The sequence below is a fragment of the Protopterus annectens genome, chromosome 2.part2, assembly GCF_019279795.1.
Source record: "Protopterus annectens isolate FY-2018-M chromosome 2.part2, PAN1.0, whole genome shotgun sequence".
Lineage (NCBI taxonomy): Eukaryota > Metazoa > Chordata > Ceratodontiformes > Protopteridae > Protopterus > Protopterus annectens.
Genome location: NC_056730.1, coordinates 382,037,950 through 382,182,128, shown reverse-complemented (window position 1 = coordinate 382,182,128; position 144,179 = coordinate 382,037,950).

The following is a 144,179-nucleotide window of genomic DNA, read 5'->3' as shown; positions in this document are numbered from 1 at the left end:
CTCCCCAGCTTCTTGAAGGCATATGCTAATTAGCCATGTCCTCTCCCTGGAAGTACCTACTGTTGGGAGTTTATGCAGCCGAATGATATCACTCAGCAGTGTAAATTAACACAGTCGCTGGTGGCCACTCATGTTAATGAACATGGCCAAAAACTTGTGTGTTTACCTACTGCAATAGAGGTTAGTGATGGGGAGTTTAGTGGACAGGTAGTGTTGGTGGTGAGTGTGTGTGTGTGTGTGTGTGTGTGTGTGTGTGTGTGTGTGGTGCTGCACGTATGAGTGTGTGTAAGCTGGGGGGAGGTTTGGTGATGAGCAAGTCCTGCACCATTGGTGTCTAGTGTCCCTCCCTCCCTCCCCTCTAAGATAATGTTTTAATATTATGCCTTATGACACATAAGGTTGAGGAGAACACTAGCCACCAAGGCCATCTTCTTAATATCTTGCCTTAATTGCACATAGGGTGGGAGGAAAACTAGACACAGGGCTAACACTTTAAATATAATGCCCTAATAGCACTTAAATATAACATGGGTTGGGGAGAACACTACATACCAGGGATAACTCTAGCATATTATGCCTTAATGGCACTTAAGTATAGCAAGAATTGGGGGGAGCACTAGACACCAGGGATAACTCTTGCATATTGTGCTTGTAAGGCACTTAAAAAAATAAAAATGACATTGATCAAGTGCTGGTAACACTAAGCAGGAAGAATATTATAAATAAAGTGACCTAAAAGCATTAAAATAGATTCAAACCCTGTACCTTCCCACCTCCTACATTAGTCCTCTGTACCACTACTAAGGAGAAGGAACATTGTGAAACAAACTACAGCTGAAAAAGAAACTTAAATTAGAAAAGGAGGGCCTTCATATCTCACATCCTTGGCACAGAAAACTGCAGGATTAATCTGCTATACTAACAGATACTGTAATATGGCAATTATTTTCTTGCATATAATGAGGATGCCAGGCATTATTAAGGACTGCAAAAGTTTGTGAGTTATTGGGGAGAGGGACAAGGCATCTAAGCATACAGCTCAATCAAGTAATGCATGAAATCTAGACAAAGTCAAAAATAATTGGGGGAGAAAGACAATCAGGGATGAATTTTAGTTTGTTCCTCTTATAAACTGAAGAAGTTGGGAGAATAATACCTTTTGCATTAGCATGCATTTACTGAAGGATATGAAGTCAGCTTAATTCTGTCATTACTGCAGTCCTTGGTGTTTTGCCAGAAAAACACAAGTTGTAGGAGGGATAGGACTACATTTTGAGGCTAAAATTTGGACATTCTATGAAAATCTGGACAGCTGGAAGGTTTGTCAATAGGTGGAAGCAGCAGGAGAGTCCTGTAAGATCAGGTACAATCTAGAGTGATGTGGGTGTGTCTATGTGTGTGTGGGGGATGCTTCAGTACAAAACCAAGGGGAATATTGGATGACGCCAGGAAGAATTTTTGAAATGTGACTTAGAGTCACTTAAAAAGTCAACAGAATAGCAGGTCTAGTATTGTGATGCAGTTTCTGCATAGCAGGAAGCAAAAGTGTAGCTGTTTCAACCAGCACCCTAGGCTGGTACTGTGAACCAGCGCCCCACCCCCTTAGCCCTTCAAGTGAAGAGGAAAAGAAAAAAAAAGCACTTCACTGTAATGAGCGAATTGCTATATTGTAAGCGATTGGTGTAGTACAGTTAGATCCACACCCCCCAGCTCTTCCACTGAAGAGAAAAAAAAAAAACAGATATTCCTTCTATGGGTACACCAACCTGGTGGCTGCCAGATGCATGACACCCACCCCCAGCCATTCAGCTCCCATTTTTGTGCCCTGCCCCCAACCCATCTTCAAGATATTAAATTGTAGCAAACTATTTGCTGCAAATGTACCAAACTGTTGCTACAGTTTATACCCTGCCTGCATGGGGCACTATAGCTCATGTTTTAGTTTATGTTTAATCAGTAGCAAACTACAATGTAGCAAGTAGTTTAGACCAAACACAGATCACTACAGCACTGAGGCTTGACTGCAAATGCAATACCAACTTTTAAAAGATGATATTGCATTAACGAGAGATCATGATCAGCTGATTACAGTCCCCCAACTATTTGCGCCTGGGGCAGTCCCCCCTCTCATCCCATCCTAGCTATACTACTGGTAAGAAATATGAAGCTCTAGTGTTCTTCATTATTAACTGAATTTGATCATTTGTGATTTCCAAGGGCAGGTCAAACACAAAAGGAGACACTGGGGGTATTCTGACTTGTCAGGGACGGGCTTGGGGTATATGGTGGTTGTGTGCATGATGTTCCTGAGCCAACACAATGCATAAGCTGTCAGCATTAACCAGCACAGGAAAGTGCTCAACCGCACTCACAGTAGTTAATGGCAATTCATCATCATCACCATCATCATCCCCCTTTTTTCTCCATTTTTTGTATGGGGTTGGGGTATTGCGTCAACTGTCACCTTCTCCAGAGCTTTCATGCAGTTTGATACCGCTGAACTGACCACAGTTGTGGATGCCCCTGTTGTCCTTGTACACTGGCACTAGTCTGCTTATTCTCCAGTCATCTAGGATATGCCTTTCTCTCCATACTACTAAGGGTATCCTCATAAGCCATTTCTCCCCTAACTTACCCAACATCTTTATCATATCTGCCATGACCTCATCTGTGCCTGCTGCTTTCCTTGACTTCATTTACTATAGTTCTGTTCATATTTCTTCTAGGGTGGGCTCTTCTTCTTTCATTATAGGCTGTGTCTGGGAAAGTGCATCTTCTTTTTTTCATTTGAAAGTTGCTGGAAGTACTCCTTCCATCTGGCTTTGCTGTCCTGTGGACTGTTGAGCAGGTAGTTGCTAGCATCACTTAAGAAGGGTGTCTGACTGTTTTCTTTATCTTTCTGTTTTTGCTTTAAAAGCTGATGTCATGTCCTTGTACAATCTACTGCGATACTTTCCAGAAGCTGGTAGAGATCCTTGGATGCCTAGCTCTTTACCATTGCAATTGCTCTCCTAGCCTTTCTGTGCCAACCAGTATTCCTTCTTACCCTGGTTTGTCTTTTCTACTTCCCAGTTTTTCCTGTATTCCTCTTTCTTTTGATGATCTCCTGGACTTCTGCATTTCACCACCAGTTTTCTTTATGTCCTTTATTTCCATATCTGGCTTGGTCACATAGCTGACTGCTTCATTGAGAATGATTAGCAATTGCTGATTTTACCTTAAAGTTGTTTCCTTACAAGGAGGAAGCTTACCTGAGTCACATGTTGGCCACTTTTGTATGTGATCTGGCGATTTTCTCTCTCACCTGCTAAACCATGTGATGGCCACCAACATGGCCTTTCCTTCTTTATTCCTTTTGTCTCACCCACAAATGCCCCCAGCATACCTCTCAACCTCTTAGTGCAAGAAATCTGGACAAAGCCCAACAAAATGGGGGGGACAAAGGCCCAAATATAGGGACATATTTTTAATGTAGCTCTTATAAACTTAGAAAGTTGCTAGAATAACAGGGTTTGTTTTAACATACATTTTTCTGAAGGATATGAACTCTGAAACTCAAATGCATGTCTTTGTGTAATGACTTCAGTCCTCAGATCATCCCAGTGATTTGCCAGAAAACCACTAATTTTATGAGGAACAGACCATAAATATGAGCCAAAAATCTGGACATTCTGCAACAATCTGGACAGTTGAGAGGTATGGCACCCAGGAAATCCTCATATCCTGCTTTGTCTGTCCCAATATACCAGCAATTCATTGGATTGCAAGTTAGCCTATTACGAGGTTTTTCCTCACTGTGGCTAATGTGTTGCTGAATTGCAAAATGCTGCATTGCAGAAACAGCTTCTTTTTACTGCAGCCTTCACCATAAAATCCTTGGCAGAGATTAATATAATTTTAAAATGCAAGTTTATGTAATATTAGATAACCCATCGGATGTTAAAGCTTTCTGTTTTTACACTGTATATTTACTCTTTATGACAGACTGTGATGGTTTCAAAATTTAAGTTTATGTAATATTAGATAACCCATCTGATGTATTTAACACAAGATCTCATGGGTATGTACTAAACTGGTTGCTAGCTTGTACACCTGTTTGTGGCCGAGGAATATTCCCATAAGGAATCATTGAAGGTATGACTGGAGTTCATTAATCTGATTTTTCTTAGCATGAAATGTCACCAGGTGAGTATGGCACATGAGAGAGAGGAAGTGTGTGAGGAGGTTAGGTAAACAGGATGGGTATTTTGCTGTAGATGAACATGAGCATGAGAGAGCTGAGTTTAGCTCAAACTGACACAGTCTGCCAGTCAAGCTCTAATACAGTGGAATAGTGGCTGGCATCAGGGCCTGCTCATGGAACAGATTTGAAATCCTGATTCATACAAAGCTGAGACTGTCAGTGTCAATCTGATTGAGATTAAACAATGTGCTACTGCTTTACAGCAGGAAGAGAACAGCACTGGTAATTACAGTTTTAGAACTGAGGATGAGGGAATCCTTGAGTTGATACAATAGTCCCAATTGTATTTAAGTCCTCCTCATAGCAGAGCAAATCAGCTCAGAGAATGACATTGCCTCATTAAGTAGGAGGCCCGTGTTTCTGAAAAACTTCCTGTAGTCTGTAGGAGTACTGCACATAGACTTCATAGCTTGTAATGGCACATCCAGCCTGTCTGTCTGTCTGTCAACATCAAATAGAAACAAGGATGCTGTAGTAATGCCTTTTAAATGATATATTTCACATATTGCTGGGGGAAAAACACAAATCAAAATGTAAGCAACAAAGAAAAGATCCTATTCTATGAATAAACATCATAAAATAAATAAAGCATTTAAAACAATAAAGCAAATAAAACATCAACTTTATGTCAGCCTATTGACATTGTTCACATTTCAAAATGAAGGCATAGATTGTTACTGGCATAAAATTCTTTCATCTGCATGTTTAGCATCTTGGTAATGAAATCAGAGTTTCTGCTAAGAAGGTTCCCAGAGGCAACAATTTTTCCCAAGAATCAGAAAAGAAGGTCATCATTGTATTACTCCAACAGTAATACAGACTGTAAATATCAGATTTATGCAGATAAGTATGTTACCACACAAAAGATCAGTGGTGTTAATACATATTATTTTTCTTTGCGAGGACAATGCCTTTTAACAAGAGCAGAAATACGTCTAATGTAGCTTTGTTTGCTACTGTGAAAACTTCCACTCTTCTTTATGGATATATACTGAAACAACTTCATGGAACAGAATGGCATAAATTGAAAGCATTGTGATGAATGCTTGAAGGCTGAACTAGTATCAGTCACTGTGAACTCCCTCACTGCTGTGTTTGTGAAGGGTAATACGTACAGCATCACAGAAATGGAGTGTGGGCTTCAAGAACTGTAGCACAAGTCCACTAGTGTAGCTGTCTAGGGGTATGCATTCCAGCTTCAAGGCTGTGATGTCTACCTTTTAACTTAGACTTCTGCATGTTCTGATGAGTTAATATCAAATAAATTTCTAGCGAAAGTTGATGAGGAATATGTTAATACGCTTGTACTGTAAGAATGGACACTGATGCTTACATTATTGAAACCAGTAACACTGTTAGGATTTCACAGGAAACACCTGCTGTCTGCAGTACTTCCATATTTACTGCAAAGCTGTGATGATATTTCCACAAGTGATTTGTAAAGGCAATTCAAAGAGGTGTCATCCTATTTATACAGCCCTGAATTAACATCATATAGCATAACGTAAGTTCTAGTAATAGTTTACATAATTAACAACAACAAAAGATTTGATGAGTTCAATCTAGAATTGCAGAGGCTTACCTTAGCTACCTAGGTACTTAAACCCAAGACTACTTTCCAGGGGAAGCAGCACATCTAATAAGCATAAAACATGTATGCTGTTATTCTAATTGATCAGTGAAAACACATACATGTGCATACATGTATATGCATGTGTTGTTTTTTATACATGCATATGTGTGTGTACAAGCATGCACTTCCTTATTGTAGTGAGTAGCTGGCAGAATTATTAAAGTGGCTTTTAAGGTACAATTTTGAGGTTTGCATGGTCTACATAAGTTAGTCTGTCAAAAATATTGGGGAGCAGAAGGTGCTATGAAAAAAACACTGAAATACATCGATTTAGTGTTTACTTTTAAAAGAGTGTATCCTGAATATAAATGTTGCAGTAAAAACACCACAGAGGGGCATTAATCCATCAGTGGTAAACTGATTTTTTTTTCAGTGAAGAAACAACTGCTAAGAAATTACATGGCACATTACATTTCAGGTCAAACCTGTGTTTGTAAATATAGCAACGGTAAGTGGGCCTTATAAACTACTGCCTACACACTGTGCTCAGCAAGTGCTAAAAGACATTAGTAAAAACTGATACCGACATTGTAGCAGGTGGTTTTATGTAATTAATTGTACTGCCTGATGGATCAATAGCTGTACATTAGCATCTCCTTAAAGTGCTCTTATGTTGTGATGGACTTCAATTACAGAATGAAAACATTCCTCTGACTGCACTTCTTGTATCAAAGATTTAGAGAATTTCAGTCAGCTCTACTTTATATGATGCAAATAATATAACTTCATTCATTCAGTCTTCCTGTATTTTAACTCATTTGGATAGAATTATGAGTGACTGTGGATTACTGATATTCTGTAGGTTACTGACAGATTCAGAATCAATTTAAAAGCTAGAATAAATGGCCTTTATTTGCACAGTGACTTGTGTTCTGGAGTACATTCCCTGATGAGCTAAGGTAAGCCATTGACATTACAACCCTCAGTCACAAAACTGACAGCCACTTTAGGCTAATGCTAGAAATATATATTTTTTATGCTTTCTACAGGGCAATTCTGTGTTCGTGCTCTGCCTGCACTAGTCTAAGTGTATTGATTACTTCATATGCCCTTTACGCATTATTAACATTTTTAACTTCTTAGGTCATTGTTACAAACTGAATCTTTTGTATTGCAAGTAGTGTATCCCATGCTGTCTGTGTTATACTCTCAGTAAGAAATGCATAGAGTGAGTTATCATCAGAGCAGACTATGGCTAAAAAATCTCTGTTGCCAAGTGTGCTCAACCCAGGTCATGGCTAAAACCCACTCATTTAATCAGCGGATATATGGGATGCAGGGAGGGAAGGAAGGAAGGAATGAATGAATGAATGAGAGAAGGCTGTCTATTATCACATTCTATTCTATTTTAATCCATAACATGATTCATTTAGGAAGAATTAGAGAGTTGTTATTTTGGCCAGGCAGTTTTATTATATTATTGTATTTATAATCCTGTCTATGATGTGAAGGTGTATATAGGGATAAGGATATTGCAAGGAATGCAGTGTTAAGTTTGTAAACTCTATTTTTTACATTCTTATTTTTGATGAAAAGATATGCAGTATAATGGACACAGAAACACACTGAGAACATTTTTAACCACTCCAGTTAAAATGGCTGATACGATGTACATGAACTTTATCCATGTGCATCATTCCCTTTCCTAGAATGTTTGGATAATGTGGCTGCAAAGTTGCTTGACACCCTACTTTATATGACCTAGTTTTAGCAGTTATAGTTGCTTGCTTTATGAAGTGTGCGGTATGGTATGAGAAACTAGAACTTCAGCCTTGTGTCTTGCTGTATCCATGTTACATATTTAAGGATGGCATAAGCCTCACATCTCTATTTTTTAATCAAATCCTTTCTTTCAGGTCATGTTGTACATTTCTAAACCTTTATAAATACTAAACTAAACTTAACAGCCACCTACCTGTTACAGTCCTTGCATATCTTTTCTTATTTAAACCCTCTTAAATCTAGTAACTACATTTTCACCTTATCTAAAATGTTACCTCAGTGGACCTGCCTCCACTATTCCCTCCCACTGCAGTCTCAAAAGTCCCTAAACTACTTCTATCCCAGGTATGGTAACAAAATCATTATCCAGTGTGAGTGACATTTTTGATTCTGGTAACTTTTATTTTCGGATATCTCTGCTCACCAAGCTATCATCTCTCATCTTGTTTTACTAATCATCACTTTCTGTTACTCTATAAGCTCTAGTCTCATATTCCCTATAATTTTTTTTCTCCTAGTCCTGGATGGATTATCATCCTACCCCACACTACTACCAGTACCATCAGCCTTTACTGCAGTAAAATTTCATGTTCACTATAGTTTGTGTTCATTGTTTTATTTTTTCTCTTCATACTGCTGACTTCCACCTGCCACTAGCTCCTCTTCTCATTCACCAGGTCTGCCAGATCTGCCTTAGCCCCCCCCCCCCAACCTAACTGCTATCTGGGGCCAGTAAGGGGATCAAGAACTCTGGTACAGCATCATACAGCTTGTTGAGGAGCATACTTTAACATCTGCCTCTTGTGACAGCCTTGCCAGCTCCACAACCGTTGCCCACAGGAGGGACATGCTGACTTCCATGCAAGTGCAACCACCCAAGTAAGTGGCTTGCCATTCACGCAACATGGATCTTTCCAGGTTCATATTCTGCATACTGCAGCATGCCTAGTTTACCTCTCTCCCCCCTAGGATGGGTAACCTGACAACAATATACTGGCACCCTCCCTCTGCGGCCTCTAATTTGTGCTCATCATGTTGACTAAAAAAAGATTTGATCATCATAAAGAAACATTTTGTGTGCAGTGCATGATTCTGCAACACACTGACCCAATTTTGACATAACATTACTTCAGCCGTCTTCTTATTGCAAGTTATTTTTGCCAGACAGGATGTTCTGCTTGATGTCTGTGACATATGGTATGGATTAAGTCCTACTTATGAGACAAGGCAAAGTTAGTGGTTGTATCTCTTCCTATAAAACTATTTGGTTGCAGAATGTTTGTATTTTAGTCATGTCTAAACATGTAAACCTCATTACTTCACTGATCCTCTTGTGGCCTGGTATTAGAGTTCTCTTTTTCACACTTCTGAATTAATTTATCTAGCATTTAAAGTTATTCTTTCATGCAAATCTTATCATATATACATATAAATATTCAAAAGGTCCACCAGAAGACCATTTGTCTGTCACCTCTGTTTAATATATTTCCCAGCACCATGCTTACCAGCCTGGATGATCACCACGACTTGTTAAGGGAAGAGTAGGGATTTTAACACTGCGTGCTGCAGTAATTTACAGCAAGGAATCACATAGGGCGTCCTGTATCACATCTTGTGCTTAAGGGCGTTTCATTACTAGGGCACCAAGTCCTGCTAACTTATGCACTAAGCCTTTATATTATGCACAGCTTCTACCAGCTTAGTTGTTAAGCCTGTTTAAGCTAATTGGAACTAGGAACTAGTTATTTATACTAGTGACTCCTTCCCTGGGAACTAGCATGTAGAATACTGATAGTTCAACATCTAGATTCCTGTTTGACTGCAAATACTCTTGAAAGATTATGTATAGTCTACATGTTGCTAACAGGGGGTTGACATAATGGTTAAAGTGTTTACCTCATAGACACAGGATAGAAAGTTTGATTTTCACGGCTGAAGGAAATTGGCTGGGTTTAAAATGGCCCACAATGGCAGCTACCCTAGTACTTATAGATTTAGTAGGATTCTGTCTATCATGTAAGCCACAGCATTATAAATGAAGTGCATGTCAGGCTGGGATAGAATGGAAAATAATGGAATAGGTTAATAACTCTGGGTATCTGGTAGGGGTAGTTGATGAAAAGGGAAGCCTGAATGAAGGGATTAAAGCTGGGATTAGAGATTCTGCAGCTAACTGTCATAAAGTGCCAGGGGTAGAGTATAACAAAAATATGCCAAAGAAGCTATAAAGTAAGATGCACAACACAGTGAGGTGATCAGTTCTTCTGTATGACACAGAAAACTGGACAGTGAAGGCAGTGAAAGTGACATTTAGATGAATGTTTGAGATGGATACTATGATGTACCATGTGACAGATGAAGAATTAAGGATATCAGAGCAGATGCCAAAGGAACACCAGCTGCAGTCTGCCAAGCAGAAAAGGTTATATTGGTTTGGATACATGTGCAGGGAAGCAGCAGATGATTTGGTAAAGAAGACGTGGGACAGCCAAAAGAAGGCAATAAGGAATGAGAATGGTTAGCCAAGAGATGGATAAATTGCATGAGGGAAAGTCTGCAACAGTCAGACATGATTATCGAAGATGGTAAGAGTGGCTATAAATCAAGAGATGTGGGGACAAATGATGTGACATCCCAATGCATGTAGAAACGGGGAAAAATGGGGATGATGATGCTGTGTGTGCCAGGACTGTTATGATGTTTTTTTAATCTGGAAAATAAATAACTGACATATAATCACTCCACCTGTCCCTCTTTGCATATGTTTATGACCTGTTTCTCAAATATAACTATAGGTTTTTAGGGTGAATACACAGAAATGTACATCACTACACTATACCAGTATGTAACCAGTTGCATAGATGCAGCTGTGCCCAATAGGAACAAATGCAGGGCAAACCCCAGAAACAAACCCACATGGTGGAACTATAATATCAACACACTTTTAAATAAAAGGAAAATAATTTTGAACAAAAGTAAGAAGAGTAATTCCCAGAATGCTGCAGCATTGTCACTGAAATAAACAAACAACTCAGGAGCTTAATAAAATCAACCAAAGTCAAGATTTATGTTAAAATAGCTATCCAAGCCAAAGGCTAATGGCCAATAAATTTAGTTCTAACTTTACTCCCTCTCTCCCTTCTGTCTGCCCCACAAGATATACCTGAAACTGACTCACCTCCAGCTATCACATAAGACCAAGCCCTAAAAGTGCTATCAAAAGCTAAAGGTACTGCATCAATGGGTCCTGCCAATATCACTGGATGCATCTCAAATAGCATGAAGCACCTTTTGGCCACACGCCTAATAACATTATTCAGTCACAGCCTTCATACAAGTTTTGTACCAGTGAATGGAGAACAGCTACAGTCATTCCTCGGCATAAGGGAGGACCTTTCACAGGCCTAGGCACTTACAAACCCATAAGTCTGACCAACCTCATATGCAAAGCCATGGAAAAACATATCATAGAATTAATCAATCAAGACATAGGGAACCTCCAAAAACTGGACCTGTCTCAGTTTGGATTCATCAAGGGCAGGTCATGCTTACTCAACCTGGTGGATTTTTTTGAAAAGGTCACCAAAGCAATGGATGATGGTAAAAGGGTATACACCACATATGTTGACCTGGCCAAAGGTTTTGACACAATTCCCCACTGAGACATTGTAGAAAAGCTAAATAAACTAACAGCAAACCCCTATATCAGGCAATGGATTACCAACTGGCTCATAGATAGGATGCAGACAGTGGAGTCCCCCAGGGTTCTGTGCCTGGACCTCTCCTGTTTAGCATATACTTTTCTGAAATAAAAGCCAATGCCAGAGTGCTTTGGTTGACTAAGTTTGCTGATGACTGCAAACTAGGAGCAGTCATTGAATTCCCAAATGACTTAGCCATTCTGTAGGAAGGTTTGTCTCAAATAAATAACTGGTACCAAAATCATGGCCTGAAACTTAACTGTCAAAAAATACATCATTGTATCCTTTGGAAAGTCATCTACCCCAGGGAACTAGCACACTGACAGTACGCACTTAAGAGTTGACCTATTTGTTCAGGATTTAGGAACTTATGTGGACAGAGACCTAACTTTCCACATGGTGGAACTATAATATCAACACACTTTTAAATAAAAGGAAAATAATTTTGAACAAAAGTAAGAAGAGTAATTCCCAGAATGCTGCAGCCTTGTCACTGAAATAAACAAACAACTCAGGAGCTGTAATAAGAAAGACCTTCTATATTGCACAGCTTATAAACAAATATATTGTATCTGGATCTAAGGATGTCATTGTTCCCCTTTACTCAGCCATCATTAGGCCAGTCATTGAGTATAATGCCCCCTTTGGCATATATCTGTCCAGACACATGCAACTGGAATGCCCACAGAGATAGCTTACTAAAAGGATACAAGGCCTAAACAATATGTCCTACATGGACCAACTCAAAGCCCTGTCACTATGCTCTGTATCTTACAGACTGCTAAGAGGTGACCAGTGTCTGGCATACAAGGCATCCTCCGACACATTATTGATGGATTCACTGTACATCCGCAAATCAAATGGCATCAGAAATAACTAGACCTAGGGATCCAAACCTCTTTTGCAACTTAAACTGTATGGTTTGGTTGGACAGGTATATTTCACAGAGGATACTGCTGATGTGGAACAGATTCCCCATCCACATTTAAAAAAAAAAAAAAGAAAGTTCATCCCTGTCTATTTTCAAGCACAACTTAGATCTATGGATGGGAAACAGAAAATTTACCCCAAGACTTCCCCCGTACTACAAATGGACAGATGCAGCTCCTAAATGCTTTATTTCATGCATGGGTTCCCTCAAGTTATAAATGGTATGATACCAGTTATTCTCATTAGGGGTAATATATAAATATTGACCATGGAATGGGTAAGGCCAGTGTATAACCACATGGAATAGGTTATTTCAAGTACAAAAAAAGAAGACCATTGAGAAATATCACCCAAAACTGGTGGGATATTAACAGTATCCCTCATTAAGCAGACATTTTCCACATATCCCTGGTGACAATTTATAATCACTCATCCAATCATCTAAATTGTTTTTAATGGTTGAAAGGGGAGTACTTCATTTGAAAGGCAAGTACAGCCTATTCCAGAAACAGGAGATATGTTGGGTTATTTATCTGTATACCATCTGTTGCTGTTGATATGGTAGTGTAAATTTAGTTATCTAGAGCAGGCGTTTGCTTAATTATTGGTTCTGTTTGTGAAGGAGTTCAAACAGTGCTGGGTCATTCATAGCATGAAAAGATTATCAGAGACCCCCCTGGAGTCTCTAAGATTCTTAGTAGTGGGACAGGGCTTCAAGTCAAAAAATGGATAAGGGCACTGAGACCTCAACATTTTTGGTGAGGAAATGTTAAGGTCTTTCAAGATGGTTTTGGTTTTTAGCAAGGAACATGCAAAGCGATCATTATATTCAATGAAGGGCTCAATAAGGGAAGAATAAAGTGGGACTATAACGTCTTTGGACCTTGAGGAGATATGACTAATAAGTTGCACAATGTGTGGGAGAATTTTCTAGTCACCACCTGCTGGTCAGAGGAGAGTCTGCTATCAGCAAGCATACGCAGGTCCCTGACTGCTTGAAATGTAAGTGGAATGTTATCTGCATGGTACGCAGTGCTGATTATTTTTTATTTATATTTGTTCACCTGGGGAGTGCATTGGACAATATACTGACCAATTTCAGGCTCAGCCCAGGTGAAATACCAAACATTTCACAAATACAAAATAACAGTCTATATACATTCTAGTGAAAAGGTACAGAGCAATGTACAATCAAGCAGAGTGTAATGCACGATATATACATTAGTTTGTAAAATGGGTCAATCTTAAGTGAATTTTGAGAAAGGAGAAGAGACTCATAAAGGAGTTGGGTTGGGTGATATACCCTGAGTTGAGGCAGGAGCATTTGGCATGAATGTCGATGTGCTTTTTTGAGTTGCATTCTAAATTTGGAATGAGTGTTGATTTCCTTAATGTTGGTGGGAGAGCTTGCCAAAGAGTAGTACCTGAGTGGAGAAAGCATGTGCAGTGCTGTGGGGTTTGGTTCTGCAGTAATGAGAGTTGGTGTGACTTGTGAGTAGTGTCTCAGGTTGTATGAGGAGGTTTTTTATGAAGTCTAGCTTCAAGGGGTGTAAATGTGTGGAGCTGGAATAGTTTGGAGAGTTGGTATCCTAAAAGTAGGTTAGATCTTTGTTTTATGAGTAACAATTTGGCTTTTTCTGTGGTAATACAGTGATGTTTATAGAGAGGCAAGTTTGTAATGAATTGACTGATGCTGTTAGAGATGGTCTGCAGAGTGGCAATGTTTTTCTTGGAAGTAAAAGCAACAATTGGGAGACCATGTTCAAGCTGAGAAAGGAGAACTCATTTGCCAATGTCTACTGTGACTGGTTGGGATTGAAAATGGGGAAATCTTTTTGGCTTAGAAGAGGAGGGAGTTTAATTTGGCTGTCACCTTGTCTACATGGAAATGGAAGCTTAGTGACTGATCAAGCCATAGTCCTAGGTATTTGAAGTCGGAGGTTCTCTTTATGGAAAGGTTGTATAGGTCAAAATAGTTAAAGAGTCAGGTACTTGTTGAATTTTCTGTGAAGTTCCAAGAAGCATAGTTCTGGATTTGGTAGGGTTGAGAAGTAGTTTATGAGCTGATGGTGGAGTTCATGTAAGTCTGGCTGGAGACGGCAGTGAATGCAGAGTTGGCTCGTGGTCAAATGAGGCCCTAGGCAGGGTAATGGATCAGGGTCCCCCCTGGCAACACCCTACAGCCATTTCAGTGTCCCACTAATATGATATTTCTCCCTAGATACCGTAAACACTTTAGAAATCTGTCAGTGTGCATACTATTGTCTTCTTTACTTCTACAATGATTAGAGATAATTAAAACTTTCAATTCAATGCACAAACACTGATAGCCATTTGCTAAATAAAACAATACAGTCTCACACTGAAAACAGACTTAGCCTGAACAGTAAGCTTCTCTGTCCTTGAACTCACATTCATTGAAATGGCGTTTAAAACCACATTCAAAGAAAATGCATCTGGCCAGTGGTGGATTAAGTTTACCTTTGTGCTGTTTTCAATCCATAGGCCACTTGAACACATTTTAAGGACCATGCATACATGCATGTGTTCTTTGATGCACCATCCTGATTGTATTAAATTATATTCTTTGTATAATACAGCACCACTTGATAGAGCATGTTTTAAATTTGTGGTTTTGAACATTTTTGCAGTAAGTGAAACAGAACATCTAAACCAATAATGGCAAAACTACCCATTTCAGAACATTTCAACCACAAAAGGTCACTCACACTTCTGTCATTACAATCCACAAATATCCATCAATATACACAATGTATGCAGAAGTAAAAGTCATCTGAATAATTCCACATTACAGAGATCTACAACTAATGAAGAAGTTGCTGCTAGCAAACAACTTTGCATTTCAGTAGTTCATGTGCATATTCAGTACCTTCTGCCTCTGAAGAATAAATTGCCCATGTTACATTTAAAAATACAATGGTAAGTTGGTAATATTGCAATATGAATGGCTATCAAACTGACAACAGGTTCATAGTTATTAGGTATCTCATCCAAAAGAGGACACAGTCAGGAGTGCAACACCCTATCCTCCCCTTAAAGTATACCACAGTATCAGCAATCTATCTACATGGTATTGGAGTAGAACACACAGCCTTTGGCACCAAAGACAAGCATGCTATCTTTTGTGCTGCTAACACTGCTTTCAAATGTTATACCGATGATGGACATTTGCTAAACAAAACAGTTACACATTGAAAACAGACATCATGGACATCTGTAAACTTCTCTTCCCTTGAAAATCAACATTCCTTATTCCAAAATTAATATTTATGTAGTTTAGTAATTTATCTATAGATTTCTGATGCTTTAAACTTGAAAATAATAAAATAAATGATAAAATGTTCCTATATTATTATACTAGTTTATGGAGTGCCTTTGTTGAAGGTTGGGGATTGGGCTGGCACCTCGGCACCGTAAAAATCTACTACCAGTCATTAGCGGACCAGAGTTCCACTGTGGTGACCCCTAACTGGGAAAAGCCGAAAGAAGAAGAACAACATTATACTAGTTTATGGAGATCTCAAAATTCACTGCTCTCAGTTGGCCATCTAGGCTCCGCTCCAATGACATTTTTCTGACTAGAGCAAATATCATCAACTTTAATGGCATGAGTAATGTCAGACAGTCAGTTCCATATTCAATGAACTATGTATGGGTTAATGTTGATTTGGTAGAGTTTGTCAATAATCCCAGCATGGAAGGATATTTCCAAAGCCTTTGGCAAGGTCCAAATAACAGTGCGGATGGTTTTAGTAACCATTTCAAAGGACTCAGCCAGGCTGAGCAAGAATGATCTGCCTTTAATAAAGCCATAATTGTGTGTATCCAAGGACATATAGTCATCTGTACTATTACTTAGTTAATTAGTTCAGTTACAATATGTTCCATAGCCTTGCAAGTACTACTAGTGAGACTTATAGGCTGTAATTCCCAGGGTCATTAGAGAGACCACCTTATGCAGCCATTCTTCACATTTCAGGGATATATCCATTGTAGAAACTCAGCATGAAGAGTTGATGGAGGGCTTTCCCACGTGGGACTTTATGTTTCTCAGCAGACACAATGGGATATTGTCAGGACTCTTGAAAGTAGTATTTTTCATTTTGCTTAGTGTCAAAATGACTTGGATGAAATTGCTCTCAGGAGTGTGTGTGAGGGGGAATTGAGGGGGCAAAGGCTAAGGTAGGTCTAGAGAAGATGGAATAAAATTTGCATGCATGAATATAAGCAATGCATTTGGAGTTACCCACCTCTTATTTGATATTCACTCCTGTCTGTGGCTCATAGTGAATCCCCTGTGTTTATACTGATCTGAATTTCCATGCTGATGCAATCACAATCAGTCATTTATTATGCATGACAGTATTTATATATTTGGAAATCATCTGTTGATTACCTATATTTGTATACTTGCAGAGTTTGATATTTTAAGACCAACTTATCAGACTGTGAAGTCTCCATTCCCAGGAACAAAGTGCAAAGAAATGATTAACTGGGCAGATAGAGCAATGTGTATCTCGGTACATTTCACCTGTGACTCAACCTCCACATCACCTATTACAGGCTGCTGATGTACACTGTAAACAAGTTGTTCCACTCTCACTTAGTCTTATAAGAAAAAAAAAATATCCTTGTACAGTAGACCTTTGGAAGACTAAGGGCTGGATTCATGAAGGCTTGCACTGAGTCTAAGAGTAGAGTAAGACTCCATGCAGCCAACATGTCCGCCGAGCGATCCAGGAACAGCCGGTAGGGGCATGCAACAGAGCTCACAAAACTAGTCCTACATGGACAGGGCTTGGATATGCAAATTACCTCAATTGCAGGTGAAAGCTATGCAAATGAGGTAAATTTGCGATCCAGGAAACCCGAACCTGTCCGAGTAGGAGTAGTGTTATTTGCAGAAATGTACTCAGTTGACAACTGAGTACAGTTCTGCAGATAGCAAAACGGAGCTGTCACAGCTCCAAAAAAGGATGCATTTACAGGAGGAAGCATGCCAATGGCCAAAAATATGGCCATTGGCAATGTGAAGTGATGCAAAATAAAAATAAAATAACTTTTTTTTCCATCCCAATCTCCGGGGTTTAAGCGTCGCGCAGCGCCCTAAAAACCAGAAAATCAATAATTAAGATCCACAAATGTGCATTTTATTGCTGATATGAATTTACAATGCAAGTGAATGGCAGGCTGAAGACAACATGGTCACCGAGTAGAGGTTGCTAAGGGGGGAAGCTCAGTCTAAGAGATGTAACCAAGCATTAGTAGGCAATCCTATGCAAATGAGGGTTAGGATAGTGAATTGCAAGTTTACATAGGAAATGAGCACAGTCAGTGGAGTGTAGGAGTAGGATAAGGGGAGTAACAGAGTAGAAGATAGGTGACATCACGAGGGGGGTATGTATGAAAGAAGTGAAGCTCACTGGAGCAGAGTGGCATGTGTCAGCTGACATTTACATATCATTAAAAGAGGTATGTCAACAGGAAGGCTAGGTAAAGTAAAGAAATTGAAGGTGTATGCTGTGGATAACACCAAAGTTTCTTGCTGAGCCTGCATGTGCGCGTGTGCATGCCAGTAAACCCGAGTAAGACAGTGTGCATGCATGTTAGCGTGTGTGCACGCGTGTAAGCTGGAGTAAGCATATGTAAAGCTTTGTAAACAGTTGTAAGCGCGTTTGTGCTGGTGTGCACGCATTTTAACAAGAATAAGCAAGTTTTAGTCCATGTAAGCATGTGTGCGCATGTGTTAGCTGCTGTGAGCGTGTTTGCGCTTGTGTGCGGGGCGCTCCCCCCTGAGGAAACAGAAAGGAAAAAGGAAGCACACCAAATAGTAGGAAGTTACCAGGGAGTACTAGCAGAGCTAGCAGGTGAAAACAGTCAGAATCAGGCAATTACACAGGCAGTACACTAGCCCAGCCCAGCCCAGCACTTAAAACTCTGCAAACAACAGTCCATTATGTTTCTCTCAAGAGACACTGCAATACTGCAATAAGCTAATAGAAGTGAAAACTGAAAAAGCTTTACTGAGACACAAAATGTTAGGGGCTGCCATTGCTGTTATAAGGCAACATATGCAACATGCTGAGGGTGGTGATAATGCAAATGCTGCTGGACTACCCACAGTGAGGAGACGGAGAAGAGTGTACAGGCCCAGGGTAACCTACCAGTGGCTACATGAGCTGGAAATAGTGGTATGCTATAGAGTGGACAGAGACCGCTTGCAGCAAATTGTTGAGCTGTGCAGGCCACGCCTCACACACAGAACCAACAGAGGGGAACCCATCCCAGTGGAAACCAAGGTATGTGCTGGCCTAAGAATATTAGCAACAGGTACCTTCCAGAGACTAACTGGTGATATGATCGGGATATCACAGGCATCAGCATCCAGGGTACTGCACCAGATCCTGGATGCCATGTCAGCACATATCGGTGATCATGTATATTTCCCCAATTCCTGTGAGGTATTGGCCAGCAATATGCATCTCTTCCAGCAAATAGCGGAATACCCTGAGGTAGTGGGTGCAATAGACTGCACGCACATATGCATCAAAGCACCAGCCGGTGAGCGGGGTAGGGTCTACTTCAACCGCAAGGGCTTCCCCTCCATCAACTGCCAGGTCATGTGTGATGCCCAGGGCATAATACTGAATGTGTGTGCTGGCTGCCCTGGAAGCTACCATGATTCCCATATCTGGCATCTGATGCAGCTGTACCAGACATTTGCCAACGGGGACATCCCACATGGTCACCTAGTCGGGGATGCTGGCTATGCACTGGAGCCATGGCTGATGACACCCATCAGAAATGCACACATACCTGAACAGGAACACCATAATGAGGCACACGCACAAACACGAAATGTAATCGCGCATGTGTTTGGGCTGCTCAGGTCACAGTTCCGGTGCCTGAACACATCTGGTGGAGCCTTGCAGTACTCACCAACTACACGTACCCAAATTGTCATGGTATGTGCTATGCTACATAATATGATCCTGCAAAAACAGCTGCAGCAGGACCAGCATAGGCATGGGCCAAACAGCCCCCCACCATTGCCAAGGCCATCACATGCAGAGCATGACTCGGAGGAGGAACAACCTGAGCCTGCCCCAGTAGGCAGAAGGAGGCATGCCCAGTATGCTTTGGCCTTGGCAAAGAGGCAACACATAGCACATACACTGGCTCAGTAGGAACACTGGAAATGATACCTCTCTCTGACTCACACATATAGTAAAAGGGATGCCTAAGTTGATACTACCTGCTTTCAAACATGTATAGGGAGTGTAGTATATGCATCCAACATAGCCAGCCCTGCAGCACCACCTGAGGCATGATTGCCATGTGTTAAGCAATTTAAAGCAGTGCTAAACAGCATTTACCACCATGTAGTATATGTAAAGAAAATCGCACACACCAACTAGCACAACTGTGGTCAATGTTGAGTAATATTGGCCAATGTCCAGCAATGTTGGTTAATATTAAGCAATGTTGGACAAGCTGGGTCTAAGTATATGAAGGTCTCTCCAAACACCATTATACTGGGTGACTTCAACTACCCAAACATTGACTGGGAGCATTACTCAAGCCCCAACACCCTAGCCCAAAGGTTCCTAGAATTTATAAACTCAAATGCTATGGAACAACTAGTAACCACCCCCACAAGAGGGGATAACATACTGGACCTGGTCATCACCAATATGGGGACTCTATGCTCCATACCAGAGGTATTCCACTCATTGGTAAGATCGTACCATAAATTAATCTCACTGGATATCCACATCCCAATCCCACCCACAGCCCAGAAAACCACAGTGCAAAACTTCTTAAAAGTTAACTTCACACTTCTCAAAATCGAGGTGGAATCCTTCAAGGCCCCCAGGCCAGTGGAAACTACGGCTCAAACTGCAGAATAATTTATAAACGCATTCTATGGACACCTTCAGGAATGCATGGATCATGCTATCCCAAACAAAGCCAAGACCCAATCTTCCAAAGGCAGGTGTCCTGCCTGGTGGACCCCAGCTATAAATAAGCTGTACAACAGAAGGAGGAAGCTACTACATGATAGAGCAAAATCCCTAAAAGGGAAGGCATCTCTGATCAGTACTAGCAAAAAACTACGATTCCTCATAAAATCATCCAAGGCCAGCTTCGAGAGAAAAATTGCACAGGACACTAAAGATAATCACAAGACCTTCTTTAGTTATGTTAGGAACCTGGGTGGCAACTCCCAGATATGCTCAGAGTTGGTCCAAAATGACAAAAAATACACTGAACCCACAGATATTGCCAACATCCTGGCAGACAGGTTCAGTGCAAACTTCTCCCCCCCTTCCCCCCCTAAAGAGCAAATATCTATCCCAGCAGAGTGCTGCCTCCCTGACATCTCAGATGCTCAGGTGAGAGCCGCCCCCTCCAAAGCAAAAAACACAGCATCAATGGGACCAGACGGTGTCCTGGGCTGTGTCCTACATGAACTCTAAGAAGAGCTAAACCCCCACATAAAGCTGCTGTTCAATCTTAGCCTTACTACAGGATATGTACCCAAAGAATGGCATACAGCAACAGTGGTCCCACTCCACAAAGGTGGTGCCTCTACGGACCCTAGAAACTATTGCCCCATAAGCCTGACTAGCCTGGTCTGCAAAGCTATGGAGAGGATCATCATGGAACTCATAAACAAAGACATTGGGGACCTACAGACACTGGATCCTACTCAATTTGGCTTTGTTAAGGGCAGATCCTGCCTCTTAAACCTGGTTGATTTCTTTGAAATAGTCACCAAGGCCATTGATAAGGGGAAGGTAGTCCACACAGCCTACCTGGACCTCGCAAAAGCCTTTGACACAATACCCCACTCGGGCATCATAGATAAGCTCTCCAGCTTAAATATAAACCCCTATGTCATAAGATGGGTTGCAAACTGGCTCAAGGACAGAACCCACATAGTCAGAATTGCTGGAGCCATGTCAGACTCTAAACCAGTTACAAGTGGCATCCCACAAGGCTCAGTCCTGGGACCTCTCTTGTTCGGTATATATTTTTCAGAGGTTCAGGCTAACCCAGGAGGACTGTGGCTGACCAAGTTCGCAGATGACTGCAAACTGGGTGCCATAATTTACTCTCCAGCTGACACAAGCATCCTCCAAAAGGGTCTCATAGAGACGGATAACTGGTGCCAGAGCCATGGCCTAAAGCTAAACACTAAAAAGTGTATAGTCATACCCTTTGGCAAAAACAAAGTGCCCACAAATTACCACATAGGCGGGAATCCAGAAGTAATTAGGGACCTGGGGACCCAAGTAGACAGTAATCTCTCCTTTGTCAATCACATTGCCAAAGTGGTTAGAAAGACCTTCTATATAGCCCACCTTTTCATGAAAGGATTCACATCTAGCTCGAGGGAGGTCATTGTGCCCCTTTATTCATCCCTCATCAGGCCCATAATTGAATACAATGCCCCATTTGGGATGTACCTTACCCGACACCTGCAGCAACTAGAAAGACCCCAAAAGTACCTCACAAAGAGGATCATGGGACTCAAACAGATGCCATATGCTGCTCGGTTAAAGAAACTCCAGCTCTACTCAGTTGCATACCGCCTACTTAGAGGCGATCTATGCCTGACGTATAAAGCCATGTCCAACCCGGAATTAATGAGCATGCTCCACCTCAGAAAATCCAAATCCCTTAGAGCTACGCGCTCGAGGGACTTGAATCTCAGCACAGAAATAAATAGGACATGCTGGAGGGACAGATTCATAATCCAGAGGCTCCCTTCACTCTGGAATAGAATCCTAGACCATGTTAGGCAGAGCCCCTCACTGACTCTCTTCAAGAGGAATCTTGATGAGTGGATGGGAGATCGTAGATTTACCCTGGGGATTACTTCGGTGTCACTACTAGACAGAGGCACAGTAACCTAACCTTAAAAAAGGCACAGTAAAATCAGTTCAGAGGGTGGCGAAAGCCAAACACACTCTTGCTAGGCTTGTAAATGCCTTAGGGCAGATAGCCTAGTATGAACTGATGAACCTATGAACCTAAGAAGGGCATAGCTGAACAAAAGCCAACATGCTCATATTTGCTCTACTGGCCCTTAAGCAGTCTGGTCTGCTCAGTATGAAAATATAAAGCAGTGATGGGCCTCGAACCCAGGATACTGTGCACTATAGTCATAGTACTGAACCATGACAGTATTGCAGTGGTTAGCCTGTATGAAGAAATGTTGATAAGTCTATGCAAAGTATTCCATGGAAACTCTGCAGGCACAGCATAATCCCTGTCAAGTTATGACACAAAGGCGAGTCCCGCAGTAAGAATAGAACCTGACTAGGGCAGTGGATGTGTAACATATGCCAGCACAGCTAGCTGGAATTTTGTAAAGAATTATATGTCATTTGTATATCAAACTGATTTGTACAGATGTTTGTGTTTAAAATGTATTTGCAAAGTTTCTTATGTTTCAACACACACAGTAGAAATGTTAATATTGGACATGTACACATACATCAACAAATGTAGTGACCTCAGACAGCAACATACTGAAAGATCACACTGGGCATGCTCACACACTTGAATAAATGATACAAATGTCAGGCAACAGAACACTGACAGTCTGAACTGGGCATGCTCACACGCTTAGGCCATGTCGGAGTACAGCAGTGGGCCACACATATCAGGCAGTTGCATGTGTTAACCCAGGAACCTCTCACTACCCAGCAATCTGCCCTGTGCACACAGTTATATGACAACAGACACATATATAATATAGTGGAACCCTGTCATAATCAAATACGTTCTGCAGATACCTAAGTTGTTCATAGAAAGTGGAAAGCAAAGACAATAAAACTGCAAACAGTATCAGCAATAAACATTGTGCATCCTGAACATTATCATAGGTTCAGAGATTGATACTAGGCTATCTGCCCTAGGGCATGTACAAGCCTAGCCAGAGTGTGTTTGGCTTTCACAACCCTGTCAAAGTAGAACACTGTGCCTGTGAATAGTAGGTCACACAAGATAGCCCATTTACGTTTAGTGTATTGTGCGTCGGTCTAGCAGGGACCCAGAAGATATCCCATGGGTAAACATACGATCACCCATCCACTTGTCAAGATGTCTCCTGTAGGTGGTCAGTGGGTGGCTCTGCCCATGCGAAACCGGGATTACAATCCGGAGTGAGTGGAGCCTCTGGGATGAGAATCTGTCCCTCCAGCATGTCCTATTAACATCTGTCCTGAGGTATATGTCCCTGGAGTGTGTAGCTCCAAGGGAGTCGGATATCCTGAGGTGGAGCATGTCCATTAAATCTGGGTCGGATATTTCCTTAAACTACAGGCACACAACACATCCGAATAGGTGGTAAGCAACTTAGTAGAGCTGGAGTTACTGTATCTGAACTGTGCAGGGCATCCGTGTGAGTCCCTACATCTGCTTGTTGAGGAACATTTGTGGCCATTACAGTTGCTGCAGGTGTCGGGTAAGGTACATCCCAAATGTGGCATTGCAACCAAGCATGATCGTGATGAGTATAGGGGCACAATGACCTCACTTGATCAACATGTGAAACCATATGGGATAAGGTGGGCTGTATAGAAGTTCTGTCTAACCACTTTGGCAACGTGATTGTCAAAGGTGAGAGTACAAACAAGTCGTGCCCCCAAACCCCTAACAACTACTACCATATATAATGGATTACTCCCTATGTGGTAATGTGTGGGCATGTTGTTATTCCCAAAGGGGATGACTATGCAACTAATGGCATTTAGCTGTAGGCCATGGCTCAGGCACCAGTCATCCTATCTCTGTGAGACCCTGTTTGAGTATGCATGTGCCAGCTGGAGAGTTGATTATGGCACCCAGTTTGCAGTCATCCACGAACATGATCAGCCATATTCCTCCTGTGTTAGCCTGTACGTCACACAAATATATACTGAACAAGAGAGGTCCCAGGACTGAGCCTTGTGTGATGTCATGTGTAACTGGTGTACAGTCAGACATGGCACCTGCAATACCGAGGATGTGGGTGCTATCCCTGATCCAGGTAGCAATCCATAGTGTGAGATATGTGTCGATATCAATGCCGGTGAGCCTATGCATAATGGTCAAGTGGGGTATTGTGTTGAAGGGTTGTGCAAGGTCCAGGCAGGCTGTGTGGACAACCATCCCTACACCGATGGACCTGGTAACTGTTTAAAGAATACGAACAAGTCCAAGAGGCAAGATCTGCCCACAACAACGGTGAAATGTGTAGGACCCAGTGTCTGTAGGTTCCCGATGTCTATGTGCATGAGTCCCATTACAATACGCTCCATAGCTTTGCAGAACAGGCTAGTTAGCCTTATAGGCCGATATTGTCTGTGGTCCATTGTGGCAGCAACTCTCTGGAGCGGGACCACTATCACTGTATGGCATTCTGTGGGTACATATCCTGCAGTAACTCTGATATTGAACAGTGACGTGATGTGAGGGTTACGTCTGTCATGAAGCCCGTGTAAGATGCAGGCCGGGACACCGTCTGGTCCCATTGATGCGGTGTTGTCCACTGTGAGGAGGGCAGCACTCACCTGTTTATTTGTGATGTCAGGGAGGTTACACTCTGTTGGGGTGGACAGTAGCTCCTTAGGGGGGATGGGGGGAGACATCTGCACTGAACCTGTTTGCCAAGATGTTGGCAATGTTTGTGAGTTCAGGGTATGTTCAGTCAGTATGCAGTAACTCACAGCATATCAGTGAGAGACCACCCAGGTACCTGAATTAACTGAAGAAGGCCTTGTGAGTGTCCTACGTGTCTGGTGCAATTGTCCGTTAGAAGCGGGCCTGACATAAATACATGAGTGATTGTAGCTGTCTGCTAGTACAGATCACAGATGCCTTCCCTGTCTGGGATTGTGCTCTATCATGTAGTAGCATCCTTCTTTCGTTGTATAGCTTATTAATGGCCGGGGTCTACCAGACAGGTCCCCTGCCATTGGAGGAGTGAGTCCAGTTGTTATTTGGGATAGCATGATCCATGCAGTCCACTAGGTGTCCATAGAATGTGTATGTAAAGGATTCAGCAGTCTGAGTCATACTTACCACTGCCCCAGGGTCTCTGAAGGATACCTCCTTGGTTTGGAGATGTGTGACATTTGCTTTTGAGAAGTTCACCAAGATTACCCAGGATGGGTGTGGGGACGGGATATGGATGTCCAGTGAGATAAATGTATGTTCTGACCTTACCAATGAGGGGTATATCTCAGGTGTGGAACATAAAGTCCCCATGTTGGTGATGATCATGTCCAATATGTTGTCCCCTCTTGTGGGTGTGGTGACCGGTTGTGCCATAGCATATGAGTTTACAACTGTTGGGTGAGGGTGTTGGGGCCTGAGTACTATCCCCAGTCAATGTGTGGGTATTTGAAGTCACCCAATATAATGGTGTTTGGGGAGACCTTCATATTGTCCAGTGTTCCCAGGAAAGCTGAGTGTGGTTCCTGAGTTTGGGAGGGTGGTCTGTAACAGGCAACAAACCAAAAGGCAGATTTGCACAATGTTAGGTGCATATGTATAGTCTGTGATGCTTTGTGCAGTGGTACCAACCCGGAGGTATGTGTATATGTGATGTATATGGATACTCCCCCTATTTGTTTTGGCCATTCCGAGTTTTGTGGTCAGAAAGCATGGTATGAAATATAACCTGGTAGTGCTGGTGTGCATTTGGGAGCCTGAACCAGGTGTCTGTTATTGCACAGATATCGCTGTTGTCCATACTGAGGAGATTCCTGAGTGGGCGCAATTTGAGGATAACACATCTGGTATTGAGCAGCATTACCCTCAGTGTCATGTACTCTGTAATGTCTATGGAGGTGGGTTTGTCTTTTGAGCCCAGCTTAAAAAAGGCAGTATGGTGGTAGCAAGTGCCTTAGCCAGTATTCGAAAGTCCAAGGGTGACAGGTGCAAGCTGTCCATAGGGAAGCTATGTGGCATGTCGAGCATGTCATCCCAGGCTGACAGACAATGTATCCCCTGTGAATGACACCAATATGTTAGCCAACTGTTAAACGTGATCAGTTTGTTGGTATACTGTGACATCATACTTGGTGAGTGTAAGATGCTAGACAAGGTCAGGGTCATACTGGCCTGGGCTACATGATCAGAGCGTTCCTCTATGTATCATGTCATGTGGTCCAGGGAGGAACGTCTGAGGGTGTAAGCACCACCATGGACAATGATGGAGCCAGTCCTGTACTTGCTTGGGAGTGACCTGAGTGCATGTGTTATGTTGCGGATCCTGGCACCCGAGAGACAGCTCAAAGTGACTATTCCCTTGTTTGGCCTGGTGAGTGGGACGTCAGTGTGTCTGACAATAAGTGTCACCTATTACAAGTGTATTAGGTGTGTTGTTTAGCCCGAAGGGCAGTGACTGTGCGGCACACTGACACTGTGAACCATGTGATATGTGGGTATTGTAGTGGGGTGGCAGTTGTTTGTGTGTCTGCTTTGGAGGTCTCTGCTGCTTAGGCAGAGTTTATGTAGAGCCTCCGAGTATGTTTATGTGTGATAATGTGGTTTGATTGCTGTGGCTATAGGCTTATGTGAGACTGATATGTGGTGTGTGTGGTTACCTTCACCACCTGATAGACTATGCCAGTCATGGGTCGAGAGAGCTCAGCCTCCTGTATGTCAATATTGTTGCATCTCTCACATATATCTGAGTTTGTTGGGAGGAGGAGAGGGTTGTCTGTGTACATGAGGCAGATGTGACATTGTGTCAAAACCACAATATTCACTAGCTGGACTGGAGAGTACACACGAAACTGACCCCTGGACATGTCAGGATATTATGCAGGTACTCCATGACTATCGAAGCCAACCATCAACCAAAAAAGCAAAAATCAATAAAAAATTTTTATACTTGAACAGCAAAAGAACTTTATTCCATGGGTTGTTAGCGCTTTCACGTCTACTCTGGACGCTTCTTCAGACTTTAATAAAACACTTCATCACTTCTGTATTTAAACACTTATCAATTAAACAGTTAACCAATGAAAGCTTTTGTACGAATACATAACTATAAAAAGTCAGAAACTTCTAAATAGATAAAAGTCAGAAACTTATATTGTGAAAATTAAAACTTCAAAATTTAACATTGACATTAAAATGGATGTAGTAATAGATTATAACTGTTAATAACATTTCAGATGGCAAATAGCATATAAATATTTAAAAATACAAGAGCATATAAAAACAGCATGTAATAAAAACATTTCAAGTGTATGAAACTACTGAAAAACTTCTAAAAATATATATTCCTACTAACACCAAGAAACATGAAAAAGTCAAAGGTATAGCAATAAATAACTGCTAATGCTTAAGATGATGACTGACTAGAAAGGGTTTCAAAGTAACCCTCTCATTGAGGCCATGTCCTTCATCTGCTTTCATTCTGATGATCCATTTACATTCTTCCCTTTCAGTGAAGTTACTTACATTGCCTAATCTCAATGTGGTGTGTATCAATTCAATAACTAAGAACTCAAAGGTGTGTGTGGTGCCTTGTGATAGAACATGTCTAGCCAGTGCGTTCCTGTCATTCTCCCTGTTGATCGCATATAAATGCTCTCTAACCCTTCCCTCAAAGTTCTATTCATCATACCGACATAGAAAGCCTGGCATTTGGTGCAGATGGCTAAATAAACTATGTTCCTTGTCCTACAGTCTGCATCGTACAAAAGCTTTCATTGGTTAACTGTTTAATTGATAAGTGTTTAAATACAGAAGTGATGAAGTGTTTTATTAAACTCTGAAGAAGCATCCAGAGTAGACGTGAAAGCGCTAACAACCCATGGAATAAAGTTCTTTTGCTGTTCAAGTATAAACATTTTTTATTGATTTTTGCTTTTTTGGCTGATGGTTGGCTTCGATAGTCATGGAGTACCTGTACCTTGATATTGACATTTTTTCATTTGGGGACATAGCAGATACCTTTTGCTGAGAGATCTCTGTTTATTTATCATTTGCCTCTTTGTTATCTCGAGGGGACATGACAGAAGGAACCAAACACATTGAGGAAGCTGCATCTGAGGACATGATTTTTTTCATTCTCTCAGCTGCTTTCCAAGTGTGACAATCCACTGCTAAAACTTTCTTATTCACAACTAGCTAATACTAATGTTACCCACAAAGGTAAGCAGTTAGATATCAATGTGCTACAACTGATGAGACAATTTGAAGATACTTTACTTAAAATGAATAATGTGCAGTGGCAGAAACAACATATGGAAGCATGTTTATCCTTAAAGTTATTCCAAGTGGGCTACGCATTTAAAGATGCCCACTTTTGGTAACAAATATCCAGACCTTTTAATAGACTGGCAGAAACTTAATATTGAGACTAGCAATAGTTATATCAAGCTGTTAATAAGACAGTATTCGCTAAATGAGAAAGAACTCATGAAAGAGATCTCCATTCTGGAAGAGCGTTTAAATTCTTCTTTAACATCTGTACAGTTATCTGATTACTTCTCTGAACTTTCCACTACTTTAACTCTAACTGATAACAGACTCTTGCAACAGAAAAGGAAGAAACTGGAGAGAGATTGTTCCAATTTTGCACGTGGGAACGTCTTCTCTTGGCCTAAGGAATCCATCCGGTCAGCTATTGATGTAACGAACTCTTGCATTCCTGACAATAGGAAGGATGGTAACAGAGAAATGCGTCCCACTACATCAGGCAGTATTAATGTGGCCATCTTTGAAGGCACTCATGCAGAGGGGTGTACAACAGAGAATGGTTCAGATTTATTACTAGTAGAGAATGGAGGAACATCTGAAAACTTACAAAATAGGAATACTACAGCAGGTAATATTCTACCAACCATTAGACAATTGGACACTAAGAGCTTGGGACCGGTAATGAGGAAGAAGACTTTGCTCCCAGCAGAAGGGAATTCAGAGACTAATGAGAGAGTCAACACAAATCTTACGTTCCCCTTATCATTTCTACCAGCAGATCACAAGACATGGAGTCCCCAGTACAAGGGGAAGAAATGGAAACCCTCAGGGGAGTCAGGGCAACCACAGAAGAGAATGTGGAAGAAAACTCCAATGAACTGGTAATTAATTTATCTAGCCATGAGTTGACTGATGCTGAAATGAAAGTGTTAAACAGAGGTCTATCATTTGTGCCTTCACAAGGGATAGACATTAGTGAGTTGATAGTACAATTAAAACTTTTTACTAGGGGTTTAGCACTTGATTTATTTTATGATAATGATACCACTGAGACAAGGGATACAGTAATTAATAATTTTAGGAAACCTTCATGCTTTGTACCAGAATTGCATCCGCTTTTAGAAAGTCTTGAGAAAGTTTGTTGCAATGATTTTTATATGTTGTTTGAACAAACAGGTTTTAAGTCAGAATTTTACAATTTAAGCCGACAAGAAACAGCAGCTTTAAAAAGTTTACAAAACAATGATACTATAGTTATCCGCCCAGTAGATAAAGGTGGTGCAATAATGTTGTTTGATAGCATATATTATAACAATAGAATGTTAGAAATGTTATTGGATGAAATCACATATAAAAAAATACACATGTATGATCTAAACAAGGTTATTAGTAAACTTCATGCCTCATTGTATGATATGTTGATGTCCAATATTATAAACAATGATCTCTATATTTATTTTCTAGTTGAAAAACCTTTGGTACCTATCATCAGAGGTCTTCCGAAGGTGCATAAGACATAGTCTGACCCACCCTTCAGACCTATAGTCTCAGGGAGAGGCTGGCTAACTGAATGTATCTCAATTTATATTGAGAAGCAACTTAGACCTATAGTTGATTCTAACTTCTCCATTTTGAGAGACACTAAACAACTATTGGAATCTCTAGCTGAGAGTGCTGTTGAAAAAGCATACTTGGAGAATGACATTATGATGACTTTAGATGTTCAGTCTTTATTCACCTGCATACCTAATGATATAGGGATAGACTTCCTGAGGCTTTTTCTTCTAGAGAAGGGCATGACTAACAACAAAGTGATTATGATCACCATGCTGATGGAATTAGTGTTAGAAAATAATGTATTTTTATATGGTGATGGTTATTATCTGCAGACTTCAGGGGTAGCGATGGGCACGTCATGTGATAATTCTTATGTGAACCTTATAGTAGCCTACTGGGAATCTATGTATATCTTTGGAAATTAGTTTTATTCACAGCACCTCAAGTATTATAAACGTTTTGTGGACGATGTGTTTTTTGTTTGGAGTGGTGATGTTACTATCTTAGATGAGTTTTTAAGTTACATCAACAACACAACATCTTTTCTTAGGCTGACTGGGGAGAGATCATGTCACCAGATTGACTTCTTAGATGTCAACATCAGGAAGCATAATGGATGTTTCACTACCAACATTTACAGGAAACCCTGTACAAAGAACACATACTTACATCGTGATAGTATGCACCCTCCCCACATACACAAGAACATTGTTAAGAATCAAGCAGCACGCTGTTCATGCCTAACAAGCAATGATTCAGCATATAGGAATGTATTGATAGGCTTAGATGCTGACTTTAAATCAAGGGGTTACCATGACAATGATTTGATAGTCCTGCAACAAACAGAACGCAATGAAGAAACAAGACCCTACATTAGGATAGCAACTAGTGAACAGGTGGAACAAAGCAGGCCATTTATTAGAAGTAAAAAGAGGATGGTACTTTCATATACCAACAAGAACAAGAGTATTACTAATGTCATTAGAAAGAACTGGGGTATCCTACAGTTGGATGATAGGCTTGGAGCACTTGTAGGTCCTCACCCCAGTTTTTCCTACAAGAATACTAGATCTTTAAGGAACATGTTATGTTATGAAAGGCGACTTCAAGATCAACCACTTACTGTTAGAATGGGTACCTTTCCATGTAGCAGTTGCAATCAGTGCAAATACATACTGGGCAGGAATAACTTTAGGCACCCGGACACAGGTGTGCTATATAAATTCGATCATTATGCAGACTGTAGGGCAAGGAACATAGTTTATTTAGCCATCTGCACCAAATGCCAGGCTTTCTATGTCGGTATGATGAATAGAACGTTGAGGAAAAGGGTTAGAGAGCATTTATATGTGATCAACAGGGAGAATGACAGGAACCAGGGGTGTAGCTAGGATTTTCAAATTTGTACTGACAGCTCTCAAACTGCTACCCCCCTCCCCAGCCAAGCTACGGCCATTCTCGTAATTCACGGTTCGCTCTTTTAGTGTCAATGAAGAGGCATTCGCTGTAATGCCTCTTCAGTAATATAATATAAATTCACTCAAACTCGGTTCCTTGAATTGAAAATTAACCTGAAATGTCAGTTCTTTGAAAAATGCAGCATGGTAGTTGGGGTAGAGACTTTATGCTTTTGTTTTCTGTAACTAAGGTACAGGTTTTGAGCTTGAGTAAATTACTAACCACCTGCTACCACTAACTAGGATGTTTCATTCACACACACACACCTACCTCTTAGTGCAAGAAATATGGACAAAGCCTAAAATAAACAGGGACAGATATTAAATAATGTTCTCGTGAACTTAGAAAGTTGCTAGAATAACAGGATTTGTGCTAGTATGAATTTTTCTAAAGGACATGAAGTCTGAAGCTCAAATGTCTGTCATTATTTAGCAACTTCAGCCTTCAATGATTTTCTAGAAAATCACAAAATTTATGAGGAACAGACAAAAAATATGGGGCAAAAATCTGGACATTCTGCAAAATTTAGACAGTTGAGAGGTATGCTACCTACACACACACACACACACACACACACACACACACAACCTCTCAACCTCTTACAGCAACAAACTCATAAATAAAACTGAGGCAAAGGCCCAAAAATAAGGACATTTTTTTAAATATTGCTCTTATAAACTTAGAAAGATAATAGAATAGTAGTAGGTCTTGCATCAGTACGAATTTTCTGAAAGGTATGAAATCTGAAACTGAAATGTCTGCATTATTTTCTAACTTCAGTCTTTAACAATTTGCCACTAATTTGCCAGAAAACTGCAATTTTATGAAAACGGACCAAAAATGTGATGCAAAAATATAAAATTGCCAGACAATACAGCTGGGAACCTGTCAAAGGAGGGACACCATTTTAATATGAGCACAGTTAACTTAGAGCAGCTGACAAAATTAGAGAATCTACATGCATTTCTGAAATAAAAGTAATGTATAACTCTGATCATTACAGTTATTTATAAAAGTAAAGTAAACCCTCTATGTTTTCTTCCAAAATTGCTATTTTGTGGAGGGATCATTAGGGAAGAGCAACATTTTGAGCCAAAATCAGGGACAGTTGAGGTTTGGCTATGCCTAATTCTATAAAGCAATTTGCATGTACCTCTCAACCTGTTAATGCAATAAATCTGGACAAGGCCAAATATATTGAGGGAACATATAAACAGTACTAAAATTGCTCTTGTATAAACTGGGACAGTTGATAGAACAGGTCTTATTTTAGCATGCATTTTCTGAAGGTTATAAAGTCTGAAACTAGTGTGTCATTATTTAGTGACTTAATTCCTAAATCTTTTGCCAGAAAACCACAAATTGAGGAACAAACCAAAAATAAGAAGCAAAAAATCTATTCATTCTTTGAAAATCTGGACAGTTGGGAGGTATAGTTCAGCTGGGGCTGTCTTAAGTTTGCCGCCCTTCCCCCTCACAAAACCATGGTCGAATGGAGCCTCCCCCTGCAGCCATTCCAATGATCTATTACTTTGCTATTTCACTCCATTTACCATAAACACTAATGTACATACTGATTTACTTATATGATGATTTGAACTTCATTTGAAAGTTTTATTTTGCATTTTACAGCACAAACACTAAGACATCTGCTAAACAAACTTGGCATTAAAACTTCTCTGCCCTTGAAATTCACATTCATTGAAACAACATTAAAACCCACATTCAAAGAAAAATACATTTTACCCATGGCAGATAAAAATTAATTCTGGGCTGCTTTTAAATCATAGGCCCCTTGCATATGAAACATACATGTGCTCTTTGATACACCTTCCTATTGCTTTGAACATTTTTCCAGTAAACAATGAAACAAAACTGCCCAATTCAGAACATTTCCATCATAAAAGTCTAGTTAAACTTCTACAGTCCACCATTATCAGTAAATAATATGCGCAATCTCTGAAGTAGTAAAAAAAGTCATCTAAATAATTCCACGTTAAATAAATCTAACTAATGAAGAGGTTGCTGCTAGCAATCACCTTTATATTTCATGACTTCACCGAAAAATAGTGTCTGATGCCCCTGAGGAATAAATTGCCTAAATTACATTAATAATAAGCTAGTAATATTGCAATAGGAAATGGATGGCAAACTGATAACAGGCTCATAGTTAGTGTCTTAACTTTCAGTACAGCAGCATTCACCCCTTATGGGAGTAGAACCAACAACCTTCTGCATTAAAAGCAAGTACACAACATTTTGTGCTACTAGCAATGTGAGCTGATTTAGCATAATCAGCACTAAACTTATCTTCCCCTGCAGCTCTCAGTTCCTTGTAAAATCTACGCAATACTCAACTACATCTCAACTTCGCAGCACAAGAAGTCTGGAAAAAGCCAAATTTATTGGGGTGGGTCAAAGGGCAAAAACAGGAACACATTAAACATTGCTTGTATAATCTTGGAAAGCTGCTAGAATAAAATGCTGTGTTACCATCATACATTTTACTGCCAAGGTCACTGTGCAAAATAGTCAGAACAACATACCACTATGCCAAATCACCTGCTTTGTGAAAGAGAGGAAGACTGAAACTTAAATGGCTATCATTTAATGAATTCAGTTCTCACCATAGCTGTCAACCTCTTAGCACAAAACACCTAGACAAACCCAGTAATGAGGGAATACAGTCCTCAAACATATTCAGTGAATTCAGTTCTTGCCATAGCTGTTAACCTTAGCACAAAAAACCTGGACAAAGCCAATAACAGGGTATTACAGTCCCAAAAATAAGGACAAATTTCAAATAGTCATAAACTTAAAATAATTGCTATAAAAAAGGTTGTGTTAGTATATATTTATTGCTAGAATAAAAAGTTGTTTTACTATGTCACAAACACAGGGATAAGATGCAGACTCCACACAGAAGGCACCCCAGCCAAGAATCAAACCAGAAAACCTACAGCTGTGAGGCAACAATACTGCCACTGCACCATCAAATATGTAAGGAAGTAAACATTCAGAAACCTGAAGTCTGAAATTTAAATGCCTGTCAATTTGTTAATCAGGACAGTCTGACTTGGAACAAAAAAAAAAAACACAATTCTCAGCAGAGGCCCAAGAAAAAATAATGCAGACATGTCTTTGTAACATGGGAGGACACAAAAGCAAACCCACACAAACACAGGGAGAAGATACAAACCCCCCCACAAAGAAGGCACCCCAGCCAAGAACCAAACCCAAGAACCTACAGCTGTGAGGCATCAATGCTACGTTGCTACCACTGCACCATCAAATTTCAAGCATTGCAATATTTAAAAATCACAGATACGATACAGATATTGATCAGATCAAATATGAGGCAAAAATCTGCAATTTTTTTTACAAATGATGGTGGGTAGGGAATTCAGGTCTTTAACACCTGCATACAAGGTACAGGGTTCAAGCCTGAGGTATTCCCTACCACACCACCATGAGTAATCACCAGTACATCCTACCTGGGGCATTTACACACACACACACACACACACACACACACACACACACACACACACACACTCTATATTACTCACCAACCCTCGGTTGTAAGACCCTTGAAGTGAGACCAATCCTCCTGCTTTGACCAATATAATGTGTACATCCAACATAATGCTTCCCCGCTTGAATGTGTACATCCAACATAATGCTTCCCGCTTCGACCAATATAATGTACATCCAACATAACGCTTCCCTGCTTGAATGTGTACATCCAACATAACGCTTCCTGCTTCGACCAATATAATGTACATCCAACATAATGCTTCCTGCTTCGACCAATGTGTACATCCAGCATAACGCTTCCTGCTCGAAAAGCACTGGCCGGAAATACATGTGCGTGCGGTGAGCTCCATTCCGACTGGCTGCCCTAATGAGCTGACGTCATTGTGCAGTAAAGCGTGAGAAAAGTGAAAATTTAAAACGCTACCCCCCTTCTTAATAAGTTGTACTGAAATCAGTACAGTGCGTATGCCTCCCGACAGGAACGCACTGGCTAGACATGTTCTATCGTAAGGCACCACACACACCTTTGAGTTCTTAGTTATTGAATTGATACACACAACATTGAGATTAGGCAATGTAAGAAACTTCACTGAAAGGGAAGAATGTAAATGGATCATCAGAATGAAAGCAGATGAAGGACATGGCCTCAATGAGAGGGTTACTTTGAAACCCTTTCTAGTCAGTTGTCATCTTAAGCATTAGCAGTTATTTCTTGCTATACCTTTGACTTTTTCATGTTTCTTGGTGTTAGTAGGAATATATATTTTTAGAAGTTTTTCAGTAGTTTCATACACTTGAAATGTTTTTATTACATGCTGTTTTTATATGCTCTTGTATTTTTAAATATTTATATGCTATTTGCCATCTGAAATGTTATTAACAGTTATAATCTATTACTACATCCATTTTAATGTCAATGTTAAATTTTGAAGTTTTAATTTTCACAATATAAGTTTCTGACTTTTTATGTATTTAGAAGTTTCTGACTTTTTATAGTTATGTATTCGTACAAAAGCTTTCATTGGTTAACTATTTAATTGATAAGTGTTTAAATACAGAAGTGATGAAATGTTTTATTAAAGTCTGAAGAAGCGTCCAGAGTAGACGTGAAAGCGCTAACAACCCATGGAATAAAGTTCTTTTGCTGTTCAAGTATAAACATTTTTTATTGATTTTTGCTTTTTTGGTTGATGGTTGGCTTTGATAGTCGTGGAGTACCTGCACCTTGATATTGACATTTTTTCGTTTGGGGACATAGCAGGTACCTTACCCTGAGAGATCTCTGTTTATTTATCATGTCAGGATATTATGCTGACATACTCTGTAGCCTGATCACAAAGGATCAGTAGGATGTAAAGTGTGTAAAAAAGTATAACAGGGATTAGTGCTCAGGTTTGTTGGTGTTTTGTAAAGAGTAGCTGAGAAGGATTCCAGACTGAATCATGACACCTCCTTCAGCTATGTCAAAAATAGCAATATACACTCATATATGTCCTGAATCAGGGCAAACTGTACCTGACTGACAATGCTGACATCCTGTCAGACAGGCCCATATAGACATACCCACCTCCCACTGACGATAGTCCCAGTCATCATACCAGGAGATATCACATGTAGAATGGCTGAACAGCACCCCCAAAGCCAAAAGCATGGCAGTAATTGGATTACATTGTTTCCCAATATGTGTCATGCATGAACTACAGAACAAACAGACCCTGCACCTGAACAGTCTGTTGAGCCTCATCCTCTCCACAGGATCTGGAACCGTTGAATGTGTTACAGCAACATATGGCACTCCCCACAATTGTTGGTGCACAACACACCATGGGAAGTATAGTCCAGTAAGCCTATGAAGTCTGATCTGCAAGGCCATGGAGTCCATCATGGTTGAAGTCATAAACAGAGCTATTGGAAGCTGACAAACACACAATCCTACCAACTCTGGTATGTTCATGTGCAGATCATGGTTCCCAAACATGCTAGACTGTGTGCAAGGTAGACACCCAGGACATACATCACTGAACAGAGCTACACATGTCCAACATAGACTTTGAATAGCCCTTTATCAACATCCCAGACACATGTCGTATCCACAAAACCAGCAATATGTGCATAAATATGTGGTGACATATGCAGGAATGTCAATGTGTCCACAGATAGATCACACAAGGTAAGAATTATGGGGTTCTTTTCAAGCTGTTGACACCTGCCGACCCACATGGCTCATTCCTGGGATTGCATAAAACAGTGTTCACACATTACCATGTTCAGTCTGATGATGTCAGCATCCTACAAATATAGCAGGAGCATAGAATCTACACAGTAAAGCATATAGTGTGCCGTGTTAATGTGTATTTCTCTAGTATCATAACATAGTTAGGTAGGGTTTTGAATCCTGCAAACACTGATAATGTGTGTGTGTGGGGGGTGCGTGTATGTGTGAGGTTTCCTTTGAGAGAAGTGCCCTTTTTGGAGACTGGGAAAACACACTAAAAGAGGTACATTCCTCTTTGGAAAGTCTGATGATGTCAGCATCCTACAAATATAGCAGGAGGAGAGAAACCACCCAGCAAAGCATATAATGCGTCATGTTAATGCGTATCTTTCTAGTATCATAACATAGTTAGGTAGGGGTTTGAATCCTGTAAATGCTGACAGTGTGTGTGTATGATTTCCTTTGAGAGGAGTGCCCTTTTTGGAGACTGGGAAAACACATTAAAAGAGGTACATTCCTCTTTGGAAAACCTGATGATGTCAGCATCCTACAAATATAGCAGGAGAAGAGAAGCCACCCAACATAGCATATAGCGTGCCTTGTTAATGCTTATCTTTATAGTATCATAACATAGTTAGGTAGGGGTTTGAATCCTGTAAACACTGACTGTGTGTGTATTTGTGTGATTTCCTTTGAGAGAAGTGCCCTTTTTGGAGACTGGGAAAACACATTAAAAGAGGTACATTCCTCTTTGGACAGTCTGATGATGTCAGCATCCTACAAATATAGCAGGAGAAGTAAAACCACCCAGCAAAGCATATAGCGCACCGTGTTAATGCATATCTCTGTGGTATCATTACATATTTAGGTCAGGGTTTGAATCCTGCAGTTGCTGAGTGTGTGTGACACAGTTGGTCAATGCAGTGTGGGTTTTGCTTTTACTATGGTATGATATATCATGATTAAAGCAGTATGTGCATTGCACACATCAGGTATCTGCGTGGCAAATAAATATGTGTACATGTGACCTCAATCAGTACATAGCTGTGAAGCCTGCATACTACATGAATACATTTGTTTCCTTTAACAGATTGTGCCACTGCTTCTCAGATCATAGGTCACATATGTATGTATGTGACAAGCCCGGCCACTGTAGTGATCTGTGTCCAAGGTCATCTATGCCACACACACCCATGACAGTTACTATAGAGTACTGTGAGTGAGGGTACATGCCTGGGGTATATGTCAGACATGTTCATACACAATAACGACTGGCAATAATGGGCACTTATTATAGGTGTACAACAGCCCTGTGGATATGCATTCAGGCTCCTAATGTCTTATGTGACACACCGAGGGACTTTACAATACCTATCGATATGTGGATACCAAGGGACAGATGACATAACACGTGGCTGTATGTACACATTGGTACCCAACATACATGTTGAGGGCTACTACCTATGTGGTACTGTTGGGATAGCATGTATAGTAAATGTGGATGACTATGCCGAAGTCGGCTTACTGCCATACAGCATGTATTGGACAACAGGTATCTGTCTGTATGATACCCTTGTGTAGGATATGCGTCCATCCAGGGAATGCATTGTAGGCCAATGCATGCATTTCCAGATGTGGATGGACATATCCCTAGTGTGTTTGCATGTACCTAAGAGGGCTATATGCCAAACAGGTGTGGTCCCAGGAATGGGTGGCAGTCAATACCACTGGTTACTGTTATAGTATAGTATCAGAAGGATCCAACTGTTACTGAGTTCCCTACAACTGTGTGTCATTTGTCAGGACATCATATAATGATTGGTTATAGTCATGCTGTTGAGGTTGTGTATACTACCAGACTGCAAATCATTGACAGGTATTAACAGTATCACCCACAGCATAGTGTCAACCCATGTCATACACACATGTGTACCCATGTTAGTACATATCTGTAGTAGAATGCATACTGGCCATCGAAAGATACTATGAGATGTTAACAATGTGTACAACAGGGTATGTCACACGTCCCATGTGTCCACTATGCACGTACATGCAGACAGTGCGCACCCACCATGTTTACAGCTGTACACCTGCTAATCTGTAATGCACACACCACACACGTACTGTCCACTCACTAACACATGCTAGCAACACTGTACACTTCAGCCAAGTGGCACATGGGTGGACAATATATACTCAGTCCTAACACTGGTGTAAACAATGCTACATTGACAATCAGAGCTGTGATGCATAATGCCTGCTCAGATATACCTATAAGGATATCATTACACTTTCCTGTTGACAACTTGCTAATATTGCTACACTGCTATAATGTCACCCTGTGCATCAGAAGCATCAATGTTACAGATGACAGGAGGTGGCACAAGTGTCATCATATGCACAGGGTGTGTTGTTGGTTTGCCAGAGCCCGACACTGACCCATCCAATCAACACGTCTGTGCGTGTGTGTGTGTGTGTGTGTGTGTGTGTGTGTGTGTGTGTCTGTGTGTGTGTGTGTCTGTGAGGAGCAACAGTACAGCATGGGCCAATGTTGATGTAATGTGTGTGTGTATGTGTGAGCCTTAGTTGTTTGGTTAATGTGTGTGTGTCTGCATGCACACAGCTCCACCATGTGGCTGCCATATACGGGAGACTGTGGGACAGCCACAGACTGTACCTGCTAGGCTGTACAGATCACTGTCTCTGGGCACGGACACGGTACCTGTGCCTGGCAGGGGTGCTACAGGCAGTATCAGGTACCAACCCTGACTGGGTACTATAATCAGAGGCAGAGGTATGATGACTGGACCCATGTCCCTGCTGGGACTGGCCAGCCACGTGCACGTGGTCTACTAGGACGGTCAATAGACAGGCCAACCCCAGCATTGCTGGGGCTGGTACTGCCACTATGGGAGCGGCTGTGATCTGTGTGCCATCCGCGATGACTGCCAGCTGTTGCTGGCATGCATCTGCGTTGATGTCTCAACCGTCCCGCATGGTCCTGGCTCACAGAAGACACATTGTGGAGGGCAATGACCTCGGTGTAATTTCAGATGGCACCGGCAAGGTCACGGATGCTGTCATTGATAGCGGTGTAATGGACCCTTGGCACCCTTAGTCCCTGCCTGGTGTACTGTTCCATACATGCCTGTGCCTGCATTACAGCCCGGAACATACTGGAGGTTGTAATACCTCTGGGGGCACATCTGCCAGGAGCAATATGACCATTGGTGCTCCCCTGAGAACCCCTGGACATCTGCCTATGTGGTACCATTCCAGGAATCCGACTATGGCTGCTGTGAGGGGATGCAAGTGCCATGGGTATCACACTCTCCTGGTCAATGCCAACTGTATGCTGTCCCTCAGCTAAGGCCATTGGTGATGATGGATGTATTGGCAGTATGAGTGTGCGCATAGATGGGGTTGAACGCGGTGTACTGTCGATTGGTGGACCAACGACAGACCCTGTCAAACCTTCCTGTGCCAGAATACATGTCTCATCATCTCCACTATTAGTGGCAGTGACTTCAGGTTCCCTGCTGCTTTCAGCCACCCCAAACTCAGCCTCTGTGAGAGGAAGACAGGAAACACACTTTGCAATCTGTACATGATGTTAGCACACATGTACACATGCACACATGCACACATGCACACATGAACACATGCACACATGCACACATGAACACATGCACACATGAACATATGCACACATGCACACATGAACACATGAACACATGCACACATGCACGCAAATACACTCCTCACTACAGCGCATACACACACCAGCAATCCAACACATTCTCAATAGTGGGTGAAGGTGGGTGACAGTATCACATGGCAAACAGTCATCTCATATGTGTCAGCTTACAGAATATATGTTACTCAAAACCATGCAGTGCAAGTGTAGATGGCCCTATTTAATGACATTATACATGGCTTTGAAGCATGTGTGTAGTTGTTCAGTGATTGGCTACACCCTGGAACACAATGTGTACATGGACACAACATTGATGTGCATGTATTATCAGCTCTGCAATGTCCTGTGCACCATCACTCACAGGTATACATACCATGGCTGCATGTGTTATCTGTGTGACACATAGATTGCCTTGTGTGATTATAGTGTCTGTGTCCATAGCAGATAATAGTGGGCACAGGTGTAGCACATGTGTGCTATGTACACACACGGGATGAGTGGTGCATGTAGACGTGAAGGAATCTCAATGCTCAACATGGCCATTGTACAGTGGTTATGGTGAGTGTGGGACATATTGCAGATATGTCGGTGTCAGCCATGATATGGCATGCTACACGACTGCAACATTAAACACCACACATACCCAATGGGTGCCATGTGACCTATACACCCAATAGCATTACAGGACATATATGGGACACTTTGTACAGATGGTGACTGCTGTGCATATTGTGTATACTGGCATATGTAAGCACACACACAACATGCTATGCATATTGTGTATAGGTGTATATGTTTGCACACACACAACATTGAGATGCAAAGCAATGACTGCTATATGTAGTACTGTGGTCACTGTAACTGGATGGGGTGTAGTACCATGTGCCATCATCATCATGCATCTTGTGGTCACTCATGGCTACTAATGTGTGACAGACCACCACCTAGCATGCTGTACCTGAACTGCAGTGCCATGGCTACGTTCACAATTACACAGCCACTTTGTACATGGGTGTGTGAGGTGCCCAATAGGGAGCATTGCTGAACATGACTGTGTTATGTGTTGAAGAGTGTTGCACAGCCCCATGATAAGCCTCTACCCCTGAGGTGCATCATGTGTGTGTGGATGACATGTGGGATACTGAAGTGTGACCTTACAGTGGGTGTGTGGTAACACCATATGTAGCATGTTTTTGTGTACTGCATATGATAAACCTGTTATGTTGTGTACAGCTGTAGCAGCTATGCCTATCCAATGTGCAGTACGGTATTGCTACAACTGTGTCTAATGCTCTGTGTATTGCATGTCATTGAGGCAGCTACTGACATTACTGAGCTGTGCAACGTCTTACAGCAAACATGCACGGCATGCATTATGCGTAGGTGTGTTACGTGTACATGGCCTACACCTCACCTATGACATGCACATTTTATTACCAACATTGCAGTTATACCACACTCACCAGCATGGATCGTCTGCCCTGCTGTCACACTAGAGGGACCTACGAGAATATGAGAGAGTTCGTCAGTGGCCACAACTGTGGCATTGCTACAGTGGGTATGCTAAACTACAGTAGAACAACAGTCAACAGTCACAGGTGTAGAGATAATATTCCAAATATCAGTATTGCTCAACACTAGGCAGCTCAACTGCTAAACACACAGTACACATCTCATGTAGAAATAATCTAACAATACAGTTAACTGTAGTCTACAGATAGGGTATGTTACCTGCTCGCTCCATGTGAACATGCTGGGTGGCTCCGGCCTCCATGACAACACATGTCAGAGGTTGTTGCTGCTGTTGTCCAGGAGCCACCATGCTTAGGAGCAGCTCCTCCACTCTGGTGAGGGGGGGATGAATGGCCATCGCACCACCTGTGGCAAGCTGTTGTCTTTGGATATCAGATGCATGCCACCAGACATGTCTAATTAAATCACTGCAGTGATGGCGTACCTGCTCATATGTCCGGTTATGCATGTCTTTGTCATTTACCTGACGAACAAGATCTTGCCACAGTGCAGTCTGCTCCTGCTGGTGATGGCTGTTTCGGGAAAACAGCATTGTGTATTGCTGCACCAGGCTTTTCAAAATCTCATCTTCCTCCACTGCTGAGTATGGCTGGTTGCGTTGGTGGGCCATCTGGCTGAAAAAGATATGAACAATATGTGTGAGTGAGTCCTCTGGCACACTTTAAGCCTTTAACCAAAGATATCACTTTACTGACATATATACCATCCATTTGTCTGTCAGAGGTTACACACATTCAATACCACTTATTGGTTCTCAGGCCACAACTGACTAACAGTGCCTGGCACACTCTATATATCACACCACTATACAACAGTACCCGGCACACTGTTTGTGACACAATGCACAACTTCGACACAGGGGTATATATCATGCCAATGCATGACAAGAGATGTCATCCATTGCAATGAATGTAAAGTACAGTTACAGTAGTACCAGTCAACCACCCTAGTCATTGATGCCATAGCCCTGCCTAAAATATGTGTACAGTTGTTATTATAGGTGGCATACTGCTGTAACAGAGTATATATGTTGCTGGATACACACGTATACCCTGTAACACACATATGATTGCAGCCATGGTACAGACATAATTACACACATATCAGACAAACATAAAATGCACCACTGTATGCCAACACAGATGAGCATTACCTGTGTACCATACAGTACTGTGTGCCACTACTTACAAATCCTTATGCCTGAATTTTGTAATCTGTGCAGACTACTGGAAACACACTAGACAGTGTTGCCAAGCAATGTGAACACACACCATACTGTGCTGTTTAGGCCTACAGCTTCAGGTAGTACTACAGTTCATATGGGAGTTGGAGTCACCAGCAGTACCACTCACTAAGCATACATGTATTGCTTTAGCCTACAATGAGACACCACGGTCGTCAACAAGGAACTATGTCACATCGTATGCCATACTACTATGTGTGCCTAACAGTACAATACACATCTTTTGCTGGCATCACAGCTAGGATAGACACTACCATGTCAGATACAACTTCACACTAACCTATCACACCTTTACAGACCTTGCACACATTCAGCGTTACACTTATTCAACCTCACATAGCAGGTATTGCATTGAGTACATGTGTGAGTGCATAGTGTCATAGGTAGGTAATATGCTATTGGCCCTAGGGCCTACAGCAGCCTAGCCATATGCTACCCTGGCCTTTGACACACATGTACTTTGATTTCACTTGCCCCTGCCAACCAGAACCACAGAGGGGATTCCTGGGGTGTATTACCAATCTCCCAAACAATCATCGGGGTATTTATGACAACTGCTAATGAGGAGCCTTGTTTGCTATTGCTAGGTGGTCTATTCCAGTGTATGGCATATCTCTGAGATAGGAACCTATCCCTCCAGCATGTGCTGTTTAGTGAGCTGACAAGGTTTAGGTTCATAGGTTCATAGGTTCATAGGTTCATACTAGGCTATCTGCCCAAGGGCATTTATAAGCCTAGCCCATAGTTATGTGGCTTTCGCCACCCCTTTAGTTTGAATAAAAACTATGCCTATCATTTTTCTGTGCCTCTGTCAAGCAGTGACACTGAAGTAATCCCTGGGGTATATCTGCGATCTCCCATCCATTGGTCAAGATTCCTCTTGAACAAGGCCAGCGAGGTGCTCTGTCTCACATGTACCGGGATTTTGTTCCACAGCATAGGGAGTCTCTGGGTGATGAATCTGTCCCTCCAGCACGTTCTATTTATAACCGTGTCAAGGTTTAAGTCTCCGCCCTTGTGGTTCTGAGGGATCTAGATTTTTGAGGTGAAGCATATTCATCAAATCTGGGTTTGACATGGCCTTATATGTCAGGCACAGGTCACCTCTGAGCAAGCAGTATGAGACTGAATAGAGCTGGAGTTCTTTCAGTCGGGCAGCATAAGACATATTTTTGAGACCCTTTATCCTTTTGGTGAGGAACTTTGGGGCCTTTCAAGCTGCAGCAGGTGTCTGGTCAGATACATTCGAATGGGGCATTGTACTCAATCATAGGTCTAATGAGTGATGAGTACAGGGGGACGATGACCTCCCTTGATCTAGATGTGAATCCCTTCATGATCAGGTGGGCGATATAGAAGGTTTTCCTAACTACTTTAGCAACATGAGTGTCAAACGAAGGCTACTGTCAACTTGGGTCCCCAGATCCCTGATGACTTTTCTGTGCTCAGTGGATTGCCACCTATATGGTAGCTAGGGGTAACCTTGTTTTTCCCGAAGGGTATGACTATGCATTTTTGGCGTTTAACTTCAGGCCATGGCTCTGGCACCAGTTATCCGTTTCTGTGAGGCCCTTCTGGAGGATATCTGTGTCAGATGTGTTTCGACTATGGCCCAGTTTGCAGTCATCTGCAAACTTTGTCAGCCATAACCCTCCTGTGTTTGCTTGTACTTCAGAAAAGTAGATGCTGAACAAGAGTGGACCCAGGACTGAGCCCTGTGGGACACCACTTGTGACAGGCTTTGATTCTGACATGGCTCCAGCAACTCTGACCCTGTGGGTTCTGTCACTTAGCCAGTTTGCAACCCATCTTGTGATGTATGGGTTTACATTCAAGCTGATGAGTTTTTCGATGATACCTGAGTGGGGTATTGTGTGAAGGCCTTTGCCAGGTCGAGGTAGGCTGTATGGACTGCCTTTCCTCATCAATGGCCTTGGTGACTTTCTCAAAAGTCAACCAAGTTTAAGAGGCAGGATCTGCCTTTGACAAAGCCAAACTGGGTTGGATCCAAAGTCTGCAAGTTCCCTATGTCTTTATTTATGAGTTCCATTATGATCCTCTCCATGGCTTTGCAGATAAGGCTTGTCAAGCTAATGGGGCGGTAATTTCCAGGGTCTGTGGAGGCACCGCCTTATGAAGTGGGACCACAGTCGCTGTGCGCCACTTCTAGGGTGCGTATCCTGAGGTGAGGCTAAGATTAAACAGCTGCCCTAACTGTGGGTTTAATTCCTCGTTGAGTTCATGAAGCACACAGCCGGGGACACCATCCGGTCCCATGGATGTTGTGTTTTTTGCCTTAGTGAGGGCAGTTCTCACCTGGGCGTTGGAGATGTTTGTGGGGCTACAATCCTCTGGAATAGATATCTCTCCTTTTGTGGAGGGGGAGAAGTTTGCACTGAACCTGTCAGCCAGTATGTTAGCAATGTGTGTAGGTTCAGTAATTTTCACATCATTTTGAACTAATTCTGAGCATATCTGGGAGTTTCCTCCTAGGTTTCTAACATAGCTAAAGAAGGCCTTATGATTGTCTTTAGAGTCCTTGGCGATTTTTCTCTCAAAATTTGCCTTGGATGATTTTATGAGAGCTCTTAGTTTTTACTTATAATGATCAAAGGTGTCTTACCTTTCAAGGATTTTGCTCTATCTTGTAGTAGCTTCCTCCTTTTGTTGTAGAGCTTGTTTATGGCTGGGGTCCACCAGACTGGACACTTGCCTTTGGTACAGAGAGTCTTAGTTTTGTTTGGGATTGCCTGATCCATGCAGTCCTGTAGGTGCTGGTAGAAGGCATTTGTAAGTGATTCAGCGGTTTGAGTAATGTTTACCACTGGCTCAGGGGCCTTAAAGGAGACCACACTAGTTTTAGAAGTGTGAAATCGGCTTTTGAGAAGTTTTTCACTGTGGTCTTTTTGTTTCAGGTGGGCGGGATGAGGACCTCCAGCGAGATTAGTTTATGATCTGATCTCACCAGTGAGGGGTATACTTCGGTGTTGAACATTTTGATCCCATGTTCGTGATGATGAGATCAAGTATGTTTTCTCCTCTTGTGGGGATGGTGACTAGTTGTTCCATGGCATTTGAGTTTATGAACTCCAGGAATCTTTGGGTTAGAGTGTTCGGGCTTGAGTAGTGTTCCCAGTCTATATTAGGGTAGTTGAAGTCACCTAGTATGATGGTGTTTGGAGATACATTTATCCTCCAATGTTTTCAGGAAGGCCATGTGAGGTTCCTGAGTTTGAGAGGGTGGCCTGTAACATGCTACAAATTGCAGAGCAGTCTTGCCTATGGTTAATTGAACCTGGATGGTCTCCGATGCATCGTGCGTTGCCACCAACCTTGAGGTGTGGGTGTCCTTTATGAATATGGACACCCCTCCTTTCTTGGTGTTGTCCGGATTTTGGGGCCGGAACGCATGATATGAGGTGAAACCTGTTAGTGCTGGGGTGCTCTCAGGAGCCTTGAACCAGGTTTCTGTCACAGCACAGACATCAATGTTCTCCATATTGAGAAGGGCCTCGAGTGTGCATCTTGAGAGTGAGACTTCTGGCATTGAGCAGCATTACCCTTAGTTTTTTCCTTTTGGTGTTCTAGGGTGGTAGGTTTAGAATTTGAGCCTTGCCTAAAAAGGCACTATGGGGTGGCAAGAGCCTTTGCCAATATCCGGAAGCCCAGGGGTGACAGGTGCAAGCCGTCCCTTGTGAAGCAGCATGGCTTGTCCAGCATGTCATCCCAGGCAGACAGACATTGGATCCCCTTTGAATGACACCAGAATTTAAGCCAATTATTAAAGCTGATCATCTTATCACTGTATTGTGGCATCATTCTAGGTGAAGGTAGGATACTGCTCAAGGTCAGGGTCATACCTGCCTGGGCTACATAATCAGAGAGCTCCTCGATGTCCCTTTTCATGTAGTCCAAGGAGGTACATCTCAGGTCGTTGACACCAGCGTGGACAATGACTGAGTCGTACTTGTACCTGCTGTTGAGAGACCTGAGTGCTTGCGTTATGTGGCGGATTCTAGCGCCCGACAGGCAGCTTACTGTGACCTTCTCCTTACTCAGTCTGGTGAGCGGGACGTCAGTGTGTCTGACTATGGAATCACCAATGACAAGTGTGTCTGGCATTTTGTTTGGCCTTAAGGGCTGTGACTGTTTGACACTCTGACTGTGTGGTCTATGTGTTGCATGTGTTGGGTCGTGAGGTGGTAGTTGTTTGGGTGTCTGCTTTGGTGGCCTCTGCTGTTTTGGTAAATTTTTGATCAGAGCCTCGAGTATGTCTTTGTGTGAGTATGTGTATGATTTGAAGTTGTGATGGTACCATGTGTGACTGGGTATGTATTGTGTGTGGTTACCTTCTCCTCCTGTCTGGTCTTGCCAGTCCTATGTTGAGAGAGCTCAGCCTCCAGTTTGGCCGTATAGTTGCATCTCTCGCATGTATTTGTGTTTTGTGGGAGGAGGAGAGGATTGTCTGTGTACATGAGGCAATTGTAACATTGCCTCAATATTCCCAGGTTCACCAGTTGAGCTGGAGAGGACACTAGCAACTGATCCTCGACATACTAGAAGTAGTAGATAAAGAGACTTTCAAAGGACTCCGGGGAAGTGGGTTTTAGGCTGGTGGGGTACTATCTATAATAAGAGTGCTTTATCAAGGTGCAAGTACTGTAGGAGTAAGTGCTAGGCTTTACAGATAGAGAATAGTCTACTTGGGAATCAAGTAGAGATGAACTTTTCAGTTATAGGATATGCTGGTTAGATCAGCAGTACAGCTCGAGGAAGGTAGTTCTAAGGGAAAATTTGAAGAGTGGAATTTAGATGGCCCGAATAGTTAACCTTGTTTAACCGCCGTTGCTCTTGTGTGCAACAGTGGCAACTCAGCTAACGCGTTAGTGTGTTTTATAGCAGGGGCTGAAGGGAGCTAGGAATAGGCCCCAAACGACCAATGGACTACTAGTTTCTGGCTGAAACTTCACCAAATCGGACAGAAAGGCCGCTCAGTGCCTCCCACTCCCACTGGTAAGCAAAGAAAACTTCCCTCCTCCCTAATAAGGCAATGGATCAGTAACAGGAACTATAAACAAAGCCCAGGGATCAGCAACTCTAAAACTGGACTACTCTAGTTCAGTAAGGCGGGAAAACAAGAGATTTTTTTGTTTTATTACAGAGATAAGGAAAAAAACAGACAGTAAATGCTATAAATGCTGTAAATCGGCTAGCGCACTTTAGTGTGTAGCCTACAGAAACAATTTGCAACAATTAGTAACTTAAAGTGCAATAAACAGTGTAAAATGCAGAAATCACTTAAAGTAGCAGTAAAACAGGCGAAATGCAGTCGCTAGCTTAATAACAGTGGGAAAGCCACAAAATACTTATATCTGGTAGAAAGTCACTCTTTTAGCTCTCTGCTGCTTGGATCACTCTGCAGGCCACCACGAGGATCTGTGCTGAGTTGGTACAAGCTGGAAAACGCGTGTTTAGCGTGTTTTATAGCAGGGGCTGAAAGGAGCTAGGAATTGGCCCAAACGACCAATGGACTACTAGTTTCTGGCTGAAACTTCACCAATTCGGACAAAAAGGCTGCTCAGTGCTTCCCACTCCCACTGGTAAGCAAAGAAACTTCCCTCCTTCCTAATAAGGCAATGGATCAGTAACAGGAACTAAAAACAAAGCCCAGGGATCAGCAACTCTGAAACTGGACTACTCTAGTTCAGTAAGGTGGGAAAACAAGAGATTTTTTTTTTTTTACAGAGACAAAGAAAAAAACAGACAGTAAATGCGACAGTAAATGCTATAAATGCTTTTAAGCGGCTAGCACACTTGAGTGTGTTAGCCTACAGGTAAAATTAAGCAACAAATAACTTTTTAAGAGTGCAAAACAGTTAATCAACACAAAAACAGTTTAAATAGAATGCAGAGCTGTATAAACAGGCTAAGATGCAGTCGCTAAGCAGTAAATATTCAAAAAGCCAGAAAAAAATACTTAAATCAGTTATAGCAAATACAGTTATAACAAATGCTCTGGAATATACTGTATATTTCCAATATGTTTGAGAAGGACAGTCAGAACACAAGAAGGTTCAGGCGAAAAAGAAAAAAAAAGTTTTGTTTTACTTTTCAAGAGGGAAAAGGAGGAACAGAAGGCCTTATCAAATGTTCTGTGTATTAAGAAGAATGAGCTAATGACACTAGATTGGGAGGTGTGTCACAGTAGGGGCGGGCAACTGCAAAGCCACCAAGTATAAGAGCAAGACACCAACAGGGAGGAAGGGTGGGACAAAATAAAAGCACTACAGAGTCAAATGAAATTTTTTAAACAGATAAGGATTTGTGAAGATTCTGAATAGACAAAGTGCTTTATATATATTAAATTATAAAAACAGTAATCTGTAAAAATAATCAAAATATACTTATATTTTGTAGCTCAGTTGCGGTCAAACAACTTCTCCAGCTTGCACTGTATAGGGCCCTAGAGCGTGTATCCCGGAGGGATTGTGATATGTTACCATGGTGGTTGTCACCCAGCTATGGGTCTGACATACCTCTGTATGTTCGGCAGAGGTCACCTCTGTGTGGACGGTATGCAACACAGCCTAGATGTGGTTTTGTGAGTCAGTCTGCATAGGGCATCTGTTTGCGGCCAGTATTACCATTTGTGAGGTATGTCTGTGACCTTTCCACTTGCTGTAGTTGTCATGTGAGGTACATACCACACAGGGCATTGTGATGAGTAGAGGGGAACACTGACCTCTATTTCCGTAGATGACACACCTGTTGTTATGACACATACCACACAGACAGATTACAGGTCTAGTGTGGCACTGTCTTTATCAAAGAGGTGGCTACTGTCCACCTGTGTCCCATGTTCCCTTATCACACCTTCGGTGTTGGGTAGATCTCTACCTATGTGGTAGTTAATGGGTACAGTGTTTTGGACAGGAGGAATGGCACTGCAGTATCAACACTTGTCTACAGTCCATGCCTTGGTCACCACACACCTGTTGCAGTACATATGGCCCATGTCTCTCTCTATATGTATATATATATATATATATATATATATATATATATATATATATATATATATATATATATATATATATATATATATATATATATATATATATATATATATATATATATATATATATATATATATATATATATACACATATCTATACACATACATGTACACATCCATTGCTGTACACATAGATGTACATATAGGCACATGTACAGTCCACCTTTCATGGTGGGGATATCTCTTATGCGACAGTTGTGGGATGTACAGTTATGTGATTATATTGCACAGTGTTGTGCAGAATGCATGTGGGTGTCCTCGGCCCATGTAGCTTTAGCAGGCCTCACTGGCTGTACCACAGCAGATCTGACAAATCAGTCCCACAGCGTTTAACCAGCACATAACATATATCAGCATTGCATGCTGTTTTCTATGCCACACACTATGACCTACATAGATATATGCACATAACAGCCTTCAACGACAGATATCTGTCCACCCTTCACTAACAGTTGCAGTATGTCCCTTGCCCTATGCACATGTGCAGATACAGATAGATACGTACTGCTGCCACACATGGATGATTTGTAGTGTGTAGAGTACTCTTCAGGAACATCTACTACATGCCAACACATACATATGAGTTACATACCTTACCTTTGTATTTCCCTGCTCCATCTGTTACAATTTTGTAGGTTTTTTTTTTTTTTTTTTTTTTTTTGTGGTTGTTTGTTTTGGGTTTTCTCCCTCTGTTTCTGTTTCTGTCTCTGTTTCTCTCTCTGTTTTCCGTGTCTCTGTATGTGTGTCTCTCTCTCTCTCTCTCGCTCTCTATCTCCCTGTACCTGCAATGATATTATTGCATGTGTGGACAGCAGGTACAGCCTGCTTTTCTAGGTATCTGCACTTGTGCATGTGACAGCCTCTGCACCAATTGCTGCCCACCATTCAGTAATTGCATGCAGCCTACTATGTGGTAATTGCATTACTCACTGTGATTGCAGCCCACTGCTATAAAATGCTAGGTTAGGTAGGCATAGCCCTTTCAGCTTTCCAAGGTGGGGCCCATGCTTGTTTGCTCTGGACACTGTTGTGTCAGTCAGAAGGTTGGTATATGTTTCTTATCTGCAGCTAGGGTTGTAGCCAGTGATATGCATGTTGTACTCAAACCTGAATGTTGCTGCTTCCAGTACATACTTCTCAGTGTAGACATGTACTCACCCCTCCAACTGCTAACACAGGATACATGGGAGTATGTACTTTCTTTCTGAATTAGACATTTAACTGCCATGCAAATGTGGTTAGTGCACTGTATTCCTGTGGCACATGCAGTGTTTGTGAACTGCTATACTGTAATTATTATGTTACTCACTTCTGAACAGTTTGTGGTTTGTTTGTGTTGATATTAGCACAGGCTGCTCAACACAACTGGACATATTTCAGTGCTGAGTATGCCTACCTACACCCTGATTTTTTCCTGAATACACAGGTGTGTTGTACCTTTGGGTAGGGTTGCAGAACTGCAAAGAGCATTTTTTATTATCATGTGAGGTTTATCTTGCTGAACATACAGGGTTGCTGTGTACCTGTTAGTCTATCAAGGCAAGTAGTCTGTCTGCATAGCTCCCACCTGTGGACATATCCAATGGTAGATAGAGGTTAGCCTATTATACTTTGTCTGTGCACCACACCAGTCTTTTCAGCACTGGCACATTGTCATTGTCACAGTTGATTGCTAGCAGTACATGGCTACATCCTGTGATATTTCTGTGTTGTACTCCTACATAAGGGCATGCTTGTGGAACTCCTTCCAAAGCTATTTGCAGAGTGTGTAACAGCAGTAATGCTGATATGCCTGTGTGTTTCTGCCTCTGCCAGGCCTCAGATACTCTCAGGTATATATTTGAACGCCCTCAGTGAAAGGTACATATAAGTGAGATACACCTGCCATATATTACAGACATATTGCAGTTGAGGTTTTCTTGGGAATCAGAGCATATGACTACCTACATATTTTCTGATGTGCAAGCAGTGTCTACTCTCACCTATTGACATTATTCATTACCTCTGATTCCACATTTGTCTGCCTAAAGTTAGTACTTTTAAGAGTGATTCAGTGGGGCACAGCTAACATTTGTTTACAAATCAGGGACATCCCTGTAAAGCAGTCATAGTTGTGGTGTCTGGCCTCTGCCCTATTCAACTTTGAGAGTATTTATCCTGGTCTGATACTGTGTGGTGTTTGTAAGGTGCTACTGTAACATTAGTCCCTGCTTGGATGGCTGGTTCTCTTTTCACAGTCATGTCATGCAATTCCACAACAACTGCTGGTAAAGACCCACAGAACAGGATTTGTGTTATACCATTCCTAATTTCCATTTACATTCCCTCATTGTAATGCATGATATATTTATTTCAGCACCAACTTATTTGCATATCTGCTGTGGCTTAGTGGTAATTCATGCAGTCTATTGTATCAATAGTCTGGGGTTCGAGACTGGCAGAGGTCTTTTCTGTTGCTGTTGAGCAGAACAAGGGTCCTTCCATAGAGTGACTAAGGCACTTTTAAGTGGGTTTGTGCGATGCTTAGTGACACTTAGCTAAGCGCACACATGCGCACACTCACTTAAACCCGCTTACTACTTCTTAAAAGTGCTTACTCCCTCTAAGCCCCGTTCTAATTTCTTTTAAAGAAAAGAAAATGGGGAGATAGGAAAGTGGTGAAAAAGGGGGCACAAAGAGGGACAGACAGTAGGTAAACAAGCTCGGGATGTGCAGGATGGGTGTAGGGAAGGCCCATAGCTGCCCATTTCTTTACCAGCAACAGCTGCGCATATGCAATAAATTTGGAGTGAATTTTGAAACCATCCACCCCTGGGAGAGGGGGTGAGGACAACAAAGTATGTTGTACTGCCAATTATAATTATCAGTTTACATGTCCAATGGACATGTGTGCAAAATGGGCAGCAATAACTGATAATAGCTAAAACTGGAAGTTTTGACTCTATTCTTCAGTTACTGCTTGCTTGAATTTTATTATTTGTCAGTAATTGCAGGTGCGGGGGAAGCCACATTCTTTGATTTGCTGTCCTTGTCTATTTAAGTGGTACAGTTTGAAATATGTTCTGCTTAGAAACCTCAGCTTTGGCCGGCTAACATCTAACTGTATTCTACTGGACGTATAAGAGAATTTAAGTACCTTTATCTGCACTTTTTTTCAAATAATACAGTATTTAAATTGATTTAACTGTGTTGCATGATTATTAACTGAACTGGAAGTTTTGACTCTGTTCTTCAGTTAGTTTTCCCACCCACCTGTTTCTGTTTTGGTGTTAATCTTAGTGGCTTTGAAACTGCCCGCCCCTCTTGTAAATTTGTGTTTGGATACTCCTTCTGGGCCCATCTCATTTGCTCACTCAACTGAGTGCAGTGAGATCATATTCTGATTTCAGGCACTCCTACTGTGTACAAAGAGAGCATCTGGGAAAGAGAACAAAAAAAAATTTAAGCTTGTTTCCTGGCTTTCCTTTTAAGTAGTCTAGACTGTTTGTAGGCTTCTGAGCCCCCAAGCCCTTCTGTCTTGGAGGGAAGCCTTCTAGCTTAGTTTTGTTTCTTATAACTAGCCAGTTTTCTAGTTTCAGCACTCAAATCTGTTTCTTTGAACTCAGCACTTGTTGAGAACTCATTGTAAGCACTACATAAGCTGCAAATTACTACATCACTCAACTTTCCTCACTTGTCTAGTGGAAAGCAGTTTTTAGTACTTAATAAATAAGCACTTATCCAGGCATGTCTAAGGATCATCTCCCAGTGAATTCTCCTGTCTATCTGATGAATCTGGGCATCTTGGGGCAATGCAGCAATTGCCTCATGTACACAGACAACCCTCTCCTCCTACCACCCAACACTACAACCTGTGAGAGATGCACTTATATAGCCAAACTGGAAGCAAAGATCTCTTCATGCAAGACTGGACTAGACAGTCAAGAAGAGAAGGTAAACACTTGCACCACACCACACTCATCACACAGTCCCTCAAAACCTACACCACCAAAACACACACATAGAAACACAAAACACACACCTACATTTGCAGAGGTTCTCAATAAAACCCTGCCCAAGCATCAGGGACATCCAAAGCATAAACTCAAGCAAACTCCACCCCCTAACACAACCCAAATGACACATAGCCCACAAACTCAGTGTGCCACTCAACCACAGCCCATAAGGCATAACAACGTACCCAACACTCTAGTCATAGGTGACTCTATAGTCAGGCACACTAATGTTCCCCTCACTAGACTAAACAAGGAGAAAGTTACTGTCAGCTGCCTGTCAGGTGCCAGGATCTGCCACATAATGCATGCACTCAGGTCACTCCACAGTAAGTACAAATATGACACTGTCATTGTTCATGTTGGTGTGAATGACCTGAGACATACCTCCCTGGACTGCATGAAAAGAGACATGGAGGAGCTCTCCGATCTTGTATCCCAGGCAGGTATGACCCTAACCCTGAGTAGCATCCTGCCATCACCCAGAATGAGTACAAGGACAAAATGATTGACTTCAACAATTGGCTAAGCTTCTGGTGTCATTCTAAGGAGATCCAGTATTTGTCTGCCTGGGACGACATGATCGACAGTCCACGATGCTTTGCCAGAGATGGCCTGCACCTGTCGCCCTTAGGATTCTGGATACTGACTAAGGCTCTTGCCACCCCTATAGTGCCTTTTTTAGGCAAGGTTCAAATGACAAATTCACCACCATAACAGGTACAAGCAATCAAAATCTGAGGGTAATGCTACTCAATGCTAGAAGTCTAAACCTCAAAATGCACTCACTCAAGGCACTCCTTAAAATGGAGAACATTGACATATGTGCAGTGACAGAGACCTGGTTCAAAGCTCCAGAAAGCACCCCTGCATTACCAGGCTTCAATTCATACCACACCTTTCGGCCGCCTAACCCAGAAAGAAGCACTAAAGGCGGAAGCGTGTCCATATTCATTAAGGATATCCACACCTCCAGGCTAGTTGCACAGCATAATGCATCCGAGATTATCCAAGTGCAACTAACTCTGGGCAAGACCGCAATCCAAATTGTAGCTTGCTAAAGACCCCCCACCATGCCCCAGGATTCATACTCCTCATTTCTTCATACACTGAAAAGTATTAGGGTGCAACCCAACACTCTAATAATGGGCAATTTCAACTACCCCACCATTAACTGGGAAAACTACTCATGTACCAACTCTTTTGCTCAATGTTTTCTGGAATTCATAAATTCCAACACCTTTGATCAACTTATTCACACCCCCAACAGGGGCGGCAGTATCCTAGACCTGGTCATTACCAACATGGGAAACCGATGTTCCACACCAGAGGTCAATTCCTTGTTGGTCAGATCCGACTACAAGCTAATCAGCCTAGACATCCACATCCCACCCCCAACCCCAATTAGAGAAACCATCGTAAAAAACTTCTCCAAAGCCAACTTCACACTTCTTAAGACAGAAGTGGCAAACTTCATGACACCCATGCAGACGGACAATAGAGGTATGACTGCCGAATCCTACACAGATGCACTTTATAAGCACTTACACGAGTGCATGGATCATGCTATCCCTAACAGAACCAAGATGTTATCCTCCAAAAAAAGGAAGCCAATCTGGTGGTCCTCTGCCATAAACAAACTCTGCAACAGAAGAAAGAAACTGTTGCAAAAAAGAGTAAAATCCCATGACTGGAGGAACTCCCTGGTCAACCTCAGTAAGAAGCTGAGATCCCTCATAAAATCCTCCAAAGCAAGTTATGAAAACAAAATTGCCACTGACTCTAAAGACAAACACAAAGCATTCTATAGCTATGTCAAGAATCCAAATGAGAACACTCAGATCTGCTCTGAGTTACAGCAAAATGGCACTAAATATACAGAACCAACTGATATTGCCAACATCCTAGCAGATAGGTTCAGTGCTAACTTTACCCCCTTCTCACCCCCTAGAGGGCCCATCTGTATACCGGAAGAATGCAAAGTTCCTATAATCACGGCTGCACAGGTAAAAACACACTGTCCAAAGCCAAGAACACAGCATCCATGGGACCTGACAATATCCCAGGCTGCATTCTACATGAACTACAGAATGAACTGGCACCCTACATAAGTACCATGTTCAATCATTGCCTCACCTCAGGCTTTGTACCCACTGAATGGTGCACCACGATGGTTATCCCACTCCACAAAGGGGGAGCCACGACGGACCCCAGCAACTACCGCCCCATTAGCCTGATGAGCCTGGTCTGCAAGGCCATGGAACATATCATCGTGGAACTCATAAACAAAGACATTGGTAATCTCCAAATTCTGGACCCTACCCAGTTTGGATTTGTAAAAGGCAGATCATGTCTCCTAAACCTGATTGACTTCTTTGAAGCAGTCACCAAAGCCATAGATGAGGGTAAAATGGTTCACACAGCTTATCTAGATCTCGCCAAGGCTTTCGACACCATCCCCCACTCTGGAATTATAGATAAGCTCACTAAACTAGGTATAAATCCCTATGTCACAAGATGGGTTGCCAACTGGCTCACGGACGGAACCCACACTGTGAAAGTAGCGGATTCCAAATCCGACATCAGACCAGTGACAAGTGGAGTACCACAGGGTTCAGTCCTGGGTCCTCTCCTGTTTGGTATCTACTTCTCTGAAGTGCAGGCCAACACAGAAGGTCTTTGGCTAACAAAGTTTGCAGATGACAGCAAACTAGGAGCCATAATCGAAACTTCTAACGATGTGGACAAACTACAAAAGGGCCTCACTGAGACAGATACTTGGTGTCAAAGCCATGGCCTGAAGCTCAATGCCAAAAAGTGTATTGTCATCCCCTTTGGTAAAAACTCTGTACCCATGAACTACCACATAGCTGGTAGTCTACTTAATGCCAAAAATGTGATAAGAGACCTTGGGACACAGGTGGACAGTAGTCTCTCCTTTGATTGATAATCACATCGCCACAGTGGTCAGGAAATCCTTCTATGTGGCTCATCTCATCACAAAAGGATTCTCATCCAGAAAAAAAGAGGTAATTGTTCCCCTCTACTCATCACTCATTAGACCCATTATAGAGTACAATGCCCCTTTTGGTATGTACCTCACAAGACATCTACAACAACTGGAAAGTCCACAGAAATACCTCACAAAGAGGATTACTGGCCTCAAACAGATGCCTATGCAGACCGTCTCAAAAAACTACAGCTTTACTCCATCGCATATCACCTACTCGGGGGTGATCTCTGTCTAACATACAAAGCTATGTCAAACCCAGAGCTGTTGGACATGCTCCACTTAAAGAAATCCCAGTCCCTCCGAGATACACGGTCTAGGGACATAAACCTTGTCACCACAATAAACAGAACATGCTGGAGGGATAGATTCCTGTCCCAGAGACTTCCCATACTCTGGAACAGACTACCTATCTATGCCAAACAGACCTCCTCATTAGCACTCTTCAAGAAAAATCTTGATGATTGGATGGGAAATGGGAAATTCACCCCGGGGATCACTTCTGTGGCTCTGATCGACAGGGGCACAGGAAAATAAATTTCTTGGGTGGCGAAAGCCAGGGTAAATTTTTTGGCTAGGCTTGTATGGGCCCTAGGGCCGATAGCCTAGTACCTACCTATGAACCTATGTATGGGGCGTAATTTTTTGTGGGTACAGATCCCCCCCTTTTTTTCAGGTGATGGTGGAAAGTGAGGTAGAGGAAGTAGGTATGTTTGGGGAGGTAGGTTGGGGAGGTAAACAGACAAGACAGACAGACGCATACAGGGGCGGTGTATGACACATGGGGTGGGTGAACACAATTGACATGGTCAGATGTTTGGAAATCACAAGCCCATGAGTCCACAGATGGTAACAGTGGAACTGAGATCCCCACCCATGGGCAGTCACCACTGCACCTTCACAGCCCCGAGGGTGGCTGTGCTGGGGGCTGCATAGGATGGGCAGGCTCACCCATGAGATGCGCCACTCTCACCTCGAGCTGGCATAGGGGATCAGTGACTGAACACTGGATCTCCCTACACACCACAGCCCAGACCATTCGAAAGGTGACTGGTGTCCCTTCTCCACCCACGCTTGCATGGGGGGGACGAGCCCCATCCCCTGCAGCGCTTCCACCCAAAGTTGGCACAGGACCAATGGAGGAGGGGAGCCCGGGCTGGGCACTGGACCTGCTGGTGCCAGGTGCACTCGCCAGCTGAGGAGGGGCAGGTGGGTCTGCTGGGACTGGCCTTCCCATATGTTCTGTGATTAGGTGTGTTTAATTACAACATAAACAACAGCATTCCAGATTAGTTGTAACAGCTTGCAGTAATATTCCTATTAACCCAACACACCAAGGTTCCAACAGTTGAACAGCAAGCATAACACATGCATATATTGAACAACAGTAGATATTCCAACAGCATGCAGGGATGTTTGGTAGCAACATGCCACCATGATTGTGGTGTTTCAACAGGGCACATGCATCAACGTGAATGCAAATGTTAATAGAACAATAGGACATATGTCCCAACAAATATTTAAGATTACACATACCCACTGAGGTGTGGAATTGCATGGTTTATGCACATACAGTAGGGTGTAGAAAAAAAACCTCAATTAACATCTTATAATTACTTTTAGTCTACACTACATTCCTAGTGACTGCAAGTGTATATCCCCTACATGTATTATTACACTTGCCACCATGCATTAGGTTGTGTAATGGGTTTGGATAGTTCAATATATGCCTGACCTATATCTGACATACTAACTGTCCAAGATGCAGATGTTACTGCTACATATTCCTTGATTGCATTTATATTTCTTTATCTACATATCTGGATGTTTTCACATGACATTTTCACTTCAATTTGTACAGAACCCTGCATTTCTTGACACACACTCACATTTCTGGGGAACAAATTAACATGCTACTCATGTGCCAGATTTACTTATGCATGCCAGCCAGTAACTGACTGTTGAGAACTGTATATATGCTTCACAGCTACTAACACTTCCATCACCCACTTCATATGGGACTGCACAACTCTGGGTTGCCAGCACTTTTTAAAACAGTACTATTTGTATAATGCAAGGGTAAAACAACATTTCAAACTAAGTGACACAGACCTTTATTAATGACATTACACACTTTTCCACAGGCTCACTCCTTTATTTGTTATAACGGTGCATATGGAAGACATATTCAAGACATATTATACCTTTATTAATAGGTTAGAATACTCTTTTTCAGGCTCAATCACTTATTTTATATGACAGTACCTGCAGAGATATTATTCTGGACATATGTTACCTTTCTTAATGGGTTACTACACTCTTTTCCTGGCTCTGACTTTTTTATCTGACAGTACATGCAGAGGACTTATTCAGGCCATTTTATGGCTGTATTATAGGACTACAACACTTTATTTCATGCTCTCTCCCCTATTTTATATAACATTACATGCAGAATAATCACTAACCTGCCTGGTGGTGCAGCCTATTTGCATAGGCTTGCTGATTCGCAGCACGGTCACCTGCAGCTGTAAAGTAAATGAAGGGATATTGAGACATACCTATCCGTTATACAGAATCAATTATCAATTCTTACATACTGCATTCCATGGTTACCTACTCAGTTGTGGGGCATCCTGCATCCCACAGGCCTCCTGTATCTATTGGTTCAGGCCTTCCTGCTTCCATCTCTTCAGGTCTGCATGGTGGTGACAGACCTGCTCACCAGTCCGAGGATTGCCTGTGACACTGTTGAGGTCATGAGCTAACCGGTTCCAAGCCTCTGCCTTGTACTCCGTCCCTTGGAACTGGCCCTGCAGGAGTCTTGACTCATGACGGTGGACAAGGAGCCAAACCATGTATTTCGACTCCTCGATGCCCCAACGTTATGCTCAGAAGTGTGTACCCTCTCCAGCACCAGCCATTCTAACTGCAGATGTGAGCTACAATCAGTTATGGCGAGTATTCCCACATATGGGGCTTAAATATGCCGCAATTCCTGCACTTTTTTGTGACTGGCCATTTTTGAAACTTCCCGGCTGACTGCAGACCTGCTTAGTAATGGTTAATCTACCATTACTAAGTATATGTATGTTAACAGTGGCTGTTTCTCCTAAGTTGTCATGGCTTAGTGGTTCTGTACTTTGATTATGATGCACAGAGTCCTGGATTCGAACCTTGTCATTCATTTTATTTTCATACTGTCTAGACAGGCTAGGGGGGTGTGGCTGCGTTTAAGCAACTTTGCTCTACATTGCTCAACGGTGCCTTGGTTGGCACGGCGCGCACGTCCACGCAAACACATTGTGCTGGTTAAAGCGCTATTTCGCTATGGGCACCTCTATTGCGCTGGTTAAAGTGGTCTTACACTTTGGGCAACTCTATTGCACTGGGTAAAGTGCTCTTGCACTATGGGCAACTCTATTGCACTGGGTAAAGCGCTCTTATACTTTAAGCACCTCTATTGCGCTGGGTAAAGCGCTATTAAACTATGGGCAACTCTATTGCGCTGGGTAAAGCGCTGCTTAACTGCAAGCAATTATATATCAGGATCCTTTAAAAATATATGTTTTGTTCACTGATACATTGGCCATTTCACTGCTTTTTACTAATATTTTAATCCTATTTGTCAGGTATTATTCCATATACTGATTTAAAACATAAATAAGAAGAGGAGTGATGGGACTCGAACCGTTAATGCCTCTTCTTTGTGTGAACGCTCTACCATTACGCTATTGCTATTTAGTGTGATTTGCATAAACATTCTTTCTTATGCTCTTCCATGTCAATATTGCTAACTGCAGCTAAGCAATGGGCACACCCGTGCACACACGCGCAAATACGGGCAGCTATTTCGGGACTTTAAAAAAAATAAAATACATTTTTTACTTTTTATAACTGTGATGGGGGTTTGCAATGTCAGGGAGTGTAGTGTTGGGTGCAAGGACATTTGAGCGGACTCACTCTTGTGTAATTTTATTTTACTTTTCCAAACCTCGCAGGGGCGTGGACATTTAGACTGCTCGGCAGTCAGACACGCCCCCTGCTTTCCTACACGGTCCGTGTAAGACTTACAGTTGAGTCACCGTGCCCTCATGAATATTCATGGCACGCTGATGTCATACCGTTCAACTGCAGCCTCCGAGTAAGACTTATTAAGTCTTACACGGAGGATTCGTGAATCCGAGGGTAACTCTAGTTGGGCAGAAAGCATTCAATGGAAAAAAAATCTCTGATATTTTTATTGCACATGTACAAATTTGTGTACATGTCTAAGCATTTGCAGTACAGGGAAGGTTGTATCACTTAAGAGCATGGCTCCTTAAACTAACATTTCAATTTAATCTACTTATATTTAGGCAGTTTCTGAAAACTTTAGCAGTGGAACAAAATATAAAATGTTTGCTTTCATCCATCCTGTAGTGCAGGTCTGATTTTTTTGTTTACATTTTTTCTTTTATAATTGCCACTGGAATGGCATGCAGAGTATGTAAAATAGTAAAGCTACTTTTGGAATGCAGACCCTCCCAGTGTCCCTCCCTGTACACACAAGCACACAGAGTAGTGCACATTTCTGGACATCATGTATTTACAATACTGCAAACAACATTCTGAAATGACAGTTATAAGCAAAAACTCAAGTAACCAACTTGGGAAAAAGGTAAAAATACATTTAAAAATATATAAATTAACAAAATTATAGTATAGCAAATACATCAGGCATTTAAAATAAAAATTCTTGCACAAAATAAATAAGCTATTCCATAAAGAGTACACTGTAGTACACGACACATCTCTGAGGCATCCCTAAGTATTGTAATGGCAGCAAATTCAGTTGTTTTCAGCTTAGCTAAACTGAGCTATTTGTGGTAGTAATTTGAGTTTACCATTTTTAAAATGACTCCACTGAGTCAAGCAAATAGCCAACCTATAAGGATATTTTTACAAGCAGTGTATCATACAATGAGCTTAATTCAGAGAAACAGGAAATGCTGTGAATTTCATACTGCACAGAGGTGGTGATCTGCTGTTATTTGATTTATAGTTCTGCACATTTTCTGTAGTAGTACATCTAATTAAAAAAAAACATGTATGGTTATGAATGGTTCAAATAGGCTGTTTGACCAGCTGCAGAGTTAAGTGCCCTACCAACCTGTGCTATTACATAGCACGGTCACTTAGCAGGCCACACACATAATCACTCCCATGCATACCCACAGACAGAAACACAGAAACACATGCACACACGCACACACACGCACACACGCACACACACACACACACACACACACACACACGCATACACACACACACACACACACACACACACACACACACACACACACACACACACACACACATACACACAAACACACGCGCACACACGCGTGCACACACGCGCACACACGTGCACACACACACACCTATGCAATGTACAGCTTGCATATTATACTCAACTGTCTCCTCTCATCTTTTCTTAACTTAAAAGAGCAGTAGATACGTTTTGAGTTCTTCCCAGACTGTTTAACATGTCATTCTATCATGGAAGATGGGTATAGAAACCTCATGATGAAACTTTATTCCCATTGTTTGCACCTATGCATTTTCTGTTTGGCCCTGGCCAAACCTCTTATTAAAAAACTGAGCCTGGCAACAGTTTTATTTGTAAATTGAGAGATTCATCCTATGACTTAGCTCTCAAATTACCTCCACAGTCTGGCAAAATGTGCAATCTGCTGCTTATGCCATTTGCAGATCAGCTTCATAAAGCCCTTCTGCTATTAGTCATCAAAAAACAAGCTTCTTAACACTCATGGTAACTACTCCCCTCACACCTCCAAAGGATAATCCACTGTTTTCTGGGAGACAGCCCTGACCTCTCGGTTTAAGGAGCTGAATCTTATGCCAGTTATTTCATGTTCATTTGAGGCTAATCTGCACATTTCCAAAGTACATATGCTCCAAACCTCTGCTGCACACTGTTATCCTTTTAAATAAAATCATAAACAAGAAGGAAAATTGTAATAACCTTGGCAAAGCTATAGTCTACACTCCTACAAGGCATTTTAGGACAGATGGTCATATACCCTCTCCAGGCACATAAAACACATGCATCCTATGCTGGTAAATACCCCATATCTCCACTAAAATCTGTACAAGAACCGATCCATTGTTCCATGTCCATCCTGGAATCCACATTGTTCTTCCCAAATCGGTGAATCACTTATTGGAAAAGTCCCCTTTCTAGCACCCTTACAGATGCTGTCTCTGGATGGTTAATGAGCATGACCCCTCTGTAATTAGAGTATAGCTCCCTGTCTCCAGTTCTGACGACAGATATCACCAATCAGTTTTGTCAGCCTGTAGTTATAGTCCATGCAACACAGAAGAGACTAACTATAATGCATGAATGATATCCTGCACCAGATATCATCAGTTCTTGTAACCTTGGTACACACTGAGATGGTTTAGTAGCTATACTAACCTCTTCTTCAGAAATGGACACAATTCCAGTAGTTGGCTCTGACACTGCTTTCTCAAAAGAGGTATACTCACAAGGTTCAGTATTGCTTGTTATACCTCTCAACAATGCGGTCAGCATTTCTACATCCTTGCTAAGAACAGCCTGGACAGTGTCTTACTTTTACTCTCTATCATATGATTTGGCAGAACACATGTGTGGCCATCTAAATGCTGCACCTGTTACTTTTCTGGCCTCTCAGTAACTGTTGGTTAGATCCAGAGACGCTCCTTCCTAGTAGGATCACATTGAATGTTTCTGACTTTACTTAACAGCTGTCTTTAACTTTACAGGTTCCCTCCACACTGGTGTCAACAGATGTATTGTAGGGTTATTTTCACAGCATACACTACCTTTTGCAACAGCTTCTTGCTGCCTTATCAGCTACTGAGGTGTAGACTGGTAAGTGTAAGGTGTACAGGATTACAGAGTGGATGTTTGGAGGATTCACCGAGTAAGGGTGAATAGAAACTTTGCAGAGAATCACTGTTATCACTTGAATGTTCAAGGAAAAAGGGAGAGGGGATGGTAGAAGAACTACCTGTATTAGTGCAGACCTGACTGTACTGATATGTGCTTAGTTGATAGCATTTAAAGTTGGGGATTTTTTTCTTTTGCAGCTATATATATATATATATATATATATATATATATATATATATATATAATAGGCCTAGTTTTATAAATTATATACCTGATGCATGTGTGGACGTACATGCATGCACTCACACACACACACACACACACACACACACACACACACACACACACACACACACACACACACACACACACACACACACACACACACACACACACACACACACACACACACATTCTTGCCAGATAATTCATAGCTGCAGGCAACTGCAGTTGAGACAAAGGCAATTATAATACAGACTCTGTTGTATGTATGCAAACATTTTTTTCCTATCTAGTTGTTGAGGAAATTTTTAAAAGTAATTAAGTTCTGCCTTGATTTATAAATAGTAGTGCTTGTTTGACTTGCTCTTCTTTGCCTGACTATTGCTGATCTCTGTCTGCACTTGATTTTGGATTGGAGTTATTCATTTGAGGTTTGGTCACTTCTATTTTTTTATCTTTTTCTTTTACTGGGGATGTTATTTTGTTTGAATTTTTTTATTCTTTGGGATTTTAAGAGGTCTTGGCTAGGGTCAGTTACAGAAGAATTGTTTTGCAGACAGTGAAAACATTCAGCTAATTAGTGGGAGGAGCTGAGAAATAACTGATCTAACTACAAACTTTTGCAGACAGTGAATACCATCTAGCTAATTAGTAGGAGGAGCTGAGAAATAACATCTAACTTCAAATATTTAGTGGCATCTTTATTTAGCTGCAGTGCTTGTCTGACTTGCTGTTCTCTGCCTGACTATTGCTGATCTCTGTATTTATTTTTTCCCATCCACCCATCTTGCTGCTGTTGTGCTTTTAAACTTGGTGGCTTTCGAGTTGCCTTTCTCTACTATAAATTTGATTTTGGACACTCCTCACAGTCTCATCTCATCTACTCATTCTACTTAGAAGTGAGAGATGAACTGAAGAGGCCCTGCTCTTAGTCTCTAAAACTTGAATTCTCTTCTGTTTCCTACCATCCCACTTACTGAAAACATGCACTTTATTCAGATGCTTTTACTGTTTTGTGTTCTTAAAGTGTTTAATTGAATTTAATCTGCTGCATTTATTACTGCTTGTTAGTAACCTGATTACATTGTAACTGTTATTGTAAGCTTCTTAGTTGTGATTTAAGCACTTGGGCTCCAAACTATTTATTTTGCATAAGGAAGGTTTTTGGTCTACACTTTTGTGGTCTTCTGAGTTGGGAATTGCTGGGTTTAGGCTTATTGAGTTTGTTATTCTAAAAATTTCTTAGTTCTAGTTTAAGAACTTGGGCTTCAGACCAGTAATTTCACATTAAGAAGTCCACACTCTTGTGGGAGGAGAGGGTAGTCGCCATCCTTATGAGCTGGGAATTGCTGGTGAAGGCTTATTGTGTCTGTTATTCTCAGTGTCTTTGATCTGATTTAAGCACTTGGGCTTAAAACCAGTTATTTTACATTAGGACAGTTTGTGGTCTATACTTTTGTGGCAGGAGTGGACAGCCTACACCCTTCTGAGCTGGGAATTACTGGTATAATTCTTACTGTGCTTTATTTAATTGGAGAGAGGGCTAGCTTGTTTAAAATTTGAATCTCTGTGCCTGAGGCATTTGGCAGTGTTTGGTGACCAAGCTACATGAGAAGAAGAGAGCTGCTGGTTTCTGCTAAACTCTAAGAAACCTAAGACTTACATTACCATAGCCATTGTTTGGGCACTTGTTTTCCACTGCACTGAGTGTTTCTCTATTGAATATCTGTTATTCTTGACCTTTTTTACAGTCTTTAGTTAGAACTGCCTTGGTTCCACTTTAGGAAGAGTAAAGGTAGCCTGGGTCATTTTTTGGCCTGTTATTGTGGAAAGGACCACAGGGTATTGTTTGTGTTTTTATGTTGAATCTCCACTGCTAGTCAAACATTGCAATTGCACAACACTTGCCTCATAATCTATGAGCAAGCTAAGACTTGCATTACCTTATCCACTGTTTCTACACTTATTTTTCACATTGTTTTGTCAAAGCTGCATTAATTAAATGTTTCTGTATTGAATATCTGCCCTGTTTGACCTTTCTTACAGTATTTAGTTAGAACTGCTTCTCTCCGTACAGTGGAGCCTAGCAGTGATCTGTATAGTCACTGATATCTTGAAGTATAATTTCACCTTATAGTCTGTATAGACACAGATCTCTCTCAGTATGTTTCCCTTAAAATACCCTTACTGTCTAGACAGTTTTTTTTTTATCTATTAGAGCATCCTGTTTGCACATATTTGAGTTTTATTCATCAAGTTTCTTGTGTTATTGACCTATTCAGTATTTAAATTTGTCTATGTTACAAAGACATGCATCTGGAGAGTTTCTCCCCGGGCCTCCACTGAAAATTGGCTTTGCTCCAAGCCGCACTTTCCTGGTAAACAAATGTTAAATAAAATAAATAAATAAATAAATACAACTTACTCCCCTTTTGTAGATCAGTAGCCATGGATATGCACTTTTAGACTCTGTGGCCAATCTGGTTGAGATGGGTATTCTGAGGCATTGTAGCAATTGCCTGATATACACTGACAACCCGCTTATTATTAATAAAACAAATATGTATGTGAGAGGTATAAATACACTCTAATACAGGCAAAACTCTCTCATACAACCACAACTAGGCCTATAGAGGTTGTCAGTGACACTTGCACCACGACTAATACACAGGGTGAAGACTCTACACATAAAACTACTTATGCTGAGACACTTACAGGTAATCTTCATGAAACACTAAGACCTCTTGCACAACACAATCAAAGAAAGGGTTCTCAGCCATCACATAAACAGTCCGTATAAACACCAGCTACAGATAGTAACATTGTACCCAATGTTTCTGATGTTGGCCCTTAAGGCAAACCAGTGCATAGCCAAATTTCCTGGTCATTGGTGATTTTATAGTGGGGTACACTGATGTCGCCCACACCAGACTTAGTAAGGAGAAAGTCACGGTTAGCTGCCTTTCTGCGACTAGGATCTGTGAAGTCACACAGGCACTGAGGCCATTGAACCACAGGTACAACTATGACTCTGTAATAGTCCATGTAGTAATAATGACCTGAGACGTATCTCCCTTGACTATATGAAGCGAGGCATGATTGAGCTCGCTGATTATGTGTCTCAAGCTGGTATGAGCCTAGCAACGAGCAGCTTATTACCTTCTCCAAGCCTGATGCCACATTATCAACAAAAAAATGATTGATTTTAACCATTGCCTTAGCTTCTGGTATCAATCCAGGTGGGTACAATGTTTCATGGCCTAGAGGGACCTGGTTGACAGACCACGTTGCTTTTCCGGGGATAGTCTGCACTTATCCCTGCTAGAATTTAGGATATCAGCAAATATATTTTCAACCCTCATAGTATCTTTTTTTTAAGGCAATGTCAAACTGATAAACTTCCCAGCTTAACTGAACATATGAAGGAATATCTGAAGGTGGTACTGCTCAATGCTAGAAGCCTTAACAAGAAACTCCACTTCCTGCAGCCTTCCTCTCTATGGAAAGTGTAGACATCTTTACAGTAACAGAGACATGATATAAAGTTGCAGACAGTAACTCTGCAATGCAAGGTTATACTGTGTTTCACACCTTTAGACCACCTACTGCACAGGAGGGGACCAAATGTGGAGGAGTCTCAGTCTATAATAAAACCAACCTCATATCCAGACTAGTTAAAGTGTATGACCCACTGGAACTCTTACATGTGCAACTCACCATAAACAGGGTCTCTTACCATATCCTTGCAACTTGTAGGTCCCATTCCATGTCCCAGGAAACCCATACTACCCATCTTGATGTACTAGAGTCCCTCACTGTTCAACCCAGTATGATATTCATGGGGAATCTCAACTACCCTTCTCTAGACTGGGATTTCTACAACACTTCTAATGCACAAGCCCAGTGATTCCTAATCTTTGTTAATGCCAACAACATAGAACAGTTAGCACATTCTCCTACAAGGGGTATAAACATCCTTGACCTTGCACTCAAGAACTTGGGTGGGGGGGCAATGTTCTTCACCCAATTTAATGTCTTTTATCTTCAGATCTGACCATAAGGCAGTATTGCTTGAAATAAAAATTAAATCTGGGGATCCAGCAAAACCAAAAACAGTTAGTAACTATGCCAAGCCTAATGTCTCTATACTAAGTGACACCATGGCTAAATTCCAAGTGCCCCTAAGTCCAGTAAAAAACATTGCATTTGCTGTGCTATTTACAAAATCTCTGTACAGCCATATCGATGGCTATATAGAGAGAGCTGTGCCCACTCTTCTTAAGAATAAGACAAACTCAAAAGACAAGTCACCCTGGTAGAATCGCAGTATCAGTTGGTTATACAACAAAGTAAAAAAATCTTGGACAACAGTGGGAGGAATAAAGCCATACTAAAAGCTTCCTGTCCAATCAAAACAGGCAGCTAAGAGGATTATTTAATATTGCAAAGGTTAAATCTGAAGAAAAAAATAGCTTCTCAGGCAAAGGACAGCCACAAGGCTTTCTACAGCTATATTGGTAACCTCAGAGGAAATACACAACAATGTGCAACAATTATTGTAAATGGCAACACCCACACTGAACAGGAAGCTATTGCCAACCTTTTAGCTGACAGCTTCAGCTCAAATTTCACTGCCATTGCCCTCGATAGTCCAAAGGAAATAACGCATACCACAATCCTCCCAACCTTACTAGGGCACAGGTCATCAGTACACTTTTCAAGCCAAAAACACTGCTTCGATGGGCCTAGAAAACATCCTGGGATTATAAATAAATGGCATGAAACATGACCTCTCTGGTCCACTTGAATCACTTTTCTACTGGAGCCGTCAGTCAGGTTTTGTGCCCAAGGAATGAAAGATAGCTACACTCATTCCCCTGCATAAAGGCGGTCTAACCACTGATCCAGGTAACTACAGGTCCGTAAGTCTGACGAGCCTCATACATAAGGCCATGGAGAGAATCATCATGGAAATGAGGAATGAGGAAAAAGGTAACCTGAAAATGCTGGGCCCATCACAGTTCAGCTTTGTTAAAGGAATTGTCATGCCTATTAAATCTGATGGATTTTTTTGAGTGGGTTACCAAAGCATTGGAAGAAGGCAAGACTGTGCACACAGCTTACCTTGACCTAGCCAAGGCTTTTGATACAGTACCCCATTCTGGCATTATAGAGAAGCTTGCTAATTTAGTTATAAACCCTTTTATCAATCAGTGGATATCCAACTGGCTCACTAATTGGACCCAGGAGGTCAAAATAGGTGAGGTAATCTCCACCAAGTGGTCAATCACTAGCTGAGCCCCCCTCCCCCGAGCTCAGTACTGGGCCTACTCCTTTTTGGCACCTATTTTTCTGAAGTGGAAGCAAATGCTTAAGGTTTATGGCTGACTAAGTTTGCAGATGATTGCAAGCTGGGGGGGGGGGTTATCACTGACTCCCCTGCAGACACTAGCATTCTTCAAGAAGGCTTATCTCTGAATAACATATGGCGCCAAAGCCATGGTCTTAAACTTAATGCTAAGAAATGTATAATTGTACCCTTTAGAATGTCAACCATCCCAGCTAATTACCAATTACCAAGTTAATAATACACCCCTAAGAGTCGACCCAGTGGTCAGGGATCCGGGTACACACATAGACAGTAGCCTTACCTTTGACTACCATGTGACCAGAGTGGTGAGGAAATATTTTTATGTTGCGGAACTTATAAGTAAGGTCTTCGCATCTAGGTCCAATGAGGTTATTATCCTACTGTCCACTGCCTTTATCAGACCAATCACAGAGTACAGTGCTCCCTTCGGGATGTACCTGATCAGGCATATGCAGCAACTAGAGAGACCTCAGAAGTTCCTTACAAAAATAATACAAGGCATAACAAACCTGCCTTATGCAGAGTACTTTAAGGCCCTTTCCCTCTACTCAGTGTCCTATAGATTGCTGAGGAGTTATCTATACCTGCCTTACAAGGCATCTACAACTCCCACACTTATGAATCTTAACATATTTGTAAGTCAAAGAGTACCAGAAATACAAATTCCAGGGAGCTTAAGTTTGTATGTGACTTAAACAGAACATGCTGGAGAGACAAATTTGTGCTCCAGATAATGCCCCTCCTATGAGACTGGCTTCCCATCCATGTGAAAGTGAGTTTATCTATTACCCAGTTTAAGCGCAACCTAGATCAGTGGATGGGTAATAGGACATTTACACTAGGCCTGGCACCTGTGTCCCTTATGGGCAAATGTAACTTATACATGCCTGGCCCTCAATGTCTTATTTGGATAAAGGACATCATTTTTCTTTCAAAAAACATGGCTAGGCTTAGAAAGCCCCCCAGGTTGTTTGCCAAGTAGCAATCTATGAATCTATGAATCTATAAATAGTGGGATATTATTCTACAAATAAATCATTGAATGAGTTAAGTATCTTGATCTTAGTGAGGTCTGACAATAATGTTACAAGTGAAATCCCCTCCTCTAGATGTAAGTTTAGAACTTAAGTCAATATCCAGTAACAGATGAAGTTACGCATCTTGAATCACCCTAAAAGCAAGCCACAATTTTCCATGCAGGTACGTGTAGCTAACTGAATAAAGCCTGTTTGTTCTAGTCTGCCATTATATGAAATGTATTTAAAATCTCAAAATTAACTGATGTAGATTTACTGACTATTTTCCAAAATAAGTAAATCTCCCTTGCTATAAGCACAAAACTGAGTTGTTTTCAAATATTGGTCTCACATACGCTACATATTACTTCTTCATAGAGGCAGTACTCCTGAGATAAAGTTTTTATATATTAACCTCAATACTTTCACTGCTTTAGTTTTAGATATCTGTGCTTGATTTCAAAATTTTAAATGATTAGACACTGTAATCCTAAAATCTTTGTAATCTGTCCTTACAATAAGCTCCAGTGTACCCAAACTAACATTTGTGCTTATAGCTGGCTTTCCAAAATATAAGATGATTGTATAATTATGACTTCTTTGCATTAATATATAATTTGCTGTACTAGAAAACTGCTGTTGATGCTTCGACTGGCTGTACTACATCGTTGGCTGTGAAAACTAATTTATACAAATTCTTTAATAACAAGTAGGTTTAAAGAAAAAGTCTCTTCTACTGAGACATCGAATAGGGACCATTCATATTTTTTCTCCCATACCTGGTACACGGGAGAAGCTGGTCCTGAGATAAAGCTAAACTTATCTTAAAAAGGAACATCTGTTAATAGGTTCCTTTTACTGTCCTTCTTCAGTACTTTTACTGAGACATAAAACCAGTTTAATGCAAGGCATTTATTGTTCCAAATAGAATGGCACCAAACTGAGGTTACCCAAAGTAAAAACATGCAAAATCTAAAACATCTTTAACATGGCAAACTTAAGTACATGAAACAAGGCACAGACTAACCATGTGCCATGATACCATCCGGAAAATACTTTTCGGTCATATTTATATCTTAACTGATAGCAGCATGATACAATCATCCTTCAGAAACTGATGAATAGCAACACTTTGGCATGTTCTCATCTCTGAACTGTTTCTCATGACTTTATCCATGTAGTAATTTTCCTTAACACAACAAGAATATAGTCATTGCAGAACTTGTATAAATACAAACTAGAAGGACGTATTATTTATGTTTGTAACTGATGTCTTATGCAAACAATGTTCTATAGTATTATTTTGTTTGATTGTAACTGAGACATAAAACCAGTTTAATGCAAGGCATTTATTGTTCCAAATAGAATGGCACCAAACTGAGGTTACCCAAAGTAAAAACATGCAAAATCTAAAACATCTTTAACATGGCAAACTTAAGTACATGAAACAAGGCACAGACTAACCATGTGCCATGATACCATCCGGAAAATACTTTTCGGTCATATTTATATCTTAACTGATAGCAGCATGATACAATCATCCTTCAGAAACTGATGAATAGCAACACTTTGGCATGTTCTCATCTCTGAACTGTTTCTCATGACTTTATCCATGTAGTAATTTTCCTTAACACAACAAGAATATAGTCATTGCAGAACTTGTATAAATACAAACTAGAAGGACGTATTATTTATGTTTGTAACTGATGTCTTATGCAAACAATGTTCTATAGTATTATTTTGTTTGATTGTAACTGACTTCTTGTACAAACAATGTTCTTTAATATTATTTTGTTTGATAACAAAGCAGAACTGTGAGTTCCATATAAACTTGCAATATACAGCTGCTGTACCCATGTCTTACAGAATACAAACCATGTCTTCTGCTCTAGCTTACCTAGAACTAATTCTGAAATACAGAAATTAATTTTCAGTTATTCTGGCATTTGTATTTTAGTATTTTTCCCTCTAATAGCATCTACTTTTCAAGACAGACTCATTGCATGTTTGGGTTTCTCTGCTATGTCCAGCTACCACTTCTGATGTCTGACCCAATTCACTATAAAATGAAGATCATCTGACAACTCTTTTGAGTATCCAGAACATACAACCTCAGGTCTAATGATATGGTTGTAAAGTCAATCAGCAGTCTTTGGCTCAAAGTGCTTCTTCATAAAGTACAATTATCTTCAATCTTTCATTCAGACATGGTTTCACTGTGGATGGCAGAAGACCAGCACAGAAGGCCAATATTAATTCTCCAATTGCATTAAGATCAGTTCAGATATGCCTTTTAGTAGCAATTTCTAGAAATCTATAACATACTCTAAATCAGTACCGAAGTCTTTCCAGTCAAAATACAGAATCATTAGGCAATAGCTCATCAAATAAAGCACCCATGGTCTCCAAGAAAACTGAATATACAAAATAGTTGTTGGGCAAATATGTATGAACAACAGACAGGCTTTTCCTTTGTGTAACTTGTAGTTATATCATGGTATATGTCATGTGTACTGCACAATCTCCAACTGCATGATGCAAGTAATCTCCACACTCACTCAAAACATCTTTTTAGAAACAGTTCCAGACCGAGAGAGAGAGAGAGAGAGAGAGCGCGAGACCACTCCTAAGTAAGAAATCTGATCCTAGTACTAAGTCTGTGTGTAGAGATAAGGCTTGTGATATCTCCCTAGTACTCTTCAACCTCCTATACATACTCAGGATTGCTCCCCAAAAGAGAGGTGATGCTCTAACCTTAAGCACCAGTTTAATTTGCCAGGTCGGTTTTGTTCTTGTTAGTCTCAGTCCTGCCTGTAATTGTCTGGAATCATAACTGGCACCCATCTACTCTTCACCTTGTAGGTGAGGAAACACAATGTGGATCCAAGTTGCTTGTTCTAAGTGTGCCTGACCATGATAAGTGTCATATCCTGCAACCATGTGTTTAGTGCAAAGCTCCACCCCCAGGCTCACTTCCAGTGGTAGGCCCTGTATCCAAAATCCTGGTATAACTGAGAGAGGCTCTGTTATTCTCAGACTCAACAGTATGAGAAATAAATTCTTAAAATGTTTGTCTGCCCACCCCTGTTAGATGAGTTTACCAAGGCAGACCATTCCAGGAGTTTAACGCTTTAGATAACACAACTCTGGGTATCCTTGGAGAACGAAAACCGTTACACTATGACAAGGCTATAATCTCAGAGAAGGTCACAGAAGTTTATGGAAACTTTCACTATGACTTGTATGTACGTTAAATATCACAAATTGTTAAATGCGAAAACTAGCATACAGTTTCAGGTAGTTGTAGTAATATTTCGGATACCAATTGTCAAAAAAAATTGTAGCCATGGAGAAGCTACAAATGCAAGTAAAATGCGTAGTACACTTGCACATACCATGAACAATATGGTATAGAGCCAAGAACCCTTCATAAAATTTCAAAGGATAAACATAAACACTCCTCATCTAAGGCCTGTCATCAATGTATCCTAATAATTAGGCAGAATTCCTCCACACATTATACTGTAACCATAAGATCTACCCTTCTAGATTCCATATACTCTGATAACTAGCTGAAATCTATAACTTTCTGAGCTATACCTGAATTACTGCCCATATCACTCTTATAGACCTGAGAAGAATCATGCAACTCTATCTCCATCTAAACAGACATATGTTACTCCAGAGCATTCCTTTATTTTATGTACAGCTGAGTTAACCCTTTGAAAAAAATACTAGCGAAGTCTGACAGTGCAGAGGATTAAGGCTATAAACTACTAATGAGCTTCATTCTGTTGTTTAGGGTTTAATCCCTTCAACTTCCATTTGTCAACTATGTGATACTGTGTACGTCACTCAACCATACAGTGCTCTTTGGTCTCCCCAGAAAAGGGACATTTATACCCTGTAGGCTTAGCCAATTAATTAATAAAATAAAGTAAAACTTCTATCTCCAAAACCCAAACAGAGTTCAAGCCAGGGCATTCCATCCTCCCTACTTTCTTCTAAGAATGTTCAATTCATCCATCACTCCTTTATATTTTCTCCTATCCTGATTTTGTGGATTCCATTTTGAAAAGCCATTATGTACATTCAGTTACGTTTGTTAATAAGTTTTCTTTGTCAGCTGTACAGTCAGTATTGTTTACAAATAGCTGCATTGTACATTCCATGGTTACTTGGCTCATAGGTTCATAGGTTCATAGGTAGGTACTAGGCTATCAGCCCTAGGGCCTATATGAGCCTAGCCAAAGGTACCCTGGCTTTCGCCACCCAAGAACATTATTTTCCTGTGCCCCTGTCAAGCAGAGCCACAGAAGTGATCCCCGGGGTGAATTTCCTATCTCCCATCCAATCATCAAGATTTTTCTTTAACAGTGCTAATGAGGAGCTTTGTTTGATATAGATAGGTAGTTTATTCCAGAGTATGGGAAGTCTCTGAGACAGGAATCTATCCCTCCGGCATGTTCTGTTTATTGTGGTGACAAGGTTTAGGTCCCTAGAGCATGTAGCTCGGAGGGATTGGGATTTCTTTAAGTGGAGCATGTCCAACAGCTCTGGGTTTGACATAGCTTTGTATGTTAGGCAGAAATCGCCTCTGAGTAGGCAATATGCGACGGAGTAAAGCTGCAGTTTTTTGAGACGGTCTGAGTAGGGCATCTGTTTGAGGCTGGTAATCCTCTTTGTGAGGTATTTCTGTGGCCTTTCCAGTTGTTGTAGATGTCTTGTGAGGTACATACCAAAAGGGGCATTGTACTCTATAATTGGTCTAATGAATGATGAGTAGAGGGGAACAATGACCTCTTTTTTCCTGGATGAGAAACCTTTTGTGATGAGGTGTGCAATGTAGAAGGATTTTCTGACTACTGTTTCGATGTGATTATCAAAGGAGAGACTACTGTCCACCTGTGTCCCAAGGTCTTTTATCACACTTTCCATGTTAAGTAGGCTACCGCCTATGTGGTAGTTCATGGGTACAGAGTTTTTACCAAAAGGGATGACAATGCACTTTTTGGCATTGAGCTTGAGGCCATGGCTTTGACACCAGGAATCTGTCTCAGTGAGGCCCTTTTGTAGGATGCCCACATCTTTTGGAGTTTTGAATATGGCTCCTAGTTTGCAGTCATCTGCGAAATTCATTAGCCAAAGACCTTCTGTGTTGGCCTGTACGTCAGAGAAGTAGATACCAAATAGGAGAGGACCCAGGACTGAACCCTGTGGTACTCCACTTGTCACTGGTGAAGTTGGATTTGGAGTCTGCTACTTTCACAGTGTGGGTTCTGTCAGTGAGCCAGTTGGCAACCCATCTTGTGACATAGGGATTTATACCTAGTTTAGTGAGTTTATCTATAATTCCAGAGTGCAGGATGGTGTTGAAATCCTTGGTGAGATTTAGATAGGCTATGTGAACCACCTTACCCTCATCTACGGCTTTGGTGACTGCTTCAAAGAAGTCTATCAGGTTTAGGAGACATGATCTGCCTTTTACAAACCCGAACTGGGTGAGGTCCTGAGTTTGGAGATTACCAATGTCATTGTTTATAAGTTCCATGATGATACATTCCATGGCCTTGCAGACCAGGCTCATTAGGCTAATGGGGCAGTAGTTTCCAGGGTCTGTGGTGGCTCCCCCTTTGTGGAGTGGGATAACTGTCGCTGTGCACCATTCAGTGGGCACATAGCCTTAGGTGAGGCTATAATTGAACATGGTACTTAGGTGGGGTGCCAGTTTGTTCTGTAGTTCATGTAGAACACAGCCTGGGATGATGTTAGGTCCCATGGATGCTGTGTTCTTGGCTTTGGATAATGTGTTTTTTACCTGTGCAGCCGTGATTACAGGAACTTTGCATTCTTCTGTTATAGAGATGGGCCCTTTAGGGGATGACAGGAGGGTAAAGTTAGCACTGAACCTATCTGCCAGGATGATGGCAATATCAGTTGGTTCTGTATATTTAGTGCCATTATGCTGTAACTCAGAGCAGATCTGAGTGTTGCCATTGAGATTCTTGACATAGCTATAGAATGCTTTGTTGTTGCTTTTAGAGTCAGTGGCGATTTTGTTTTCATAACTAGCTTTGGAGGATTTTATGAGGGATCTCAGCTTCTTACTGATGCTGACCAGGGAGTTTCTCCAATCATGGGATTTTACTCTTTTTTGCAACAGTTTCTTTCTTCTGTTGTAGAGTTTGTTTAGGGCAGGGGACCACCAGATTGGCTTCCTTTTTTTGGAGGATAGCATCTTGGTTCTGTTAGGGATTGCACGATCCATGCCCTCGTGTAAGTGCTTATAAAGTGCATTTGTGTAGGATTCAGCAGTCATACCTCTATTGTCCATCAGCATGGGTGTCGTGACATTTGCCACTTCTGCCTTAAGAAGCATGAAGTTGGCTTTGGAGAAATTTTTTACTGTGGTTTCCCTAATGGGGGGTGGGGAAGGGATGTGGTTGTCTAGGGTGATTAGCTTGTGGTCGGATCTGGCCAATGAGGAATTGACCTCTGGTGTGGAGCACCGGTTTCCCATGTTGGTAATAACCAGGTCTAGGATATTGCTGCCCCTGGTGGGGGGTGTGGATAAGTTGATCCAAGGCATTGGAATTTATGAATTCCAGAAAACGTTGAGCACAAGAGTTGGTACATGAGTAGTTTTCCCAGTTAATGGTAGGGTAGTTGAAATCGCCCATTATTAGGGTGTTAGGTTGTACTCTAATATTTTCCAGTGTATCAAAAAATGAGGAGTGGGAATCCTAGGGCATGGTGGGGGATCTGTAGCAAGCTACAATTTGGATTGCGTTCTTGCCCAGCGTTAGTTACACTTGGATAATCTTGGATGCATTATGCTGAGCAACTAGCCTGGAGGTGTGGATATCCTTAATGAATATGGGCCCGCCTCCGCCTTTAATGTTTTGGTCCAGGTTAGGTGGCCGAAAGGTGTGGTATGAATTATAGCCTGGTAATGCTGGTGTACTCTCTGGAGCCTTGAACCAGGTCTCTGTCACTGCACAGATGTCGATGTTCTCCATTTTAAGGAGTGTCAAATAAGTGTAGCTTTTATTCTCTGCTGTGATATACTGTTCTTCAGTATATGCTGTTAGTGTCTGTACCAACCACATAGGGTTTCAGGCTTTGTTTACATTTCTTACTGCTGTTTAGTCCTCTACATCCATCACTATGTATCTAGAGCTGTCAATTTGCCACAAGAAACTACAGACAGATCTATCTGCTCCATTTTGTGTCCGGACTAAACTGGATTGGGTGACACTAACTAAAGTCAGGAACACCAGGTTAAGTGACCTTTGATATAATTACTTAAATATAGAGTGTACAGATACTGTATTTTTATTCTGATTTTATTATTGAAATTAGTGACATTGGTTAATGGTTAGAAAACTCTACCCTGCATTTGCAAATCATGCTGGAATACACACTCACTAGCCAGACAATTTTCCATTTACTGTTTGGTAGGTAGAGTGCATGGCAAGTTTTATCTATTCTTCTTCTTTCAGCTTTTCCCGGTTAGGGGTCGCCACAGCGGATCACCTGTGCGCTCATGATTGGCAGTGGAGTTTTATGGTGCCGAGTTATGGCAAGTTTTAACTATATTCCATTTAATTTGGAAGCTCTCCCATGTCTTTTTTCAAGATGTCTGGAACTTTCACATTGCTTTTCCTTGGTGCTATGATGATTAAGAGCTTCCCAGCCAGTGGGGGTGAAGCTAGTATTATTTACATCTGTCCTCTCAAGCAAACATGCAGCTCAGTGTTTTCTGTGGTGCATGGGTGAAATTATTGATTTCTGCTTTATCTCCTGCTTTTTTCAGGGCTTGAAGGGAGCGTCTGTTAAATGGAAACTCTCCTACATCTTCAAGATGTGGAGGAACTTCCAGAATGCTTTTCCTTGGTGATATAGTGATTCAGAACTTCTCCAGCTAATAGGGATGAATATAGCACTATTTATATCTGCCCTCTTGAATGGACATTCAACTATTTTCTGGGCTGCCTACATGAAATTCGTGATCTCTGATTTACCTCCTGATCTTTTTGTGGCTTCAAAGGAGCAGCTGTTGATTTATTATAATTTGCTAGCTCTCTGGTTTCTTTTTAAAGATGCTGGGAACTTCCATGTTGCTTTTCCCTGGTGCTATAGGGACTGTGAGCTTCCCCAGCCAATTGGGAAGAAACTAGTATTATGTACGTCTGACCTGTCAAGTTGATGCAATCAATCCATGCATCAATGTGAAGATGCACTTCGCTTGTCTTTGCGTGATACTGTGATACTTATAGAATGGTAGAACAGTATCAAAATGATATTATGATAAGGAGAGGATTACTGAATAACCATTCGGCCCAAGGCACCCACTATCAAGATATCTGTTACTAGTGCCCTAGCAAAGGGTGGATTAGTGGTTAGGATTCAGCACTCTCACCAGTATAACCCATGTTTGATTCCCATTCAGGGAAGTTTCAATGCTTTTTTTAGATTTAGTATGCTGCAAGGGTAGTGTGCTGGCTTTCGAAGTGTCAATCGCCACAGAGACCAGCTGTCTTTAAGAGAGTGCTGCAATATCTATAAGTGTTACCCACCAAATTGGATTACTCTAATTGAAATCAGCCATGCCAGGCTAAGTGTCCTTTGATACAATTGCTTAATATTGAGTGAACAGATACTGCTTGCAGTGTTGATGTTCATCATTCCCAGTGCTGCAGTTTGCCTTACGCTACATGTATTTCCTACCTATGGAAACAACCCATATAACTTAAGGGTTACAGCAACAGTGAGGAATCTTAACATTTACTATTATGGGTTAGTGCAACCTATACTACTGTACTTTGCTACTAAAATAGTGAGTTTTTGTTATAACTAGTTTACTGGTTCCTTCTGGTGGCAAAAGATTTTCAGGTTAATTGTTGGTTTTATCGTCCTACAGAGGCTAAATTCAAGTGTCTTGCTATTAGTTGGTGTGCTCTGTTAAGATTTGGTCACTTACTCTCTGGTACAAATAAGGCAATTTAACATGACAAGACTGTCATTTGCTATTAGAAGCTACAGATAGATCTATGTGCTCCATTTAGTGACCAGATTAAACTAGATTAGATTACTCAGACTGAAGCCAGGAACACCAGGTTAGGTGACCTTTGATATAATTGTTTAATATTGAGTGTACTGATACTCTTTGCACTGCTTTTACTGCTAAGTTAGTGAGTTTTTGCCATATTTAATTTATTGATTCCTTCTGGTGGCGTAAAAAGGTTACCAGACTAGTTGTCGGTATTACTTGCTACAGAGGTTAAATTCAAATGTCTTGTTATTCATTGGTGTGTTTTACTGAGCCATTTGTTGATTATTTTCTGTATTATAAATAAGTCAATTCAGCATGACAAGTCTCTCATTTGGTAAGAGAAACTACACACAGAATTTAGCCCTCTATTTGCGAATAAACTAAACCAGATTGAACTACTGTAATCAAAGCCAAGAACACCAGGCTAAGTGACCAGATTAAACCAGATTAGAGGTGTCTAACAGTGCAATGTTTAGGATAAACCATTTTTTTCATCTTACTTTTAAGCATATATTGCAAGACCATTAGTTATTGGAGAGCCCACATCCTGCCTATCCATAGTCATCTTGGGATTAGTGCTTCTGTTTTGTCCTGCTGAGAGAAGGAGAGCAGTTACATTATTTCCTGAAGACTGCTGATCACCAGAAAGCCTAATAACTGCTTTATAGGTGACCGCTTGGAATCTGTGCTTATATTCTGATTCTGGTGAGAGTAGGAGCAGAGTGCATTGATTTCTGACTCTTTCTGGTTGGAGAGTGAGAGTCTGTGCTTAACGTACCTGATTGGTCAGGGTGCTATTTGAGGCATCAACCAGAAAAAGGCTACAGACCTGCAGACCCTTGCATCATCTGGGACAAGACTGTGGATCACCAAACAGGCCATGGCCTGCTTCTCTTCTTGGGATTGGTGCTAACATTTTGCTTCTGTTGAGAGAAGAAGCAAAGGAGTATTGTATCCCAACAGAGTGAAGCTGTGTTGAGACCAGCATTAGTAGTAGCCAGGCAGTAGCTATTCATGCGACTCCCCTCTTTCCATCATTCTTGACAAGCTAATTCTTAATTTTTCAGTAAGTACTGCTTGATTTCTTTCTAACTTCAGAATATCTGCCTAAATACTTCATCCTTAAATTTTCAGGGTCTAGTATTAGTTTCCCCTCAAGTGTTTGTTAGTGCTCTGTACAGACTCAGACACCTTGAATGACATTTTCCTGTAAAAGGAATATATAAGAAAACAGCTCTAGTAGTTAGTAATAATGACCATCCCTCTTGGCATGTCTAAAGGTCAGTTCCACGTGCTTTCTCCTATTAACCTGGTGAACTTGGGCATTCTGAGGCAGTGTAGCAACTGTCTCATGTACACTGATGACCTTCTCCTCTTACCTCCCAACACTCAGACTTGTAAGAGATGCACTTATATATATCCAAATTGGAAGCCATGCACTCTCAAGCCAGGACTGGAATAACTGGTCAAGAGGAGAAGGTCAACACCTGCACCACACCACATGCAACACATAGCCCTCCAGAACATCCACCATCACAGCTCTCACATAAAAACACAAGCCACACACCCATCTTTGCAGAGGATCTCAATAGAAATCTACCCTAACAGCAGAGACCTCCAAGGCAGAAACGCACTTGACCTCTACAACACAGCACAAACCAGAAGTCATATAGCTCACCTACACAGTGTGCCCCTCAACCTAATCCCCTAAGGCAAAACAGCTTGCCCAATACACTAATTATAGGTGACTCGACAGTGAGGCACACTGATGTCCCACTCACTAGGTTGAATAAGGAGGAGGTAACAGTCAGCTGTCTATCAGGTGCCAGAATCTGACACAACACACACATTCAGGTCACTTCACAACAAGTACAAGTATGACTCTGTCACTGCCCATGTGAGTGTGAATGACCTGAGACACACCTCCCTGGACTACATGAAAAGAGACATAGAGGAGCTCTCAGATTATGTGGCCCAGGCAGGTATGACCCTAGTCCTGAGAAGCATCCTACCATCACCCAGAATTATACCATAGTACAAGTAGAAAATGACTGACTTCAACAATTGGCTAAGTTTTTGGTATCATTCTAAGGGGATCCAGTATCTATCTGCTTGGGATGACATGATTGATAGACCTCGATGCTTTGCCAGAGATGGCCTGCATCTGTCACCCCTGGGTTTCTGGATATTGGCTATAACTCTTGCCTCCCCTATAGTGCCTTTTTAGGCAATGTTCCAAAGACTAAATTACCACCATAACAGCACCCCTGTGCTACCAGGCTATAACTCATTCCACACCTTTTGGCCCCAGAACATGGACCAAAGCTCCAAAGGTGGTGGTGTTTCTATATTTATAAAGGATATGCACACCTCCAGACTAATACCCAGTATAACGCATCTGAGATACTTCAGGCGCAACTAACATTGGGTAAGATGGCAATTCAGGTCGTAGCCTGTTGTAGGTCCCCAACCATGTCCCAAGACTCTCACTCCACGTTCCTAAGCACCATGGAAACTATTAGGGTCCACCCCAACACTCTCATACTAGGTGACTTCAACTACCCCTCCATCAAATGGGAAATCTACTCATGCACCAATACACTGCCCCAACTATTCCTGGAATTCATCAGTTCCAATACCCTGGACCAGCTCATTCTTACTCCCACTACAGGAAGCAACATCCTTGACCTGGTTATTACTAACATGGGCAACTGTTGCTCTACACCAATAGTCAATTCCTCCCTGGTTAGATCCGACCGCAAACTAATCACCTTGGAAATCCACATCCCTTCCACACCCCCTGCAAAGGTAACCACCATGAAAAACTTCTCCAAAGCTGACTTTGGGCTTCTGAAAACAGGGATGGCTAACCTTCAAGACACCCATGTCAATGGAAAATAGATGCATGACTGCCAAATCATACACCAGTGCACTGTATGAACACATACATAAATGCAAGGAACTAGCCATATACAAGAGAACCAAGATGTTCTCCTCCAAAAAAAGGAAGTCAATCTGGTGGTCCCCTGCCATTAATAAACACTACAACAGAAGGAAGAAACTGTTGCAGAAAAAGGTGAAGTCCCAAGACTGGAAAAACTCCCTTATTAGACTCAACAAAAAGTTGAGATCCCTCATCAAAACCTCTAAAGCCAGCTATAAAGGCAGAATTGTGGCAGACACTAAAAACAACCACAAAGCCTTCTATAGTTATATCAAGAATCTCCACAGCAATACCCAGGTTTGCTTTGAGAGTTACTGCACAATGGTACCTCCTATACTGAGCTAACAGATATTGCCAACATACTGGCTGACAGATTCAGTGTCAATTTTACCTCTCTCTCCCTCCCTAAAGGACCAATCACAATACCAGAGGAATGCCAGGCACCCAGCATTACTGCAGCACAGTTTAAAGCTGCATTGTCCAAGGCCAAGAATACAGCTTCCATAGGACCCGACAATATCCCTAGATGTGTTCTACATGAACTACAAAGTGAGCTGGCACCCCATCTGTGTGCCCTGTTCAGTCACAGCCTCACCTCAGGCTTTGTCCCTACCGAATGGCACACTGCTACAGTCATCCCTCTTCATAAAGGGGGAGCGACTACAGACCCTGGGAATTACCTCCCCATTAGCCTGACAAGTCTGATATGTAAGGTTATGGAGCACATCATCATGGAAGTAATTAACAAGGATTTAGGGAATCTCCAAACTCTAGACCCCACACAATTTGGATTTGTGAAAGATAAATCATGCCTGCTCAACCTGGTTGACTTTTTTGAGTCAGTCACCAGAGCTGTGGATGAGGGCAAGGCAGTTCATACAGCCTATCTCAATCTGGCCAAGGCCTTTGATACCATTCCCCACTCAGAAATTATTGATGAACTCACTAGACTAGACATCAACCCCTATATTTCTAGGTGGGTTGCAAATTGTCTCACAGATAGAACCCACAGTGTGAAAGTAGTGAACTCCAAGTCAGACTGCTGACCAGTCATGAATGGAGCCCCACAGGGATCGGTCCTGGGTCCTCTCCTGTTTGGCATTTACTTCTCAGAAATGCACTCCAACATGGAGGGACTCTGGCTGACCAAGTTTGCGGATGACTGCAAGCTTGGAGCCATTATTACCTCCCCAAGTGATGTAGGCATCCTACAGAAAGGCCTCACTGAGAGCAATGACTGATGTCAAAACCATGGTCTTAAGCTTAATGCCAAAAAATGTGTTGTCATCCCCTATGGGAAAAACTCAGTTCCCACTAATTACCATATCAATGGGAGCCCACTGAACACTGAAGGCATTATTAGAGATCTGGAGATGCAGGTGGACAGCAACCTCTCCTTTGACCACCATATTGCCACTCTGGTCAGAAAGTCCTTCTATGTGGCAGATCTCATTACCAAGGATTTTGCATCCAGGAAGAAATGAGGTCATCATCTCTCTCTACTCTTCCCTCATTAGGTCAATCATCGAGTATAATGCCCCATTTGGCATGTACCTCACTAGACACATGCAACAGCTGGAAAGGCCACAAGAGTACCTCATGAAGAGGATCCTAGGCCTTAAACACATGTCGTACATGGATAGACTTAAAAAACTCCAGCTATTCTCTGTCTCATATCGGTTACTAAGAGGCAATCTCTGCTTGACTTACAAATCCATGTCTGACCCAGTTCTGTTAGAAATGCTACATCTAAAGAAATGCCAATCCCTCCACACCACACATTCCAGAGACCTCACCCTCATTACCACAATCAACAGAACATGCTGAAGGGACAGGTTCATAACCCAGAGACTGTCTATGCTCTGGAATAGACTTCCCATACATGTCAAGCAGAGCACCTCACTGGCTCTCTTCAAGAGAAATCTTGCTGAGTGGGTGGGAAATAGAAGGTGGAGGAGTGGTCCTTATGGACCAGTGGGATTATACGAACAGAATGCTTGAAATACTTAACAATGACAACAGTTATACATTAGTTTCTAGAAATGAAATAAATATTTCTTACAGAAAAATTGATTATATTATAGATGACAATTTATTACAGGGTCTCACTGATATAGATTTACACAATTTTTTGAAAGTAAGTAAACCAGTCATTCCTGCTATATTTGGTATACCAAATGTATTCAGAACCCTCCTATGAGGCCCATTGTCTCATCCCAAGGATCAAAAACTCAACCTTTGGCCATATATGTAGATACAATATTGAAAAAATTTTATACAAAATATCCACATATTTTAGTGGATTCTTGGGATTTTTTACAAAAAGTTGGCAAAGACCCATATGGTGATGGAATGAGGTTCATCACTATTGATGTGAAAGATTTATTTTCCGTTATACCGCATTTGGAGGGTATGGAATGGTTCGAAAAGATGTTGGTGGAGATGAATATACTAAAGGCAGATGAATTTAAATTAGTTTTAGAAAGTATGGAACTAGTGTTAAAAATAATTATATATTCTTCCAGGGGGATTTCTATCACCAGAGAGATGGGGTTGCAATGGGATCTGCATGTGCCCCTATATATGCCAATATCATTATGTTATATTGGGAAAAGCAATACTTATTTGAATCTGAGTTTTTCAAGTTTATAACAAGCTATTACCGTTTTTGGATGACATATTTATTTTATGGGATGGTCCTGTAGAATTAATTGATAAATTCATGTATTTTATAAATCATAGTACAACTTTTTTGAGATTTACATATGAAATAAATTTACATGAAACACATTATTTAGATATCAAATTACAAAAAGATTATAATATTAAAACTTACAAATCTAGTGTATACAGGAAAGAATATTATTCTAATGCTTATTTACATTTCGACAGTGACCACCCTAACCTACTAAAGAGAAATATTGTAAAAGGGCAAATGATTAGGATAGCCAGAATGACATCAGACAAGGTAGATTTTTTAAGGGAAGTAGATAATGTGCAGAATATGTTCCACCAGAGAGGCTATCTAGTTGAGTTGACCCAGCCCATTAAGGAATATGTTGTTGAGAGATGGGGCACTATATATGTACCTTTATTACACAACCAGATGAGTAATAATGTAATAGAAATTGAGAACAATGACATGGAGGTTGATGAAAGTAATGTGAGAAAACTACCATATCTTACACTTACATACTACAAGGATATTGGTTGGCTTAAAAAGTGCATTAATGAAACATGGGAAATGTTTAGGACCATGCCTACTAGAGTCAGTGTCTTTCAAAATGTGTTGACTTACAGTTATAGAAGGAATAAAAATGTAAAGAACATTTTAGAGAAAAGGAAACACCGAGAGGTAGAAAAAACGGTTTCCAACAAAAAAGGTACATTTAGATGTGGTAGATGTTCACAATGTGCTTTTATAGCTGGAGAAAAAGAATTTAGAATTCCGAGTTTGAAATTGACACTGAGAGCAAATAAGTATAGCAGTTGCTATACAAAGGGAGTTGTGTATTTAGCATACTGCAAATTTTGTTGGGGGTACTATATTGGTAAAACTGAATGCCACCTCAGGAAGAGGATTTATGAGCATTTTAGAGATATTAATCGGAGAAACGAAAATAATGCTTTATATAGACATATGCTTACGTGCCAAAAAGTGGATTTTAAGTTTTGGGTTCTCGAGGAAGTGGAGCATTTTGAAAGAGGGGGTGACTGGAAGACCAAATTAGATTTAAGGGAAATTATATGGCAACTGAAGTTGGAAGCCTGTAGTGGAAAGGGTTTGAATGATCACATTTCCATAACCCCAGCCCTAAAAATATTATCTGAAGACCTTAAAAGACACAAAATATAAGGTTGCCTGTTTTTTAATATTTTCAATATTTTTAAACATTCACAAATATTCTTTTTAAATATTTTTCAAGCATTCTTCTGCAATATATACATTTGTGTTTACTGAATTTTTATATATATATTTTCAATATTTTATATTTAATATTTATATTTATATATTTATACATATATATATATATATAAATATATGTTTATAATTTTTGATACATTTTTACACATTTTTTATATATATTTTTATATATATTATATACAATAACCTTCACAGAATTTTTGCACATATTTACCTTATTTTATAATCCTAATAATTGTATATATTTCTTAGATATATTTAAACAATATTCATACATATATTATTTATTTATTTATTTATATACATATAATACTATATTATAATACACATGTGGAATATATATGCGTATATAAGTATACACACATTGTTAATACATTTATTTCACATATATATTTTTGGATGTTTAGACCAATGTGTTCTTATTGTATTTATATTTACTAATCATTTTTTAGTCTTACAATGTTAGGGTCCATTATGTTCATCAATTTTATAGGAACGAAATAATACTTTTGCATTTACCTTTGTACAACACTACAAGGACAAACCAACAGTAATAGGATGATTAATAATGTGTATGTAGTTTTGAAACTGTATATTTTTCATTGGTACCTGCACACAGATGTAGTAGACACCAAATACAGGGGAGAGTTTTTAAAAAACATATCCACCAGATTATGATTAGGCAATGTTTTAACATTTTTGTACATTTTGTACTGCCGTTAGTATGTACCTGTTTAGTTACTGTTCTGTGTACTTTGTATTATATTTCCTCTCTTTACTTTTCTTATATGACACAAAAAAAAAGAAAAAAAGATAAAGGATGTATATATCTGTAACATTTTGAAATGATTTCCACTTAGTAATTAACATGGCCAGCCTATGAGCTTTTTATTGCTTTTACTATTTTGATATAAAAGGAACTGCAACAGTACCACTCATTGATTCTGATGAGGTCTCCGGTGGGAGACGAAAGCACTAAATCCAGTTTTTTGTTCTGATTTTTTTATTATTTTTGTGGTTAATAAACGTGTCCAGTTTTTGGAAATTGGTTTATGTCATCATTGCTGATACGAACAGTTTATTTTTGGAAGACAGCCTTTATTGTAACCGAACCGCATATTGGATTTTCTTGTATGGGAAATAGAAAGTTCACCCCGGGAATCACTCCAGTGGCTCTACTCGATAGAAACTCTGAGAACTAACATTGGGTGGCACGATGCCAGGGCACTTCAATGGGCTAGGCTTGTAAAGGTTCTAGGGCCATTAGCCTAGTACACACCTATGAACCTATGAACAGAAGCCAGGATGACCAGGTCAAATGAACTTTTATGTAATTGCTTAATATTGAGTGTGCTGACATGTTTGCACTTATTTACTGGTAAATTAATGAGTTTTTGCTATAATTATTTTATTGGATTCTTCTGGTGGCAGAAGATGGTTTCCAGACTAGTTGTGGTCTACAGAGGCCTAATTCAAGTGTATATTTATTGGCTGATGTACTCCATTGAGCTTTTTTTATTTTCTGCGTTATAAATTAGGCAATTTAGTGCAACTCTGACAATCGTCCAGCGACATGGTTGACTATATGTTTGGACACAGGCAATTTGTATTGTTCTTTAATTATTCATTAGTTTTGTGAAAGGCTCTGGTATGCACTAGTATGCACACTACTTTTCATCTGTAGACTTAGATTATTTGTTCTAGACAAGCAGCATCTTCAGTAAATCATCTCCAACCTCATAGGCACTATCTCCCTTTCTGACCACATTAGTAAGCACTTGAAACAATGGAATTGATCTTTTCATCATCTCAATAGCCAGCTTGGTTAAAATGGGCATCTTGAGATGATGTAACAATTACCGCATGTTTACTGACAGCCACCTACTGCTTAAACCAGCAGACACAGTAGTTATACACTGTTACTGGAAGAAAAGGTCTCGCTCACAAAAACACAATAAATAATAAGCAGGTTATCAGTACCACACATCACAACACTAAAAGCACACATAGCTCAGACCAAACACTTAGATCTACATATACTGGCACTCTTAAAAGTAACATCCCTAAACTAAAAGGCTTCCTAAATGTCAACAACCTCACAAACACACATTTCAGACAGCACCCACCATGAATTCTGTATCACACTGACTCATTTCAAATGCACATAAGACAAACTTGCATACAATCCAATAGCTTAGTCATAGGTGACTCCATAGTGAGCGACAGATGTACCACTCACCGGGCTGTGCAAACAGAGGGTCACAGTCAGTTGCCTATCAGGCACCCAGATTCATGACGTTATGCAAGCATCAAGTCTACGCACCACAAGTACACATGTGACACAATCATAGCACACGTGGGTATGAATGAGTTGAGATCTACTCCCTGCACTATATGAAGAGAGACACCTTGGAGCTCTTGGAATAAGTGGCTGAGGCTGGTGTAAACACAGCTTTGAGCAGCATTCTACCTTCACCCAGAACAGTGTCACAACACAAACAAAATATTTCAGTAGCTGGTTTAGCTGCCGGTGTCAAAGGTGGTGCAATGTATAGCCGTCAATTCTCATCTGTAAGGCTATGGAAAGGATAATTATCAAATTAATAAATAAGGATATAAGTAATCTACAGACTATCAATCCAGCCAAGTTCATATTTGTCATGTGCAGACCCTGCTTAGTGCTTACTTAACTTGGTTGAGTTCTTCGAAAACATTACTGAAGCAATGGATAAGGGCAAAACAACACATGCTACAAGATGTTTATCATCATTCTATGCTCAGTTATAGTAGATAAACTTTCCTAGCTATGTCAGTCCTTAAGTAAAAAATAATAAAATAGAACCCAGGAAGTTAAGGTGGGTGAATCTACCTCCTCCAAAAGACATAACACTTGTGGTATACCATGGAGTTCAGTTCTTGGACCACTCCTCTTTGATATTTACTTGTCAGAGTTTAAAGCTAACTTTAAGGGTTTGTAGTTGGTTAAGTTAAAACCATGCAAGAAGGCCTATTCCAAATAAATAGCTGGTGTAAAATCCATGGACCAAAATGAAATGCCAATCCTTCAGCAAATATCCCCCTTGTAACTATTACATTGACAGCATACTCTGAAAATTAATGGGATCTAGGAACCCATGTTGACAACTAACTGTCTTTTGATCACCATGTATTCACTATTTTAGGGAAGCCCTTTTTCATTGCACACGCTTATATCTAAAGGTAGTACATCCACACCCAGGAATGTAATCGTTCCACTGTAGTCAGCATTCTTTAGATTGATCATTGATTATAATGCCACTTTTGGTATGTACTTTTCCAAACACTTGTCACAACTATGATGGCCACAAGCCTTTCTCAATAGGCTCATAGATTAGTACTGGGCTAACTCCTCTTGTGGGTTATTTTAAGCCTAGCCAATTACCCCATGTAATAATCAAAACCTGCACCTTGTGTTTGTAAGGTAAACAGCTTAACCATTATGCCAGCCTTCCACCCAATAATACAAAAAAAAAATCAAGGGCCTAAATTATAAAAATTATGCAGACCCTCTCAAGACTTGATCCCTTTTCTCAGTATCAGGCAGGCTTCTGAGAGAGGAACTCTGCCTTGCATAAAGAGCTTCAAAACACCCCATTCTGTCAAACCTATTATACATTCAGAAATCCACAGTTTATTAGAAACACTCACTCAGTGGATTTTAATTTCTTTTGCAAAATAAATAGAACATGTTGGAGGGATAGGTAAACATCAGAGAATATCACTTCTTCTATTGAACTGTGTTCCACTCCACATAAATCAAAAAATTTCTTCTACTCTATTCACATAATTTGGACAAATGAATAGCTAACCACAAATTTATCCTCCTGCTTCAGCACCTCTATCTCTCATGGATAGGAGAAACATATAAATGTCCCAACATATCTTTGATCAACCCATTTTTAGGTTACGTTCAAAATATAAGGGCTAAAATCTACTATGGAAATGTTAAGACTAGGCTTCTTAAGATCCTCACTCACAGGACAATAGTGTAGTTAATATCTTTGAAGATATGAACTGGGTCTATATTATATGCGCGAATGCTTAGGTTGTTGAATATGACATGATCGACACCTATTCAGCGAACGCACAAGCATCGAAACCTTAAAATGCGGAAATACAGATGACCGAATTGTTTTGTTTGGCCAACACCGTTCCACCCAGTGACGAAAATAAGACATACTTCCCACTACACTGCTCGCTACATACTACCCAAACAAAATAAATAAACCACATACATTTAACCTTTTACCAGAAAGGCTCATCCAGACTCTGCTACACTTTCCTGTGAAGGAAAGGTTAGTTTGCTTATATTTTTTGTATTACTGTATTGCCTTTCTATATTTTGAATACTGTAGTTTGTTTTCTTTACCTTGTGTTTTGCTTGCATTCTGTCTTAACAGCATATTAAAACTTCAAAAGAGACCACAGCTCTCTCTGTTCTGAGTCAGGCAGAAATTTTTCCCGCCATCCCACCCATTTAAGTTGTCTTGTTAAATACCACAGTCTTTCTAGTTGCCCGCCTCTTATGTTAATCTGACCATATATCTCATTTCTCTCTACTTTCACTGGCTTATGTGAGTAATCACAAAATCATCATTTTTGAAATCCCACCCCTTCAATTATTTAAATTTATAGGCCATCCTACAGTATTTCATAGTACCAAATTACAACAGTGACCACCCCTTTCAATCCATCTTGCTGTTTTAAAAATAGTAACTCTCCACTAAACCTTAACTTTTTAAATAGGTAAAACTCAAGTTACCTACTTTCACATCTAACTTCTCTAGTGCACACTGCAGAGTGCATTCTTTTCAATCTTACCTTTAAGCATCCCTGTGACTAGCACTTTCTCTAATACCTCCTGGAAAGCACTAGGAAGCCTTAAACTCATACAAACATACAAACACTGAACTCTCCTTGTTAATAAGGAGAAATTAATAGTAGGCACTAAACAGCCTATAATTGCAAAGTACCTTGCTAAGGAAACAGCTCCTGTACTTTACAAAGAAAAAAAAAAAAGCCCCAAATCAGGCGTGTCCAAGGGTCAGCTTCCGGTGATTTCTCCTGTCCACCTGGTGAATCTGGGCATACTGGGGCAATGCAGCAATTGCCTCATGTACACAGACAACCCTCTCCTCCTACCACCCAACACTACAACCTGTGAGAGATGCACTTACATAGCCAAAATGGAAGCAAAGCTCTCTCCACCCAAGATTGTGCTAAACAGTCAAGAGGAGACGGTTAACACCCACACTACACCTCAAGCAACACATAGCCCTTCTAAACCTGCACCACCAACACCCACATATAGCAACACTAAATCCACATATGCAGAGGCCCTTAACTGTAACCTGCCCAGGCAACAAAGACCTCTGAAGCTGAAACGCAAACAAACACCAATCACAACCAATGTGTCACATAGTTCACAACACCAGTGTGCCACCCAGCAACAGCCCCTAAGGCAAGACAATGTACCTAACACTTTAGTCATAGGTGACTCTATAGTCCGGAACACTGATGTCCCTCTCACCAGGTTGAATAAGGAGAAAATTACAGTCAGCTGCCTGTCGGGTGCCAGGATCCGCCAAATAATGCATGCACTCAAGTCACTCCACAACAAGTACAAATATGACTCTGTCATTGTCCATGTTGGAGTGAATGACTTGAGACGTACCTCCCAGGACTACATGAAAAGAGACATGGAAGAGCTCTTGGATCATGTGGCCCAGGCAGGTATGACCCTAGCCCTGAGTAGCATCCTGCCTTCGCCCAGAATGATACCACAATATAAGGATAAAATGATTGACTTCAACAATTGGCTAAGCTTATGGTGTCATTCAAAGGGGATCCAGTATCTGTCTGCCTGGGATGACATGATTGACAGACCACGATGCTTTGCCAGAGATGGTCTGCACCTGTCGCCCCTGGGATTCAGGTTACTGGCTAAGGCTCTTGCCACCCCTATAGTGCCTTTTTTAGGCAAGCTTCAAAGGACAAAACCACCACCGTAACAGGTACAAGCATGCAAAATCTGAAGGTAATGCTACTCAATGCTAGAAGTCTAAACCTCAAAATGCACTCTCTCGAGGCACTCCTAAAAATGGAGAACATCGATATCTGTGCAGTAACTGAGACCTGGTTCAAGGCTCCAGAGAGCACCCCTGCAATACCAGGCTACAACTCTTACCACACTTTTCGCCACCAAACCAGGACCGAAACACTAAAGGTGGAGGAGTGTCAATATTCACCAAGGATATTCACACCACCAGGCTAGTTGGCCAACACAATGTGTCTGAAATTCTCCAAGTGCAACTAACACTAGGTAAGACTGCAATCCAAATTGTAGCTTGCTACAGATCCCCCACCATACCCCAAGTTTCTCACTACACCTTTTTAAACATACTGGAAAATATTAAGATAGAACCAAACACCCTAATACTGGGTGATTTTAACTACCCTGCCATTAACTGGGAAAACTACTCATGTCCCAACACCTTTGCGCAACGGTTCTTGGAATTCATAAATTCCAACGCCCTCGATCAACTAATCCATAGTCCCACCAGGGGCTCCAATATCCTAGACCTGGTCATTACCAACATGGCAAATCAATGCTCCATACCTATGGTCACCCCCTCGTTAGTCAGGTCTGACCATAAGTTTATCACCCTTAACGTCCACATCCCACCCCCACCTCCCAGTAAAGAAACCACCATAAAAAACTTCTCCAAAGCCAACTTCATGCTACTCAAGTCAGAAGTGACACACTTCATGACACCCATGCAGATGGGAACTGACAGTTCAACTGCTGAATCCTACACTAAGGCACTGTACGAGCACATCCACTCATGCATGAATCGTGCCATCCCAAATAGAACCAAAATGCTCTCATCCAAAAAAAGGAAGCCAATCTGGTGGTCCCCTGCCATAAACAAACTTTACAACAAAAGGAAGAAACTTTTGCAGAAAAGAGGAAAATCCCAGGATGCAAAAAACTCCCTTACTAGCCTCAGTAAGAAACTGAGATGCCTCATAAAATCCTCCAAAGCTAGTTATGAAAATAAAATTGCTAAAGATTCCAAAGACAACCACAAAGCATTCTATAACTATGTCAAGAATCTAAATGGCAATGCTCAGATCTGCTCTGAGCTAAAACAGAATGGCAATAAATATACTGATCCAAAGGATATTGCCAATATCCTGGCAGATCGATTCAGTGCCAACTTCAGCCCCTCTCACCTACTAAATGGCCCATCTCAATACCGGAAGATTGCCAAATTCCAGTAATAATGGCCACACAGGTACAAAATGCACTCTCTAAAGCCAAGAATACAGCATCCATGGGACCAGATGACATCCGGGGCTGTGTACTACATGAACTACAATATGAACTGGCACCTCACCTAAGTGTCATGTTTAATCATAGCCTCACCTCAGGTTTCGTGCCCACTGAGTGGCGCAGAGCTACAGTTATCCCAATCCACAAGGGGGATCCACCTTGGATCCCGGAAACTACCATCCCATCAGTCTGACAAACCTTATCTGCAAGGCCATGGAGCGTATTATCATGGAACTTATAAACAAAGACATTGGCAACCTTCAAACACTGGACCCCACCCAGTTTGGGTTTGTGAAGGGCCGATCTTGTCTCCTGAACCTGATTGACTTCTTTGAATCAGTCTCCAGAGCCATGGACAAGGGTAAGGTGGTCCACACAGCCTATCTAGACCTTGCCAAGGCCTTTGACACCATCCCCCACTGTGGAATCATAGATAAAGTTACTAAGTTGGGTATTAATCCCTATGTCACCCAATGGGTTGCTAAATGGCTTACTGATAGAACCCACACTGTAAAAGTAGCCGACTCCAAATCCAGCTCCAGACAAGTGACAAGTGGAGTACCTCAGAGTTCAGTCCTGGGGCCGCTCTTGTTTGGCATCTACTTCTCTGAAGTACAGGTCAACACTAAGGGACTCTGTCTAACAAAGTTTGCAGATGACTGCAAACTGGGAGCCATTATTGAATCCCCAAATGATGTGGATATTCTACAAAAGGGCCTTACAGAAACAGATGCTTGGTGCCAGAGCCATGGGCTCAAGCTCAATGCCAAGAAATGTATTGTTATCCCTTTGGGAAACAACATGTATCCATGAATTACCATATAGGTGGCAGTACACTAAACACAGAAAGTGTGATAAGAGACTTAGGGACACAGGTGGACAGTGGTCTCATCTTCGATAACCACATCACCACAACAGTCAGGAAATCCTTCTATGTGGCACACCTCATCACGAAGGGCTTTTCATCCAGAAAAAAGGAGGTCATTGTCCCACTGTACTCATCCCTCATTAGACCCATTATAGAATACAACGCCCCATTTGGTATGTACCTCTCAAGACATCTGCAACAACTGGAAAGGCCTCAGAAATACATCACTAAAAGAATCACAGGCCTAAAGCAGATGCCCTACGCTGACCGCCTTAAAAAACTCCAGCTATACTCTGTCGCATATCGTCTACTCAGAGGCGATCTCTGCTTAACATACAAGGCCATGTCAAACCCAGAGCTGTTGGACATGCTACACTTAAAGAAATCCAAATCCCTCAGAGCTACACGCTCCAGGGATCTAAACCTTGTCATCACAATAAACAAAACATGCTGGAGGGATAGGTTCCTGACCCAGAGACTCCCCAGACTCTGGAATAGATTGGCCATACATGTCAAGCAGAGTGCCTCTTTGGACCTCTTCAAGAGGAACCTTGACGTTTGGATGGGAGAAAGGAAATTCACCCCAGGGATCACGTCAGTCGCCCTGCTAGACAGGGGTCCAGGAAAGTAAATAATGTGGGAAGAAATAGCCAGGGAATTGTTATGGCTAGGCTTTAATAGGCCCTAGTACCAACCTATGAACCTATGAACCTAAACCCTACTTCTAACCCTACACTAACCCTTACATACATTACTATCTATGCACTTACCTTAACCCACACCTAACCCTAAGGTCTGTAACTATCTCACAATTACCTTAATAAGCTATACCCAAACAAAATAAATAATCCACACACATACACTTAACAAAACCCTACTTCTAACCCCTACATACGTTTCTATCTATGCACTTACCTTAACCTGCACCCTAACCCTAAAGTCCATAACTATCGCACACTTACCTTACGGAGCTATACTGCAGAAAGGCCGACTATGCTGAATCAGGATTTCGAATTTTGCAGTTTCCAGCATTCGGTGTACTCGCAGATTGCTTAATAGGTGTCGACCATGCTGTATTGGACAACCTAAGCATTCGTGCTTGCGATATAGACCCTATGAACCTATACAGGCAGCTGCAACTTTTGCTATTCGTTGTACTAGTTTTTTTGTAACAAAAAGGGAAAGTGAAGCAGTTCATCTGTGGTGTTTATTCAAACTATAGCTTCCTACATGTTATAAATCTAGCTCAGTATATTTGTTCTCCTCCCCATTACTGCCAAGAAATCCTGTGCAGCTTGAGTGAGATATTGAATTTGGTTTAGTACATTCTCCTGTTCTGTATTAAATCAAAAATGATCCTTTTTCTCTGTGGTAATATCCCCTTAGAGTATTTTGCTGCTTATGTTAAAGTATGGCTTTTTTCAGTGCAGTTCATATCAGTGCAAACATTAGTGTATTAAATCAGTAGGTTAAAACTGCAGCTTTATATTGTTTTGTGTTAATATTAAGTGCAGTAAACACACTATGCACCCCTAAGATCGGTGAATGCAATGCATTTAACACTGCTGAAAATGTTTTTAGTATCCAGATTATTAGAGAACAGCCAATTCAAGTGTAATTTTTGCTCTGTGGTGGTATATTGTTACTATATTATTATATACATGTGATGGCCCTAGTAACAGAAAAACATAACCAGTAATACATGTGATGGCCCTAATAACAGAAAAACATATCCAGTAATACATGTGATGGCTCTAGTAACAGGAAAACATATCCAGTAATACATGTGATGGCCCTAGTAACAGAAAAACATATCCAGTAATACATGTGATGGCCCTAGTAACAGAAAAACATATCCAGTAACATATGTGATGGCCCTAATAACAGAAAAACATAACCAGTAATACATGTGATGGCCCTAATAACAGAAAAACATATCCAGTAATACATGTGATGGCCCTAGTAACAGGAAAACATATCCAGTAATACATGTGATGGCCCTAGTAACAGGAAAACATATCCAGTAATACATGTGATGGCCCTAGTAACAGAAAAACATAACCAGTAATACATGTGGTGGCCCTAATAAAAGAAAAACATATCCAGTAATACATGTGATGGCCCTAGTAACAGGAAAACATATCCAATAATACATGTGATGGACCTAGTAACAGAAAAAACATATCCAGTAACATATGTGATGGCCCTAGTAACAGACTAACATATCCATTAATATGTTTGATGGCCCTAGTAACAGAAAAATATATGCAGTAATACATGTGATGGCCCTAATAACAGGAAAACATATCTAGTAATACGTGCGATGGCCCTAGTAACAGAAATAAATATCCAGTAAAATGTGTGATGGCCCTAGTAACAGGAAAAACATATCCACTAATACATGTGACGGCCCGAGTAACAGAAAAACATATCCAGTAAAATGTGTGATGCTCCTAGTAACAGGATAAACATAACCAGTAATACATGTGATGGCCCTAATAACAGAAAAACATATCCAGTAATACATGTGATGGCCCTAGTAACAGGAAAACATATCCAGTAATACATGTGATGGCCCTAGTAACAGGAAAAACATATCCACTAATACATGTGATGGCCCTAGTAACAGGAAAACATATCTAGTAATACGCGCGATGGTCCTAGTAACAGAAAAAAATATCCAGTAAAATGTGTGATGGCCCTAGTAACAGGAAAAACATATCCACTAATACATGTGACGGCCCGAGTAACAGAAAAACATATCCAGTAACACATGTGATGGCCCTAGTAACAGAAAAACATAACTAGTAATACATGTGATGGCCCTAGTGTTAACCTGAAAGAGCCTTAGAAGAAGCAGACTTGATCATACTTTCAGCAGATTTTTCTGCAATGCATTGAAATAGGTATACATTTTATTGCAAACCTTGAGAATCTTGATATCATTATTATTGTAGAAGCACAGAATGGCTTGACCTTCCCAGGTTAGTTAAAGTCTGAAGGCACATGTGAGAACAATAGAGTTGGTGACATGTTATTTCTTGTGAAAAACAGTATCCACTCTAAACTTATTAGTAATAATCACTTGCAAACTGTAGTTGTACGTATTATTGTACCTAAGGACATAATTCTTTTCATTTCATATTGAAGAGTACCAAGCATGAACTCTTCTGAAGATAAAGACTTGTTTGAACTGTTTACTCAGGTATTCTTAGGGTGTATAACTAAGGCCCGTTATTTATCCTGAAATTAAACTGGTGAAATACAGTAGCAGTTTCTTATTTTGCCAAATCATTCTTGGATGTCATACCCTTACATGGCTTTTCAGAACTAATTGTGGAAAATACCTGGGTAAAGTCCTACATGACCGGGTTTCAGTCAACTCTGAGAAAATAGTTATTGACATAATAGTAGATGAAACATTAACACAAATAATTTCACTTAAAAAATAAAGATTATACACTCATATCATACTTATAAAGGGTTTAACCATGGTAAACTAAATTATACTCAGACAATGACAGATTAAAAAAATATGGACTCAGATGCGGGATATAAAATTCTGGAAAAGGTATTCAGAGACTGTGCTGAAATGAAAGCTCAAAAGCTGTAGTTAAATGCAATACAGTCAAAATCTTTCTAAACCAGTGGAGCATTAAATTAATAAAACTTTGGAAGAGAAAGAAAATGACAGCATCTTTAGAAGAAACATTCAACTAGGAGATTGAAGACTGAATTTAACGAAGCTTAAGAAGGAATTCAAACAAAATCTCAAACTTGCAGGCCCCGAGATTACTGAATTTTATTAACACAAACACCTAGTAACAGCTAGTCTGTACACCCGAACCTGGTCCTCACAAATATGGGGGAATGATGCACTCCCTCTGCTGTAAAGTCCTCATTGTTCAGGTCAGACTACAGAGCTGTCTCCTCTGAAATAAATATTAGGCCTGGGACCTCAACTAACCCTGGAATGTTTAACACAATATTACAAGGTTAATTACTCTGTACTAAATGACAGACTTTTAAAATCCCAAGCCCTGAGAACATCGCTGCCTATTTAGAATTGTTCACAGAAATCCTATATAATCATCTAAATAGCTGCATAGAGACAGCTGTATATACCATCCTCCAAAAACAAGCCACTCTGTAGGAATCCCAGTATAAAGAGATTGTATAATAAAAGAAAGAAAACCATGTCCAAGAACAGGAAGGGAATTCCCAGCAAGGTAAACACTCCCTGTTTTATCTGAACAAGCAACTCAGGGGACTAATCAAGTCCACCAAAGACAAATTTGAAATAAACATAGCCTCCCAAGCTAAGGACAATCATAAGACTTTCGTCAATTATGTTGAAAAACTTAAAGGCAGCACCCAACAAAGTACAGCACTATTGGTGAATGAAACCCCTGTATAAATCCAGAAGATTTAGCAATTCTTCTGGCCAATACATTTAGCTCCAGTTTTACTTACCCCATTACCCCCAGTCAACCCACAGGAAATACCTCTTAGCATTTCTCCACTAACTTTTACTAGGAAGCAGATCCTTACTGCGCTCTCTAAGGCTAATAACTCTGCTTCACTGGGTCTTGATACTATCCCAGGATGCCTCCTGAATAGCATGGAACCATGACCTGTTATTCATTCTGGAATCTCTGTTTAGCCACACCCTTCAGACAGGCTTTGTTTCAAATGAATGGAGAACTGCAACAGTTAGACCTCTACACGAAGGGGGGGGGGGCTTCCACAGAGCCAAGGAACTACGGACCCTTAAGTTTAACTTGTCTCATAACCAAGGCCATGGAAAGAATCATCATGGATCTCATAAACAATGACATAGGAAACCTATAGACACTGCACTCTACTCAGTTCGGCTTTGTCAAAGGCAGTTCATACCTACTTAACCTTGTGAACTTCTTTGAGAAGGTCAGTAAAGCAATGGGCTAGGCAAAACAGGGCACACGGCCTACCTTAATCTGGCTAAGGAATGTGACACAATACCTCCTCGGACATTGTAGGTAAACTTATCAAATTAGGCAGAAACCCATATGAAGAGTCTCAGAGGCAATCTCTGCCTTGCATATAAGGTGAACTCTGATCCTGCTTTATTGGAAATGCTGCATATCCACAAGTCAAATGGTACATGGGTTACTCACTCTAAAGACCTTAACCTAGTATGTGAAATTAATAGAACCTGCTGGAGGGACAGATTTGTCTCCCAGAGGTTACCACAGCTTTGGAACAGATTCCCACTTCATGTCAAACAGAGCATCTCATTGGCCCTCTTCAAACACAGTCTGGATGATTGGATGGATAACCATAAATTCACTCCAGGAGTTCCACCTACATCCCTCTTAGACAGGGGCAATAGGTGCTGATCCTGTAAATAAGGGTAGAACTTGGCTAGGCTTGTAATGGCCCCAGAGTCATTCACCTAGTATCTTCCTATGATCCTATGTTACCCGATGGATAGCCAGTTAGCTCACCGATAGGACACAAAATAGGATAAGGAATCCTACTTCACAAAGAGGCCAGTCACTAGTGGAGTCCTAAAGAAATCAGTGTTAGGACCCTCTCCTTTTTGGCATCTACTTCTCTGAAGTCAAGACAAGCATCAAATGCCTCTGGCTGACCATGTTTATTGATGACTGCTAACTTGGTGTGGTTATTAAATCCCCTAAAGACACAAATACACTTCTTTATGGTCTAACACTAAGCTGTCTCCTTCAAAATAAACATTATATTGGTGCCCCTGCAATTATGACTATTAGTCTTAGGAAATAGGTCCACCTTTGCTTTCTATACTTAATTTACTTAACTCTGGAAAGTTATCTGACTCATGGAAAAAAAATAATATTACATGGATCCATAAGAAAGGAAAATTATGGACATTAACAATTACAGACAAGTTTAACATCCCTTCTTGGTACAGTAAACATCATGGAAAACTAAACAAAGATCATATATGAAACTGATCTTAACCAGCATGGTTTCATTCAGGGTCATTTCACATTTTGAGCATTTGATTGTCTGTCTTATGTCTCAATATACAATTCTTTAATTGAGTTTCAATATAACAATTACTTGATATGTTGGATCGTGAATTGGTTGTAATGCATGGAGCACCATGACTACACTCACAAAATGGCTAAATTATATTCTAGTTCAGCGCTGCAAAAGCATGAGATCCAATCATAACAATGCTTAGAGTGGTGCATAACAATTGTTAAGCATTATTAAGGCCAGGCCTACACTAAAGCAGACAGCACTAACCAGAAAACAGCCACAGCAGCATGGAATGAAACAACTTTGTTTCACCTCCTATTTCTGCCTGCTGTCTGCTGAAATGCACAAAGCATTTTGAATTAAATTGCTTCACTTAAACAAGGAATATGTATGGGCATCAACTATTCCCCCACTGCTTTACTAGCTTTCAAAACTGGAATAACATATTACTTTTTTAAGTCTTAGTTTTGATTAATTTGTAGTACATGGCTAAGATAAATCTTCATACACTACAAAGAAATATGAGTGGGTCACTGATCATAACCCTGTATTTGTTCTCAATATGGATGCCAAGATTCACCTCTTAAGCTTTGCTCCTGTGATGAATTTCTTGACATCCACATCTCAGACAGTCAATAAAGCAGTTATGATCCCCGACCCTCTCATAATCCTCTCTATCATGTCAGAGTCAATCTGTCATATTTCAAGGTTGTTTATCTGAGACTGCACCTTTATATCATGGTGCACCACAGTGGTCAGCATGTGGCCATATGTTATTTAATCTGTTTTTTGCCACCACACCCAATGGTAAGTCAAGCTGGTTAAGTAAATATACTGATGTTTGCAAGACTGGTTTTATTATTTATAGTAATCAGGACTTTGGTACCATAAATAGTTACTTTGCTGATATTTGCTGGTGGGTATCCATGCATCACATCATCTTCAATACAGACAAGTGTAGATCAACATTTTTGGCAAACCATCCATAAGAAAATCAATAACATTGAATGGCACAGTACTGGAGAGTGTGTCACAATATAGAGTTATAGTAATTATTATAACTAATAACTTTTTATTTTGTAGTTGCTTAGACATTCCCCCAGATTCTCAAAAGCTTGCATGACGTGCATGATTAGTGTTAGATGAAATATTGCCAATATGGCGGCCAAGCGATCCACATATGTGCACGTCTGACATGCGCGAGCGCTGTAGCACTAGTGCTGCACGTCCCCAGCCCCGTATGCAAATCACCCCATTTGCAGGTGAAAACAATGCAAATGAGGTAAATCTGCATTCCAGGAAGCAGGAATCAGGGCGTGTAAGACTTGCGTAATATGCAGAAATGTACTCAGTAACCGAGTATGGTACTGCAAACTGCAAAACAGAGCTATGACAGCTCCAAATAAAGGCTGCATAGCATTGAGGAAGCATACCAATGGCCAAGTAGAAGGCCATTGGCATTGCAAACAATGCCAAATGTACAAAATACAACTTTTATGAAATGTCCGCCAATCACATCCTTTGAAGCATAGAGCAGCAGCGTGCAAAAGGGATTGGGGGAAAATAATAAAATAAACCTAAAATAAGCATTCTAACTAAAAGCAGTAGTCTGCCATGCAAGTCAATGGCAGGTAGAAGACAACCTGGTCAGTGAGTAATGGTTGCTAAGGGGGGAGGCTCAGTGTGGGACATGTAACTATGCATTAGCAGGCAATCCTATGCAAATGAGATGAAGGATAGTGAATCCCAGTTTTCCCCAGGGTGTGAGGCAGGTCCCAAGAGTGTAAGAGTATAAATAGCTGGGTGCAAGACTAGGATATAGGTGACATCATGGGAGTGTGTGTCAGGCATACTGCAAGTGAATTGGAACCCTATGGCTCGGGATTGCTCCTAGCGTAGCACAGCTAAGCTAGGGGTGTGTCTAAACCTGCCTAGCACCCTTTACAAAGTGTAAGCGGGTGTGCGTGCCGTGCACCGGGTTTTACAGGAAGAAAAAAGAAGTTAAACCAGGAAATAGCAGCTCTGTGCACATTAGAACAGGGAGGCAATGGGAAGGGAAAACAGCAGTAGGAAGGTAATCAAGGAGAATTAGCTGAGCTGACAGGTGAAATGTATCAGAATCAGCTAATTACACAGACAGCAGACCAGCCCAGCCCAGAACACTAATATAAACTAAGCAAACACCTTCCCCTCTGGTTTTTCCACACTCTACATCACTGGTCTATACAAGTGGAGACATTTTAACAAACAAACCTACAAAATGAGAAAGGCTGCAGCAGGTAACATAGAACAACATGTGCAAGAGGCTGAGGGGGGTGAGGATGTGAATGCTGCCGAACAACCCACAGTGAGGAGACAGAGACGAGTGTACAGACCCAGGGTAACCTACCAGGGGCTACATGAGCTGGAGATAGTGGAGCGCTATAGGGTGGACAGAGACCCCCTACAGCAAATTGTTGAGCTGTGCTAGACACACCTGACACACCAAACAGGCCGAGGGGAACCCATTCCAGTGAATACCAAGGTTTGTGTAGGCCTAGGTATACTAGCCACAGGTACCTTCCAAAGCACAACTAGGGATATAATGGGGATCTCACAGGCATCAGCATCCAGAGTATTCTACCAGTTCCTGGATGCCATGGCAACACATCCAGAGTATTCTACCAGTTCCTGGATGCCATGGCAACACATCCAGAGTATTCTACCAGTTCCTGGATGCCATGTCAGCACATGCCAGTGAGCACGTATATTTCCTCAACACACGTGAGGTGTTGACCAGCAATATCCGTCTCTTCCACCAAATAGCAGACTACCCTGGGGTACTGGATGCTATAGACTGCATGCACTTACACATTAAAGCACCATCCAGTGAGCAGGGTAGGGCCTACATCAACCACAGGGGCATCCCCTCCATCAACTGCCAGGTCGTATGTAATGCCCAGGGCATTATAATTAATGTGTGTGCTGGCTGCCCTGGAAGCTATGACAATTCACACATATGGCATCTGACACAGCTGTACCACAGATTTGCCAATGTGGATATCCCCTCTGGTCACCTAGTGGAGGATGCTGGGTACCCACTGAAGCCATGGCTAATGACACCCATCAGAAATGCACACACACCTGAACAACAACTCCATAATGAGGCACATGCACAGGTCAGACATATAATAGAGCATATGTTTGGGATGCTCAGGTCACGGTTCCAGTGTCTGGACACATCCGGTGGAGCCTTGCAGTATTCACCAGCTACATGTACCTAAATTGTTATGTTATGTGCTATGTTACACAATATGATCCTGCAGAAACAGCTGCAGCAGGAACAGAATGGGGCAGGGCCACACAGCCTCCCACCAATGCCAAGGCTTCTACAGGCACAGAGTGACTCAGGGGAGGAACAACCTGAGCCTGCCCCAGTAGGCAGACGGAGGCATGCCCAGTATGCCCTGGCCTTGGCAAAGAGGCAACACATAGCATATGCACTGACACAGTAGAGACCCAGGGAATGACACCTCTCTCTGACTCGCACAGACAGTAAAAGGGATGCCAAACATGACACTACCTGTGCCCAACCATGTATAGGGAATGTACTATGTGCATCCAACATAGGCAACCCTCCAGCATCATCCTCAAGTTCGGCACACCCTCAAGGTAAGTCAATCAACCTACCAATTGCCAAATGGAATAGAATTTCTTGTTACCTGTATCTATGGTATGGATGTGAGCATGCAAGGGAATTGGATGGCCGAATGTTAAGGCAGCAGACAGTAGACACCCATAGTGGCACCATGACATCTGTAACACATACTGGAGTCACCATAGTAGCCAGTACTACACAGGATGACAAAACGCACTACAGGAAATGGGCTGAGCGACATGTGTGTCCATAACAGCCACACATGCCAGTCAGGAAGGTTCACATACCCAACAACAGTCTCAGCCAGCAGGACAGGTATAGACAAACACAAACAAATGCTGTACTATGAACTCTGAATGAGTCCTATGGGTAACCCCTCCCCCAGGCCTACACAGACAGACCACAGCAGGCCAGGCAGTTGGATGTAAGTTGTGAAGGCTAGGAAGTCAGAAACTAATATGTAGGTAAATAAAGCTAAGATCTGTAGTACACTGGTATGCCTCTAGCCAGCAGGATAGGTAAGACTACAGACTGAAATGGAGTACCTAACATACCAGTACAGTCCTAGCAAATGTGTACAAGTATCAGGTGTGCCCCCCCATCCAATGTACACTTATAGTAACAGTCAGGTGTGCCCACCCACTCCTGTATAGAACAGCAGAAACAGTCAGGTGTCCACCCCAGCTATGCAGAAATTTAGAACAGTCAATGCCAAATGACCGATGGATACCCTGCAGACACAGCATACTACCTGTCAATGTACAACACAAAGGTCAGCACCGCAGTACAAACTACCTGGACTTGATCCACACACGCAATACAGATGGCCATACTGCGCATGCTTATACACTTACAGGAATGAAGGCAATGTCAGTCAACAACATACTGAAAGGTCATATTGGGCATGCTCACACACTTAAGCCCATGAAGGCCATGTCTGCAAACACCAGTGGACCAGACATATCTGGCAGTTGCAGTTCTTAGTGCAGACACATGTCAGTATGCACCACTCCTGCCTTGCACACACAGTGGATAGGAATACAGATATATATGTAAGGACAACACACTATAATAAGCCAAAAGTAGACAGGCATAGATGTGTGGAAGAGGGTGACCGTGACAAGGAGCCATCCGGGCCTGTCCCACCCAGCACACAGCCAAAGGGCCCCAAACACATGAGGTGCGAATGTCACTCACTACAGATACTAGCCACCAGTAGCTGTCAGCATGACAGACTATGTGGTGCACGTGCCAGCTGTGCAACATGATTGTACAAGGAAGTAGTCATCCAGTAGCTGTATACACGTACCTGTGACATATGACCCCGTGTGTGCCCGCATCTGGCATGTCAACCCCTACATGAATGGGTTATGGCCCATGCACACACTTCCCTCCCCATAGCAGTATTATGACAAGCCTGCTGAGGTCATTCAATGTGAAATACACCTTTGGGAGAGCTGTAGCTCAGTAATCTCCATGGCGCATCCCATAACTGCATACTGCTGGAGTGATAAACTAGTTAGGTAGTAGTTCTAACCCCAGACTTGGCAATTGTGTGCGTGTCTGTCTGTCGCTGACTCTGTAGAGTGAAATGCTTTTTAGGCTACTCACACTCCGTACAATTCATGTACTGAACTTTGGCAAGGCTGCTGAAATCACTCACCTAGAAATACACCTCTGGGAAAGTCATAGCCCACTAATCTCTGTAGTGCGTCCTGTAATTGTGTACTGATGTAGTGTGATAAAGTAGGTAGGTGTTCTAACCCCAGACCTGGCAACTGTGTGTGTGTTTGTGTGTGAATCTGTGTGTGTCTGACTGAGTAGAGAGAAATGCTTTTTAGGCTATTCACACTCTGCACAATTCATATACTCAACTTTGGCAAGGCTGCTGATGTCACTCACCTAGAAATACACCTCTGGGAAAGTCATAGCCCAGTAATCTCCGTATCGCATCCTGTAACTGTGTACTACTGTAGTGTGATAAACCTAGTTAGGTAGGTGTTCTAACCCCAGACTTGCCAACTATGTTCATATGTGTGTGTGTGTCTACTAAGTGTAGAGCAATGCTTTTTAGGCTACTCAATCTGTACAAATCATATAGTCAACATTGCCAAGGCTGCTGATGTCAGTCACTTAGAAATATACCCCTGGGAAAATCATAACCCAGTAATCTCCGTTGAGTGTCCTGTAACTGTGTACTGCTGTAGTGTGATTTAGAATGGTGGTGGGGTTCCATCTCCACCCATGGCAGTTCTGGATGTTTTGTGTGTGTTTCAATGTCTGTGTATGGAGCAATACATTATAGGCTACTCACTTGCAATACATTACAAATGCCCTACTTTGGCAATCCTGCTGATGTCAGTCATTGTGAAATGCACCTTTGGGGAAAGGCTTCTCTAGTAATCTCTGTGGTGCATCCTATAACAGCTCCATGCTGTAGTGTGATATAGACCTCGGTCAGGGGTTTTATACTCACACATGTCAGTTGTGGATGTTTTGTGTGTGTCTCGCTGACTGTGTAGGGACAATGCATTTTAGGCTAGTCACTCACAGTACAGTCGACATGCCCTAGTTTGCTAATCCTGCTGATGTCATTCATTGTGAAATACACCTTTGGGGAAAATGTACTATAGTAATGTCTGTGGCATGTACTATAACTGTATAGTGCTGCTGTGTAGTAAACTAGTTAAGTAGGGGTTCTACTCCCAGACATGACAGGTGTGTGTTTATAACTCGTATCCTGTGTAGTGGTGGTTGTGAATGTGTGACACCTGTGGGCAATGTGGAGGGGTTTTGCTTATTTCATTTATGGTGGCCCTATGTCACAATGTCAACCATACACGGCTCACAGATGTAAATGAGCTGAGAGGCTGGGGTGCAAACCACACACCTGTGCAGACATGCATCCATGCATATCAGAACTGGCACCCTATGTGTTTGTGTGTGTGTTGTATGGTGCGTATGTCCACATCCACACTCAGTACAACCCCCCAGGGCATACTGAAGCATGCTGTCTGATATCTGACACCTCCTCATACTCATTGCCCATACAACCTCTGTATGACCTGTGTGGTGCATGTGATACTTGCACATTGATGTGTTGTGGCAATCGCACTAGTGATGAGTTACACTCCTGGCCCTGCCAAGTGTGTCAATGTGTGTGCGTCCCTTTCTGAGTGTGCCTGTGTTGACACTGGCACCTGTTCATGCTGACAGGCATTTGTACATCACCATATCCTTGTTGCAGATGTCACTCACCATCACATATATGTTCTGAGTGCTCCACAGCAGGTAACCCCATGTGGCGCATCCAATAACTGCATTGAACTATGATAGCACTACATAGTTGTCGGGGTTTGATACCCTGTGCTGGCAGGTGTGCGACACAAACATGCTTCAGTTTTACTCTCCCACCCCTCTCTGACATGTATTTGCCTCTGTGTGCCTCCCCCACTCCCTCTCTGGTGGATGTGGAGACCCACACCTTCTTTGCTTAGGCAGCAGCATGTGTATTTTAAGTGATGCTCATGATCAGCTGATGGCCTCTGCATGAATTGCAGCCCTTCCCTAGCTGATTGCATGTGGAACAGCTGTAGTAACATTCCCATAGCCAATTGCATGGAAACACACTACAATACCTGGGAACATCATGGTGGTGTTGGCCCTTTTCTGTCACTTTGAGTAGGAACTAGATCTGTTGTTTGGCAAACAGCATCTCAGAGGGATTGGGGATTTACCTCTAACAACATACACTTTGGGAAGAGGGCAACAAACAGGAGGGGGATGTGCCTGACCTGACTACAGACTGTATTTGCTGCTATACTGCATTTGGAGTAATGTTGGTTTAACAGTGTTTGCCTGGATATGCCTGTTGTACATGTCGCAATGCATGCCATGTCAGTTCCATGTATATAAGGAATCCCCATCTGCAGGGTCATCTGCAGACTGGGCAGTGTTGTGCCTTTGGTCTCATGTGTTAGCCATGGTGCATCTATCTGTAGAATGCAGAAGGTAGTGGGAGGATTGCAGTCTGTAGATGGTGAAGGCCGTGACAGTTACTGACTTCATATCCCTCATAGGACATATGTTGCAACAAGCCCTGTTACAATGGTAAATTGATGAGGTTATCACAGCAACATGTCTATACTGGCCCTGTGTATGTGCTGTCAGCCACACCTCTGTCAACCTTTGTACATATGTCGTGCATGCAGTGGTGCATATGTGCTGTACACCATAAATATTGTCATCATATCTGATAAGCCAGTGATATGTCAGATTGCTATACTTGTCATGTACAGTAGGGGTTATATTTCATGACATAACCTGGACACTCTGTGGATTTTTGTACAGTACTGAGGTCTGTGTAGTGATGGTGAATGTTGGCAGTGTGTGTATTGTTAATATGTACCTTAGCCTGTGTACAGACTGTGGTGGGTGTCATTGTTCTAGCTCCCCTTCTATCTGATGTTACATGCTGCCCCACTGTATGGTACAGTTTTGGCATACATGTTTGTAGGGCCATACACACACATGTCCCATACCACAAACAGCCATCAGCCCAGTATATGTAGGGTCATTCTGTGAGTGGCACATATGAGGATGGTGTAGAACAGATAGTCCATATACTGTAATATTATGCTAGCTTACCATATGTGGCTGTGTTCACATTGGTTATGGTTATGCACTTTCACACAGGTGTGTCTTACCCTGTGCTGTGACATGGCTGTTGAGCCTGCTATATATGCAGGTACATGTGCATTCCCCCATACGAGATGTAGGCCAGTGTTGTGCCAGTCAGCCTGTAGCCTGCACAGTGCATTGTTACATGCCTAGCAGCTTAGTGTTCTTACCCAGGGAGATGTCATGTGTGGATACATGCCAGATGTACCGCTGCCAGGCCTCCCTTAAATGTCATGTATGCCACACAGAGCAGTGGGATGTTGTACAGATGTATGTCAATATCTAGTGGGTAGTATGTGTCCATGGTACCCCTGTACCAGCAGTCATTATGTGACAAGCCAGACAGGAGTGTGTGAATCCAAAACCTATGGTGGCATATCTATACCAGTCGTTATGTGTTATACCCATCTACATGGCTGTCTACATCCATATTGTCAAGCCTGGTACACATGTTGTGCACTAAGGGATTATGTGTATACCTCTGGACTGTACATTGTGTGTCCAAAGTTCCACATATATTGGTCAATATCTCTGCTGCACTCCACAGGGGCATTACATGCTAGCGTCAGTACTTTACAATGATTTCCTTAGGATGTCTGTCAGTAGCCAATGGCATACATGTCATAAGCAGATGTGACCTTCCACACAGACCATGTCTGTGAAGACAATCCCAATGACAGTAGCAATAGTCTAGTGATATACCTGCTATACATACCGGACATCCCCTTGTACAACGACTTTGGGACTAAACGGGCTGGGATAGGTCTACACTCCATCTCCAGGACATATGGTGGAAATATAGGCACATATACTTATCCAGATAGATATATGTATATGATTACACATGTGTAGTACTTCCAATTACCACTGCCATGGCAACCACCACATCATGTGGGCGTGGTCCCTTTTTATTTCCTGTGTGATGGACATCCTTCCTATGTGTGGCCATCAGTGTTACAGACAGCAGGTAGCAATACCACTTACAGGAGAACCTGCATACTCAGGGCAGCCACATATTTGTAGGAGGATCAGGAACTACAGACAGACTGTGAGTACAGTTGTGATATGCTTTGTATAGTACTGGTGTCACAGGGTGTGTGTGTGTGTGTGTGTGTGTGTGTGTGTGTGTGTGTGTGTGTGTGTGTGTACATACTAGTTTACCTTGGTAAGCAGTCTGTCTGCATAGCTCACTACTGTGAGCCTATCCTCTTGCTGGACAGAGGTATGCCATCATGTGTTGTCCATCCACCACACAAGTCCTGCGTCAGATATTACACTGGCAGTGTGTGTGTTGCATGCTAGCAGTACATGGCTACATCCATTTCTGTTTCTAACCTCAATTCCCTGACTACGGGTACGTTGCAGACTATCCTGTAACACCAGCACCTTGCCTAGTGTATGGCAACAGTGTTCCACATATGTGCCTGTGTTCCAGCCTCTGTCCCCCATCTACATACCAAGCTATGCACATATGTCATGCTGTTGGGGGTTGTTCTGTAGTGGGCTGTGAGTATATCACACTGCCATTGCTGCCATTAGTCCACTGCTGTTGTATCCCCTCACACATACAGTGGGGCTGGGGCCATATATGTGTGGGTGTCACCTACACAATACATGTGTGCCCTTATGCACTCCAGAGGCCAGTGTATGTAACAGTGGTATATGGGCCTGTATTATTGAGTCTAGGTGGGGAGCACCATAAATGACCTAGGCTGTTACAACATGTGGGGTATCTGGGGTGAGCTACTGCAAGGTATCTGGATGTACAGTACCGTATACTTCACCTATATTTACATTACTTACATGAATTGGGGTACTGCAAGCCTACTGCCTCCTGCCATACAGACTGTTCTGTTTGTCGCTGTGCTCATGATGATGTCAGTTATTCCTTGTTATGTACCAGTTACAACCCATGTGATCACATAACGTCTTTACCACCTACTGAGTTTGTACAGAGTGTAGATAGAGGCTGCTGAACTACACACCTGCAGTACATACTGATGATTGTTTGGTATCCTGTGGCCCAGTCTCTCTTCACTAATGTACAATTTGAAAGGCGTGGCCTGGACAGCAACAGTTGTGAACCTTTCCAGAATACTATATTAGTGTAACTGTTTCACAGTTGCAGTTCTCTGTTTATATGGTTGTCAGTGTCTTAACAGCTATATGACATGGCATATAGAACTGTAATAGTACACAATTAAAGGTTTCCCATTTCTGCAAACCTGTGTGTGTGGCATCTTTCCTATGACCTTTCTATGGGGATATGTTGCAGGCATCGATTGACATTTGTATGGGTGGCCTATACAGTGTCCAGTTGTTCAGGTGTTAACTGTAGACATAGTGGCTGTTCCATATTGTGTGCGCCTTCTACATATGTATCATACTGTACATATATCTGCATGTGTATGTGTAGTCACATGTATATATATATATATATATATATATATATATATATATATACATATATATGTATATACATATATATGTATATCTGTATCTGCATATCTGTGTCTGTGTATCTGTATCCTGGGGATGTTGATGGCTTCCACATATTGCATGTCCTATGGGAGGCAGACTGTACTTGGTAGTGTATTGCAAGGTGCACGTGTTTGGCTGTGGGGGGATGCTTATTTGTACGAGACTTATAGGGTGTGGGGCCTCTCAACTCCATTTACGGTGCATGTGGACATATGTGTATTTGTTACTCTGCCATTGCTATCTACAGATGTATGGCCATATATACCTATATAGATATATATATCTGCTAACATATATATAACCATGTCCATATATACCTATATATAGATATATATATATATACATATATATATATATATATATATATATATATATATATATATATATATATATATCTGCGTACATATATGTTATGTACTGCGTATATGTAGACATATAGGTGTAGACAAATATCTGTGTCAGTTTAGGCATAAGCATGTATATATGCGCATATATATTAATATATATGTATATAGTGTTAGGAATATATATATATATATATATATATATATATATATATATATATATATATATATATATATATCCATATCTAGATATGTTGTATCTGTTTAGTTATTAATATCATTACACACAGACATCTAGACGTTGGCATACATTCTCTGTACTGTTGCATGACAGGACTGGATGATATGTTTCTGAAAACATTGAATGTCTTTGTATCTGTCATGGCTTAGTGGTGAATCACTTTGTGTATGGACTGCAGGGTCCTGGGTTTGAGCCTTGCAGAGGCAGTTTATTTTGTTGCTGGGCAGAACATGGGCTGTTGGATACAGAGTGATTAAGGCACTTTAATGCAGTTGTATGCGGGTTTACGAGGAGCTAAGCACTGCTAACCTCTTGTTACAGTTTCTCATACTCTGTTAGCTTTTACATTTCTTAACCTGTGTAGGCATAGCTTACCCCAATGCAAACAAGCTTAAACCCGCTTACTGCTGCTTAAAACTGCCTACTCCCGCTTACCCCTGCACTAATTTCTTTGAAAGAAAAGAAAAAGGGTTGATAGGAAAGTGGTGAAAAAGGGGCACAAAGAGGGTAAGACAGTAGGGGAAATAGCTAGGCATGTGCAGGAAGGGTGTAGGAAAGGTCCATAGCTGTCCATTTCCTCTAGAGCAACAGCTGTGCATATACACTGAATTTGGAGGTAGATTTGTAGCCTCAAACCCCTGGGAGAGGGGTGAGGACAACATAAATTAGTTGTGATGCCAATTAGACCCGATTACATGTGTCCAGTTGGACATGTGTGCGAAATGGGCAGCTATGTATGCAGCATGATTTTTTTGTGAGAACAGATTACCCTTTTATTTTTCAGGTGAGAGTGGGATGTTGGGGAGGGGTAGTAGGTATTATTGGGGAGGTAGGTTGGGTAGGTTAACAGACAAGACAAACAAGACACATACAGGGGCAGGATATGACACATGTGGGGGTAAACACCTTGGATGGGGAGGGGTGTTTGAAAGTTGCAAGCCCATGAGCCCCCAAATGGGAACAGTGGTACTGAGGTCCCCACCCATGGGCAGTCACCACTGCACCTTCACGGCCCCAAAGGTGGTTGTGCTGGGGGCTGTGTAGGAGGGGCAGGCTCACCTTCAAATTGCGCCACTCAGCCCTCAAGCTGGCGTAGCCAGTATTGAAACTCCAGATCGAGCTCCCTATGCACCATGGCCCAGAAATGTTGGCAGATCACATGTTCTCCTCCGTGTCCACTTCCGGGGGGGCAAGCCCCATCCTCTGCAGCGGTTCCACCCAAAGGTGGCACAGGGCCCACAGAGGAGGAGGTCCCAGGCTGGGTCCCAGATGTGCTGGTGCCTGCTGCCATGGCCAGCTGAGGTGGTACAGGTGGGTCCGCTGGGACCGGCCTTCCCATACGAGCTATGTTGTAGCAGGTTTATGACAGATATGGGTTAGTAACAGTCAACAGCATTCAGGATTAGTTATAACAGCATGCATAGGTATTCCCATTAATCCAAAGCACCAGATTTAACACAGTTGTAGAGCAAGCAGAACACATGCATATATGGAACAACAGTGGCCATTACAAGAGCATGCAGGTTTCATTGATGGTTACAGGCCACCGATATGTGTATATTTTAACATGGCACATACATAGAAACAAATGTGAATATTTATAAACCATTAGGACATATGTCCCAACAAATGTTTTGAGTGTACACATACCAGCTGAGGAGTGTCATTGGGTTATTTTGCACATATGGTAGGGGTGAGAGTTCAATTAACAACTAATATGTCCTTGTAGTTTTCATAACATTCTTAGTCACTGCAGTGATCTTTCCCTTACATGTATTATTACACTACCCAATGGCCTTATATTGTACACTGGTATGTTTATATATTATTATATATGTGACCTGTGTCTTACATACAGGCGTGACAAGATGCAAGTGTTAATGCAACATATGCTGAGTATTGCTGTCATACACTTTGGGTGAGGTGCTAGAATGACAGGTTTGTTTTCATATACATTCTATGACTATGTACATGTTTGACTATCAGTTATATGTCATTAACAGCTGCCTACATTTCTGGGACCATCACACTGCTTTTTCAGGGGAACAGGGTAACAGGCTGGTGATATGGGCCATTTATCTGGACATGCTGGACAGACTGGAACAGTTGTGGGGTATGAATATGCATACAGCTTTCTATCTGAACATTGTAACAAAATCTGTACAGTTGTGGGGTATGATTATGCATACAACTTACTAGCAGTCCCGGGATTCAAACCCCTGCTGTGTGTGACAACAAAATTATAGTTAACATTACAGTACACTGTGCCATCAGGGAATTGATGTAAAGCTTTCTACTGTTTTCTAAGTCTCCGTCACTTGTACAATATGACTGACCTCTTGTCACTTCCAACATTGTTATACAGAACTTCATACCCATTTTATCTGCATACCACAGCGTGGGCAACACTGCTTAATACAACAGTACTATTTATAGTATGCAACAGTTCAACTACATATGAAAGAAGAGTAAACAGAAGCACTCCAGGGGTTATACCTTTATTCACAGACTATTACACATTTATTCCTACTGGTACAAAACTTTCTAAGGCTCTTATAGTTATTTGTTATGACAGTACATGCAGAAAAATGCTAACCTGCCTCGTGATGCAGCCTTTGCAACCTAGCATCATGGGCTTGCTGGTTCACAGCCCACTCATCTGCAGCTGTCGGAGGAATACAGTGATATTTAGCCATACCTATCCATAGTATACACAAGCTAGGCAATCCTTAACTACTTAGTGGAATGAGTACTTACTCAGTACTGGGGCATTAGCCATCTGCCGAGACTCCTGGATCCACTGTTCCAGTACATCACCCCTCCACCGCTTCAGGTCAGCATGGTGGTGTCAGACCTGCTCACCAGTTTGGGGGATACCTGTGGCACTGGTGAGGTCATGGGTGAGACTGTCCCAGGCCTTCATTTTATACTGCAAGCTCTGGTACTGGCCCTGCAGTAGTCTCTCCTCATGGTGTTTTACCAGGAGCCATACCATAAGTTTTGACTCCTGGATGCCCCAGCGCTGCACTCTAAAATGAGTGCCTTCACCCACACCAGCCATTCCGCCTGCATTAGGAAGCTACAACCAATTATGGAATGTATTCCCGCCTGTGTCATCTGAATACAGCCAATTACCCACACATTTTTGTGATTGGCTGAGTTTGAAGAGGCTAAGCTATGGGCACACCTGCTTAAATAAGGTTGGCAGTGCTTAAATGGGTATACCGGTAGGCAGATTGGATTGGCTTCCCTACACATTGCTTACTCTTACTAAGTTGAGCTGTGCTGCGATTACCATTACTTAATAGTTATTTTTCAATATATTTGCCTTTTGGCAGTGATTTATTCTTCATTACAGGTTATATATGTGTCTGGTATCCGTGATTCATGTGTACATACAGTGTATATGGACCTGGGGACTTCTACACTTTATTACAATAACACCTCACATCTATGCTTACTGCAGTACTCCAGTTCACATATTTATGTTATGTAATAAGTTATACCACTACACACTGTACATAGATTCATTTCACATGTTTGGTTTGATTTTCCTGTGGTGAGGATTAGTTTGGTAATACCTCACTCATCTGTATTGCTATGATGGCTTGGTGGTTGACTGCTGTGACTCTAATGTACAGGGTCCTGAGTTTGAGCCTTACAAAAGCAGTTTATTTTGTTGCTGGGCAGAACATGGGCCGTTGGGTACAGAGTGATTAAGGCACTTTAAAGCAGTTGTATGCAGGTTTGTGCGGGTTTGCGTGACGGTAAGCACTGCTAACCTCCAGTTACAGTTTCTTAAACCAGTTAGCTTCTACTTTACTTAATCTGTGTAGGTGATGCTTACCGCCGGCCACACAGGCGTACTCCCGCTTGCTGCCACATACCCCCGTGCTACTTCATGTACATGTCGGTATTATACATGCTTAAGACAGGTGTAAATGTCAGGTATGACTGTTCATGAAGGTCAGTGTAAGGTTAAGTGGAATTCTAGTTTAGCATTTCTGGTTAGGCTACACTCAGGTATTCGGGTTAGGTTTAGTTACTTTCAAGCAGTTGTAAGTGGGTTTGCGCAGAGGTAAGCACTGCTGACTTCCGGTCACAGTGTCTTACATGCAGTTAGCATCTCCTTTGCTTAATCTGTTTTGGCGGTGCTTCACCCCACCCAAACACACTTGCACACGCTTACTAGTGCTTACATATGCTTGCTACTGCTTATCTGTGCTTATGCCTGCTTACTGCTGACTTATTCATTATGGCACTGACTCTTCACATGTGCATTTCATGCAGTACTCCAGTTCACATTTAAATGTTATTTAGTAGGCTATACAGCAATAAAATGTAAATAAATGTTCGCATACGGATTTCACATGGAAAATGGTATGTGCTGCAGTGGGACTCGAGCCGGGAATGCCTCCTCGTTAGGCGGATGCTCTGACCAATATGCTATTGCTGTGCTGCTTCATTTGCTATATATTCCTTGTTATCCTTTTCAGCCTTTTAAGGTGCTTTAACCATAGCTAAGTGATGGGTACACCCACGCACCTACGGTCAGCTGTACTCAGAGATTTAGAAGTAAATACCGGGGTTACTTCTTTTTATTTTTATGTCCTTTTGCTGCTGTACATTTGCTGCTGTACACATGGGGGACTGTTGGTGGGGATATGCGGACACCTATGAGTGGTCTCGCTCATTTACTTACATTTTCTGCTGTCCTACTTTGCAGGGGTGTATTTATTCTGAGGGCCCTGCTCTCATACAGACCCCCTGCACCCGTCCATGCTCTATGTATGATTAAGAGGTCAGGCAGTTTGCCTTCATTAATATGCTTGGCGCGCTGCTGTCCTCCTCCTAAACTGCCACTTCTGTGCAGCACTAGACTAGTCCTGCACGGAAGATTGGTGAATCCGGGGGATCGTCTTACATAAAGCTATGAAACATGTACGTTTGTTATTTAATAACTTCTACTAGAGAACAATCTTTTGAAGGCACACGTATGTCCAAATCTGGAATTTAGTAAATCCTTTTGTACTGAAGGACAACTTACATATCAAGAGTTAACCTAGCAAAAGCAAAGATTTAACAAGTAAATCACATCTGTGAGTAACTTGCCTTACATGTAAAGGTGTGAAAAGGTTGACAGTTTTCCCTGAGGATGTTTAATCTTTGTATGTAATGTAAACATTGCACAACAAATTATTGGGGATATCAATTTTTAATGCAAATAAAGCACACATAGTAATTTGAAGTACTGTATAAAAAGTTTCAGGACAAATATAAGAAAGAATTTTATCTCATAGTGCATCCTATTAATTTGGAACAAGTTATCTTTGTCAATACAGGAGCCATCTGCATTGCATTCATTTAAGAATAATTTAGTTACCTTGGTAAAAAAAAATAACGTTTAAATATTTACAATCTTTATATCTGGGAGTCAATATTCCTAGACGGCCGTTGGGTCTGAACACGTGTATTAGACTTATGAGACATGTTCAGTGCAGAACACAGATCTGTAAACTGCATTCTGTTCACATTCCATCCTGTCACTGCAAATCATGCTTTGCATGTTTCCCTTTATAAATCTGTCTACCAGTTAAATCTCTAAACAGTGACACTCCTGGAACAGTAAGAATAAATCTTAAAAAAAAAATAAATATATATATATATATATATATATATATATATATATATATATATATATATATATATATATATGTGTGTGTGTGTGTGTGTGTATTATTGCTATACATGATTTTCTGTGGGTAGACAGTAGACACAGTCAGGATGTTTTCCTTAAGGGCAGAAACTAAATAAATTTCAGTGTGAAATAAATATCAAAATGCTTAAGGCTGTGAACTACTAGTAAACTAGACAATGTAAGCTGCAATTTTGATTCTGTCATTAACGGCCTGCATTCTACGTACAACCTAAATAAGAGGAAATGAAGGGTAACACGCATCAGTTCTAGGAAAGACACATACTTTTAGTGCCCAAGCTCCAGCATAGCTGTCTGGAAAAGCAACGCAGAGATATGGAATAATAATTTCCACTAGATGGGAGATCACCTAACCTCACTAACTACTTATCTACTGATCTTATACTTTTGATTATAAAATGTTGTTCCCTAGTCAGATGTAGTGTCTTCTTGAGTCATAGCAGTTTGTTAGTTACCTGCAGATATTTGACAGTTGCTCATTATAAGTGAACTTTTAGCAGTCAAAAATAGCTTACATTTTCCTCCAGTGTCGTGTTAGTGTGGGCAACACCCTTTTTATAGATGAAAAGATATAAGAATGCAATGATGTCAAGAGTTAAGGAACAGTACAAACCTGGAAAGTGAGATGAGATAACCACAGAGTTTTGTCCTATTGCGGTTTTGTGGTGGGGTGTGTAAGTAGTCACTCTAGTGTTTAAGTAGTCACTGTAGTGTTTAAGCAGTCGCTGTAAAGACAGGAAACTATAGCAGCACATGAATTTCCCACGCATCATTCAGAGGTCAGCAGTGGAGTTTTCCAAGTCTGTTGCACCGAAGACTCATTTTAAGACATGATGCTACTAACTAAAGAACAATTTATTTATAACATAAATATGTTTATAGTACAACTGGATCACTTCATTTTTGTAACTTTCATCAGATGCTATAACTGTAACTAGAGAACAACCATAATTTAATTTATTTTTGCAATTTGGAAATTGCCCAGTGGAAAACAACTTTCTCATTTTCAAGGACAGCCCAGGAAGTCAGATAGTACTGTTGAATAAAAGCAGGAAACATTAAGAAAAGTGATGGAAACAAAGATGTATGCAGTACTAAGAAGAATTAATAAGACATCAGAGAATATGAAATGACATCTGCTGAATGAGTTATAAGAAAATATGTTTGTACCATTTTTCTCAACTGCTGCACACACCCTTGCATTCTGATGTCTTGCACACTACTTAATGTATTATATTTAATATATTGCTTAAATTTAAATGTTCTATACAATGTATATATGCATGTGTTTATGTAGGTATGTAAATATATATATATATATATATATATATATATATATATATATATATATACACACACATACACATATACATGTACATACATATATAGATAGTATAGCTATACACACATATACAGATTACAGATAGGTATATATACACACATTATATATATATATATATATATATATATATATATATATATATATATATATATATATATGGGATCTGTGCAGATGTTCAAAGTTTCACTTCTTCGAACCCATTTCACCGAGTCCACGTGTTTGAAGTAGTGAAACTTTGAAAATTGACTTCGGTAGTCACACTACAGGCATGGAATGGGAATATTCCCTTTTGCCCGCTGTAGTGTGATCTCGGAGTTGGTATATTTAAGTAGGGGGTGTGTGGGGGGTACAGGGGGATTGCTCCCCTGCAAAACATGTTTTAGTGGGTTTTTTTGGGTCGCCTGGGGAACTAGATTTTAGCAAAAGTACACTTTCGTTGAAGTGAACTTTCGCTGACTTGTGGGTGTTCTGCTTTATTTTGAAGAAGTGTTCTTTCGATGTAGAGCAGTAGACCCATATATATATATATATATATATATATATATATATATATATATTTGTGTCTTTCTGATGTATTTGTTTACTTGTCCAACTTAATTCTTTGCATATGCACATGGTATGGACTAATTGTAAAGGTCCTTTGTATCAGTCCAGTGACTGGATTGCTTTTCATATTACCGGTACTGCAATGTTCTTCAGATGAGATGTTAAAGTGAGTTCCTATCTGCTTGAATTGGTGTCAACTCAGATAGATGCAAATATTCCATTGCACATACTGAAAGGAGTAATGGGTTGCTTTATTGTACAAACACTTTTCCACCTTTTTTCATTATTTACATAGTCATTATATTTAGACTTTTATATCATGCTACATCACAATAATGTACTTTACATGTTTGTCTTCCTAAATACATGTAAAACCCATTGTATCCCCCCATCATTTCACTATAACCATTTCTTTATCACATATTACTTCCTCATCTTCTTTTCTTTGGTTATACAGCAAGTCTTCACATCTTTTCTATAAACACCAAATAGCAATGAATAAAATCTTATTCCATTTTCAGTTTCTTTTTCACTCCCAGCCTTATATTTCCCATATAACATCATGTCTATATCAGTGTTTTACTTTCCAGTCATAAACATCTTTGAATGATGTCCAAAACACTTCAGTTTTCTTACAATACAAAACACAATGTTGTGAAACCTCTTCAGTATTACATCTATTATACAGTTATTATATTATTTTATATTTCATGTTACTTCTCACTGGCAGTTTGTCCAGTATAAACACCATAGAAAATCACTTGCTTAAAAATCTTCAATTTTTTTCCTGCCTTTCACCTCATTGCTTTCTTGTATTCACTCCCTATTTTTCCCAAGGATCAATATAATAGTTTTCTTTCATTATTTTTTACACAATTCTTTCCTTTCTACCTCCACTTTTTATATCAGTTCTCCATGTTTTATTTTTCTTTAATATTCCTTCTCTTCCAAACCTTTTGCTTCTCTTTTCTTTTTCTTACACTTGTTTTAACACCCCAAATAAATTTACTGATGTTAAGAAAACATCTGGATTTATTAGATTCAACCATCCTTTTCTTTTATATTATAAATTAGCTGTCTTTTGACTGGATTCAACCTTGCTCCCCACATAAAACCAAAAAAAAAAAAATAATAATTCACTTTCCATACAGTTTGAAAACATGCACACAGCACATAACTATGCTTGCTTTCCTAAAATATATGGGTTTAACATATGGACCATTTTTCTTAGGGACAACTGAAATACTCTCCACCAATCTGTCAATCTTTGTATTTTTTTTAAGAACTTCTCTCAGTTGTTTTATTAATACTTTTTTTAGTTCTGGTAAAATAATTTTTTGCCATTCTTACATCTCCAAAACCCTTTACTTTTTGACTTGTTTAACTGTAATCCTACTGTACATAATTTACAGAACAGAACAAATGTTTGTCTCTTTCATTCAAAATTTGTTCTTGGCTACTAAGACCAAATCATCTACACAGGTTAACATTAATGGTTACCTTATCCCTTCCTTAACTTCCATTATACAACGACCCCCCACTAATATTCAAAAACGTGCACGCTGATTGGTTAGCGTGCACATTGTAAATCAGAGTTATAGTAATGGAAAAAGTTTCGGTCGACCGGACTTTTTCCATTACTATAACTCTTTTTTTTTACAACAACGGAGAACGCAAGATCTCCGTTGCTTTACACGAGTTTAACATAGCGAGACAGCTTTAAAAAAAGCAACGGAGAATCTCCATTGTTTTTTAAAAGCTGTCTTGCTATGTTAAACTCCTTTAACATAGCGAGACAGTTTGTAAAAAGCAACAGAGATCTTGCTTTCTCCGTTGCTTTTTTCAAAACTGTCTCGCTATGTTAAATGGGTTTAACATAGCGAGACAGCTTTTAAAAAGCAACAGAGATTCCCTGTTGCCTTTTTTAAAGCTGTCTCGCTATGTTAAACCCATTTAACATAGCGTAACAGTTTTTAAAAAGCAATGGAGATCTTGCTTTCTCTGTTGCTTTTGTCCACAGTTCTGATGTACTGCTTAGGCATATGCATGCGCAGTACATCAGAACTGCTGCAGAATACCAGACAGCTGCGGAAGGGCAGCAAGGAGGCATTATACAATGCCATTATTTAAGAAAAGTAATTATTTTTTTTCTTAAATAATGTCATTGTATAATAGCAATAACCCACTTCTGGGTGTGGGTAATGCTGGATTTACCCACAGTTGGCTTTGTTTGGCCACTCGGGCTTTGCCCTCATGACCAAACCACACCAACCGTGGGTAAATCCAGCATTACCCACACCCAGGCGTGGGTTATTGCTATAATCTACCATCCTCTAACCTTGAGCTACATGTTTTTATAACTGTCTTCACTACCATCACAAACAGCCACATGCTCAGTGGACAACCTTGCGTTACCCTCCTTCCCTGTCTTATCTTTTTTCCTACCCATCCATTCAACATTACAGACAGACAATAATTTTCATAAATTGTCCTCACTATCCTTATTTTTTCTTCTTCTTCATAGTTTTAAAATGTTCCACATTTTCCTATGATCAGTACTATCAGATGCCTTTGCCATATCACATACTGTTACTTTTCCTTCTCCATCCCCCTTAGCTATACATTCAGCCACTTCTTTAACCATCAGTAATATTTGATTTTCCCTATGACTCCATATACCTCTTCATCCAACTGTTCTTTCATGACCTTCATCATTCTTTTTTTAATAATCATCATAAATATTTTATAGTTAGTATTTTACAACATAATTGGTCTTCATTTTTTTATTTCTTCTGTTCCCCCATTTTTCCATATACATTTTATAACCCGCTTACAAATTTCTTCTTTTATACCTTCCTCCAGCCATTAATTCAATAACTCTATTAAAAAACTTCTCTTATATCATCTGACATTTCTTTCTAAAATCTATATCCTAATCCATGTGGACTTGAATAGGATTATTGTTTGCCTTCCTTTATATCATCCTGTAACTCCTTCTTCTCAATTTGTTTTTTCCATTTCTTCTACCTTTTTACATATTTTGCACATACCGTTTCCCTGCCACATTTTTTTCTCATGCATATTCTGTATATATCTTTCAACTATATCAGTAATTTCCTTGTTTATATTTTAACTGCCCTTTTCATCCTTCTACATTCATTTTTCTCTTATTACATCTCAATATCTTACCTCAACATGGGGGAATGTCTTTTCGCCCTTCCAAATAATACTGTTGTCTAAATATCATTCTTTCTAGTTTTTCTCTTTATTATATGCACATATATATTTTTTCTTCTTAAAGACATTTGCTCCTGTTATTGCCCATACAGCTCTATGGTCTGAAAACTTTGCTTCTCTAATTCCATCTTTTATTTCTTTAATGTCACCTGTAAACAAAATAGAATCAATCTTTGTTTTAAGTAACCCCCTATTATAAGTATATTTTCTCCCCTTACCTCTTCTTAACCTACTATTATTTAACTTCTAGCAGCAATTTTATATATTGTGCTGTTTTCCCTTTCACCTTTCCTAAATTGCAATTAAAACCTCCCACTACCATAACAGACATATTTACTATCGCATAATTTTGAATTTCCTCAAACATCTTTTCTTTCAGTTACATTTGTGTATATATATATATATATATATATATATATATATATATATATATACTGCAGCGGTGGTGCTGCGGTAGCGTTGATGCCTCACAGCAAGACGTTGTGCCGTTCGATTCTCAGCTAGAGCATCTTCTGTGTGGAGACATGCATGAATGGGCGTACCTTCATTGAAGGTTGTGTGTCAAGGCTGACAAACTCGGCACGTAAAAAATCTACTACCAATCATTAGAGGACCGAAGTTCCGCTGTGGAGACCCCTAACCGGGAAAAGCCGAAAGACACAAACAAACATATATATATATATATATATACATATATATATATATATATATATATATATATATATATATATATATATATATATATATATTTATACTATTCTAAACACCTTCTGCCTCTTTCTTACATCACATACTAACATTTTCCTGCTACCACCACCATTATATCTAATATTTTAATATCTTCATTTTTTCAGTAATACTCTTAACAACTGATCATGCATCATTTCCTAGTTTCCACATCATCTCAAATTCTACCCTTTTCCATTTGTGTGTACATCTTACCTCAAGTAAAAATTTACCTCTGTATCTATTTTTTCATACCATTTAAGCACCATCATTCTTCTAAAATCACTTTTCATGCTTTTCACATTCAGTGATGCTATATGTATATTAACCTTTCCCCTTTTTTTGCATATTTTTTCAGTTCATCTTTTGACATAATTTTCCCCATCTCCTTTACCCTTATAGAGCTTTTTAACTTTTCTCTAACTCAGAGCTCATGTCTCCCTCTTTTTCTTTCCCTGTTTCTATTGCCCCAAACTTGTTTTCCATTTCTATCTGTTTCTTTTTCATGTATTAGTTCGTGGACGTCATCTAGTGCATCTTTTTCTATATTTTTTATCTTTTACTTCCTCACCATCCCCCACTCCCACCCCCAGCCCATCCTTCTACCACTCCCTTCCACCTTTTCTTGCATAAAAACTTCTTCCCCATTTTCCTTACTTTGTATTAATTTCATTTGTGGATAAGGAAACAAAATATACTCCTCACTTCCACATTTCTTACAATATGATTTACAAATGTGTTTTTTTATAGAATGTTCAAATTTCCCACACTGCCCACACCTTCTATGTGTACAATCCTGGATTAAATGTGATTCATCTCCACAGAAAAAAAAAACATGTTTTTTGGCTTCCCCTTGTACTTAACACACCCTTTTTAATCCATTTATTACTATAACATTAGGCACATGCTGTAACTTGTTATTTTCTATTTTTAAAGTTACATAAACTTCCCATCCTTCGATCCCTACTTTCTGTCATCCAAAACTTTAATTTCATGCACATCCTGAGATAAGCTTAGAAAAAAACATTTTTATTTATTTTTCTTTTATCGCCATTGTTCTAAATTGCAACAGTTTTCTTTTTAACTGTACATTTATATTTTGATTAATGTAGTCCTTCCAAAGAGATATATTACTTCTCCTTTCATTAACACTGAGCTGATGCAAGGGTCTCAAAAATTATTTCATAGAAAGTTTCAGTTCCTATATGTATTAATATCCTAATGTCAGGCAAACTGAATCATAAGGGCATAACATTGTTTAAACATAGCACCTGTTTATTTCCTATTCATATTTTGTTTTCATCTGCACAACAGGCCTTTTCCTCCAAATCTAACAGCTCCAGTCTGTCTCCTCTGTGCCTGCACATTCTTTTCTGTCTGCATTCTTTCACTGGAACCTGCTACTATTGCTGCATAAGTCTTTATGCTGGAAACCCTGCTTTAAGTCTCTCTCTGTTTACTGTATTTTTCATCTTCCTGAAGACCAGCATGGAGCATGCTCTTAAATCAAGTTACTCCATTGGCCAGACATGCACTGTTTTTATCCAGACCATCATTCACAGCATCCTTTAGTCTTTTGTCATCTCCTCACTGCCAAATATTTTGTCCATTACCACACTCATAGAGTGCACACTAATTTATAGGTTCATAGATTATTACTAGGCTAACTGCCCTTGTGGATCATTTTAAGTCTAGCCAACTACCCCATGTGAGAATCAAACCTTGCACCTTATGTTTGCAAGGTAAACACCTTAACCATTTTGCCAACCTCCCAACCTCCCGCCCTCCCACCACTCTACTGCATGGCCTCCAATTTTATGGTTCTGCTTCTTCTATCATTTTTTTGTAAAACAGAGTCATCCAGATCCCCTGATGCCACAACATTTACCTCCAAAACATCCTTTCCTTCTGAATTCCAGTTTCTTTTTCTCCTTTTCCAGCTCATCTCTATGCACAGCTTCCATCTTAGATTCAGTGATCACTGGCAACATCCTTCTGGTGCCACCTAGTGATCACCTCAAAAAAGGGAAGGGGTTCTTTATTGGTTAGTACCACTTAGTACAATATATATATATATATATATATATATATATATATATATATATATATACTTTACATAATATATATTATAGACATTATTTATAATTATTTACAACTTTATACAATACAACACAATTTTATATTAGTAAGCACCCCCCCACCCTTTTCTCCAAAGCCAAAAATGTATTTTCTTTAGAACCTCTGATAACATCCATTTTCCATTGAACTTTACTTCATTAAGTCTCTCAGTCCATAATGTCCATAAAATATAAACTATTATTTTATCAATTTTCTTCACATCTTTTTTGTTTTCTTTTATTACCATAATACATATATTCAAATATGTCCATGTTTAAGTATTCAGCTTTTTCAAAACCTTTCAACATTTTATTTTTACATATCTCTCCTCATAACTTATTCACTCTAGAACATTTTAAGAACTCATGCTCTGCTGTTTCAAGTATGCCACAATGAATACATATCCTTTCTTATTTCCTTTCATAAGGCATATTAGCCTTAACAGGCAGTTTACCTATTGATAATCTCCACAGAAAATCTTTGCATTCATATACTTTCTTACACCACATAAATCTCATTTTAATATCTTTCTTTTTTTCTATCTGCAAATGTTTCCAAAGAAAGGTAAAGTAATATTCTTTCATAATATTCAAATATCATTCTTTCATATTTTTTAACCATATTGACTTTTATTTTCCATAAAAAAATTGTTTTGATATTCCTTTATATCTTCATTCATATAACCTGTCAGTCTTTTCTCTATCCCCATTTTTTCCAAAACACATATTTATCATGCAAAATATAGTCTACTAGATTTCTATTCTTTTAATAACTAAGGCCTTATACAAATTCAATAAAGCCATATGATCAACTGGGTTTCTTAACCCCAATCCTTCTTCTTCTTCCTTATATACAAATTCCCCCTTCTAACTGGACTTAATCTTGACCTCCATATGAAAGAAAATATAATGGACATTAAATCTTTTTTATAATTCATTGGTATCATGTAAATACTTGCTATACATGCTAATTTGTCTAAAAAATAGAATTTATCAAATACACTTTTTTGTATGACAACTTAAATGACTCCCAAAATGTGTATATATCTCTTATTTCCTGAATAATTTTCTCCTATTTTTTATACTCACTTGATCCAAATACTATTCCTGATATATCTATATTTTCTATATTGAATTGTATATCTCCTATATTCCCCATGAATCCAAAAGCAAGTTAACTTTCTGATCACCTCTTCCATCTATTCTTTGTTCTTAGTGATTAACACTATGTCATCTGCATATGTATATATTATTGATAATTGCATTTCATCTGCTATCTTATATCCTGCTATATTTCATATCCTATTGACTTTATTAACAATCACATTAATAACTAAGGAAAAAAATAATACTGCTCTCTGGGCATCCCTGCCTTATTCCACACCCTATTTTAATTTCCTCACTTAACTGTCCATTTAAAATTCTTCTTACATTATTTCTTTCATATGCAGATGTAATTGTGTTTATTATCCTTTCACTTATGTTATAAGCCCTTAAAATGTCCCATAAGGATTCATATTGTATTTTATCAAATAGCTTACTTAAATCTCGTACTATAATTTTAGCTTCCACCTTTATATTCACAATATCATCTATTACTTTTTTATTATCCAAAATAGATCCTGACTTCCTTTCCTCTTTCTACCAAAATTTTTTTGATAAAGCAACGTATCTACTTTGTTTGTTAGTCTTTTAGTTATTATTCTCATAAATATCTTATAATCTGTATTATTTAATACTATTGGTCTCCAATTTTTATATTGTTTTTGTCTCCTTTTTTCCATATAAATTGCATGATTCCCATACATATGTCTTTATCTACCATACATATTTTAGCCATTAATTTAATACCTCCACATAAATAATTATTTTGCCAATTTTCCATATCATTATACATATGATATTCAGTATCATCCAGTCCTGTAGCTATATCTATATTGATACCTTTCAATGTTTCATTTAGCTCTTTCACATTTACACTTTTCTCTAAATTCTCATTATTGTCTTCATTTAACTAGCCATTTCTGAGTCACTTTTGTTTCTTTCTTTACAAAACACTGTCATATATGTTTTAATTACCTCAAATATTCCATCTTGTGTGATTATTTTTTCTCCTTCATTGTTGTTTAATTCCCTTATTATTCTTTTATTCTATTTTACTAATTTATTCAAGTAGGGTGCTACCTCTTCTTTTCTTCCTTACAAACAGTATCATTGTTTATATAGCAAATTCTTAATCTTCTCCTGATTGTGCCATATATTTATTTTTCTTTCTCATAGAAAGTTATTTTAATCTTCATTATTTCCTTGAACACTTCTTGACTGAACTATTTATATTTTAATGTATCTATTCTTCTCTTTTTCTGCTTGACTCTCCAAAAACACATTTTATATTTTTCCTTAAAACATGTCCACCAACTTGTCCAATTTTTGTAGAATATACCTATATGGTCCTTCTATAATTTATCTATCTCCTTTCTTCCATCTTTATTTAAGTCTTTTTCATTAAGCCTCTTAATACCTTTGCCTATTTTTATGTATCCTTCTTTCTCATATACCTCTATCCATATAGCTACATGGTCTGAAAATCCTGTCTTTTTTATTCCTTTTTGTAAATTTTTTAAACTATCCTATACTAAAAAGTAGCCAGTTTTGGTTCTGATTTTACTTCTTCTGCAAGTCCAATGTTTGTTATCCCATATGTATAGCTTTCTATATTTGATTATCACATATATCATTTTAACATCACTGCTACTTTTCTTTCCTTATTTTCTTAAATTGCGATTAGAATCCCCCACTAATATTGTATCCATATTAACACCTACATAATTTAGAATTTTTTAAAACAGTATCTTTCTTTCTTTCTTTCTTTGTAACATATGCATATATTTGAATAATCCTGTAAACATTTGTTTTCCATCTTAGATCTATTACCATTATTCATCCCAATTTAATTATTGCGAAGGTTAATATTTTAATGTTTTCTTAACATAATACATCTATTCCTGAACATGTATCTTTTCCCATATTCCAGATAATAGATCCACTACATAACATTTCTTTTTGTAACCTTTCTTCTTCTGTCAAGATTCTGGCAACTTCTAATATAATTATATGTGAATCAATTAAAGCACACCATTCTAAAATATCTATTCTTCTTTAAATATTCTTCATGGTGTTAATATTTAAAGCTACAAATTTTAGCCTTTAAATAGAATTAGTATTATTCCTTTCTCATCCTTTACCTTTTTTATTCTCTTTCACAATTACACTTTTGAATTTTCTTTTCCTCTCTTTTACCATTTTCCCTATGGAATTTTTATTTCCTGTCACTACCTGCCGATTTATATATTCCTCTTCACTCATATCAAGCACATCTTCTTCCCTTTCTCTTTCCCCATTTTTTTTCTCCATTGTTACAGCTGTATTTCTTTACTTTGTACTAACTTGATTTTCTTGTTCCTTTTCTATATTTTTATCATATACTGGATGTTGTGTACCTTCTTTTTCTGTGACTTCTACATTTTCTTCACAATCAATCTATATATATTTTTTTTTCCACATTTTTTTTACATTTCATGTCACATTTTTTTGCTTCATGTCCGGTTTTACCATTAATCAAGTGATCCATTCAAAATCTATAACAAAATACAGAGGCTATAAAATAAAATCTGTATATTAAAAACTGGAGAGCATTGGAGGCAGCACCATAGACTCATGGTCATTGAGGCTGGATGACTATACATTTCTCTTAAAATAACCCCTCTGCATTACACACTGCTTTACGAACTAACACTCACTTGAACTTTTCAGTAGTGAATGGTTGAAAAAAAAGGAAAGTCTGCAATGTCTAGTTGTACTGATATACAGAAAGGCATAGCAAACAATAATAATGTGGTTAATGGCACAAGACCAAAACAACTGCTTGTTGTGAACAATGTGATTCAACTTTTGTTTTAAAGGTTCTGTTGCTACACGATGTATCACATAATTTCACCAGAAACAACAAGCTGTTTTATGACATGGTATTTTTTAAATCTATTCAAGCATTTCTCAATAAAGTCATAGGCATTTGCAAGCCAACTGAAGGACTATTCTACATTTTATTTTAATATTGTGCAAGAAATAGTGTTATGTTAACAGTTATTTAAAAAAATATGTCTACACAGATTGAATTAACATGTAATCATAACATGGTTACATAATCCTGCAATCTGCAAAATTCCTTAACCAATCTGATATCCAAAATAAACTCTTACAACTACTATCCTGATATTGTGACATATGAAAGCTCTAGGGTGGCCAGTTGAGAATTAGTAGGCTATGCCCATTAATTTATGTCTTTGATCTGAAAGCTGAAAATTGTTTATTTTCTTGATTATAATATGACACACACTACTCACTTAAATGCAGCCATAATTAAAGGCTGAGATGGTGCTGTATATGTTGTTCACTAACTTTTTATGACGGGAACATTGTTAAATGTGTTTATGCTTAAGTGTTTCTAACTTGTTACTCAGTCTTGATTCCTAAATGTTTCTAAGCAAGGTTTCATTTTTATTTAGTGTGAGGGACATGTTTTACAGTTAAATCACTGACAGACTTTATTTGTGATGGACGAAGAAAAAGAAAAGAAATGAGATAAGAAGAATGTTAGAAGTTATAAGATGTGATAAGTAAAAACTTTGGGACAAAAATTCATGGACTTACAAAAGTGGTATGTATAATATTGAAATAGATTATTTTATGGTATCAGAAGGTTTAGTTAGAGGAGAAGGGGAGGTAGTTGATACAGACTTTTCTGATCATCTAACAACATTGCTAGAGATAAAGGAAAACAAGGAATATACAAAAATAGGCAAAGGAATAAAAAGGATAAATGAGAAAGCATGGAATGGAGGAAAAAAAATTAGTAATACATTTAAAGAAAATCATATTACTATGAGAACATTTTATAAAAAGTGGTCTGAATGGTGGATGGTATTTAAGGAAAATATAAAAAAATGTTTTTTTTACAGTAGCAATATGTTGTGAGAAAAATAGAAAAAGAAAAAAATATAAAAGAACATATAATGATGCATTGGAAGATTTAGAACATAATGATAGGAAGTAATTTGACAGATAAAAAGAACTATATGAAAGAAATAAAAAAATACAAGAATTGTTATATAAGCAAAGAGATTTTTACAAGAAAAAAGAGAAGTCTGAAGTTACTTAAGCACATTTGAAAAGAAGATGGCAGTGTAATGAGAAAAATAAAAAAATGAAAAAAGAGAAATAGAAAAAAATAGGAAAAGATTATGAGCAGTGTAGTAAAATATGTACAAGAATTGTTCAAAAAAAGAATGTAGTGAAAAAAATCATGGAAAGTAAAGAAATTACCAGAAAAAGAGAATAAAGAGCTGGAAAAGGAGAGTTCTATAAAAAAGCTAGATTTGGCTACAGGACCAGATGGAATAGGATATGAAATGGATAAAAATTTAAGCAACTGGCAAAAAATGTGTATATTTTAAATATTTTGAATGATTTGTTAAATTATGGTTTTATATATAAAGAATTGTGTAGTGTAATGCTTAAATTCATAATGAAGAAGAAAAACAGAAAACAATTAAAAAACTGGAGACCGATAGTGCTGAATAATAATGATTATAACATCTTTTTGAAAATAATACAAAATAGATTTGAAACTATGGAAAATATTATGGAAGATAGAATATATAATATAAAGGGGAAGGGTTGTCAAGAACTATTAATGATAGAGAAATTGTGGATGATATTACAAATAGAAAAAAAGCAAAAATCATGATAGGAGATCTTAATAAAGCATTGATACAATTGTATATTAAATCTTATGGGTAATAATGAAAGAATATAATATAAGTGAGAAAGTCAGGACATTATGTATGTAAGCATGTAGCAATAATAAAGTGAAAATACTCATAAATGGAAGGGTTAGGAATTCCAGTTCTGTTAACATACATAGATGACATTATAATAATTGCAAAAAAAAAAAATTGGATAAACATAATAATTTGCACAAATGAGTGTCTATAAAAGAAGTGGATAAAATAAACATAGATATGATTAAATATGGATGTTATAAAAATAGAAGTAAAGAATGTGTTATAAGAATAGATAAAAATGTATTTTATGTCATATTGGTTATATGGAATAGAAGAATAAATTAAATATGTTTAACGGTAAAAGGATTTTAACAACAATATTAAGTAAAATCAGATGGTGGTAATGGAGAAAGGAGTGTGTCTAATATGGATGAAAATGTAGTATACTTGTAAAGGAAATTCTGAATATGTGCAAATATATTTGTATATTTGAATATTTGTAAATTTGTAAATATTTGTAAATATGCTGTTAATAAGATTTCTAGTGTATATAAATAAAGAACTCCTACTCTTCTCAATAAGTGCCATTGTATCTTTTGCATCCACTTGAGCTACTACCATCTCAAGCAGATGGGACCTCAGTTTCACCTCTCATCCAAAGGATGGCACACTAAAGAGTGCAACAACCCCAAATGCTACATGGCAGTGTCAGCAATTTGACACATTAATCCAGTCTTCTGGAGTAGGAATTGAACCCACAGCTTCTGATATTGCAGCACCAAAAATTAGCTACAAAAGTTGCATTTCAGTGTTGCATTTTCCCTAGAGCATGTCAGTGCAGCAAGAATTAGTAACACTTTGTCAAAAGCTTTTCAGTACAGAAATACATAATTCTTTATAATAAAAATAATACACAACAGTTTGCTGTTGATGGTATCACATTTTTTATTGGAAATGCCAGGACAAGACACTGATGTATTTTTTCTGTTCATAACTTACACTTGCACCACTTATCTGGATATCTAATGGCACGTACACTGAGATGTGTACATGCTCTTAAAATATTTTCATCTGTTTAATATTTGTGACACAGTAAAAGAAAAATCATTTGTAAGATCAACAACACTGTGTCAGCTGAACTGTGCAGTTCTACTTTTAGTACTGAAAAGCCATTTCAGAGCACTCAAAAGAACAACATGCATGCAATCTGTAATACAATCACAGAATTTAAGACTGCTTAACATTTGTTTCAAATTACTGTCCTTCAGACATACGGTAAACTCATGGAAATATCTGGAATGTAAAACCACAGAAGTTTGCTAACATCTGTTCTTGTTATACATTACTCATGTGAGATACCATACCATTTCTATATGAAAATCCGGAAAAGTGCAGTGATGAGTACTTATGCTTACCTGTACTTTGTGTATTGGAAAGGATTTTAACAATATTCCCACAAGAGATTGCAGAAACTGCCTCAGTATTTTGAAGGTTAATCATTTACTATATGTACTTTTTTTTCCAAAAAGGGTGTCACCTGACAAATGTTCTTCTGAAATAAACTATGTTTCACATGATTATAAGTCTAAAAAATGAGCCTTTTATACTACGTATGTGTCACAATTTAAAAAAATGGAAATGGCTTACAGAGCAAAGATGAAATATTTCATAACCTTGGTGGTTTATCCATTTTACTGCTTCAAGATGCTGAATATTTTGTATTAACAAACAGAGGCATCCTGCATCCTAATGAACGGTTTGCTGACAAATGTCTAAAAAACTAAAGAAAAACACAAGCTGTGGAGGTTAACAACAGCTCTGCAGTTTCTGAAGGAAAATAACTCTACAGTGATATAATTGCTGAGGCTGTAACTTTCAATGCAAAAACGTGTGAGGATCTGTTATGTAGGATCAAAAGTACAACAAGCTTTAAAAAGGGCAGTTCATGCATAGCTACACAAAATGGATCTTAGATGAGTTCCAAATCTTGAAGTTTTTTCTTTATTTTCATTTTTCTTTCTTTTTTTGTATGATTTTTCTGTTTTTGTGTGTAGCTTTTTTCTTCTGTAAAGTGTATGGATCCATACAAAAATGTACATAGTAGGGTACAGTTTCCTTATATGTTTAATTTGCATCTTTGAGTCATTGGTTTATTAAATTCATCTCCTTCATGCAAAAAAAAAACTGTTAAAGACACACCAGCTTAAACCATACATGCTAAACATGACAAACAGAAGGAATCCCTGATAATGTTCTGGAAGTAAATCCTAAAATGAACTGACTGCATATCATCTAATACTGCACCTAAGCATGAAGTTAGTACAGTAACCACAGTGATGCAAATGTTAACATTATAAGATTACAGTATGTAAGGTGCCTTCTGTATAGTGTTTGCTTGTCCTTCTGTATCCATATGGGTTTTTACTAGGAGATCCAGTTTTCATTCCTAAGATATGGATGAAAGTTAACTGCTGATGCTGTAATTGCCCCTGTATATGGTGTAGATGTGTGTGTGTGTGTGTGTGTGTGTGTGTGTGTGTGTGTGTGTGTGTGTGTGTGTGTGTGTGCGCGCGATGACTGACCTATCCAGATCTGTCATATGCTTTGTATCCTTGGTTGAGAAAAGTTCTGGCTCCATGTTAATATAAATTTGACGAAACGTATTTGAAAATTAATGAATGGATGCTTGGATCTATAGAAGGATGGCTGGATAAATCTAACACAGAACTGTAAAACATGACAGCAAAGATTACAATCCAAAGCTGAAGTAGCTGAAGTGAATCTTTTGTCTGTTTTGTTCTAAGTGCATGGAAAAAAGGGAAACATTACACCTGATTGTAAATCCAAGTGACAATTTGTTAGATTCAAATTTTGAAGTCCCGATCTTGTTAGGTGCTACTTGTGATCACAGGTTCTGATTACTCAGTGTCATGGTTTCTTTGGTAGGCTGCTGACTAGAGATTGTACAAGCACAGGGAGGAGGAAATCAATATTACATATGTCAAGATATCTTCCTTCCCTGGGTTTATATGATCTTGGATAAATTATTTTAGTAGCAGGGGATGTAGGGAGTACAGCCTCCTACACTAGGGGGTTGCAGGGACATATATTTATTGTGCTGTTTTACTCCATGAATTAGTTCCTGCAATATGTGTAGTCATATCTGGTGATTAGATTATTAGGACTTTCAGAGTATGTGTGTGCATGGTCTTACCGTAATAGGCTCCTGATAACCTGTCCTACAGCCAACAAAAGAATATTGGTTTAAGAGACATTTTGAAGTGGTATTTAGCTTTACTCATCTGAACAAGTTTTGTATTTAGCAGCTCTGAGCTGTGCAGGATACATTTTAAATGAATTACATGTTCTGGGCAATCTCCGATTTTATAAATGTTGAGTGTATGGCTCTTAAAAATATATATTTCTCATCTGTCCCTAGATGATTTCACAAATGTCATGACAATTTCAGCTGTAATGTAAATTCAATTAATTTTTCATTAAGGAAAACTGGAGAATCACTCAATAACAGTTTACCATACAGCTACAGTTCCACGTATTTGAATGCGTTTCATTAGAAACTGCTTGTACTGGTTTGCCTGCTGCCGAAACACTACAGTTCATTTAATGCATCGTGACTTACCCCACTCCTGATGACTTTTACATTTCAGAAATAAGAAAACTTGATTAGTATGATTAGTATTTACAGTGATATTTATATGCACACTGGGGCTGAAAAGTATTCAGAATACAGGAACTAATACTCTAGAAGCAATGTGGCACCCCATTTTCTTCCTAGTACTTTTCCGAATCATCTAACACCTCTCACAGATGCATATATAGGACATCTGAAGCTGCAAAGTCTCAGATTATGAATTTCAAATACAAAAATATCTTCATATTAAACAGACATACAAAGGAGTTAGCTTAGAAACCCCTAAACGCAAGAAATCCTTGTAACAACATTGCTGAGTCAATGTACCCAAAGAAATATAGGATTCAAAATTGCAAGCATTTTTATGAAACAGCTGCCTGCTGTGTATAGAAAATGAAAGCAAAATCAAGGACTGAAAAAGACGCATACCACATGCATGATGAAACCGAACGTCTGCTTAGAAAGTAACTGTAACTCAACTTACTGTTAATGGCTTGGTAGTGTAGTTCTTCTTCACTTTAGAAATAAAATAATATTTTAAATAGCACTGCACTCCAGCATTATGGGACCAAAAAAAAAAAAAGAAAGTTCAGTTTTGTGTTAGACTCACGTCTCTATTTGTAGTGTTAAGCAAGGATCACATGACTGAGTAAAAGTTAACTGTAAGTCCAGAGGTTTACCTAAGCAAGCTGAAGTACAGATTGCAGCTTCTTCAAACAATACTCAGTCCCCGTTAATATATATTACAACCAAGCTTAAAACTGAGAAGGAGATTCTGTAGCTGCAAAAGGATATGATATGGAAAATAACTTGATAACGTGGAGGAGAATCTCTAAGATTTAACAGCATGGGCCTTTATGTAGCATCAGTGATTCAGTTCTCATGAGAGAGGTTTTGTCAGGCTGTTTTTCAACAAAACAGAGCTAGCTGACCTTGCAGGCCATTTTAGCCAGTTTCCCTTTTGGTGCTCAAGATAACCCATCCCATTTGGATAGAGATTGGCCTTACCCATTCCATGGTTTATTAATTCTATAGTACCCCTAATGAGAATAACTGGGATCATAACAAAGATAATTTGAGGGGACTCATGCATGGGATAAAGCATTTAGGAGCTGTATCTGTCCATTAGTAGTATGGGGACAGTCCTGGGATAAATTTTCTGTTTCCCATCCATAGATCCAAGTTGTGCTTAGACAGGGATGAACTTTTTATGTGGATGGGGAATCTGTTCCACAGCAGCAGTATCCTCTGCAAAATAAACCTGTCACCCAAACTGTTCAGTTGATGTTACAGAAGAGGTTTAGATCCCTAGACCGAGTATTTCTAATACAATTTGACTTGCTGATGTACAGTAAATCCATCAGTAATGGCTTGAAGGATGCCTTGTATGTCAGACACAGGTCACATCTTAGCAGTCTGTAGGATACAGGGTATAGTGACAGAGCTTTGAGTCCGTCCATGCAGGACATATTGTTTAGGCCTTGTATCCTTTTAATAATGTATATCTGTTGGTGTTCCAGTTCTTGCATGTGTCTGGACAGATTCATGCCAAATGGAGCATTATATTCAATGACTGGCCTAATAAGGGCTGAGTAAAGGGGGGCAATGATATTTCTACATCTAGATACAATCCCTCTGTTTATAAGCGGCACAGTATAGAAGGACCTTCTTACAACAATAGACACATGTTGGCCAAAGGTAAGGTTACTGACCACATAAGTTCCCAAATCTCAAACAATTGGGTCAACTCTTAGAAGTGTATCGTCAATGTGGTATTTACTTGGGGTAAATGACTTCCCAAAAGTTACAATAACGCATTTTTTGTCCTTTGGTTTCAGACCATGATTTTGACCAAGTTATTTACTTGAGACAAATCTTCCAACAGGATGGCTAAGTCCTTTGGGGATTCAATGACTGTTCCTAGCAAACTTAGAGCCCTTTGGTATTGGCTTTTACTTCAGAAAAGTAGATGCTAAACAGGAGAGGTTCCTGTGCAGAACCCTGGGGATTCCACTGGTGAATGGTCTCTTTGTGCAGATGACTTCCTCTATTTTAATTATCTGTGTTCCATCTATGAGCCAGTTGGCAATCCAGCAGGTGACATAGGGGATTATTCCCAGTTTATTTAGCTTTTCTACCATGCCTGAGTGAGACATTGTGCCAGTTTGAGATGTGTTGTGTGTACCTTTTGCCTTCATCCATTGCTTTTGTGACCTTTTCAAAAAAATCCACCAGGCTGAGTAAGCATGACCTGCTCTTGATGAATCCAAACTGAGAGAGGTCTGGTGTTTGCAGGTTCCCTATGTCCTGATTGATTATTTCCACGATAAGCCTTTTCATGGCTTCAAGTATGAGGCTGTACAGATGTATGGGTCTGTAATTTCTTGGGTCTGTGGAAGGTCCTCCCTTATACAATGAAATGGCTGTTGCTGTTTTTCATTCATATGGTACAAAACCTGTATGGAGACTGAGACTGAACAGTGTTGTTAGGGGTGTGGCTGAGACTGAACAGTGTTGTTAGGGGTGTGGCTGAGACTGAACAGTGTTGTTAGGGGTGTGGCTAATCATGCTTTATGCTATTTAAGAGGCATCCAGGGGTATTGTCAGGATCCATTGATGTAGTACTTTTAGTTTTCATAGCACTTTTAGGATTTGGTCTTGCTTGATAGTTGAAGGTGTGCTAGTTTAAGGTATACCTTGTGGGACAGTCGGAGGGGAGAGAGGAGAAAAAAGAGCTAAATTTATGAGGCTGAAAGTTAGCTATATCTTCAGCCTCAGTGTAGATAACATTCACAACCAGTTAAGCACATTACTGTGGTGTGCTTTTGAGATTATGAACATAACTTTAATATACCCTGTGATTGTCTTTGGCTTGGTTAGCTATTTTAGCCTCAAACTTAGCTTTAGTGGATTTTATTAAGCTCCTGAGTTGTTTGTTTATTTCAGTGACAAGGGCTCCAACATGCTGGGAATTACTCATCTTAAATTCGGTCAAAATTATTTTTCTTTTATTATAAAGCTTGTTGATATTATAGTTCCCCTATGTGGGTTTATTTCTGGGGTTTGCCCTACCCTTGTTTCTACTGGGTACAGCTGCATCTATGCATACATGCAGGTATAGTATAGTATGATGGTGAACATTTCTGCATATTCAGTGGAGTTAATTGGTTTGGTGGGGATTTGAAGCTTGCCAATGTATGACTTAGGAGTAGGTAGTTTGTCTTAAGGAAATTTCTAAATATACTTTGGGTTGAAGTGATCTCTGGTTTCAGTTTTATTTTGAAGGAGACTGCTTTATAGTCAGACCTACCAAATGAAGATATGGAAGGGATGATGTAAGATGCTCCCATATTAATAAGGACAAGATCCAAGATGTTATTCCCTTATTGGATGCTCTGACTAATTGTTCCAAAGCATTGGTATTGACAAAGTATAGGAATCTCTGTGCGTGTGCACTAGTGGTGGTAGTGTAGGTTTCCCAGTCTATAGTTGGATAGTTTAGATCACCTAAAAAATGATATTAGGTTTAATATTGTGATTTTAGTTTCTGTAGATAGGCATTGTGGCTTTCTCTTGTCATAGAGGGAGTTCTATAACTAGTTATATATGGGACTGGACCTTTCTGATGGTTATTTGGACATGAAGAAGCTCTAGTGCATCATGCTGCTTTACCAGCCTTGATGTGAGTCTCTTCTGAATGTAGACTGACATGTTTACCTTTTTTCTCCTCCTGCACAGTAGTGAGTCTAAATGTGTGGAAGACATTATAGCCCCGAACAGCTGGAGTCCTGTCCGCTGTTTGAAACCATATCTTAGTCACTACACAGATGTCAATGTTTCCAGGGTGAGAAGGTCTTACAGGGAGTTTCTTGTTCAGGCTCCTAGCATTGATCAGTAATACCTTCATATTTGTCTTTGTTTGTTTTGTTAAGCTGTTAGGCTTAGCAGGTTGGCATTACCTAAAAAATGCACTATGGGGATGGGCAATGTTCTTGCCAATAAATGAAACATTAAAGGGGATAGATGCAGACCATTCCTGGTGAAGTAGTGGGGTGTGTCGATCATATCCTGTCAGGCTGACAAATACTAGACTCCATTTGAATGACACCAGAAGTTAAGCAAACTATTGAAGCGAATTATTTTTTGCTCATATTGCTGCATCATCCTTGGAGAAGGTCGAATGCTGCTCAATGCTAGGCTAATACTTATCTTAGACACATCGACTTAGAGCTAAATTATGTTTCTCTTCATATAATCCAGGGAGGTACACATCAGGTCACTGACACCAGCATGAAGTATGACAGAGTAATAGACTTGTTCAGGGACTTGAATGCATTCATGATCTGACGGATCCTGGCACCAGACAAGCAACTAACCATCACTCTTTACATGCTCATCCTGGTAACAGGCACATCTGTAGGTCTTACAGTGCAGTCACCTATAGCAAGAATGGGTCTACTTGTGCTATGTAAGGAAGCAGGCTTAATATACTGAGTGGGCCTTGTGATTCTGTTGTGTTTTGGAGGTCTTTGATGTTTAGGCAAGTTAATCATTAGAATTTCAGCATATGATGGATTATGTGTACAGTGATGGCCACGGAGAGGTGTGATGTGTGATGAACTGCTAATGATTTTGATGTCTGAGTTTATTCTATATGAGATTTTTGCCTTCAAGGATATGATATATGTACATCTCTCACACACTGTTATGCTGTTTGAGGAATAGATGATCGTCAGACAGCATGAGACAATTCTTACACTGTGTCAACATACCCATCTCAATCAGGCTGGCTAGAGAAGTTATGGGGAAGTGCTGGTCCATGATACCGACAGGAATGACTTTGGGGCAGGGGTAACTAATACTGCTTATAGTTTGGTATTAGAATAATGTTTGGGAGGACTTGCTACTGAGTATTTAAATTTCAGTACAAAACAACTAGCCTGGAAACCTTCTGCCACCTGCAAAGCCAGAAAACCAATTATAGCAAAAAATTCACTAATTTGATACTAAAATCAGTGCAAACAGTATCAGTACACTCAATATTAAGCAATTTTTATCAAAGGTATTTTAGCCCGGTGAGTAGTTTAAGGGAGAGACTTTGCAACAGGGTACTTATGTGCTTATTGTTAACTGTCAATAAACAGGGAGAGGGAGGGACTTATGCAGTCAAATTATCATAAGGGGCAGGCATCAAGAGATATACTGGGTTTAAGAACACAACTATCTCAGAATAGAGTGGAGGGAAAAACAATTAGACCCTTAACTCTGAGCTGACTGGTCTGGAATTGCCCCAGTGCAAAGATAAGCCCTGAACTAGCCAGACGTACACTCTGTGCACAAGAAATAGGTTCATGATGAAAAAGAGTGCTGTGCATTCATGCAGCACCTCTTACTGTTATTGTTTTTTCCTTAGTCCCTGCAATTTTGTTGACAGACAGGGGGATTAAAGACCCCTTTAAGCTAAGAGGACAATGCTAACCTAAATCTAGAGCAACATAGCAATATTAGTGACATTTGCCTTATATAATATAAAATAGCATTTTGAAGAGTGTCCATCAGTTTCAGAAAGGTGGACAACAACATAATGTAGAAGTGATTAGCTTTGTGTGTTAGCTGTATTAGTCTGAAAGTGTTATCTTAATGGAAGTAAGGAGTCCTGCTTCAGTGTCAGTGAAGCTCCTAAAAGTCAGAGTTTTAACAATCATTCTGCAGCATGAGATACCTGAAGAAATTTGCTGGAATATTTCTATTTCAATGGAAATGTCCTACAGAAATACCTAGTAGCCTGGCTTGCAAGATGCGGGGAATTCATTTATTTAAAGGACAGGAAATTAAATTAAGAGCCTAGCAGTAAGATGAAATACTTTTATTCTTTTTCACTATCTTCACTTCTCCACAGTAGAATTGAGAAGGGCATTGAGTCTGTACTCTGCCCACATTAGACCAATTACTGAGTTTAATGCCCCTTTTAGAATACACTAGTCAGACATATCATGCAGCTAGAAATGTCTCAGTGGTTCCTGATGAAAAAGATGACTGGTCTGAAAACTCTTAGCTACCAAGACAGACCAGATGCCTTATCACTATACTTTATCTCCTATACACTCTCTCATTGAAGTATATATCTGGCAGCCCATGCCATCAAAGACTCCATCCTAATGAATCTCATATAACTTCACATGACGAATAGCTATACAAACACCTAAACCAAGGATGTGAACCTCCACTATCATTGATGGGATTGATTCATTACCTAACAGTTGCCCATCGCTGGAACAAATCTTCCCTTCATGTTAAGCAGAGTGATACCCTTGCCTCCTACAAGACTAAGCTTGAAAATTGAATGGTACCTTCACATTCTTCCCTGGACTGACATATTTTCCCATCCTGGAAGTAATGGGTACATCTTGAGGGTGGTATCTGGCAAGGTACACATGATCTTCAAACTTACTTGCCTTGTAGTGCCAATAATTCTATGATCCTAAGCTCCTAAGATCTTATGATCTAATGATTTTAAATAGGCAAAGAGAAGAATGAAAAAAGAAAAAGGTCAACTTAAAAACATTCATCTAAGTTATGTTCAATGGGATGTCATACAGAACTGGCATTTAAGCAATTATGAAGTATAAGTCTATACATATTTTTGTGGAAAGAGTTTAATTACCTTCTAGGATAATGCCTTTAGCATGGAAGAGGGATTTACATGACCCCACGGTCCTTGGGAACTACATTGTTGAGAAATGTGTGTTCCTGGTGGGATCACTCTTATCAAAATAGTCAAAGATGAGGAGCCACCCTAAACTGAACTCTAAAACATGACCCTTGTGATGGTTCCCTCAAAAGAAAGAGAACCTCATTTCACGCAGATGTTAGAACCCACACTTGGCTCCAGACCTACAGATGAGGTCTGTGTAGCTTATTTGGGTCACTCTGAAAAAGTGCATGGAGCTGCTGTCTTGGTTTGTCTCCTACAAGGAAAAAGGTGGGGGTCAGTTTCAATGTCAGTCAACTGCAGAGTGACAAAAAGAGGAATTATGACAAAATAAATATTGGCAGTGGAAATTATTTGGATGTGGAATATCTTCTAATTTATGTGAAAAGGAGCCAGAGCTTGTAGCTGGTTCAAAGGTGCACAGCTATAGTTTGTCTCATCTCTGTATACAGCATTGGTATTGGAATCAGACTTAACAGTGCAGTTTCTATCCTGTTCTAAATTTGGCTTCAAGGAGTCTCTCCTTGCATGTCTGGAGCTATTTACAAGCCCCTAGCTGGGTACTGTATAACTGAAGTTTGTGCAAGCAGATGGAACCTCCATTTAAGTGTGACATCAAGATGCAAAAAGTGGTGTGTGTACATTTACACCTAACTATTTGAAGTATTTGTCCTTCTCAGAGACTGAACATGGTACTTGATGGAATATTACCTACTGTCTTCAGTCTTACTGTAAAAAGTCAACACAAGAGATCCCAACAATACATTTAATTCCAGATGAATTACCAAAGGAGGCAATTCTGGACATACTGTGGGTGCTGAGAAGAGTACTCTTGTCTAGCATCAAAGACTAAAACAATACTCATTTCAAGAACTCTATTTGTACACTTAAGGATGGGGTCCATTCCCATCATGGTATTAGAAACACAAAAGACTTGGAGAAATTAATCTGAGCTAAATAGGGTGCATTTTTGGTGAATGCTTTGCCTGATCTAAATCTAAATAGAGAATTTACTGTTGAAGGTGTGTTAGGCATGAAACATTCTATATTTTTGCCTCATATCTTTGGACTGTTCCTCATATAATTTGTGCTTTTCTGGCAATCACTGAGAATTGCACTCACTAAATATTGACAGAAATTGAAGTTTCAGAATCAATGCCTTTCATAAAATGCATGCAAATGCATAACCTGTTATTCTATCAACTTTCTAGGCTTATAAGAGCAATATTTAAAATTTGCCCCCTCTCCTTTTATTTCTTGGCTTTGTCCAGATTTCTTGCATTAAGAGGTTGAGAGATAATGAATGAACATCATGTTCTAACATAAGGCTGATCATTAGTGTACTTTTTACCAGTTACTTGGACCAAACATTGTTGACTGACTTAATAATAATGTCAGGCT